Raw genomic sequence first — 124655 nt, forward strand, 5'->3', positions numbered from 1 at the left:
TTAACGTGTTAAAGTAAAAACTTGCCCTCTCTCTCCCCTAAGTATCAACTAGATTTCATTATGATGATACTCGAGTAATTTGATTCAATAGAAAAAATATTACAGTTTAATATTCACAAAATGAATTATAATTTACTCTGAAATTTATAATTAATTGTCTTTGTACGATTAGAAAATATAGCCATTGAGTTTATATATTGTCTTTATTTTTAAGACTAACACAGGATCGGATGAACATAATATTAATTGTCACGCGATAGCATTCGATTCGTTGTTTCTCCGACGATAAACCTCGGACAGTGAACATTTTAGTTTTAACTAGAAAAAATTGTAAATTTATATATTAAATATATGTTTTAAAACGGCCTCGGCTGCACGTCTTAACCGCGGCATAAGGAACATGCACCCGACGTTTTCCAAAGTTCCGCCGGCGTACCCGTGTTGTCCGGAAGATCACAACAGGTCACGGCCTTCTTGTTTGAGGTCAATATTATCGTTAGGAGCGGTTCGTTTACATTATTTTTTCTCTCTCGTCACTGCATGTAGAATACTGGAACACACAGCAGCAGTAACAACAATAATTATACTTGAGATCCGAAATGCAATTATCCTTTTTTAGACCAGTAATATAATTGGTATACCCGCAATTACATCATGGCGCGCTAACACTGCATCACCTTGGTCTGTCGCCTAACGCTTGGGACAATGATATTTTGTCGTTAACTAGAATAATCCTATTTTTTTTTCTTGTGCAAGTTCAAAATTGTGTACTTAATGACCCTACACCGTTTAAGTGCTCGAGTGGCGACGATGAGTCACGGTTTGGTGATACGGCGGGTCGGCGTTCTAGTAAAATGATATCGCATACAATTGTTTCAAAATAACATATTTTATACTAACAGCATAACGAACATCAGTGACGGAATTTTCTAGTATTTTGGACGTTTGCAAAATAGATTGTTCCCTTGAATCCTAGAAAAATTGACAAACCGCGATGGTTATTTCGTCATAACTAATTACAACAATAATCATTATAATTATTATTATTATGATTACCATTAGACCGTAGTTCTGTAGAGGGACACTGACCAAGACCGTGGTATTTTCCCATCCGTCACTATACAAACATAATACCGCCTTTACCGTATCGTTCACGGTACGCCGAAGGTCACGTCTTGTACATAATTTCCAACAATAGCGTGGTGTCTAGAAGGATACCGTTGTTGTTATTTTTATATTATAAAAACTTAATGGTAATTTATGCGCAATAATAACAATAAGTGATCGCAAGAGGATTAGCCTAATTTAGACATCCAAATAATATGATTACGCGTAGAACAGCAGCTGCGGTAGATCATATTATTTGTGGCCACAGGTCAAATATCGTTGAATTGAAAAAAAGGTTTTTCTTTATTACTTCAAAATATTTGTTTTGTCAAAACAAAATCAATGACGCTTACGGAAAAAATACCTTATTTAAGAGTGACACTATTTGAACACTCGTGGGTATAGAATAAAATAGTAGGCACGTAATTAAAGAAAGGCTGAGTGGATCGGAGCTAATTTTTTTCAGCTACGTGCCTGCAAGTTGCAGCTATGATTTTTGAGGAGAGGGAGGAGGGGAGTTATAAAAATTTGATTGTCAGACTTTTTTTTTGATAGAGACATAGACAAATAGAAAAAAAAACTCAATCTGACCATTTTTCGCAAAGTTAGAGCACGTCAAGGTTGAAATTCGAAACAAAGACAATCGAGTTTTCCCCATTTTGAGGAAGTCTTTTAATTGTATTGCCCTAAACTCTAAAGTGCCTTTTCGTCGATTGATGTAATAACTACATGTTGAAGCGTAGAATATAAAATGGCACACAAGTGTCGTTGAATTTCTGAAAAATATACACTGTTCCTACTCGACCAACATTATGTGATTATACTAATTGCTACCATACAATGGGAAATAGTTAGGCTTAAACAAAAATTATTTAAATAGGGCAATTGTATTCGTGTCCAGTCCATTGCACTTGTTACTATTATATTCTATGAATCGCATATAATTGATGTGTAGATACCAAACTTGTAGTTACTTGTACTGATGACATTTTTGATAATCTTAGCTTCATCGTTAATTCTACAATGATGCGATGTATGTACGTCATTTTTTTTTTGTACACGATAATTCTCAAACCACTGGACCTAAATAGATCATAGAAGTAATTTACTTTTGGGTAGACACAAAAAAAAAATGCTCAATTACATACAATTTTTAAGATACCGGTTCACAGAAAGATAGAAATAAAAATTTACCACAGTTTTAAATGATAAATTAAATAATTTATTTTGGAACATTATATAATAAATACTGCCTCCGAATTTGCTTCGTAGCTAAAAATTATACACCACGGCCGTTAGCAGAAATACATTGGCGACCGCAGCCGACTTCGGCAGTAAACCACAGCATCTCATTACAGGTGTAAAAATAGAAATAATAATATTTTGGATTTTTTTTTCTTCACCCCGGAAGTTCAAGTGTTACGCTGTCGGACTTCGGGCTCTTTGTTACCGAATCCACTTGAACTTTTCATTCGGCTTAGCTACACTTCATATCTACCAGGCTGAGCAAGATAATTATCGCCTTACTGTACTTAAACAAAAAATAACAGTATTTGAGACGGAGTTAAGTTAATTTTCATCTGCGGAATAGATTTAATCGGAGTAACACCAATCCTGTTATCGTCTTGATTCGGTGAACGTGTTTTTCCAACTTGTATGGCATATTCTTTGGACATATTATTATCAATATAATGCTGCGCTACTTTTATATCGTTGTCACGATATTCTTTGTTTCCCAGTCTACTTGATTTTTAATAAATCGCTTTCTGAGAGTGTTTTTCCATCAGTTTGGAAAGTTAGTAGAATCACACCAATTTTAAAAACGGGTGATCCGACTGACGTTATAAACTATCGACCCATTTCTGGTTTGCCCTTTTTTAGGTAAAATATTTGAGTTAATTTTGCTAAAAAACATTGACCGATCTCTTTTGTCAACCATTTCAACTGATCAACACGGGTTCGTTCCTGGTCGCTCGACAACTACTATATAGTGCTGTTGATTTTACCTCCTTCGTCCACGAGGCGTTTGAGTTAAAGCAACAGGTTGACGTCATCTATACTGATTTAAAAAAAATCATTATTCATTAATTGTTAATAAAGACATTCGATTCTATTTTAACTATTGTCTAAATGCGATGCCTCTCGAACGAGTTGTCCAAGAAAAAGATCTTGGATTTCTTCATGTCCCTACCCTAGATCTTCGGTTCCATATAGATTTTGTTATCAGTAGAGCGTTACGAGTTCTTGGGTTTATTAGGAGACATTCGTCTGATTTTAATTCTTCCGGATGTCTGTCTGCTCTTTATAGTTCCTTAGTTCGGTCTAACTTAGAGTATCGCTGTCATTTGGGTGCCATATACCGCATGTGAAGAGAATTAATCAGAATAGGTTTTTGAGTTTTTTTGGTTACTGTCTAAAAATCGTACACCCACCTCACTATTCGTTTCTTTACTTTTTAATATGTATATATATTTTTTTTAGCTTCGGTGCGGAGCTGAGAAGGTATTGTATTTACAATGATGTGTTTTTATTTTTTTTTTTGTTGTGTCTGGACCTACGATATCTCGTAAACCGTTGAACCGATTTCTTCGTGTAGCAACTCTATAGATTTGAAATCATACTTGGAAGGTACTTATTAAGGCCAAAAATTAAAAAAAGGCACCCCTTTCCCATCAAAATCGAGAAAAACACCTAAAAAATGTACAAATTTTTCAACTTAAAATTACGATGCTCTATAACTTTTTTAAAAATAGTCGAAAATGTTCCAAATTTATATGAATTGTTCTTCAAACATAGTACTATCGATAAACATTAACAAACCAAAAAAGTATCATAAACTTTTCCCCTTAGAAGGGATAGCATTTTTTTCTTTATTTCACTTTTTCAAGCAAAGTTTTAGAGATTTAGATCTGAAAATTAGACCAAAGATAGATCTAAAATGGAACTAAAACATCTACAATTTTCTCAAAAATCTGTGGTCAAATTTTTTTTTTATTAAGGAAAAACCCCAAAAATAGGGTAAATTTACACTTTGGCCGTAGTCAGTTTCTAGGTTGCTATGTGTGTGTGAATCAACAGTCAACGGGTAATGAAATTTTTTCATTATATTGTTAATTATGATAAATGGGTAACTGTGACAGTACATTTTTATAGACAGACGATCAACCCTTATCGTATCCACCCTGCACAAGACTTAATATTAAATTTTAAGTACGTTTTTGCTGGTCCCACGATATCTTCTAAACTGCTATAACTGATTTGAACATACTATCCACAGATTCGCATCGAAGCGTTTATCTAAAAATGATTCATCACTTTCAGTTATAATAAAATCTGTAGACCTGTGACCTCTCCGTCCCCACTATGCCCCGACCTCACTGTATTGGCTTTTTTTAGTTAATTTGTGTATTTAAAATGTCACTTTATTGTCTATAAGTTGACTCACAACTATAAAAAGCCGTTGGCGTATAATACTGAAATAAATAAATATACGCTGACAAACAAAAAATAATTAAAACCCCTTGTTAATTATAAAATATGGGGAACAACAGCAACAAAATATTATAGACTAATGATCAACCTATTATAATTGTAATACTAAAAATACAATTTTAAAAACGTTATTATCATTACAATACTTTTATCGATATTTGTATTTCTACCACTGCAAATTCGCATCCCGGCTCAACTGTACTGACCATAAATACTATTCCGTATTTATAACCAATGGTACTGGATTTTGAATTGTACTTGGGCTTTAGTGCTAACACAATGGAATTGGTCACAAAGATTTATCAAAATTATACACCACCTGTCAAATACGTTTGGGCCACATTGTATAATATATCTATTAATTTGACTCAATGTACATGGAAAGCTAATCGTCTTTATGTTGAACATCTACACAACAATAAGAATGCAATCTAATAGTAGGTAGTATTAAGTGGTAAGTGGTACCTAATAATATTGTTGTCGAGTATCGTGACTAAGTAGTTCGTAATAAATAATAATATACCTCACGACACGGTAGCTTCATCGTATACAAGTTTTCTTAAGTGTAAAAAAAGTTCCTCGCACGTGTTTTTTTTTTTTAATAATACATGTATTCAGAATTAGAACACGTTTTAACCAACACATTACAAATAAGCGTGTAAAAATTTCACAATAGTAAATAATTTAGTACTATCTAAATATCTATTGTAGACCAATAATTATACAAATTATAGGCGTGTTTATAATATAGTAGCAGTATGACATTGTTGGACAGCCCAGTAGACGCCCATGCCTATCGACCTCACAATTATTAATAAAAATGAAAAGCTACAAAAACGACGAAGCTAGGCCATTCTAAAAAATAGGCTTGGTTTAGGCAGATAAAAAAAACACCAATGTAAACATAATCTATTTTTATTATGGATTTCACATGGTTCCGCTGTTGTAGCTAGATTTAATACAATATATATTATATAGATATATGTATGTATTTATATGATATAAGTTGGTTATTTATTATTCTTATTTCTATGCCAAATTCGTAAACCTTGACCACCGACCGTTCAGGTCATGCAAATGATTCATTACCGGATGGATTAGTAATTAACTCAAATAATAATAATAATTATTGTTATAATTCTATCTTTAAGGTCTTATCTCGCTAATATGAGCATTCATATTGGCGGTCGGTTTTAAAATATCTAAAATTTCGAATAAATACATATGTATGTGACGGTCGCGTGCAACGAATACCAAAGTGGCTTACATAATTGAGTGTAGGCTATTTTATACCAACACTCATTTAACAATTTATCATTCTGCAATCTGCCTATAACATTGTTCTTACCGGTTTATGAATTCTATAACCGTAGTTCGTTAATCATATCAGAATAAAGACGTTAAGTTTTAAATTTCGTAATTGTGACTACGTTGCACAACTGACTTTTTAAAATTTGCAACTTAAATGATCATAAATTATACCACAAAGGTATATTAGAAAATAAAAACGGAATAAGTTCATTCTTACTCTCAAATTAGAAAAAAACAATAACAACTTCCTGGTTCTTAATCTTTAACCATACTGTTTGAGGAGAGGGGACAGCTAAAATGAGGTCTTAGCCTTCCCAAACACCCCTAGTGGCGGCTAGTTAAGTCCATAACAACATATCTTATCACGACATAACAAAAAAAAATATGACAATAAAAATTACAGTAGTTGTAAAATTATAAGTTTATTTTGTCTACTTGTACGTTGTTCATTGTACATCTATTCTTATAACTTATAGGTACAGAAAATGCTATTTTTTACAAAAAGAAATCAATTTTATTCAAACCTATATTACCGAGTTGAACAGTTTCTTCAAATTGTTATTTGACTTACTAACAGCATTTCGTAATGCAAGTTCAATGTAAGTGGAGTATCTAAAATCTCCAAATAAATGTGGGCTTGAAGAATCGGCAACATTTTTCGTTGGTGTAATGATTTATGCAATTTGAATGAGAACCTTTGAAGCCCAGGCTATGTAAAAGTGAAATGTATAAATACACAATTCACGATCTGATAAATAATAATCGCTTTTGAATGAAGATATTTTTTAAAATAATGCTTTTATCTAATAATTATTTAACAGACTATGTACTTAATTTGACAATAAAACTTACTAGCACCCCTTGATTTCGATTACTTTTTATTACAACTATGTGTAAACATAACAGTGTCGTCAAAGTAAAAAAAAAACTCTATTTAATTGAGATATGTACTCGATAAATTTGCAATGCCACCTGGGTTGTTAAAACTAATTCATATACTGTTTACCATTAATCATCTATAGAAATACATTTCAATAATAGTGGATTGTACAAGTACATCAAGATCATTATATTTGTTAAAAAGTTAAAGATACATACAGATTTGTTTTAAGTACACTATTACGTAACCTTTTGTACATGTATAATAATTATTTTGTTGTGAAATCGGGCTATGCATGGATCTAAATCATTTTTGCTCGGCAATAGCTTTATGTGTGATAAGATCGATCGATGGACATAAATAGTTAAAACGACCTCATAGTGATTTACGGTTCATTATATTATTATTATTTTTACGGTGACAATAGATATATCATTTGCCATTTAGTAAACGATTTGTATTTACAATTCATAAACGTTTGTAGGTATACCATGTCTATAACTTTTCTATTAGAATAAACTCCTATACAATGTAACATCTTGACTTAATTGGTAGTTTTTCAATGAATAAAAACTTGTCTCAAGACAAAGCTGCGAGTTAAAACGTCACTTGCTTATGCTGCTCGTTGTCGACAAGCAAGCTATACATGCTGTCCTCAATAACGACAGAGACAGCTTAAGATACACAGCTGTGAATGTATTCAACAATAGAGTTATACTAAGACGGTGAGAATAATTCAAATCAAAATTAAAGAAATTGGATATAACGAGTAAATATCTGATTTGTTTAGTGTTTGAATAAGTAAAAGGCAGGACGATGCTCTCTTTTATGTTTACTGTTCAGTGCGTGTAGCCTTAGGGACCACAGCCAGACAAGTGCAACGAATACAAAACGTGTATCTTGGAATGACGCGAAATATTGTTGTACGATTTAAAGCTCAGACTGTACCTATGATTATTTTTGTGTTCTTTGAAGTTTGACGATTTGAAGATTGTAAATGGAAACATAATAACTAATATTTATCCTAGATATTTTAAGTATCTACCGAGTACCCTGTAGTTTTAAAGTTACTAAAGACTCACAAGTCACATCCAACTATCACAAATCGTACCAATCTGATACATTAAGGCAATGTTTTTTCTCGAATATGGACAAAGGGGTAAACAATCCGATTTTCTAAATCCAACTTCGATGCTTTCGTGAAAAATAGTGTGTTTGAATCAAAATGTATTATGCATGCCCCTATTCAAAATAAGTCACAAAAAAAGGGATAATCTAACATTTTTGAAATATTGAAGCACAATTTCAGAATAAGAGATAACAATTGGTACAAAAATATACATTTATTATAAACTAGACACAACAATTTTACAAATTTATAATTTAATCCGTGAAAACCTATAAAAGTTCTAAAAACGATTTTATGTTTTATTTTTAATGTAATTTTGTATGTTCCAAAACATAATGTACAAACAACCAACATTGTTGAGACAGGACATGGCGAACGGAGATGAGAGTTTATCGATGGAAATCGAACAGAAACAGATAGTTAAGAAAAATAGAGTAGATAAGCCAAGTCTGTCCGACTTGTTGACGTGAAAGACAGAAATGTACCGAAGGGTGTCAATACAATAGAATAGGCTGTGGCGAAGGGGCAGCAACAACAGTAATATTTGTATTAATTGTACATCGAATTGAAAGTTGGAAAATCTACGAAGGTTTACATTTGCAATGAACGATAATCGACAAGGTCGATAGTCTCGAACAAAGCAAAATGTAGGTATAGTGTTACGGCAACGGATTTCCAGCATAAAAAATATGTTTATAGTGCTATGTTTACGGCTAACTCCGTGCGGTTAACCGATAGTGAAGCCTACACCTGTAAATGTGCACTAGGCGATGAATTTGTCGTTAACAGTGTTATTACAATGGAAGATAAACGTCGGTCGACGCCTCTCATATCGGTGACGTGTTTGGAGAAAAGATGAGGAGTTGTCGGTAAACAATATTCGTAGGTAATGAAAATTATGAAAATGACAGCGTTTTGGATAAAAAGCATATTGTGTAGAAATTGCACAAGAACGCCATGTGTGGCGTTGAACGACCGCAGAATTAACATAAGCCGGCAATAATCGTTATATAACCGGATCCACTAGGGATATTCCCAGTGGCAACGTCCGCCTGATGGACGTTGGCTAAAAATGTTGGGTTTTAATAAGCGATATAAGGTCAAAAACAATAAAAAAAATAAATACATATACATTCTCAGCTTCGCATTGAAGTTAAAAAACGAAATAAAAAATGTAGCTTGGAAAACCTGTTTATAATAGGCTTGTATTGATATGACTATAGCTCGGTCGATCTGTACACTTTGCGGTCGTATACAATTAAATAATAATCATTTTATTTTTAGTATTGTTATTATACAACAGGGTTCGTCTCAAAACTGGACGAGTTAATTACTCCATTTAATTATCGCGATAATTATCCGAACTAACTGTAGATCAAGTTTATTATTATCATTAATACCGGGAGCGCTCGTGATAATATAAATAGGTGTACGCTTCCATTGGCATATTTAATAGTATTATTAGCGTGATCTCGAATGATCTAATTGAATTAAAAAACCGTTTTGAAAATATCTCTTGCAGTTGGAAATGACAAATATAGGCCAAGGTAGCGTTTTTTATATAGGTAAATATTCCTAAAGCCTAACCATCGAGTCATATTATTAGCATTGCGGTTTTATTTTTTATTTTGACATAAATTTGGATTTTTAAAATTTCTTCATCGGGTATTTTTATTTTCAATATAATTTTCATGATATTGTACTTATATAAACTTTTCTAATTAGGAAAATTATAAAAAAAAAATGTAGTTGGCAGTATTATTGATGTTATGTATTTATAATATTTATCTTATTACATTTATTATTTAAATGATCATTAAATCTTAGAAGTATATTACAAAATAGGTATCTAGTTCTTTAAAAAAAAAAATCTAAAAAACATTACAAAATTAAAAAAATTAAGTTGTAAGCTTAATCAGTGATTGAATTTAACAGTATTAATTATAATAAGTTCTATTATAATAAGTTTTACAAAATAAAACTATAAGTAACTTTAATTTCATAACTGTTTTGAAAATAAGTTATACTAAAATAAAATTTGTTTTTACTTTCAAACGTTTTATTTTAAAATAATTAATGTATATTGTATATTAAACTTTAGTTAATCGGTAACAGCATCAAGTAAAAACATTTTTGTATAAAAGTTTCTGTAAAACTAACATTTGTATACAATTTGTTAAAATGTGACTTCTTTAAAAAGTTATTTTTCATAATAAAATATTTTGGATTCTTTTTAGAACTATTTCAGTTTTGAAAAACTGTTAGGTAGATTTTATTTTAAGGATAGATCAATATAGAGGCGATTATGAGTTATCTGCGTGTTGTCAACTGCTTCGTAATCACTCCACTTGTATCCGTTTGGCATTTTCATTTCAAATGGTTCATATCTAAACAGTAACGATGTGGTTGTAAAGGTATTCGGCCGATCGGACATTGGCCTTTTTAATAGTATGCCCATAGACGAAAAAGCACCCGAGGATGTTCGGAAGACGTCAGAACTGTGAAAATTACCATTATATTATTATACGATGATCATAATAGTGTTATTGCGTTGAGCTCATCAAGGTCGATGCGGCAACAAGCGATGACCGAAAAAAAGTCATTAATATCGTTATCATCGGGTCGCCCGTTGCCATCTCCCGAGTCCAAAAAAGGCGGACAGTCGTGAGTTCCCAACGATAGGGCGGCTGATAGCTCCGAACAACGTCCTGGGAGATAGATAATTATTAATATTTTATTTGATCTAATCTCTCGCATTATGTCTAAACGGAGTTGATGGTTTCACTCATTTCCCTTTCAAAGTAACTCCGTACTCTCCGCACACGTAAATTATCTGCCGTCTTCGCCCACACTAAGTTCTTGTGTATAGTAATATAATATAGTGCCACGACAGTTTATCGAACTCCAGGGTGGCCATTCCTACAGTATAATATGGGCGTGTGTTATTGTAATAAATAATTAAATATTCTTAAAGGTGGGACTAAATTAAAAGAAAATTGTAATACAATTTTACACAATAAAATATTAATTTAGACAATTACATTGTACAACATAATTTTACCTTTTCTTTTTCGGAACAATAACCACAATTTATCTATTTGTTTCTCTGAATCCGAATCTGGTCTCAAAATTGTTCCAGAATGTTTAGCTAATTTTTTTAATTGCCTACAAAGTTGTAAAAAACACCGTTTTTAATCATTTCCAGCGTAGTACGACGTGTAGGACAAGTTCGTGTAGTTTGAATTCACGTGTAGAACCCGAGATTCCACTAACTTGACCCAATGGCTATACTTATGGTTAAACTTTATCTTAGTGACAACCATTAATTAAAGAATAGTAAAATTAGAAGTCTTTTTAAAACAGTTGTAATACACGTGTAGTAGTTGCAGGCACATGTGTACTTATAATTACACGAATTTCTACACGTCAATTCGAACTACCCGTGTTACTTACACGTGTAATCGGTAGCTCTACTTTAGATACTAGCTTGTTACCGCTTGTCAATATACTATTTCATTATCTATAATTCCACCACTACTCTAAATTTATTCGGTACTTCAACGAGACATGCAAATAAATGCACTTTCGTAATTGCAGACTCGGCTGAAAAACGCTTTTTTGAAGCAAAACTGGTTTCTATAGTGAACCCTATAGGGCCATTTATTAGTTGTTCATCCATTGTTGTTTTAATTAACCTTTCAAAAAATTTACCATTAGTATTGATTAAGCAGGTGGACCGATCTGAAGATGGATTTTCCAGCGGTTTCGTCTTTTCTCAACAGAACTTGCTTGCTCATCTTCCATTCTTCCGGAAAAAAAACTTTTGGTTAGAGTTTTAGAGAGTCGTTGAAAACTTCTCATCTTCCCATCAACTCCTTTTTTCCCGTTGGGAAGACCGAGTATCTTTCTTCTGTCTGTAATTTGTTTACTTACTATTTTAAACGGAAAACCCCAGAGACCCGTTTCAACTGGAACAAAGCTTTCGCTATCATGTCTCTTGCCTTCTTCTTATAGTCGTTGTTATTGTCCTCTTCGCTTTCGGTAGTTTTGTATGTTTCATTTCCCAATCCTCATTGTTTCTCTTCTGGGAGACTCTGAAGCGATATAGCGTAAATCAGGAAAAAATTATTCTCGGCGATAAGGAAGCTTTCCGAGGATGTCGTAAATTATTTAGCAAATGAACCATTACGACGACTAATGTCAAATGCCAATGTGGATCCTAATATTAATTTAAATTTTTGATGTTAAATATGTTAAGTTTTGTTTATAGTTTATAAGTTGCTGTTGAATTGTGTGTTTAATGTTTTCTTCATTAATGTACAAATATGCATGTATGTATATATATATATATATATATATAAAAAGGGCCCAACCCGTATATAATAATAATAAATAAATAAATAATTAAATAAGTTGATTTATTTCTGTTAAGAGAGTGGAATTAAAATCGTTCACATAAATTAATTTCATGCTATTTTTTCTCTACTACTCTTTTGCCGACAATAACAGTGTTCTTCTTCTGTGACGTCATGGGAGTTGTCCGCATAGTTGTCGTTATTACATGAATAATTGGATAACCGAAAAGAGGAAATACCATGTACAATCTTTTAAATAAATATCTTACTGAAGTGTAAACAACACCGATAATATTCCTTCGCCCTGTCTATTAAAATGTCAATGTTTAATAGCCTAATATGTTTTTGCTATCTCATGGAGCAACCGAGAACAAAATGTATATTAATCTTATTTGATCAGACGTTTTGTTTATAATTATATATAAATTAGATTTTGTATTATTTAAAGATGAAGAATTTTTTTTAAAAATGTATTGAAGCGCTACCCCGTTATTTAGTTTATTATTATGAAAAAATAATTTAGGTAGAGTTTGGTTCTTATGACTCACTCCTTTCAAGTGTTTCAAAGGGGTTGAAAAATAACCAAATTGGGTAGTTCTATGGTTTTCCGAGTGTAAGTAAAATACTATTGCATTTAGCGTAAAATTGCACATTACCTTTATGATAAATAATTAAATTGACTATAAACAATGGCAAAACCTAATTTTTTTAATTTATTTTGAAAACTGATTTTATACGGTTATTTAAATATATTTGATACATGATTGGAAATTGGGTAAAACGTTTTTATTACATTTTATACAGCCAACAATTTGTTTTTATAGACCGCTAAAAAAACCTACTTGCACTTCTGCCTTACCCTGATCCATAAAAAACGTCTGATGTCTAGTTTTTTTTATCCGTCTCTAAATAATATATCTTTGGTCTCGGGTAGAAAGGGGTTATGTCAATTTTACCAATTATTATTCGTTAGCGCTGAAGATGACAACATTATTGCCGAAATACTTATAGAGTGTATAATTTTTAGAGTTTTATAGTTTTTATAGTAATTTGTATAGGGTTTAACTATTAATTTCTTCAATATCATATATATGCATTTACTAAGTATAATAATATAGTTCATCGAAAAAATTAAAACACAGAGCGCATAATACGAACTTCCTATTATTCCAATACTAGTATACTATTAAATGTAGTTGACTAGTTTAAAATAATTTGCTACATTAAATTAAGCATTTATAATATATACTGTATACATATATTTCAATACACGTGTCTATGTTTTTTAAACAACTGTCGTTTTTGATTTTTATTGAAATGTATTCTACAATTCCAAATACGGTGTGCAAATATAGCATTAGTAATACATAGTATATATTACATTTTAATCTTAGTATGCTTAAATAACTAAAAGTGGGTCAATTTGCAGGCATCGTTCAAAGTGAATCGATCGCTCAACTTAAAAATACCATTGGTGAGTTCATTATTCTACCTACTCAGTTACTATTACTTTTAGTTATGTCTTTGATAACTTAGACTCTAAGTTATCTAAGTCTTAGAGTGACAACTTTATAGTACCAGCTTTGACCAAGTTTGGAAAAGAAAAACTTTTGAAAAGAAAAAGTTAGTTTTTGTATTTAATACAAATACATTACTAAGATAAGCGTTATTGTATTTTTTTTTGAAATGCCGTATTGTTCTATCATGTTAGTCACGCGACTCTTGTGTGGCAGGTTCAGAGCACAAATGATCAAGTCCAGTCCACTGTCCAACACAGCTGATTTCCAGTAATTATCTCCTAAATTGTTTTCGCATAATCTACTCCGTGGTGCAACGCAGTTGCCATTTTGCGGCATTGAGATGAACTAAGGACCTCGTCCACTGTGACACTAAAAGATATTACTTTTACACCTATTTAGCGAAAAAACCCTCACAATGTGAAAAAATGGACTTGGTTTGCTTGTGCACTGAGCCATCCACGCAAAAATACGACCACCGACCGGCTGACCCATATATATGTATATAATATTAAATAATTACGATATGTTATAACTTTTCACTCGTCCATACTGGTTTTGACCCTGAATTAGTCAAATCAACTTCTCTAAAAGTAAAAACAAAACACTAAATTTTGTTTATGACTATAATTTCCATGTCAATTACTGTAACAAATTTGAGTAGGCGAGTATGAGTGATCAAATGTGTGGACTTTTCTTCAGTTGTACATAATAATATGAAGGATTTTCATAATTTAACTAATGTGGTAGCTGTAGATGTATTGTGTAAAAGACATTGATGCTAATAATCTGTCGAGCTTATAAAATGTAATATTTATAATGCGATAAATATTTTAAACGATTTGCTTACTTTACTAAGAGGTATTGTGCTTGTGTTATGTGTTGTGATTCATAACTGGAAATGATTCTATACACTTGTCAAACAACAAATAATAATTGTAAGCTAGTTGGTAAAACTATTACTAATTTGTTTATTTATGGTCGTAAAACACGGTTGTGTTTCCTTTTACAAAATATGTATACTTTTTGTAACGCCAAAAAAAAAAAAAATTCAAATATATTATACTTTTGTTGAGTCTCGTTTAGATTAATTTCATTAAATAACCTTAATTATTGTAAATATTTATGACTGTCAACATTTAAAGGCTAGACAATAAGTTATTTTGAAAATAATTAATTTATAATAATTAACAATAATACCTACTGTATAAAATATTATGGCAAATGTTGACCGTTGCTTGTGACCGAATAGTTGACTCATTTCAACCTTGAAACAATCTAAAATCTGAAGTATAAAAGTCAACAAGAAGTAATAGTCAATGTGATTGGTTAACATATACTATAAAAGAACCGTTGGTTTTTTATAATTTGAAGATATCTCGAAGAGATGGGCATGCACATAATTCTTAATATACTGATAGGATCATAACGTATGAACACATCCACTAGTAAGATACTAAAAATATAGCGTAGAGAAAAAAAATATAATATGCAACGTAATCGCTTTAGTTTATTAGTATTCATTTTAACTCATCAACATTGACATCAAGTATTTGGTTTTCGGATATTTATAGTAAATTTCACTTTTAGATATATTTACTACACATCCTGTGCATTTGTGTGTATTATTATTAGTATTTATTTTGTACGAAAGCGAAACATTAGTCGGCTGTAAAGATTGTAGATGCAAACATTGTGGCAAACTAAATAATTTCTATTTTTATTGAACAAGACGTTTAGATTGACAGTGGTATCCTTGAACACCTTCTCTACATATGCTACATCCTAGGAATTCTTATCTTTAAGATAATAGTTTATAAACACGAAAAATACGTTATAAAATGCTTGAAGACAAATCGAAATAATATTTTGTGTATTTTTTACTTTGCTCTTGAAGTAACATATTGTAACTATAGATTTATTCGCTTTCTACAAATCTAAATCTTAGCTGTTTATCTTAGATTATAGACAAAATTTCCTGTAAACAGTATGACTCGACTAACAACAATAATTTTGCGTTTAGAACAAAAATACAATTTTATTTTGCTGTTTCAGCAATTAAGCTTACTGCAATTCTAATGACCTTGATGAATATTTACTTTTAATTTCTCATTATTCAATCAAATATATAATAATTAGTATATTGTACAATTAGAAATCAAGGAAATTGAAATAGTTATGAGTGCGAGATAATCTTGTTGATATTTTCCTCGTTAAAATACAGCAAAAATCATCTATGTCATGAATAATAGTTTTTTAAACAATAAAAAATGTAAATTAACTGCAAATTATTGGTAATTGCTTTGTTGTATAAACTATGATTAGCCAAAGTTGTTTATTATTTAAAAATATTATTAGATACTATAAGCAAGAAAATCTATTTTCAATATTTTATAAATGTGTAATTTTTGGTTTTTAAGGCTGAAATTCAGTATATCTTCCATACCGGGCGATTATTTTATTGTCTTACACTAGTTTACTTTTAATTGAAATTTGGTAGTTATTTTTTTTGAAAACATTTTTGGTTTTGTTTTATTACATTAATAGAGAATATTTAAATGCTTGTCTATTTTAGTATTTTCTAAAGTTTTGTCAACTTTTGAAACCTAAATGATAACAAAATATATATTTAATTGAATTTTTAAATTAAGAATAATTTGTTGAAAGTGTTAACTGGTCGATAACCTGTACAAAACTCATATATAGTTTTAAAGTTTTTAAGGTTTAACATTTAGGACGGGAGTAAGGTCAAGTGTCGAGTTATTTTTATTTGTGCGCATTACTCAATCATTTTTAACCTTAATAACTTTAAAACTGTTTACCGACCAGTCAAAATGTTCATCAAACTATTTTAATTAAAAAATGTAATTAAATATATTTATGTTACCATTTAAGTTTCAAAAGTTGATAAAGTTTAGAAAATACTAAATTAAATAATATTATAATAGTGTAAAGTAGCATTAACAAAAATGTTTAAAAAAACTACAAAATTGCAATAACTTTAGGAGTAAACTGCTTTAGGCCGTTGAAAAAATCACACGGTTTTGTAAAAAATATGAATAACAAAACATACGTACACCTTGATTAGTTTTACTTTGTGAGAATGAACATCAAGGATAATTAAGTTGCGTTCTTTAAGAATTAAGGCGTTTTAACAAAAATTATACGTTTTACAATTATTTAGCAGGCATTTTTTTTTTGTGTTATAATAAACTTGAAAAATACTTATAATCTCAGGTTTCGTTTGAGTAATAGTTTTGGTTTATTGAAGAATTTTACTTTATTTGCGATAAATTGTGTACCTACACTCGAGAGCAAATTTAACAGCTAATAATGCAAATGTAAAATATTGGATTCAGTTTTGATTTTATATTGTGATATATATTGTATGCCTATAAAACCAACTGTATATCGATTTTAAATTTAATTTTTTAAATCAAATAAACATAATAAGACGTTCAAAACAGTTTTCACTATTATATCAAAATCGCATCATCGGATCAATCTGCACGATGGAATGAAAATTGACATTTTTTTATCAAACTTTCGCCATAACTCAAAGAAAAATACTTTACAAGTTTTATAACCAGAAAATAATAATATTTGTTCTCCATAAAATTAGTCAGCATATTTAAAATAGCTACTAGATAGATTTATGTTAAATATTGTCTAATCTTTTGCCCCATAATAAACAGCTCATTCGAATCCCCTTAACTATGGTCTCTTCGTAGTAAGAAATCTTAGTAGTCCCCGATGGCGGTAATCTGAGTTTATAAGCAATTTAATTGTGCTACTGTAGTGGCATCAGACTATATTACAACCGAACCAAATCGAGCAGCTTTAAACACAATACTTTGTTAGATACCCATGCCCGTCAGTGTAGAAAGGTGGTCGACGTGCAAACGTTGACCTGCTCAATTCGTACGCCGTTTAAGGCGTTGATCGATTCTTTTTTTTTTCTATTTTATTATTTATGTATTCGTGTTTAATAATGATAATACTAATATCTGTATAGTTATCCTATAGACGTTCGAATCGTTAACGTCCGAGGCAGGGCATGTCAAAACGTCATATCGAGTATGATAATTATACTTCGTGAAGCAAAATTATTCTAGTCTTGAGATTATGATTTCAAATGCTCTCGTCCGTCGAGTTGCCTGTCGAGTCGAACGGAATTTTAAGTCATCAATAACCAATATAAGAGCCACTGGCTAATGTACTCTTTAATTTGGTAAATATATTGTGAATACTGGCTTATGAGTTTGTCCCGCGCAAAGCAGTATCTCTAACAATACTGCTTTGCACAAAAACATTAATTTTTTTCTAAAAAATTAGTAACGTCTGTGATAGATGAAAAAATAACAACTAATAAAGAATCATAAGTACTGTGCTAATAACCATACACTATAATTAAAGCTCTAAGTTAAGAAATTACGAACAATTGTCTATACTTTATTTCTTAATAAATGGGTAATTTTGCGTTCAATACAATTATTTATCCGATTATATTATATGTGTGGGTTTAGTGATGTAATTGCAAGCAAACGCGACAAAGCAAAATGCAAAATTGTCTTAAGAGTTTTCGTTTTTAATTTGTGGTGCGGAAAGCAAAAAGGGATATTTATTTGGCAAATTTGATTTCGGGAAAAACGCCAAAACATCGGTTAAGAATCGAAAAATCGATTTTTTATTAAGTATCAAGTTTGAAAAATATATATATACCTCGGAGTCCTTAAGATTAGGATACAGTTTGAATCATTGAATCAAATCGAGTAATAGCCAAAATTAGGATAAATCCTAGTACGGACATCGGCCGTCTACAAAGTGCAAAAACTAAGTAATTTCTTAGCTACAAAGATGTGCCCAGTTTCAAATTAATCAAACATCAATATTTAGCACCGCTTATTGGTCTAAAACGCATGAAAACTTGTTGTGCTCCAACCCCTTTAAGGGTAGATTTACCAAATTCCCACAATGTATAGAGAAAAACTTTATCAATAGGGTGGCACTTTTATTGTTTTGATATCTATACTTAATATTTTTTTTGTAAAAACCATGCTGCGGCCACCTTAAGTTAAAGTTTAAGCAATTTAACAAAACTCGTATATGCTTAGCCTTGTTAGAACTACATTGAAACTATACCGAATGTACGCAAATATATATAAACAAAAAAAGCAAATTTCAACTGAATAACGTGATTAAAACTAGGGATTTGTAAAATAAACTTCGATATCGACTGATACCTCTTTATTATCAAATATATTATTAAAAAAAAACTCAGTATTCATGTTTTTAACATTTTTTACTGTGTATTAATTTTCCCGCAACGAACAAGTAACCGCAAAATATCAAACAGATTACTATTTAATAAAAAAAAAAAACCGAATTGTTTGTTATAACTTCCATAATAGTAATTTAATACTAGCTTACAAATTCAAGTGTTGATTTTCGAAGGGGTTTAGAGCAATTTTTTCGTAAAATACATATTTTAGACGGAATATTTATTTGCACACAAATGTGGTGTAAAAAATACTGGTATGACGTCATATTTCATTAGCTATCGATGTACAATGTCTACACACTCGATAGCGGCGGCGGAAAATCAAAAACCCAATACACAAGAAATATTTTATAAAGTTATTCGTGCGTTACCATGGCATGTGCTCTGTGAACTGAAACACAAATGTACAGTTATGAAGTAATACTCCGTATGAAGTTATTATACCTATAATATACCATTAGGCCTTATTATTGGTTCACTCACCCCTTGGCTAACAAAGTATTCGTAGGGTTCCTGGTCTTCATCCATTCCCCTTTTAATCAAACCTTACAGAAACGTCTGCCGTCTATTATTGCAGTTTTAAAATAGTAATTCACTTTTCTTTCTGCACACCAATTTACATTTTACTGCAATGGTTCCAATAACGGACACAACTCGTCCTCGCTATCGGCGCGGCGCATCCGAAATATTCTATGTTTTGATTAGTTTTAGCTTCGATGCGGAGCTGTGGAACTATTTTAATGTCATTCACACTGTTCTGACACTAATCATTTCATAATATTTCACAAAATTAAACATCCAAAATTGATTATTATTATAAGAGTAACAGCAGCTAACATGGACTAGAAATGGATAAATATAGAAAGGAAATGTACGCCCGCATACCTACTACAATTACACTCCTCTTAAATGTTTGTTATCTGCCACCACTTTAAAGAATAGAATGGTTAATTGGTGTCCAAAATAATCCACTTATCAAATTCGTGTATTAGAAATTAATTTGAATAGTTTAGGTAAATAAAAAAAAAACTCGGAAGAATACAATTTACAGCCGATCTGCTGAATACACGAGACTCGCCTTAAATGATGTCACCATCGAATAATATAATAATTTTTAAATTTAGAGACCAATTTTTCAAAGTGTCTTGGAAACTGTTTAGATATGTTCTCGCTGCGATGGCTTGTTCATATGTATTACTTTATTATGCATGAAAACACTATGATCATACACCGTGTTTGCTGTTTGGCTGTACAGCAATCAAAGCTAAAACACCATGTACATATCTAACGAGTAACGGTTAATATAAAGGTTTTATAGAGAGTTACAACGCTCATGTAGGTAGGCATTGTGACATATTTGCAAGACTCGGTCCATGTAGAAGCACTACATTGTGAATTGAACGCCTGCCGTTTTTTCTCTTTTACATTAACGGCTTACCAGTGGTTTAAGACGGACAAGATGAATATATTCTTGTAGGCGATTAGAAAAAGCTACATTCGCTCCGATTTGGCCCCGGCGGACTCGAGTACTTTCCGATTTCTATATACCAAACGTATATAGGCGTCGCTTTCAAGAGTTTAACATATTTTTGTCGTCGCGAATCGCGATTAAGTGCGTTGCACTCGTTTAAAAGTATTGACCTAGACATTGAGAAATCGTCATAACTCATAACGAATGTGTGGCCGTCCTCGGGCGGCTAACCTATGGTTTCACGCCGACGCCCGACATGTAGTCGAATTGGTTTGACTGGTGTGTCATAAAATCGAAATCGCTCAATTACAAGAACTACATATTATGGCGGGTCATAGCTCAACGGAGGTTGTGTGCACCACAACAAGTCTCATGCGCGAACGCTGACGGTCCTGCAGAAGAAAGCATAGCCGGCCGCCAGTAGCGTAGTTTATACTATGATCAACACAGTAAGACGTATTAATAATAATAATAATAATATGAAATTAAATTCTAAATAAACGGTCGGGCGATTTTCACGTGTGCCTGAGGATATGAATTTGGTCGTGTTCCAGGGTATACACGGTCGATCCTCTCACCATCAACTTGGGCAATGGTGGGAAATGAGGCAGCCGCGAATGAACCATTATCGCATTGCTGACGCGCGGCGTCGACTGTAAAATAATTAACATAACACAAGCAACGTGCGAGCCGATTGTGTTTTTGCCGTTTACATACAAATGGAAAGCTTATCGCCGAAACCGAGGGACACTTACCTGCGAGGTAGCTTGTATGTGTAATATAATATGCATACTTTCACTCGTCTCGCGACTTAAAAAAGAGCCACTTAATAAATATCGATATAATATATTATGTACTTATTAGACGCATCGAGTATTAATTGCGCGTTAGCTGCGACGCCGGGCGGTCTGGATTGCACCGCAGTCGTAGCCCAAACTGTATTCGTCGCCGCGCAGTGGCGTTTTGTGTTGTATTTTTAAAGTCTGAGTATCTAACGAAGAAAGGACGGTTATAATAGTCAAATCATAATATAACATTAATTGAAACAAAAAAAAAAAAAAATGCGTGTCTACCTAATACAAAAGAACAGCGGCAGACAAGACGTTCAAAGACGGTGTACACAAAACAAAAATGTAAAAACTATAGAAATAGAAAACGGGATGACAAAAAAAGAAAAACAAATTTTGTAATATTATATTGGTGACGTTTGCACTTTCATTGCATTTCTTCTCAGCGTGCCTCACGTATTTCCTTAACAATCAATCCAAATGACGGCACTTTCCTTTTCGTTTCATTTAAACAGAAGTCTTATGAAACAACTGAATAAAACAACAGTCCTCTATCGTAACACGGTTAGGTATTCACATTTAAAGTATCTTTACGAATCTTCTTTAGTCTTACTGCAGATGCTTTTACGGTACATGATTTGTGATTGGAGGACATAATGTACGATCGTCACAAGCTGATAAAGCAGAAGTCTCTGCTCCCCTGTAAGATTCAATTTAACTAATCGCCCTGAATAAGTAGTGGTCTATCAATTATCATCGACAACTCGTCTACTAATGTATTGGTATTATAATAACTGTAACCTCGCATAACTCATTCACACGAATGCATATTGTTTATCCATTTGACCTTAGCCCAAAATAGCACAAAAACACTTAGCTATGTTGACAACGCCAACACAAAAAACCGCATGCTTATTTAGCAAACAAAAAAAACTACGATTTATAAAACTATAGATCCAAAATACAACGATCACATTTCTTTATAATTTTTAAAAATGCTGTATTGAATCTTTTACATTTAGATAATATTTTATGGTTTATTTTATTCACTTTATTGATTTTGCAATTCGGTTGCGCAGTGAACTACCGCCGTGTTAGCATAAAATTGCCCCTTTTTAAATACAACTTAATTTACAACCACTGTATGAATAACCACATAACACGAATGTTTACCATGACCGAATTAGTCGCACCACGTTTTTGGGGGATTTGTTGTGATCTGTGAACTACACTAACTTAAGTCAAGATTTTTAAATTTTGGACTCAATATCGTTGTGGTTCAGGTCATAGATTTATATAAATTAACTACATTAATTGTACTTATTTTATCCATGTTTATTGAACGTCATTCGTTTAAAATTTTATTTTACTTTATGATTTCTTTCAAAGTATGTTTAGTCATTTTTTGTGTAACCTCTTTTTCAACATTTTAGTTATTTTAAAATAAATTATTAAAGCTCAAATTAACTTTTTAAATGACAGTTATTACATAAAAAATGATTCTTTTAAAAAATGACTGGTCGATAACAAGCTTTGAAAATGTATGTTCCAAGTTATTAGCATACTGAAGTACAGGCTTTAGAAGAAGTGCAGTCTTGTAGTGCTCGGAGTATTTAGTCGATAAAAAATGATTTAAAGAAAAGTTGATGTAGGTGAACTTCAATGCCACGTTGCTAATAATCTTCCATCCTGAAGAACGAAAAAGTTTATCCGGTGTTCCGTCTTGTTTGTTAGGTTAGGAAATTTTGGAAATTTTACAAAGTACTAAATTATTTTTGATAGGTATGTATACTAACTTACGGGTACATAACTACATAACTTAACTTAATAGTTAATAGCTACATACTGTATGACAATTATGTATACTGTATACATCTATAGGAGCTCCTATAAAGAGTTTGTAGCATAAAAACCACATTAGTGAGTTTTTTTTACTAAGAAAACACTTTAACTAGTTAATAGATATCACTCTCATTTGTATTAATCAGCTGGGCGTGAATTTGGGCCTTGTAGGCAGTATATTAGAAGATATATTATTCTCCAGCGTATTATTTTACAAGTATAATTATGTCTAATATATTTACAACGTATAATTAACAATATATTGATGCCAACAACTTTTCCTTTTTTATTTCTTATATTAAGTTGTCCACCGCCTAATTCTCACCTACATATTTCAATTTCAACTACACACAACCTAATAATTAAAAAGCAAGAGTTAGTAATATTTCTACAAGGTAATTAATAGTGGTTAAAACGCTTTCATTTGTGATACTTTTTTTTATAGACAAACAGTACTCAAATTTCGAAAAACTTCTTAAATGCGAATGCACACAGCACATAAAACTTAAAAAAATATTATATTTCATTCCTTGTACTTTTCAAAGAATTTTAGAGCAACCCAATTTCCTTTAAGTTTGTTACAAATTTGTGCAACCGCATTTAACGTTACAAAGTGATATTTATTTCATTATGAGAGTGCATAAGAAAAATTAAGTTGTATCATTTATCAAGTAAAAATTTCCCTTGAAAACAAAACAAAAACCTCCAGAATATAACGATTAGTACTTAATCGATTTTTTGTATTTTGTTTCTAGCTTTTAAAATTTATCGTTTTTTTTTTACTCTATATTATCACGTATTTTAAGGCTTATGTTAAAACACTTATTTTTTTTTTTTTACTTAGCGACCATTTACACTGAGTTAACAAAGTGTTTCTGTTGGGATATCAGTAGTTTTTTTCTACATAGAAGTAGGAAATGACACAGAGTAGGTACTCAATGTTACCAAATATAGAATGAGAATATTTTATTTTATTTTATAATATTATCTTTACGAGTGACAACTTGTACGTTTAGTGTGCCAATGTTTTTAATTACATTTTTGAGATACATTAGTATACGTGAATGTAAAATGTAGTACTTGTAGCGGAATCATAATCAGACTACAACAATACCATATTGACACAAAATACCCAACATAATATCATAGTCATTTGTCAATAAACCGCGGTCAGCAACAACGTCGTGCCCAGTGCCGACTGCTGGACGCTGGTGCCGGGTGGCCCGATCCGTGATTCGTCAGTAAAGGCACGTCAGCGTAGACGTAGTGGTGAGGACTCCCCCGGGCCCCGCGAACCCTCTCCGACCACTTCAGCAACATCGTCTGGCTGGGCAGAAACCACACGCAGTAAAAGAAGTATCTCGAGACCTCAGAAATGTACTATTTTGCTTGTAACCAAGAAAGTATTCAACCAATCTATACGTTTGTTTGCCCGTATCCTTCTATACAACTTTCCAAATCTACTGATACCTCATATAATTAATTCTGTTCACTCACAAAAAGGCGGCAAAATGTACACGAGTTTAATGGAATTGCAATGCTCCGTGTATAGTATACACGGCGGTGGACGCTTCGTTATATTTTACTTAGCTCCGTGTCGTTGGATATACCGTTCGGTTTCTGTTCGACGGTATTTTAATTTATACACTATACTTAATACACGTTTATTATTATTACTTACTACACGATTTGGTATTATTACTTACACAGATCGAACCCGTTTACTCTATTTACGCATTTTAGTGTCTTTATTTTTTTTTTTTTCTTTTGGAAAATCGAGATTTTATTTGAAATACATGATAATTTTATTGACTAATTATATTCGTTTCATCGGCGAACTCGTTAAAATATAATTATCTTCCGTCAAATCGATCGACTCGGCGTTGATGTTTATTTACTGCGTGTACTTCGACTTTACGGCGCATTCTAGTCGATTAAGGCGATTGAGGTTAACGCTTCGGCTATAGTATAATTATATTACCACTCGAGACGTTAAAGTCTGGCTATAAAAACTTTTTTTTTCCTACCTAATCGAACTTACCGGAAACCGCAGGTCGCGGTCACGCGGTGTATACTCGCGCCAGGAAACGCGGCTTATGACGACACCTCTTTGAGTCCACTCGTAAACGCCGACTTTACAAGCTGCTTTTATTTCTCGCATTACATACATTTATAAACATACCCGTTATAGTCTGGAAATGTATGTACGGTTATGAGCGTATGTGTGTATTTTTTTTTTTTTTAGTTATTTAATTGATTTATGTGAGTTATAACGATATGGCATACTTTCTCCGTGAATTCTATCTAGGCGAAAGAACTTCTTCATATTGTATACATATATAAATTACATAGGTACATTTTTTTTTCTCCCTTTCCCACTCGATCCGTGTACACTAAACGCTATCACGCCGCCGCGCCGCGGCCACTTGCCCGCATTTTGAACGTATGGAACAATACCGGTGGAAAAATGTGTTACGACCAGGCTAAACGCGTTTTACCCGCAGTTAACCTCTTTTACCGAATAAGGCGACAATTTATAATAGTACCTAACATAATATATATTATAGATAGAAAATGCATTAAGTATACCGTTGTCGTTTGTGCAGTAATTTGTTTTTTTGTGTTTTTAGAAAAAGCCCAACTATTGTCTTGCAACGCCGAGTTGCGGCTTACGATATTATTTTTATTTTTATTACCGTTAAGGTCGTATTTCCTAACATGCACAAAAATACCACCCAGTATACAATATTAGTTTTTTCAAAAAGCTTATTATTATTTTAAAATCATGTTTTGACAGGTGATTCAATTTTTAAGGAAGTGTTATTAAACAAAATGCTATATAAATATTATTCAGTTATAGTAAATATTATCATCATTTTTATAATATAAATAAAGCATTGGAAACATTTTTTATTATTATTAATTTTTTTTTTTATATATATATTAAAGTTTTAGCATAAGTATTATTCCTAATTAGCTTGATAATCTAAGGAAATGAGGATGCTGAAGTTTCAATATTATTATACGTTTTGAATACATGTTTTCACACCTTGCAAAATACCTAAGGTAAAAAGACTTGGGGCGGAAATCGTCTGATCCCGAAGTAAAACTAAATCCGGCTCAGCTTACCCCTGGGATTTTGCCTCGAGCTCAGAATTGTTGCCCGTGACTCAGTCCATCAACTTGGCCTGCAGCTTGCATTCACCTTTCGAACCGATAATAATTGTTAGTAATTAGCAACCGAAGACTAAATGGCGTTTTAAAAATGGAAATTTGCGAATATATTTTGCCTGTGTGTATGTGAGTTCGAGAACCCGTTTACATAAATATTACATTATGACCTGACACATTCGAAGAGGTGTAACCAGAGAATTAATACAATGTGTATGCGATAATCGTGTTGTGGGCCACAACTTGTGGCGTCAAGCCAAAAAAAATATCGAGTATTTGCCGGTAATTAATATAAAAATAAATGTATTTTACGCGTTTTTTATTACGACCGGCAATGATATGCTAGATTACATTGAAAGTAACGGATTTGCATTACAAAACAAAGTTATTTATTCAAAATGCGTAAGTTATGTACATGATGTATGTACCGAGAAAGATTATTCTTGATTTTGTATTATTACGTTTATTATTGAGAACTAATGATAGGTGTTGTTTTTAAGTACTAATAAAACACATTCGATTGTCTCAGAAATATTAATATATATAATTGCAGATGCATTGAAAGACCACTAAAGGTTTAAAGATTCATTAGAACTAAAATGGACATTCATGGAATTTAAATTATTCGAGAGACCCTATTACTACACAATTCTTTTTTTGTTACAGTATCTTTGAAAAAAATAATGTTTATTAGCTACTATGCAAATTTAGGTAAGTGGTAGACAACATATTTAATTAACAAATGAACAAAAAACTAGTTTTTCTATTTGTAATATTTGATCTAAGTTAAATAATCGAGATTTGTTTTATTAAATAATAAATAATCGTTCATTTACCTAGTTCAAAAACACAAATATATCATTCTAAAATAACATTTTTTTATTCTTAGCTAAACGATTTATGTGCATTATTTTTTTCCACTTGATATTATAGTTTTTTTTAGTGAAAAACTATTATATCTAAAAACTAAGACATTTTTTAATTCTATAATTAGACTTCAAAAAGATATGGTGGCTAATAAAAAAACGAATTATTGTTATAATTTTTGTTTGTTACATTTTTCCGCCTAAAAATGAGATTAAAAACACTGTTCAAGTACGGAGTATACATTGCCATTGAAACGTAAAGAAATAAAATTATGTATGCATGATAATATGCTTCCAGGCAACAACTCCAACGCCGCTATGAAGGTTAAGGTGAAAGGCTTTTAAAGTGTATTATTCGAGTGCACGAAGAAAGAACAGATGGGATGCAGTTTTCACGCATTACCTTGAAACCCGTTCGTAACGATTATTCGTGTAAAATATATAATTATAGGTTAATATATTAATTAACTTGCTCTTATTCATAATTTCTTCAATTAATTTTTATGAACTCTCCAAAAAATAAAATATTAATATTAATGTCTCCTAAATAATATATTTAGAAATTAGAATACAATCATACAATTATGTTGAAAGTTAATTTATTAGGTTGAACACTATTTGAAATAACGTTAAATAAAAAACGAGGGAAAAACAATTAAATTAAATTTTAAATAATAAATCAAACCAAAACTTAGTCTTTCGAATATTAGACGCAGTCGTAGAGATATCTTCATGACGATTGAAAATAAACTTATCAACGTTTTGGTAATTTATTTCTCGTCGATGTCAAGTAATTCTTGATCGTTGTAAGACCGACAATCAAGTATCATCAATTATCAATTTATCATAGTTCATCCAATTACTATGCGCTAACGGTAAAGTGTGAGTAGGAAACGTGCAATTGGTTAATATTTCAAAACAGCATAATGCGATACCTAATAAAAAAAATATCAATTACTCGTTATGGCGATGACGTATAGTGGAATACTAATAGATGAGTAAATCTTTTTTACTGCTTGTCTGTCACATTTCAATTAAATAACAACATTCGTGCCGTACATAGAATCCTATCAAAAATGGAAAAAATAGTTCTTTAAAGTAGAAAATATAGAACCATATTTCCAAAAACAGATAAACTACAGTTGTTATTTATTGAAAAATACAGATAAGAAGTTAAACTAGTAATACCAACTCAATTGTTAAGATGGCAAGAACGCGTGCTATGTTGTCGAATGCGTGTTATCATTACAAATGTAATTAAACTCATTAAATTGTTTTTATTGCACTACACCTTTGTTTAGTATAGGTTGTAAAGCACATTGCAGTGAGAACAAGAGAATAAATTCATATAGTCTGTGTACCATTGAAACAGGAACAGGAAGTCACGACCCTTTAATGTTTGTTTATTCAATTTTTTTTTTTATTAAACTACATGCGACACAAAAAGACTATAACTATATAGTAAACTGAAATATTAATTATATAACAAACGCAAACAAATTGAAAATATTTTGAAAAAAATCATCAGAACAAGGCGAATTTCTGGAATCGACTTAAAGTTGATTAAATACAAAACTTAAATGCTGATAATTTATGTTGAAACGATTGTTTGTACCTACGTGTAAATCCATATAAATAGTCAAATTGAGAATTTTGTACATTGAAGCATATCATATTAGTTTATCAGATATAAGTCACGAATTAAAGTGTGAAATATAACATTATAAAACAGCTGGTAAAGTAGTAAAACTGAGATTTAGTCAAAAATAATTTATAAAGCACATCTTCAACAACAACAAATTAAACCTAACTGCACTTTATATTATTACTATAATAATTAATATCTTATAGTACTAGAAGAATTAATTGAAATTAGTTTTTTTTTTAAATTATATTATTATAAGTCGCTTCTATTAATCGACTTGAACGTTTTGAAATTAAAACGCTTTGATTTTCAAAATGGTTTTTTACCATTTAAAACGCTCATTCAGTGGCTTAAGAATTATTTCAAACCGTTTTAAAATATTTGAAAACTGTTTAGTTTCATAACGTTTTAACCATTCCGTACAAACATGGTATATGTGATTATAATTCCTGGGCTGCTTATAAGTAATACTTACATGTTGTAACTTGTAAGGTTTGTATTTTTTTAGGTATAGTTATACATTATAGTTTGGCAATTGGTAAGTATATCTGTAACCAAAATAAGCGCATAATCATTTAATTAAATCAGTAAAGACATAGGTGAAATGACAAATATTGTAACAAGTCATTGACACACATTTGTAAGTCAACAATGGCAATATAACCGTAAATTATAAAATACTAAATATTTCTTAGGGAAAGAATGTAATTTTTATGAAGATTCGATCGTGGTAATCGTTTCCAATTCGAAGTCGTGAGTTCTTGCGAATCTAATCATTGCATGGAAAAACGTGTATTTTAAATTGGTTGCAGTTTGTATAGGGTTTGATTGAAATATTTACATAGTTTACAGTTACGCTTATATTTACAAATTGGCATGGCCAACGTTTCGGAAGCCTTTTATCTTACACCTTTAAGACTGTGTTGCGTGCGGGTAACAAATGTTGTTCACTCCGCTGCTGCCTGTAGACAACCGAACAAACTTACTGGTAAAATTTTAGGGGAAAATTAGAATCCGCATGTTCCCTATCGAAGGCCATGAAAAATTGCACGAACACACGCAAACAGATTCACGGACCGAATGCCAAATTGGCCTATTTTCGATTACAATAATGATGGCCTCAATCTCATCCCGTTATTCGAAAAAAATGTCTAAGGAACTGTAGCTTCCTTTTTGAGGAAGAAAAAACTGATTTATAGAATTTTAGTCAACCTATTAGCTCTTAGCGTTGCCATATGAAGGGCTATGGGGAAAAATGGGGCAGATATGGGGAAACAATATTATGTGTGTTATATCTATCAACAAATTTTGAACGATTAAGCTATAAAAAACAACATTTTAATCTTTAAAACTATTTTGAGGCGTCACTTTACTAGTTAACATATGTTTTATATTTGTGTGGGAAATCAAGTTTATCATAATTATTATAGCCCAGTAGTTTAATGTTATTTCCACTGTGAATCGTACTCGTAAATAATATTAAAACGGAAATTTATTGCCTACGCCTTTTATTTTGTTAAACGTGAAGTAATTTAATCAGAGTGTTATAAAGAAACCGCATTAACATCAAACATTTAATGTCGTTTGGTTTTTAACAGCACCACTAAAAGAGATAGTTCTAATGATCATCTTACCTATAGTAATTGAATTTATTTTGACCCGAATACTAAGCTTTCACATTACATTACTAATCATGTCTTCTTGCATCTTCTTATTATGGATTCATGCGTCCCTATCATTCTCAAATAAATTATATTTTCATACATGCCCAGGCTACTCAATAAGTTTGAAAATCAGACAACCGGATGTCTGATTTCTTAAGAACAATTATAATATACAAATTAATACAAAAGTGTTCTATTAAGTTAAGACAAACGTTTTAGGTGCTGCACATTTTTACTGTTACACATTCTTTAACTTCGATATAAAACTGTAAATAATATTAATTATTAATGAGTATCTGCGGTTAATAATTTGTTATTTTTGGGAACCAATTTCTAAATACATTCATTGGTCATTAGAATACAATTTTTTTTTTAAGAAGTATTATCTTCCACGCAACAGTTAACCATAATGAACTGAACGTAACTGTGTCTTTATTTTGGTCTACCTACTAATTATTGTTATATAGGATGCAAAAATACAAATTTATTCAAATGTAAAAACGGCAGATGTATTCATCTGAGCTTATTAGCTCAAGTAATATTGGCAGCGTTGATGTAACGGATTTTTTGCAGATCTGAATTTAGATTAACGATAAAAAAATATAATAAAAAAACCAAACTCGAATAACCTGAATATAATTTTAATTTTGTTTAACATTTAACTATCATGTTTTGTAATAATTATATTATGATCTTCACGTTCATCTACAGCGATTAGTGTTTCAAACAAAGTCTTTAGACCAGCTCGTTAGCGTGGCATCAGAAAATGTCGCTTAGTTGTCGCCAATGTCTTGCAGAAACTTATTGTGAGAAATGACACCGGACAAGGCCTCTGTCAATATTATGTGAATAAGGATAATTATCATATGGATTGAAATCGAACAAAGGCTAAGTTCTAATAATTCAAATTATTGTGTCATAGCACGATTTTTATTTTGTTTTAAATTAATTCTACGTTGGGTGAATTGAAACAGTTGTGAATAAAATGTAGACCAATTTAAAAATCTCTGATTTAACTCATTTTTCTATTTGAAAATTACCTTTAGATTAACTTATCTAAAACAATAAAGGGACGACAGATGAGGCAAAACCTAATGTATGTAAACCTACATGTTTTTAATTTTAACCGATTTTTTTAAAAATTGACTTTTTTCGAACTAACAACATAGTATATTTGTTTGTTAATTTCACTATTAATCGATAACTTTCCGGTATTTTATGCGAAACTAATCGAGGCAATAAAAATGTACCTTTAACATTGTGAGACGACCGAATTGAACACAACCCGTGGCAATGATTATTATTAGCCGAAAGAGCCGAGTCTGGTTGGAGAAAGAGGGAGAGAGAGAAATGAAGACTGCATCTCCTGCGTGTGTGTTTAAGTGCAACCGTTCCCCTTCCTATGGGTAGGCGACAGACACTCGCTATACTTCGCCTTTCTCTTATGCCGTGCATTTTCATTTGATATATTATTATTATATGTACGTTTTTCGTGTAGTTCATTGCCGCCAGTATTTTATAGAACGGAGTCAGTAGGTTGTGGCCCTGCTCCAGGTGCTCGTCGTCCGTCGCAGTCTCGTGTTCACCGCACTCTTTGCCGGTCACCCGTCGGTCCCGCGACAATAACATTCACCGTTTGAAAATACTCTCAAGCCCTTTGGCTAAAAGTGATATGTGCTACTGAGAATACCCGTCCGACGTAACGTAGAAAAGGATTTTTTTTTACAAAACCAAAATCCACCCGACGACTTTTCGCATAATTTTCTCTCAACGTCCGACGCGCATAGCCATGAAGAGTCTCGGACTCGCCCAGTCGTTTGCCATTTGCCTGTGTCTGTGCCAGTGTCTTCTTTACCAGGGTAAGCATGATCGTTGCACTGTATAAACGTATGTTACTGTTGATGTACACCAAATACTAACGTAAACTATCGGCACATTGTTGTATCGAAGTAGCCCGAGAGTTTTAGCATAAGTTCCAAAGTTTCCATTTATTTCCGCTGAATTGGTAAAATGAATTTCGATTTATATTTGTTTCTTCACATACCTGCCTAATATTATTCGCGTTGTTCTATTTTATAATACATAAACGTTTTCAATGTGTTTTAATTGGGCATACTATACAAATTTTACAATCACTTTGCAATATTTTAATTATTTATAACGGGTAATTTATCAAATAACTAGTTATTTCATGTTAACTGAATAGTATACAAATTAACGATAACATAAAAAGCGTGGACTGGATACGATCGCATCCTTTGCCTTAGTTTTCAAAGACGAAAACTCCAATAATGCTATTATTTTCACAAAAATATAGCGTGTTACGTTAAATTATTTAATTTTACTATAAACTATAAATAATAAAATCAATTGTTATATTTTATGTACATGTAGAAACTAGGTAGGCTAAACAAAAATATTGCTTTTAAAGCATGTAGCATCCCCAGCTTTCAATTATCGGTCAGCCCATTGACTAAGTATACAAACCCTTTTGTAAGTTAAAACTCAGTAAAAATCCTGATGACAAGTCTCATTTCTGTCATTGGCTTAGTTTAGTAAATTTTCTATATACTGAAATGGGATCGTTGGACTCTTTCTTTTATCATGTTTTCATGTTAAGTAAAAATGTATAGTATCCAATTTACTTATTGTTTTTTTGTTTACATATTATAAATATAGTTTAGAAGACAAAGAAAAAAACATTTTCTATATGTATTTTTTTTATACCGTCTGGATTACTGACATGACCAATTTATGAGACACGTAATGACGCTTTTTTTTTTACTTTTCCTAGGGCAATATAATAATAATTATGTTTTTAACGGCGCAATACTATTTTTTCAACTACACATAGTATTACACATATTATGACCCTTAACGACGTCATCTTTAATATTTACTCATGCTAACAAAACGGTTTTTATAGATTTAAGTAGGTTTATGTGTTTGTTTTTTATTACATATTATATCACACATACCAGAAGCTTTGAAATTTGCACGGCATAACTATTTTGAAAACAATTCCATGCGGCGCTGGTTGATTTTTCTTGAGATAAGCGTTTAATTCATTTTTAAACCGCATCAAACATTAACAATCCATCAAACTATACTATGGAAACCTGTAAAACTGTTTGCGTATTCGACTTAACCATGAAAGGTCATACATTTTTTAAAACAGTATTGGGTACTATTATATAATGTTGAATAAGTGCCGCATTTCCGGTAGTCGAATGAGAACAATCGGTGTACAGTGCAGTAAAAAGCATCGACAAAAACGTCGAATATACTTATTAATAGGGAGATGGTGAATAACGACATAAGAGATAGCAGAGACAATTTTTCTTCAATACAAATTTGACAGGTAGAACGTCCATGTAGTGATCGAATCTAGCTGCAATAAAAACCTGATGACTCACGAGATGAATTAATTCAATAAACTGTGTCATTTTGCCCTTTAGCGATAGCCATGATGATTTATAATAACAAATCCATATCATATACTATGTTAGATTTAGTCTTTTAGATTTTAGATATACTTACTGGCTACTATGTTCTTATGGTGGGACGTTGATGCGAAGTTATTTTTTTGTTATTATTTAATCTAATTAGAACAGCCAAAACTGTTTAAATTTAAATATATATTTTATTATTAAAAAAAAAACCGTGAAAGAAAAAACATGTTGTAAGAAAGATTAAGTATGGAATAATTTTTTTCGCTTGGACTTAAACTATTTAGTTAGTGTTCGTTTTAAACGCAGCTACGTTAATTAAATTATCTTTTAATCATTGCCATTAAATATTAATGGTTCAGGTTTTTGTTTATGCATTTCGTAAGCTAAATCGATAAAACTGGGGATACCTAGTAAACAAATATTTAAGAGTAATTGTTTTTTTCTGTCTTTCAGAATTATAATTTTAATTGACCGAACGGTATGCTAATTAACAGTTGAACGCAGTAGTCCGACAGTTGTGTATCCAGCTGTATACACCTAATAACTGTTATTTTATATTACTAAAGGAAATAGTTACAACATTTTTGTAGGTCACTTTTTCTAAGGAAGTGTTTTTGGAACTAACAGAACCAAATTGCATTCAGTGTTATATTTTCAGGAAGATACTTTATTTGAAAATCAATCATTCTTATACAACAATAGAAAATTAAAAGTCTTCAAATTTTCCATAATAACTTTTAATATAGCTACACGGATGAATTTTATACTGTTATAGCTATGAATGTTAAGTACTAGAAAATTCGCATCTATACATTCGCTAAATTTTTTTAATGTTATCATTAATTTACAATTATAAAATAAAAATTTATAAGGAACGTACAGTAAACAGTTTTAGAACTTAGACTCAAAAATCAAAATTAAAAATGTTTTAAACGCGTTAACGAATTCCGAAATCAAATTTATACATTAGCCAATCAAAAGTTTTGGTAATTTTTTTATCGTAGAATGACAAAACTGTTTTGAAAACTTACAGCACAATACATATATGACACACTTGTGCAGCGTGTAACGTGTTGGCTAATATTATTTATAATTTTAAACCATACCGAAGCCTAAAGTAAAATAAATAATGATTATATTATTGAAGAATGGAATTAATAATAAACAAAAGAATTCAATAGGAAGTTATCTGTTTTGATACAAAATACACATTCATTGAATATGAAACGATAATACATACCATTACAATATTGATACTGTTATGTGATAAATAGAATTTAAAAAAAGAAACAGGAAAAATGTATTGTATTCGTTTGTAATACAAGATACATTAAAAAAAAATGGTAGATCCAAAATCGAAATCTAGATCATGGGATGACCTCTTGCCATTTTTTTTTACTGCATCCCTTCTGAATATATCGTTAATTACGCCACCTTATAAAAAACAATAACTTATGTTCAATTAAGATAGAATTGTTTTCATGATATTTTTAAAATATTAATTTTAAACTTTGCTGTCAAGGAAAGCGTTTACTTTCAAATTTACGAACAAATATCTTCTGACTTTCCTTATGTTGTTATCCTTGTCCTGAAATTATTTTTGTTCTTAACATGCAAACTTCTTATTTATTTATTTATGGTGTTGGCTTCCTAATTTAATTTATAACTGAAATTAAATTACTGAGGTTTAGTACTGAAAAATAAAGGTTATAAAAATAATATTAATAATATTATGTAGTAATGTAGTGTTGTACGAATTCAGATAATATACTTAATATGTTAAGTGTATATATAAAAACCGTTTAGGGTGACAACAAATCATTGTATTATGTATATTATTATCAAATTTTAATCCGAATTACGCGCGGGTGCATTAAACTCAGTACCCAAATGGATGTCTATGTATCTGTTATATATATATATTTTTTTTTAATAAAATATGATAATTCTTCTTCGAATAAACATACTGGAAGTGCACGAATAATCGATTTAAAGAAACGTGACATACGACCGCATGTAATTCTCTTTTAATTCTAATTCTGTTTTTTGTTAAACCGGCATATTATGAAATACGGCCGGCTACATTATATGCGTTATATTAGAATTAGTCGGCGTAATCTTGCGAGGCTAACTAACCATGATCTTCTAACACAAAAATATAAATAACGAGACGTAAGCCTGCCCGTGACGGGTTGTATCCATTTAAATGACAAAACATTCATATTCATTATTATTTATGCCTATAGTTAATTAGGCTAGAAGTCGACGTCAGGATATCTGTTTGAATAATTCAACAAGCCTGTATGATGTTATATAAATACAGGAATTTCCTCTGTGAGGATAGTGACTAATAGTAAACGGGAGGTAAAACCGCATATACCATGAATTTGTGCAAAACAAGAAAACAGCTGAGAGGCAGAGACTTTAACGCTCATGTAAATTGTCGGTTCATACATAAATTCGACGACAAATGCTACTTCAAGAGTAGTGTAATTCTTGAAATGAATACTTTCAAAATTACAAAAATTGGCTACTCTAATACTACTTAGATCGTTATTTGTACAGCTTCTTATTTAAGTTTATAAATTCTACACCAACTACCAATGTATAATGGTAACATAATTATAATATTATAGTATAGTTATAATATTTGGTTAATAGTTACTTCTGAGCTTCTATGACTAATTAATAGTTATAATGTATTATTCTTAAATACGTCGAAATTTAATAAATACACAGTTATAATTGAATTCCGCATATCAATATTTATTTCTTGAATCTATTTCAATGCATTTCCACTCGTCATTCGCCTGTCACGTGTATATCTTCAAGTCTTTAGCTAGATTTCTTCCTCGGACAATCCACTACAATATGATGAATAATTTAGTTATTTTTCAACAGCCAAACATAGGGCTATCATTTAAACTCCATAATATGAACCTAACCTAACCTTATCCGCGCCATGTCCAAATTCGAAGTCGCTTAAGTACGGACTATATGCTATCCGAATAACATAAATGATATAATTTATAAATAAATTTATTTTGTTGGTGGCTTAGACGACAGGGGGTGCCCGAGCACCCATAGCCCCCCCCCCTGAATCCGCGCCTGTCAGCTATCGTGATCCATTAGACCATCCACTGTACTTCCTTACTTGGATCGAACACGAATCTGCTATTTGATGTTATTTCCTATATTCCTTTGCTCTATTAAATGTCGATGTCGCCAGCACCTTGACAGTGCTATTGGGAGGTTTCTTTATTTTAGCCCGATGTATTTTCGGCTATGTTAATAATGGTTCTGATAAGTTAGTTAGAGTAATATTATTGCACATAAACTATAGTTACTTTTTTCCTACCAGTACATGTGTTGTTACTTAGGGAATTAGTTCAACAAAGTAACTGGCGCAGCTCTTAAGTCGCATAGATCTAATAGCTCGGGAAAATAATAATGGTTCATGCAGACGCAAAATTAGTTGATGCGTTGGAAAGCCAAAAGTAAATTAGGCAATGTCGTGACCGAAACTCTTGGCGAAATGCGATATAATCATCGATATTATTATTATATATGTACATACCTAAATAGAGCAAGTTTTTGGAGCTTCTTGTCCGGACTCTAATAACACGTCTATAGATATAAATAAATTTGTAGTATGTTCGTCATCGTGCGGTAATAATAATTACGCGGTCGTGGGAAAACGTAAATACACGGTCCGGATATGGACAATCGAACCACAAAAGTCCATCTAAACTGCAAAACCACATGGCGCACACGTGCGGTTACGGTTGTACGGTGAGACACGGTATACCGAAAGTGCACCAATTTTTTTCTCTTTTCCTCTCGCCCTCGCCCACTCGAGCTCATCCAATTTTCCACGACCGTTTCGCCGGGCATAAAGTATAAACTGGTTCTCGACCTTGTCATTATCGCGGGGATCCATCGTCGTCGCAACGTGACCGATCGGCACGAAGACATGGCATACAGAGACGAGAGCTATACCTATGGATGCATGTCCGTAATGGAATAGATACATGATACATGTATAATATATATAATTTTTTGGTATAGGAATTCCGTTTTGGTCAATACACACACACACACAACGACAGCCCGATGATTGTACGTACAATGTACACATACAACCAGAATCGTGTGTCTTACAACCAATCATTATAATATGCCCAGTCGTTCGATACGTGTGCGTGTATACAAATAAACGGTGAATATGTATAATAAGGATCGAGATATACATCTCGATATTCGATCGGTTCAGTGAACTTTTGTCGCCGTCCGGTGATCTATAAGCGGCTACTTGTGTCGCAGACGGCGGCAGCAATCACTAAATCATATCTGATTGATAGATGCGCAATGTATCCAAGCTCTAACACATGTTATGTGTACCCTGCCCGTGAGTATTGTGGAATAATGTCTACCTTTCCCAGGTACGACCATTAGCCGTTCATCCGCTTAGAGTGCACTTTATTCGCGTTCATTAAAATACATCAGAATTCAGCCGACACAGAGCATTAGCCCATTAAAATATCGCAATAGTCTATTCGTTTGCATTTTATGCGATTCAATACGACCGAGATGTTTTACGCGCAAAACCTTTGTCGTTGCCCGACTGCGTGCCTTTTTTTTAGATAAGTCGTCACTCAATGTCTTAGCCGTATCAAAACTCCAATGCAATTAACAAGACACAAACGTAACAAATAACTATCTTACTAGCAACGAGAATCGCTCATACGCATACAAATAAAATGGTGTACTTTTACAAATACAAACATTTTTTCAAAATTATGGGTGATATTCATTAGTTTTCTTCGATATCTCTTTCAAAAATTATCGAAAAATAATAAAACAAACGCAAATAAAAAAGGTTTCATATACAAATATTGTACGATCAAGAACTTGTTTTTGAAAAAATATCACGGGTACCTTTTTTTTTTTTGTTCTCATCATTTCTAAAGATCAAATTATGATTTTGATTATCGTTATCGAGAATTCTTGACTTTCTTAAAATACTTGCTTTCTATATATATAATATAATGTTGAAAACCACTTAACGTTCGTAGCTTATTTTACCGGCGGTCGCTAACATGTTCAGATTCATAAATTTGAATACATAATTGCTATTCAGATTTCAGAAAAAAAAACATCTAACCTATTACACACAAAAACTTAAACAAATATAATTAATTAAAAATAAACAACTACATAATATTATACATAAACTAATATATGTAAAACCTATGCCTCCGTATACACGATAATTTACTGCAAGCCTATAACCAGTAATTTTTGTACATCGTTAAAAATTATTATTTAATGAGAAACCGAACAGATTCCATTTGGTTAATATCCTCGATAGACTAATTATCTGTATTTTGGGTAACATAAACCAAAAACTGGCACGAGGCTTATAAAAAAAACATTGATTTTCAATGTTATTTTTTTTTTTGTACCATTATTATATCGTCGAAATTCGGGTTTTCAGGACGATTCTTGGGCGTATATAATAATAACTTGCGTTTTCACAAAGCGCTTTTTACAACGTATAATTTAAAATGTTTTGGAAGTCGAAAGTATATTAAGAGTAGTGAGTACCCACGCCCATACAAGTAGTTTGATATTAATATAAATTGCAACATAATAGGTGAAGTTAAACAAGCATTATGGCCGCAACAAATGTATGACTCCACCGTACTAAATAATTAAGCGTAATATTATACACACATAAATATCAAATATTATACAGCGTGGAGGTGTATCACCGTCTACAACAGCTCAAGAGAAAAAAACAATAGACTTGTTTTTTTTTTTTTTTTAACAGAAGTCATTAGAAAAATGATTATTAAAAGACGTCTCGTGATGTCCGCAATGACGGCATTTTATAAAATTAATAATAATATACCATACCTTCTCTTCTAGGAACCATTAAGAGAACATCATAATGTACTAAACTTCAGTGCTGTATAAACCACATTTATATTTACTATGGTCTATGATCTATGATAAAACCTGCAATCAAACAAACCCGAACCAACTTTTATAATACTTTTTTAATACTATATAATAGCATTTATATTATATACTTTACGGGTGTATAGACGGTTGATAAACCTCTCGGGACTTACGATTCATTGGCAATGTTTATTTTTTTTTTTTTCAATACATTTTTAAATTATTGGCATACCCATGGCGACTCTAGTCTGGTTATTTGTTTTATTCATTCAACAGTTATTTATAAGTCATATCAAATAATTTCTATTATAAAAAATATAGCTAAACGTGTGTCTTAAGTTTTATTGTTATTAATTATTATTATGACAATTGTTTAAAATATACACTTAATTGAGTGAACATTTCCATTGAAACGCGTCAACTTACAAATCTTCAAAAAGAGTATGAAGGTGACTGACATTTCTGAAGAACTCAGCATTTACAAAGATATTAGCCATTTATGCCTCTCACTTCAATTTTCGCGTTTTTAAAGTTAATTAGAAACGATCAACGTGGTTCACTTTCTTAATGCATAGTATCATACATTTGCCATTAGAAATGAACAAGCGAAATTAAAAAATAAAAACCTATAATGCACAGTTGTAAATTACATTAACTTTTTTATTCTATCCCTTACTTGAGAGGTAGCTAATTTTGTTTTAATGGTCAAATTTATTTTAAACGTGTTTTGCAGTACTTATTTAGTTTTTCCATAATAAACCATAAATGTTAATTCATTTAGGATCGACAATCATTTTCTTTTATAATAATCGCAATTTTTGTAGTTTTTCTGTTGGGAGACACTTAAGTCTCCTTCTTCTTTATCTTCGCCTTACACTCCCAACTACATGGGGTCGGCCACCCTAGTCCTACACCTCCTTAGAGCTCGGTCTTCTACATCTCGTTCACTTTTGTATAAATGTTAATTTACAATATTATCTTATTATTAACTTTATCAACTGTTAAAACTTAAATGGCAACTTAGATCTATGGCCAACGTATGGTCTCACATCTTCCATATTTAGGGGCTGTGTTGAGACTTGCGTACTGGTTACGTGTTGTTCGGTGTTCGCTCCGCTGCTGCCTATAGACCAGGGGGTGGCTATAGTAGTTTTAATGTGTTGCAAAAAGTAGGACTAAAGTCAGTCTGTCAAGATAGAAGAAAATAATTATTGTTCAATATATCGTGGTGATAAGATATGTTTTGAAATTCGATAAAATATATTTAATTTATTATTATTAATTTGTATATAAGTTATATAAGTTTTAGCTATTTATTTGTATTAATAAACGACAATGCCTAGTTGTTTTATTTGTTCAACAATTAAGACTTTTTTTTTCCTTTATGTGGTCGTACGTGGTTTTAGTCCTACTTTTTACTTCGCTCTAGCATACAAGCTAGTATATGTTAAGGTGGCCACACACTACGGTTTTATTTCTCAGTGAACCGTGTACGAACAAAATTGTCCGTTTTAGCAAAATTTTGTTTGTACATCGTTGAGCCCCACTAAATTATTTTTCTTCGTTGTTCGGTGTTAATAAAACGATGACCATTTTATTCGTACACCGAGTCATTCACACACTACGCCAAATGTACACTACGTTACCATTCAAGTTTCAAAAGTTGATATAAAAATAATTAGTTTTGGAGGGAGGTAAAACAAATTTTTTTTCGTTTCTCTATCCCCCCCTCTCCCAATACAAATACCAACATAATAACATTTCTTTTGACAGTGATAAGTACACAATTTGTATATCTTTTTATGACCATTTTGGTATATACTATTGCATCATTTTAGCATAGATACTGTTAACGATCACCCAAGAGTAGGTTTCACTCCTTTCCCAATTTTAAAACATATTTTTTTAGCTCATGTTTTCAAAAGTTCTTAACTATATTTCCTCCTTTTTTCTTGTTATTATGCTCTATAAATTTGTATTATTTTCTCTCATTTGATATTATATGTACACCTATACGCAGCATACAATCTACATAATACTAAAATAAAAAAGATTTTAAACTGTAAATATTTTTAAATTTTATTTGAAAAATTATTTTTGAATCGTCAAAATATGTCGTTAAAAGTAGATTTTAGGGACCATGTACTAAAAGTTTGAAAACAAATTATATATTATCAAACATATCAATCTAATAATATTATCAAACATTATGATGTGTTCAATGAAGTATTGAACTTTCAATTTATAATAAATAGCGTTAAAGTATTTACATACAATTTATATGCATTATGCTGAATGTCTGGGGTGACAATTTATATCATAATGTACATAATTTTATTCAAATATAATAAATAATTAATAATAACAATTTAATAAATATAATTTTAAAATGTTTAAAACTGTTCGGTTTTAGTTCGAACACCAGAAATAGGCACACACCTTCCGTTTTTACAACACCGAACACCGAACAAAAATCAAACTACTCAGTTTTCATTCCGTGTACGGTGTTTTTCGTCAGTTTTAAAACGGTGTTCGAACTACACCGTGTACGGTTCACCGAAGAATAAAACTGTAGTGTGTGGCCACCTTTAGTTCATCTCTTTATATTATTACTCTATGCTATAGACTGAATCGATCGTCTCTGCGGTAGTACCCTTACTATTATTTTCTTGCTGCCTTCTTTTTGTTTCTCGTTCACCGCTGCTCAAACAAAAACTACAAAATTGCCATTATTATAAAATTAGCGTCTTATCCATTAATGAATCAAACTGTATACTAAATATCAAGTTTGTAAACCCCAAAAAGCCATCATAATTCACATTTATAGTTTTTGAGTAAAAAGGTTTTTCATAATAGAAAAATTTTGTTGAAATTTAGGGTTTTTTTTGTTATAGATAAATAGTCCTCATTTCACTGGACCTTCCTGATTTGTTATTTTGTTCTAAAACAATTTTCCCTTAATTTAGTTTCTTTTTTCTACGAAAATATAATTAATCATATTTAATAACATATTAATACACTGGTAGAAATAATTTTTTTTTCTAATATTTTAGTTTTTTGGGACTAAAATGTAAACTTAGACAAGGCCTGTTTTAAATTCCCTTTAAAAAGGTAGCTAGTTTAGAGTTAAGTTAATGCCAGAAAAAGCGGATATCTCAATTGAGATGTTTTTTACATACTAATAAAAACCACGACGAATCGAATAATTAAGTAGACACAAAAGAGAAGTGGATGGATTACATTTTCATAAATATATGCAACAAGGGAAAATGTACGCGACCGGGAGATACAGAAAAACGGAATGGATAAATATTTTAAATTTATCAATGTGAAAGTGTTAAAGATTAGAATTCAAATATATTAGAGGATAAGAGGAAGTCGTAAAATAATGAGTCCGTTTTTATTATCACTACAATGTTATTAAATTACAAAAACCTTAAGATAGAAACCGCCGCTACTTAAACTCGATTAAGCTTACAAGCATAACATTTACAGGCGATTGCAGGTGCTTCGTAGTCATTATGTCCTCATTTTGTATTTGACATTTATACATACCAAACTAATATGCGATGTGGTATGGCCTCGTTTCTTCTTCGTTGTAGGTAAAGATGTACCTACTACGTCTGACGGAGTCATAAATTTCGCAAGCCGTAAAAATGCTCAAACGGTAAGGCTAGTTAATGTGCAAGAACCCGTAATTTTCTTATCCCTCGATGTATATTATTAAGCGTCCGCTTCACCGAAATAAATACAATAACTATTATGTTAGTGCTGCACTTGGGCTAAAAGCTTTCTATTATTTCCACAAACTGTGATTATACTTAAACACATATATTAATAGAAAGATTTTCTGCTAGTAAGTATTACCACAAATTCCATGTGATATGCGCACAACACCCACACGTTCCATAAATTCGCTCAGATTTTTTCTCAGTGCCAAAAAAAACTATTCATGGAAATCTTTTTCACTGGATACTCTCAAAAAAATATATTATATTTTTTTTTATCACTGAAAAAAAATTAGAAAACAATTAAATGGAGCACGCGCGAATTCATTCAACGATAACGGACAACGTTATACATCTGTTGTTTACTTAAGTACTTTATAAAATATTATATATTAATTATTATATATAACAACACACAGATCTGCACCGTGAAAATTTGTTCCAGACACGTTTTACTTGGTGTACTCACATACCATGTGTATTGAAATAAAAACCTTGAACACATATCTTTTGTAAACATTTTTGATGATTTATCAGTGTTTAATTAGAATTCTATACTAGGAGAAATGTATAGAGGAACTCGTGAGAACAAAATTATATTATAGTATACTACGACACCGTGTACGGTGTAGACCTACTGGCTCGGTGCTATACCCCTGTACTGTGCATTTGCTACATAATCAGTCTGTACAGTGATTTATAAGCTAGCCATATCTAACCCACTCAATGACATAATAAAATGTTTTGAAAATATTATCAGAATATTTTTAACGTTTTTAAAATATTTTAAAATAACGTTTTAGTCAGAAATGTAATGTTCTACAATTATAATTTACAACATGTTATAATATACGAGTAGTTTAATATTTATCAATATTTTAATTATATTAAAGCAACATTTTATAAATAATACTTCCGGAACAATAATTTATAGCCAAATAGACATGGAAAATATATTTTCTAAAAACATGTTAAACAACTTTTTTATTACATTATGAAAATATTTTATTGTACTGCAGACAGGAAAAGTTTAAATTGAATGTTTCCTAACATTTCCTATTTATAGTAACTTTAGTCATAACGCAAAGAATCGCAATGTATTATGACTTCTAAACGACAAATAAGCGAAAATGAAAATAGACTAAATTATATTGTTAGAATAAGAATTTTTGTTAAGTGCAAATTTGGGTATAGGAAAATCAGTATCAAATTCGATTGATAACCATATTTGTTAGGTAAAAAAAAGTACCAATTCGTGTGCTCATTTCTAATTACAAGTAATTACAATTCCTGGATAATTAAAGGGTTTCAATTATTATTTTTAGATTCGATCGATATCTATGACTAATGAGTATGAAAGAAGTAAATCAACTAGATAGGATAAGATTAAAATGAACCGACAAGAACGACTCGAAAATATGATTTGCAGAAGTGGTCAAAAAGAAGTTTTCTTAAATTTTAAGCATTTGCAGGTTTTTTTTATGAGCATTAATAGAATTTACATTGTAACGCTAATATATATTTTTTCGTTTGCACAATTAATCTACATTACGTTGTCTTTATGTATACTAAAATACTTTTAGTTTAAAAAACCTTTAGTTAGGTGTATATTAAAAACTGGTTACGCGTCAACTGGTTATTATTTTTATTGGACGATTCTGGTTTTATACTTCCTAAACACGCAGACTACTATACTTGGAATATCATAAGTAATATTACTGTTATGACTTGAATTGGGGTTGTTCAGTGTTCATGCTAAAAACATTTGTACCGTTTTGCAATTAACAAAAAAAAAAAACGAAAGTTATTAAAATCTTAACATAAGTATATACTGTATTTAATAGCTAACAACACAGTGAGATGAATCATGTGTGTTTGTATTTTTTTTTTTTTTCTTACCTTCTGGTCAGTAGGTCAGCCACGACAACTGGAGCCGTCATACGACGGTCACATTTTTATTTCCATTGTATGCACCAACAAAGAACGAGGCTAGTGACCCTCCAGACCCGACCGGCTAGACGCGGCGCGCAGTAGAAAGTAAGTTATTGATACTGCAGTAACGCATTCGCGCGTCAGGCTCTCGGTCTCGGTAAAATATGGGTGAATCGTAAGGCGGCAGACGAGGACGTCCGATTGTCGTCTGCCCGCAAGGAGCATTCTTAAACAAAAAAACATAATATACGATACACACCTTTATGGCGATATCTATACATATATATATATATATATATATATATATATATATATATATATATGTTATATTCATGTAGACAAAACGATCGTGGTCTTCGAGACTGTCCGATGTACATTGGGTATTTGCGGAACATAAAGTGTAAGGAATTCGAACACACTTCTATGGGTTAAGAAAACGACACCGAGTCTTGTCAGCGGTGGATTGTTTTGCCACGCAGAATGTTTGTTATGAGAACACGAAAAAACTTCCGTGACTACATAGTTGAAACATACCAAATGATCACAAGTCAAAAGAACGTTTTACTCCCAATTTTTTAGAGTAAAAATCTGCCTACGCAGAATTTGTTTTATTCGGGTCATTAGAACTTTACATTAGACGACGAACTTAACCCCAAAAATTGCGATTTTGAGGTTATTACAATTTTTTTATGTAGTATCTGATTTTGCACCCAAGCTCAAGCCATACCAACTGAATTCCGTTAAAAATGCTACTTTTATCATGTACTCGGACTATAAGATTGCAAGTCTTAGCCTATGGATGATCCTTCTTTTCAGTTTTTATGCTTTCTTGAAAAGTTGGCATGATGTGACTGATGTTCGTCTGGTTCTAAAGTAGTTACCTACAAATATTTACTAGAAAAAAGTTATCACCGTTTAAAAAAGTAAAAATTGCGTTTTTTCGACACTAAGTATTGAGCTAAGTAAAATATAATGAATATTTTGATAATATTATAATAATATAAGTGTGTAAGTATGTTTGCTCTAAATTCGTCTTAAAGAAAGCTGTCAAAGGTGCTGTGTTGTTCTGATAAAATAAGTAATTACCTATAAAAACAACTGTTTAAATAAGATTATTTTTCATTATCACAGGCAAAATGTTTACTAATTTTTTTTTTCTCGCTGCTGAAAAAAGCAAAATTGTTGAGTAAGATGTCAACTCTCAAAATGACTAACATTTTGGTCGGATAAAACTCAATAAGCGGACTAGGGGCTACTGTCGCTTGTACTGATCTACGAAAAGGCCTTTCCCTGTGACTATTACACGATTAAGTTCTTAATACAACTATTAACTGTTAACAATAGCGCTCACGTGATGTATTTTGATATGAAATAAGTAGAAAGTAAAATGACTTCCTTCCTATGTATGTATTATAATGATTATCGTGTTATCGATTGCCGGTAAGGTTAAGTCATGTTACATTCAACCAGTATGTAATATAAAATCTTTATGACAGCGGGCGTTGTTGGGACAAGACCAATTAGGTATTGATTGGAAAGGATAACAAAAGAAATAAGACAATAGAACTCTTTATGGATTGAAACATGGTCGTCGTCCGTGACGTTCGCCTCGGTCAAAAACATAAAAAGACAGATGATCTCAATTTACTCGTCAATAGATATAAACGTTTAAATGGCGTGTACTCGATTACACTGTCTGATTAAAACGTCAATGACCAGTTCTTAGTAATCTGTACGGTGCAAAATATGATTGTGGTGCAAAATATGTTTGGTCTTGACTCTGAGGCGAAACTATTCTCACACCCACGCGATGTGAAAGTGTTCCGGTGTATATTCAAAGAGAAACTAAATAGTAAGGAAAAAAACACTAATTAAAAACGAAAAAAAGTTGTTTTCTAAGTGCTATATTAAACCGAAAACTAGAGTTTAAAAACAGACATACACCGCAGTTCTAAACGTGTCGAAAGGGTGCCAACAATCAAGTTGTTTACATTATGTATAACGTTGTTAATTAATGAGCTAAGAAACTTGCATCAACTAGGAGTAGGAGTGGCCGAGTGGGTAAGGTGGCAGTGTGTTAGCGCTCACTGTCGCCGGTTCGACACTCGGTCACAGGCGCTCCGTTTGCTGGGCGAGCAATCGTCCGGTGAAAAGGAACCGCCATCCCCCTCTCCGGCGACGGATTGACGACCCGTCCCGGAAGCGAATTCGTCAAGAAACTATCTCATGATGGCAGCGTTGGGTGGGCCCTCATGGTCCTTTAAGCTGCATGAATAATGATGAAGAAACTAGCATACATTTTACATGGTTTTCCTATAAACTCGGCATTTTGGTCTCTGACTAGAATTATATAACAGAGAACTGAGATACCAGGCAGTAATACACCTTAACTAAAGTAATAATCGTCAGCATTATTTTCACAGGAGTTTTGGCAGTCAGGGATTCTGCGTGTCCAAGAATATGTCCGCAAAGTAGTTCGGAAGAGCCAGTGTGTGGTTCTGACGGAATTATATACTCAAATAGTTGCGAGCTGAAAAAGAAGACTTGTGGCAAAGGTACAAAATGATTTTTTTAATACGATAAATACCAAAGAAATATAGAAACGTATAAGAAATATTAAAAAGAACATTTTTCCCAAATAATTAAGACATTTATAAAAAAAATAGATTATTGCTGTTTATATTAAACAGTGGAATAAAAATACTCAACATAATAATTATGTTGATTTTATTAGTTATTTTTATATCTGCTCGTTTACAAAAAATATTAACAATATACAAACATAAGCTACAAAACTAATTGTATTATCGGCTATCGCAGACAATTTTAAAATATTCCCACATTTTCAATTATACTTTTTTAATGACAATGTAATAATGGGAATATCCTGATTTTAGAAATCCGGAAACATTTTTATTTAAGTTTAATAGTACAATTTTTGTTATAACTAAACGTTATAAGCATAGGTAAACAACAATTGTATTATTTAATGTGGATAGAACAATAATAATGATAAATCTCTAAAACCGTATAATCCATAAAATATAAATTTGAATAACCATCCGGATATTTAAATATGTACTTAAGAAGTCCCACCCATATTTAATAGTGGTTTGGAAATAGTGGATAATTATAATTATTTTCAGCTATAAAACAATATTGATGTTTATTACTGAAATCTAAAAAGAATATTCCAAACGCTGCTAAAATATCTTTGTGTGCCTAAATAATATCGTACACCATAATTTTTGAACAAGAACCAAAATTCGTCTATTTTTGTTTCTGAATTCGAATCTGGACTCGGAACCATTTAATATAATCTAGTTTTTTTTTTGTAAAAAAACACTATTTCGAAGATATTTTTAACTTCAATTATAGATTTTTAGTCTGCTTTTTTTTGCTGAATTCAGAATAAGATTTATTATTAATGTAGAATTTTCAATATTTTAATCATTTTTTTTGTATATTGTTTAAAACTTTGGAAGCAATTTAGTAATGCGGATTCCTTTTCAAATAATTTTTTTTTTTTTTTAAATATGTATTTAAGTTTTTGTTTCAAAAACATCAGATTTTGTTGTACTGTGTAACCATTGTACCTACTATTATATTTTTTTAGACACACTATTATTATTACACTCTAAAAGTTCAACTATATTAAAATATTGACAAACCTACATACTTTTTAGGATAACAAGTCAGTAGAAAATTAATAAGCACGTCCCTGTTGTGTTTTTGTTTCTATTATTTCTCAGCGAATTAAATTTAAAATGTCGTTTTAAATTGTCCTTGCCCCATTTAATTAAAGGTGTGACGGAAGCGGAAAGCCCCACGCAATGCCTACGAGCTTACGGCTCGAATTGCGAGCACCGATGTGGCAAAGAACAGGACCCTGTTTGCGGTACGGACGGTCGAACTTATCTGAACCGGTGCATGATGCAAGTGGAAATATGTAGGTCAGTACAAGTCAATAACAAAAAAGAAATTATATTGGAGACGGAACTGAAAATCGCAATAAAATAGCGTTGGCTGGCTCTAAAGTAGAATATGTATTTAACGGCTATATTAAGTACCGTGTATTTTTCTCTTCTAGAGTCGGCACATCCATGTCGCACCTCGGCCCTTGCAATAACATTTCAGCCCACCGAGAGAACTGCCCGGTTAGCTGCGAACAGGCGCCATTGGACGGCCCCGTGTGTGGATCCGATGGTAACGTTTACAAGAACACTTGTCAAATGAAATTGTTCACTTGCGGGTAAATACATAGATTTATTATACTTATTATTCGCTTCACACTTGACACTGCCATTCATAGAAATGCAAAAACCTAAGATGACAATAAGAAAATACAGAACATTATCTACAGTTAACTTGCTCAGACAATATCAATTGATTCTGTTTATCACCTTCTATAAGCTCATTATCTCGCTACTTATACTCTTTATATTCTGTTCAGACCTATATTTCGAAGCTATTTTACTCCAACGCTTCCGTCCATATCGCTCTAATTTAACTCCTAACACTTTTATCGTCCTCTACAACAATTTGCAAACATCAGTCAGCCAAACAAGTAGGAGTCAAATTCGTACCTTCGATGAACATCTACTCTCACCACTCGTTCTTGCTCTCCCATTTATATTATATAACATTTTGTACGTGGAATTTTTGCAGTCAAGGTGTAGTGAGGACGTCAAAGAAACACTGTCAGACCACAAGGCATTGTCGCGAGTCTTGCTGGCGTGTATCTAAGCCTACTTGTGGCTCGGACGGCAACATCTACAGCAACGCATGTCGAATGAAATCCAAAAACTGCGGTAAGCACGTATTCGAGGTGCCTATGGCATTCTGCTTGACCCAAGAACGAAACCGGGTGGGCTCCTCGAACGCTTGTCCGGTGAGTTGCGACAAAGAAAAGGAACGATTGACTTGTGCATCCGACGGCAACGTATACCGCAACGAGTGCGAAATGAAAATGTTGAACTGCGGGTGAGTACAAAATACAGGCCAGGCCTCCTAGTATATTGTATTATGGTAGCTTACTTGTATACAGCCCCAATGATATTACACATGTGTATGCAATAGGGAGTGAATAGGCAATATTCCCGGTTAGACAAAAACCGTTAGTTACATAAACTATGTATTACGTGTTACTTGAGGAAGAAACACGTACAGTATGTTAATGTAGCGATTTTCGAGGCAAAATCAAGACACAATTAGTTGATCATAGCAACATTGCGTATATTTTGGCTTTTATTAGATTATAACTTTATTATTTTCCGTTTGTGTCAGTCTACATTCCACCTAACATTTCTGGATTCCTCGCCATATCCAAAGGTAGTGCGCTTATTATTTGACTGTTTCGAGAGTAGAATTAACTTAGAAAATTACGGCCACCATTTTACTCTTCGGGTGGGTGTATACACTTTTAGCCTTCAGGGAAGATACAGGGTAGCTCCCTGTTCCTTCGAGGGTCTCTAGTTCACACCAGCGAAAGGCAGAAATACTGTCATGTGAAATCTGCTCGCCGAATTGTATACCGACAAATCAAATTTCAGACAACAAAACAAAAGGAAAGTGACCAAGGTGGACTTTGACAAGTGCAAGTCCAAAATCAACAAGTGCAACAAACTACAATGTTCGGATGAAGTCGATCCAATTTGCGGTAACGACGCTCAAACGTATAAGAATCAATGCCACCTGGGAGTGGCCACGTGTCTGTGAGTATATAAATATGCATCCACGCTAGTATGTCTGTACCTATAGTTATTAATGTATAATAATTAAACGCGATGCTGTTCACAGGAGAGGAATACAAAAGTCGCACGTGGGTGAATGTGCGTCGCTACTCAGCGAAACGTGTCCAGTGGAGTGCGACAATGTACGCGAAGAACCAGTGTGCGGGTCCGACGGTAACGTTTACAGGTAAAGCAAAATATGTTTTAGATATCTTACACGAGAATCATTTCCTACATAAGTATCGCGTTTGCTAAAATCAAACTAAATCAAATGTCTAGGTTAATATAGGTTGGAATACATACATATTGTTGTAGTGTTACAATTTTCCTTGAGTTGCAAAACCTTCTTAGGTCTTAACCGTATTTTTAAAATTAAATAATTAAATTCATTAGCTAAAAAGCAAAGAACAAAAACAACCTTAGCACTAATAGTAATTTAGTTCAGGCGGTTCGTGTACGAGATACCTATGCTTTATAAATCGCATTGTACATTAATGGCTTTTACAACTGGTTGTTTCGTTTTGTAGATCAGAGTGCGATTTAAAGATGAATACTTGCGGTCAAAAAGTCGTTATCGTACCGCCACATCATTGTCCCACGACCGCCCAGTGCAATCAACAGTGCGATAAAGTCAAACAGTTCGTATGCGGTTCTGACAACAAATTTTACAGAAACGAATGCGAAATGAAACGAGAAAACTGCGGGTGAGTCCTAGACTAAGTTATGAAGTTTAAAAAACAATTTTGGTGGAACATGCGGCCATAAGCGTATCATCATTCAGTGCACACTAAAATTACTATAATTTATAATATAAACCACTACAGATCTACTACATTTTTTAAATTATACTTATAGAGTAATTTGAACAAATTGATTGTTATAAAAGTTGGGTAGCAAAATTCTATCTAATGAGGTTGTTAAAGTTACCATTTTGAGTCATTTTCAGTGTTATAAGTAAATATTATTAATTTTCTAATTTATCTACCTATTTTCTTTGCTCAATTCAAAATTCATGTTGTATTTATAGCTTTTATTAAGCGAAAATACATTTTTGATGTATAGTATTTCTTAATAAATTATGTTTTAAAAATTCTTTGTAAAACAAAAATTCACATTATGTTTGGGAAAAAAACCAAAATAGACAAAATTTATAATTTTTTTTCTAGCACTTCTGTTTTTTTCAATTGCCTCAAAAGTTTTTTGGAGTATTTGTAAGTTTTTTACAAAATAAAAATCGTAATTTTTAAATTATCTTTTTTGTTAAAGATTTAAGAAAAATGTAATTTATAAATTCTTGTAAATTTAATTCAAATACATAATTTGTAATTTGTTATATTGCATAATATTTATGAATGAATGTATTACAATACTTAAGTTATGAAAAGGACCAATCATAATTTTGAAATTATATTTAGAGAAATATGTGTATCTTACCTTTAATAGTCTGAAAAATATGACTGTCATTTATTTTACTATATTTTCCTTTCAGGAAACACGTTTACGTAGTGCCAATGAAGAGGTGTCTGTCGGGTTTCCAGTTCAAAGGATGCCAGCGAGTTTGCCCACCATTGTATGATCCGATTTGTGGCACTGACCTGAAGACGTACAGTAATGACTGTTTCTTAGAAATGGAAAATTGTCGGTCCAGGTCGCTAGTCAGCAAACAGTACCACGGCGTGTGCGGGCAGCCGGTCGAGGAGCCCAAAAACTATCTCTACTGATCTTACTATACGTATCAGACGACTTATGCATCAACGTCAAAATATAATATAATTACATAAATATTTTAATGTCGCCATTAGAGCTATACTTGTAATATTTTATAAACTAATATTTTAATTTTGTTTAACTCAGACAAAAAAAATCATTGTAAGAAATGTAATACTTGGCAGGAGCAACGCACACTCCAATGGTACATACGCCGTACTCTAAACAACCGTTATTATATTCGGCTAATAAAACGCGCAAAAATCAAACAAACTTTAATATATTACCTGAATTATTAGGTTATTAGGAGTTTTGAATATTATTTTTTAAGTCTTATTTATTTATAATTTATATTTATAAATGTATCACTACAGTCTACAACTGTGCTGTTTAACAGACTATTTAAGCACTAGTCTAACAGCTTTATAGGTAGTCTATAGTCATGAGATATTGAAATGTGTGTCACATCTGACACCATATAAGTGCCAATATGATAATGTATAAAAATAAATTATTATTTGTTTATCTAGTAATAATAATAATATTAAATAAATACATGAGTTGTAGATACATTGATTTATTATTTTTTCATTTATATCCATATTCCAAGTATTTTTATTTTAATTGTAGATTACAACTGAACAGTAGTATAACTTGTTATGAATTTCTTTTCAATGTAGTCGAACAGTTACCCGATGGATATGCCTTTTTAAATTTATCAATTAGATCTTGATCCGTTAACCTGATGCCTTCAACTTGATTTCCAAGAGTTATCCTAAAGCAATGTATGCATTAAAAAAAAAAAAGTAATACTCGGTTTGGAATATCAAAGAACAAAAATTACCAGTTTGGCTGAATATTGTGAGCCCTGCCAAAAAGTTCAATTTTTCTTGTACCAGGTGACAGACGCTCGATAATACCATATATTTCATCTGGTTTATGGCTAGTGTCTCTCACTTCTGCAACAATTACGTCACAATCTAGACCACAATTTAAATTTGGAGGATTTCCCTTCATTCCCACCTAAAAAATACAATAATAAAAAAAAAAATATTAAATTTCAGAATCTCGTATACAATGTGAGAGGATGTTATTTTTAAGGAATTCCTAAAAACCTAAACCCTTCTCACCCTTATCTGTTTTGGCGCTTTTTTTTATTATTTAAAATTAATGTTTTACTCAATAAAACTTATTTTATTTAATAAAAAAAATGTGTTTTGTTAGAGTAATATGAATTTTGCTAGTAACTGTATATATCAAGGACCTCTAATAGAACCAATATACTTACCAAACAGTGTTCTTTACCATGGTTGAGCCAGTGGCCAGTTCTACCTGTCCTTATAATCCTCTGTAATTGGTTGGTTTTTACCCAAATAATTTCATCTACTCGTTTATATCCCCACAATTTAAGGCATTCTCTTCCTAGTTCCATTGCGCTAATAAAAATAAAAGATAAAAATTAAAAAGTATTTAAAATTTATTTTTTTATTTTTGCTTACCGCCCTGTAACCCATAGAAATATAAGTCCATCGTCTTGTAGTTGAGGAATACCTAAACGTCTCATTTCATCATCGGATAATGTTCCATAAGGAAGTTCCATATGAATGTCCCACGGAGGATCAGCCATAATCACAGCAAATTTTCCTAATCATTTTTTAAAATTTTATAAACATCTATATTACTTTTAAATACAGGCACTTACCTAAAAACGTAAAATCCATATATCTTAGATCGCACTGGATCCATTGACAAGGAAACAGTTCATTTTTATCGGACGATATTTCTTTCTTAGCTGGAAAACTATTCAGCGCATTCACTAAATTTACTTTACTAGTAACACCATCTACTTCATAATGGACGTACCTAACAGGATAAAAAATTTTATAAATGTTACAGGTTACTATATATTTTATATTATAAAATAATATAGAAGCTAATAATTTATTGTATGTACAATAAAAAAGTTGAGTAAAATATAATAGGTATTTTTTATGATACAGTATTATTATTAAGTAATAATAAGGTTAGGTTAGGTTAAGGCAAACCCCATTACAAAATATTACTAAAAGCCACACAACCCAACCCTAAGCGCTGGTATTTGCACAACACATTTCAATCATGACCAATACACATATTTGTTTCAAATCATTGTGCATTACTTAATCCATGCCATGTTTGCATAAACACTCTATGCCTGAAATTTAATCTTTTGTTTATTTGAATAAGTTGTATTGCTGCCATTTTTTTATTCTGCAATACAGTTTTGGCCATCTTTGTACAACATATCTTTGGCAAGCATAAAAAAACTGGTTATTTTTTGGATTTAAAAATTATTTTTTATTATATAAAAAAAAATTTTAACTCCAAAATTCCAAAATGCATATTTTTTTTTTGTACCTTTGTTTAGTGTCTATCGAAAAAACATTTTTTTTTATGCAATTTCTCAATTAATACAGAGGAATGATATAAACCTACTTGCATGTATCCATGTGAAAACATGTATTGAGAAATGAACAGTCGCCTAAGGATTCATCTGTGTGTAGTTGAATGATTTTTTTGAAATGTAGTTTTTTACACACGTGGCCTTCCATACAATCGGACCGAGTGCCGTGTGGGCAGAACTCCATAACATGAGTACCTATAATATAGCAATTTAATTTTATGTAATACAAGTTTAAAATAAGATAAAATATTTTTACCTCCTTTCGACCGGAAACTTTCAGCCAATGATCTTTCCTTCACAGTTGGTTTATTAAGAAGTTCCATAATTTCTTCACTAATTTTTTTAATTTCTTTTTCTCTAATGGATGGCATAGATATAAGCGACTAAAATCATAAAAGTCAAAATTTTAAATAAAACAATTAATTCTAACCCGGATTTTCATAACAACAATAAATTCACCATTATATCATCGTCAGATTCTTCAGATTTTCGTATTTCACAAGACAGTTTAGGAATTTTTACTTTTTTCTGGCACTCGTTGATATCTTCATCTAAAATATTTTTCTAAAATCGATTTATACTAAAAAAAAAAAATGCGAAATTACCTTCAAGTTGTTTAATTTTGTTTTCCAGTAACAAACGGGACTTTTCAAACTGTGTGACTGTGTCAATTTCTGATGATAAATCGTTAATCATAGCAAGACATTTAGCGTGTTCTGTTGTTAATATTTTTAAACTCCTTTGACCATCGGCGATAATATTTTCAATACTAAATTAAACGTAATTAATATATAAAAATTGAATAGTATGAATAATTTTATTTGAATTTTAACACAAATAATACCTGATTAGGTTTTGAGCAGAAAATTTATTGAGAAGATCTATAACAGATGAATGAGATACGTAAGTAGACTGTTTTTTTGAAAGTGCAGCTACTAATTGATTAGACGTCATAGGAAAATTAAGAGAAACGTCAATAAGTGTTTCCAACAATACGCGTTCGCCGCCGACTTTACTCCAATCGAAGTTTGACTCATTTTCACCGCTGCCAGCAAAAGTTGTTAAAGAATGTCCTAAAAATATGATAGCCAGTAAAGCTAATTGTGTTGTAAAAACATCATAACTCACTAGGGATACTCACTAGAAACAATACTATCAACGGACTCGTTAAGAATAACCTGACGTTCAATTTTTCTTTTTTTCAGTTTTTCACGTAAGGAATTCCGTTTACTTTTAACCGCTTGGATTTCTTGCCAAGCATCTGACATAGTGAATCACAATATTATATTTAACTACTTAACTATGAAGTACAGTAAAGAAAAATACCATTATGCCGCTTGTTTTTTTTTTTTTTTATTTGTATACATTTTAGTCATTTAACCTAAATTAAAAACATAATTAATACTTTAAAAACATATTATTAAAAAAATAATAGTTCAATGAAATCAGTTTTCAAAAAGGATTTAAAAATAAAATATCCATATTTTATAGCCGAACTTCCAAAACATGGGCAAATAAATGTTATTATAATATTATGTTGATAATAATACGAGTGATAATGTGTGATAAAACAACACATTTTGTTAGCTAAATAGCGGTAGCCGGTATACCATAATTTTAATACACCAAAGTACTAATTAAATAGTGGTTATAGTATAAAAATTTCGTCGTTGTAACGAAAAAAAACTCCCGTGTGCTAAAGCCTACTAGTGTGCAACTGCTTTTGAACGCTTCTGTTTACTGCTTTCCAGCCATTACTTTCATTCTTTTTCTGTTTCCGGCGTTAGCTAGGCGTCGAATGCGCGTTGACCTAATCCTGTGTACCTTTTCTAAACGCGCGTAGGCTCTTCATGTGAACTAACCCAATTATTTAGGAGACATGTTTAAAAGGTGTAAAACGATTAATAGTAGGTAACACATAGGTTTTTTTTAATTTATTCTACAATAAAAATAGCACGTTGGAGATTTTTTCATATGATAGCTTATTTTTTTCTGTATCCCGGGCATATTGAAACCTCAAAATCGTTAAATTGGCATATAGGTTTTATCGAGACAACCACGATTTTATGTAAAAATAAATAAATAGGTATAAAAATTTAAATAAATTGTTTATTACAATAATTAAAATAAATAAATGAATAGAGAAAATTAGCACAAAATACAAAAGGCATAAAAAAATAGAAATGAAAGGGAAAAAAATCAAGACTAACGATGGTAATTTATAAGGCATCTGTTAACACTATTAAACATAATTTGACCAAGTTCACCAAGCTTTGTTTATGTTTCTTAAAAAATTAATTTGGAACCAAATCCCGTGACATCCCACCTATAAATTTGTTTAATACCGTACGTTTGTGTCAAGTGTTTTTTTTTTATTTCTAGTAATTTTTATTTCGACATATTTTAGGATGTCAAAAAAGGATTCGCAAAGCTGATAGTTTAAAATACCGGCTGATCTGATTGGCTCTTTGGTGATTTTTGTATAAAATTCGTTCCGTTCCGTTTTCTTTATGGATTTCGTTTCATAAGTCTCTTAATCTGAGTGTCTATCAGGATGCACTTAAGCATTTCTTTGTATTCATAAGCTCAACTAATTATTTGTGGTAACCGTATAGTTTATAAATGTTTAGAAGTGTTGTGTACAAATAATTATTCTTATAAAATTTTAAGTTTTTATAAATATCATTCAACTATATTTTGTATTACCCCGTTTCGCATATAAATAAATAAAAAGGTATAACCAACTATAAATAGAGTAATGAAATTTAAAATTATACTAGTCTAGTAATTTAAATTTAACTAGTTTGAATTTCTAAATATTAAAAAAAACCATAGCCAAGTCAAAACACTCATTGAACAGTTATTATTGTAGACAATATAGTTATTACTATTTATTTTATCATTTTCATGTATAACAATGACTTACATTATTTCAAGTGGTAGCATTTATAAGCAAAAAAAATGTTAAAAATCAGTCTTTACATATACATATAATTACAATTTATATGATACATATTTGTTTAAATTATAAGTTTTAAATAACTTATAAATTAGGTATTTACAAAAAATTTAGAAAAATGAATAATAAAATGGAAATAATAATTTTAGATTAGTAATCATACATTATATACAAAAGTTTATTTTTAAGAAATTAATAATATATTAATTGCTATTTTTAATCCAGGAAAACAGTCATCATTTTCTTTTATCAGTTCTATGCGTATGGTAAAAACATTAAGGAATATATTTTTATTAATTGTATATGCTTAAAAATATGAGATAGTTTATCAAGTAAATATTATTAGTGAAATATAAAGTATTTTGTATGTGTACACACACTGGAAAAAAAAACATTAATATACATAATATATAATGAAATACAACAGCAGCTAAGGTTTATTAAAATTATTCAACCACTTTTTTTTTTTTAATTATATAAATTTTATATTTTTGTCTAAAAAGGATATTTTTTAGTGTGCCGAGAATCATTTCGTTCTGTCCACTCTTTTAAATGTGGAGATTTTTCCTTGATAAAAAAAAAAAAATTAATTACAGGTTATATATTAGGTTTGAATATAAATATTTATAATATATTATGTATAATATTATGCTTACTCGTTCTGATCTGTGTTTGTCATTTGTATTATCTTCATGACGAGTATCTACAGGTTTAGTATTATCTAAAATAAAAATATACAATTAAGATTGGGCACAACAATTATAACTTTATAGATCAACTTACGTTTTTCATCTTCCTTACGTCGCTTTAACTCTGGTGTGGTTTCTTCTCTACGTTCTGTCTATTAAAAAAAAACATTAAGTTTACAAAAAGGCTATTGGCTATTACCAGGTGGTATATTCATAATATTAAATGGTCGGGTATCAAAAGCTCTAGTAAAAACTATATTAGTGTTGTTAATATACATAATATACAATAATAACATACCCGCTTTCTACTAATTTTACGTTCTTTGCGAGCTTCTTTTGATGACGCTGAATCAGATGATTGAGATTTTTTAAGTTTCTTATCCTTTTTCTCTGCCAATGTCGATCCATTTGTTTCAGTTTTTACTTCTGAGTTATATTTCACAGGTTGCTGTCGAGTTAAAAGTATACAGAAAATTGCAAATAAAAAAAGAACACACTGTATAAAAACAATAACTATTCTATAAAACCAACAGTTTTACATAGCTAATGGTAATTTTCTTGTTTCCTTTCTTTTAGATGTTTTGTAAAAACGAAAATAACCAAAGTGTAATTTTTATGGAACGGAAATAATAAAAACAACATTTACTAACACATATTAGGGTATAAATAAATACATTATTAAAAAACCAGCAAGGTCTTCTCTTCAATACTCGTTGAGGAAGGTGTTCAGCTACAACAGCACAATTCATCGTTTCCATCGTGTTTTGCAACAGATCCGATTTCGACATTTGGAAAATTTCAGTAATTGTAGAACACTATTGTAGTACAAATTATTGAGGGAACGTCATTTCAGGTGACACACACATACTTTAGGCTGCTCGAGCACTTTGGTTGAGAGATGAGACTATATTTATTATTGTGTTTTAGCGAATAACAGGAAGAATGTAGTAACTGTGATTTTTTTTTGATAAGAAGGCTCCAGCTTCAATTCTTACCTTCGTAACTGGACTGGTGTCCAATCGTTTTCGTTTGATATCTGAAATGTATAAACACAAATAGAAATACTATAAACTCTGAATTCCTTGATTTAAAAAAATTCTCAGAATATAAACTACTGTATTATGATATTAACAGTTCACAACTTTTTTTTTTTGTTTACCTTTGTCAGCTGCTGCATAAGAACTATTATTTATTTCGACCTCATTATTGGCTAATTTCTCTCCCGATATTGTTTGAGTCTGGACTTTGTTATTATGATTCACTATAGAACTGCTATTAACTGAATCCTTTACGATGTGATTTTTGGAAATTTCAAACTAAAAATAAAAATAAAACAATTGTAGAAGCAAAAAAAAATATATACATATATCATATATATATGGCAATCAAAAAGTAAGCTGAATTGGGCCATATATTTTTTCCAAGTAAATATTTTTTGATAAAATTTGATGGCAACACCTTTGAATGGTTCTCTCAAAGTATTAATAGCAAAATTGAAATCAGTTAAAAAGCTTATCAGTTATTAGTTAACCATCACATCATGACTTTACTACTGCAGTTACATAGTCCAAAATTAAAATATAAATATATATTATAAACAGCAAACATATTTATCACAATAAGCTGTGTCAACATCGCAATGATAATAACGCTACGACTACAATTGTAATGTATATCTTAAGCAGGACAGTCATTATATCCCAACAAAAATACTTCAGTGGTCAAGTACATTTTTTTTTTTTAGTGACCGTTTGGTTTTCTTACTTAATATTGTTTGTAAGCAAAATATTTATCGGGAACTAAGGAAAAAAAAATTTTAATGCAGTAAATTTTTAATGTGAGTATATGTTCTTAATTTTAGCTAAAAAAGTAACTCGCTTCACTGATTTTTGGTATTTTGTTCTCGATACATTGATCGTCGTGAATTTTGGTATACTTTATTGACCGGTTATCATTTTTATCTACCAGAAAAAACTTACATAAGTATCATTTTCTTTATCAAAATTCTCATCTCTACTTCGTTTTTCTTTTTTTTTAGCATTTGGATCTTCCATTTGTTCCCCTTTTTCTGGTTCTATGGTAGTCTCGTGTGTTTTTTCACTAAAATAAAATTAGTTATTCATTTTTGGAGTTTAAATACTTTATTTAAATTTAAAAAAAAAAACTATAACTACTTACTTTGGCTGTGCTGAAGACATTTTAATTGGCCGCTTATCTGCTTTCACCTTGTCTACAATTTTTTTTTCCGCTTCAACCCATTCTTAAAAATAAATTAAAAATTAAAAAATTATCTGGAGTTAAAAAAAAAAAAAATTACCTGATGCTGACGTTCCATTGATAGCAGTTTTAATAACAGGTAATGGCGGTGTTTTAGCTTCAGGAATTTTTTCATCTTCTTTCTTCTTTACATCCTGAGCATTCTTTATTACATCAGATTTACCATCACTTACACTATTTGTTGATTGACTTACCTAGTATAATAATAAACATAAATTACATTAAATTGTATACAGTTACAGAGTTACAGAAAAATTACCTTTTCACTGACTAGATGGAAATCCGCCTCCTTGAGGAACTGACTTGACCTGCCTTTTAGAAGACCACAATATGATGTTGCCAAAGTATATAGATCTTGTCGTTTTTCTTTTTCATCTTCTCTTACTTTTTCTACTTTTTTATCAATTAAAGTTGCCAATTTAGTTAATACCGGAAAATGGTTTACAATTTTGATCAAGATTATCAATGAATTACGAATTTGCACATAATCCTTAGACTCCAAGCAAACCATCATGGCCTTAGAAATAATAATTTATATTAATACAGTATACTTCAGATTATTGATATAATTATATACCATCCATTATGTTTCAAAATGTTTGCTAAAAAGAATATTTATTTTAAGTTCTCAACTTTAATGATTGGGATGTTCAAGACAAGAAAAAAATCCAACTTCTATTTAATAGTTTTGCTGATTTGTAAAAATGAATGTTAACTTATTAAGTTATCAAAACAATAATAAAGGAGGCAGTTTTCATCCCTTTTTATTAGCTCATAACCACTTCAGTGTCAACATAAATCCATCATAAAAAAAGTGAAACATTCATGAAAAACAAATTTTGGCAAAAAAATACAAATGAGACTGAACATTTGAAGTTTATATCCATAACAATAGTCTTATAAAAAAAAAGAAGACATGAAAAATGTTCATTTCTTTATTTATTTAATCTAAGCTTTGGCAACTATTGGCCTTTTGCTATCGATTAATTGTTTTTTTGGGTTAGTTTCGAGTTTGGTTGGGTTTGTGTAGATGTGGAACACATGAGGTGGGAACATGGAATGAATCGCCGCTAAAAATCAAAGCAGCAACATACATAGCTTATTTCTTTAATGTACTATTCATTATTGAATAAATTGGCTATATTATTTAATTATCAGTGTTCAATCATTCTACATAATATGTTAATTATTAGTAGTGATAAGTGTACTGTGCATAGGTCATATGACTGTTTTTCATCCATTATGTTTAAATGGATGCTTAAAACGAATAGTAGCTAGGGTTAAAACTGAGTCGAGTGGATTTTATTTTGGAAATTTTTTTCATAATTAATTTGTACATCCATTTACATTTAATTTTTTTATAGAATAAAATGGACGACTCCTGCGAGCAAACATTTTTGAAAAAGTCATAAATAATAAACACTTCAACCATAGTGAACACATAATATATAATTTAAAAGAACAGTTCATTACTTTTGTTATTTTATAATGCCATTTGTGACATACGTGTCTGAAATTTTCATAACCAACGTGATCGTTACTCGATTGAACAAACTGATCACTATTTTTACATTTAGTCACAAATCCAGGATATGTGGCACATTCTTTCTCAAAAATCTCGTGACTTGAATGCCAGCGACTTACATTTTTTAACATTTCGTTTAAGAAAATACCATACCGATGAGCTTCATTTTCTGTACAGAGTGTTACAGAATAAGTGATATCACAAAACAACTAAATATAAAAAATCAGATCAATATTTCATATTAAAGCTTTAAAAATTATAAAAGAATTTTACATACTCGGTCATAACAGAGTAAAGTTGAAAAATTTGCAGTTTTTAATGAATGTAATGTTTGAACAAACTTAGCACAATACATAGCATCTGTGTGTGTAAAAATACATCGTGGAAACAAGCACAATTGTAAAAACTGTGTTACAGTTTCGTTTTTAGCTGATTTAGCCGAACGGGATAAAAACCACGTATCTTTTTCCTAAAATTGAATTTTTATTATTTTAAACATTTAATCACTTATGGAAAACATTGTTATTTACTTGATTTAACATGTAGTTAATTTTTTCAATATGTTCTTGTTGCTTTTTTTTCTCGTCGTTGAGCTTTGTTATTATTGTCGATAATCGTTCTTGTTCTTTCTTTACTTTAGTATTCTAAAAATACAATCAACTGAAAACCAAGATAACAAAGTAAAAAGGTGAACGTTTAAATTCTTACAGCTTGTTTTGAATCCCCTAGTGCAGCGGATTGTGCTTTGAGTTTATTAATTTCTCTTTTATAAGCTTCGACGGGAACACTTAAGTCATACAAAGTCAATGACCAAAATGTTACTAAAAATCCTGGAGATACATCTTCCCACACTTTTTCAAGATGTAACGGTACGACAGAATCAACAATAGATGACATTACTTCTTTATATGCCTCTGCATACATGGTTTGTCGAATCGGCAATGATTTTTTAGAATTTGGATCAGCTTTACGCAATGTATCAAAACGAGTCTATAAAATTATTATTATTAGTAAAATCATTTGCAAGTTTTCATAAAGTATAAAAACACTTACATTAATAAAATGGTTAAACATCGGTCTGGCCAGAAAAAAGGCCACGTCCATATGAACATGATGTTGATCAAGTAAATCATGAACAGATGGCAAGTGATTAATATATTCCTCCATGGAAAACGTAGATCCCATAAAAGTGCCATATTGAACTAAAGTATCCTGACACTGTGACATAAGAAATTTAAATAAACTAAAATAAAACTGTATGTTTATTATTACTTTAGTTTACCTGATCATAGAGCTGTCCTGCCAGTTTGATGTGTATTGATTCGTGTTCTTTGTAAATTACGCTATGTCTTTGCTGAGCAATTAATAAACATAGAGCTACAGCTAAATTATTATCCAACAAAGACTCCTTTAATCGAATTGAAGATTTTTTTGTATTCCTTATTTGATTATAATAACCAGCCTTAAATAAACCATTGTAGTACGATTAATACGGGGAAACTATTATATTAATTATTATTTAAAAAAATGATCGATATACTTCTGTTTTAAGATAATCACCTCCCGACATAGCTTCAATTTGATCGGGAGTTATTTGTTCCATAAGTTCAACACCAGCCATCTTTAACACTATTTCTTTAAGTATCAAAAGATCCAAGCTGCAAAATTTTTAAAAATGCAATATTAATAATGAAATTAAGTCAACATTTTCCTTTTAAATTACCTGTTTTCAGTCTTAAGTTGATTTGCTACATACTGTAAGATACCAGTAAGTTCTATAGGATGTTTTTTGAAAATAGCTCCACAAAATGAAGCTGTGCTCTGAAGCCATACAGATATAGATGTTCCATCGTGTTTTACTCTATCTTGACCACTTTTACCTAATGTTTCCACAATACAATATCCGAGCACATCAAATGACAAGCTAGTCATGAATTTCAAACATTCAACAACGATACTGCTCAGATTGTCAAACACTTGAATTTGTCCTAATATCTAAAATTATCATTATAATTTTAAATATTAATTAACATCTCGATTGTCATAAATTCAAAAGTAAAATATTGATTATTACATAATCAAACAAGTAACCCGGGGCATAATGTGATATTTTGCCGATTACTCTACTTGAAGGTTTAGTATTATCTTTGCAAAGGCGTTTCATAACAGATTTGGCTTTTTTCTGAACGTCAACCTTCTTAGTCAACAACTTAGGATGGTATTTATGGGTTTCATTCTTCCAACTGTTGTATAATGCGTACCTAAATATTTTTCATAATTTATAATAAATTAACTTTGTTTGGTTTAAATTTATTAAAAAAATACTCATACCTGCAGTGATATGGGTATAACTGTAATAACGACCATAAATGTTCAGAAAAACTACTTCCTTCTGATAAAGATAATGACGGTAACAGTACACGATCTAACAAAGACAGTGTGTCAAAATAATATCCATCTTTATTTGGGGAAAAATCTTTGTTTTTAATTCCTTCCTATATTATAAAAAAAAAGTTAATTATTACTATGTTATTATTTATTAACTATTATGCATACCTTAATTAAAGCTTCTCTGATGATTCTCACTACTTTAAACATCAGAACAGGATCACGATGCAAGCCAGGTCCTAGGGTGATTAACATTGGTATAACAACATTGTGAAAATCCTCAAATGTCAGTACAGGTTTCAGAGAGTAAGAATTTTCTTGAAGAGGCTCATTTTTTTTCTCAGATTTCGAATGTAGGTTAAATACTCTATAATATTTTCAATACAATAAGCAAAATTTGTATGTTTACAAAATGCATTATTATACAAGTCATAAGATACAATAGGATATTAACTCACTGCACATAAACTGGATCAATTATTTGACTGATAAGATTACAGAGGGCATCTCCAATAGGAGAATACTCAACAGCATAATACTCAGGAAATCTCTTCAACAATACTTGAGCTGTTTTCCAGTCGCCTATTTCTAACATAGCTTCACACAAAAGAAACTTCTGATTTTCTTCTAGCTATATAAATATAATTATACTGTCATTTTAAAAATATCACTTTTTTTTTTTAATACTACTACCTTAGCTTCATCAATATTGTCGACCGATTCAGTTTCAGGAGCTTTTGACAAAAATATACTTGATGCTTTCTTCATGTAGTCTTGACCACTTTTCATATCTTTTTCCCAATTTTTTTGTATGACTTTATCATCCGGCGTCAACTACAATGTAAAAGAGTAACAAAAAGATTACGCATAAAACAAGAATTATTTATATAAGCAATTAAATTCTTACCCATGGATATATATTGTCTAGCTCAATTAAATTATGTTGAATTAATAAAGCAATCAACCTATATGAAGAATGGTTCAAGTCGTTTACTTGTCGTAATTTAAATGCTAATACTTCAGTAAGTCTCTGGGATTCAGGCATATAATCACGTAACAAAGGTATGAAGAAATGTTCAGCCTTGTTATCAGTGTGATGTTCAAATGAATCCAATATAATATCCAAAACCCGATTTGGGTCTAAATTAAAGCAACCAATCAATGATTTGATAATTTCTAACATAAGTTTTGGATCCATATTATCAGAGTTTAATTCAGTTACTAATTTGGAGTAACCTTCAGATTCTTCACGAAACAGATTGTATTTTCGCTGTTTATAACTTTAAACAAAATATTTATTTTTACCATTTATAAATCAAACTTATTAATTTTATAAAATCCTATTAACTTACAAGAGTTTAGTTTTAATTTTGATAAATTTAGTGGAAAAAACGTTATTTAACATCTTAATATCTTTTAGCGATTCAATTTCCAATCTTTCTTTAAGAAGTTTATCTGTAAATAACTAAAATAAATAACATTATTTTAGTTTGATTTTTTCGTGATAACTTAATCTAGTTAATAATTGTGGATCAGTTGATTTTTGGATTTTCAATATTAGTCCAAATAATCTGTTATCAGTATATTCCGCCACTACCAGGTGGCTAGACGGTAAGTAAGGAAATGAATACTGACAACTGACTCATGAGGTCCACACGAGGATAAAGTGATATAAACATTTGTAATAATAAACTAATAACCAAAGTATACTAACCTTTTGAGAATCTTTAACTAGGCTGCTAAAATTATCCCTTTCATGTCCGACATTATCTGAAAGAGCCGTTTCAGTATCCAAAAAGTTAAACACATCCATTACCACAGAAGCTATTTCTACATTTGAACACTAAAAAAATTATCCACAGGTATAATTAAAAAAAACATTTTACCTTAATTAAGTTTCTAAGTTATGAAATTATTATTATCTAATGGAAACCCCTTTAATACCAATTAAGATAATAATACTTATAATTTATAGTATTATTATAAAGTTCTAAACACGTTAATTAATTTAAGGTAAAAGCTTTACATAATAAGTCACTAACAAACTATTAACTTTTCAACTTTACCCGTCACTCACCAAATCGTTTAATACGGACAGTCCCATACCAACTTTCATCTTCCCTTTAATGCATGCTATCATCAATGACAGTATGGCTTTTGCCAAGTCTAAAACCAAATGTAAATGAAACAGGTGAAACATAATATATCTTAAATAAACGCATTCAGTAAGCTTACCAGTAGGATTTCCATTACTTGTAATTGTCAAAGATGACTCAGACTTAAAAGTATTCACAAACTCGTGACATTTAGCCAAACTGAAATAAATAAAAAATTAGGGTTACGACAAATCAAAACTACATTATACAAGTTAAGGCTAATAGATATGAGTGAAATATAAATAAATTAAAAACTTATACAATTCAGTTTTTTCAGTGGCTCCCCAATTTTCAAAATTCAATTTGTCCATTTTTTCGAACGATTTAAGTACGAAAACAATTGTTCTAGTTCATCAGTTTGAAACCAAAATAATAAACATACTGACAGAAAACAAATAAGCGATAAAATTTGTATTTTGTTGTGACAATAAACAATTTACAATTTTTACTTTATCAGAAACAATTTATACCGACGCTTTCTTCTTATACTGGCATTTTATTAGATAAAGCCTTAAGCCACAAACAATATTTTTCAAGGAAACGAAAATTCCGTGAATCGTGGGAGAAAACAATATGTACGATGGCAACAACAGCGGTAACACCATGTTCAATAAAACACGCCGTATGACAACCAAACCAAAGAGGTTACACTACCTTAGGTTTAGATCATTTACATTTTACAATCATGAATTGGGCATACTGTATATACCTTTGTGTCCAACATATTTGAGGTTAATAGCCAAACAAACATACATATTTTGTTCTATTGCGTATGCGGTATAGTGTGTGAAAGAGTACCACGCCTGCGCAGTAGCTATCGAGCATGCGCTGTAGTACGTGTATGTTTGCTTGGTTATTCACCTCGGTTTGATGTTGGACTCAACTAACAAGTAACTACCGTCTAAGCTTGCTGCTTGGTAGCTGTGGGCCATTGATTACGCCGGGTCTCCAACTACCAAGTAACTAATAACTATTAAACAGCAAAATAGTGCCAATATTTGACAAAAAAAAGGTTTCATGTATGCAATTATTTATAATATGCACAGTGCATAATATAAGGTAATCTTAAAACGTTTTTACTTTTTGAGGTGAAAATAATCAAACGAAAAAAAATACTTCGTTTAATGATCGAATTCTGATCATTTTTTTTTTGTGTGTTATAAAAGTGGAAGACTTTTTTTATCACCTATTTTTGATCTGTTTCGAATCCTGAGAATAATAATATATATTTTACCAACAATGCTTTACATTCCCAAATAGAGCCGAAAGTGTTACCGTGTTTTGTTTTACGCATGAAGTATTAAACTATGTCAATCGTTTATTTAGCACGGTTTTACGTTTGCAAAACTCCTATTATTTTGGCAAGTAAAGTATATTGTATTTATGTATATTATAATAAAATAAAATATTAATTTATAAACATTTAAATTAGAAGTTGTAGGATTATATTTTTATAAAAAAATTGTTATATTTAAATTTTAATATTATTATATTTTATCAATCCATGATAACTGATAAAAAGATAAAAACATATGATTATTTTGTTTTTATATAAGTACAAATGTACAATAATAATTCAATAGTCAATATTAAATTACCCAATAGACAATAGTGCGAATACCTACAAAGTTAGTAGTTTAACCTTAGAAAAGAGTTTAAGAGATTAAGTTTAGCTTTTTGGATTCATAATTCATTTCACTTCTTATTTAATAAGAAGATAACTAAAGTTTAAAATCAAGTTTGTGCTTTGCAATGGTAATAATATTGCCTATTATAAGCTCGTATTTGCTCTAGACTTAGGTACTACAGTTTAAAACATAGAATAAATCAATTTTATTATTGTTCAAATTTGTCTGTACATGTTTTTATTTTAATAGTTTTATTCAAGTAATACATTTTACCATTTTAAACCCACTTGTTATATTTAATATTATTTGAATGTTACTACAGGACAATGAGCAAATTTGATTCAGTCGGTCCACCCGATCCTGTGTCAAATTTAAGACCAATTAAATTTCATGTGCCAAAAAATGAATCGTCAATAGAACGTGAACTACGACTAAAGAGAATAAAAGTAGCTAAATGGAATAATGACTTTTGGACTAATCACAACCTTAGGTTTATCAATGAAAGAGAAACGTATAAAAAAAAGTTAGCTGACAAAGGAATATCAAGTGCCACAGCCGACCAAATGTCTGAATTTTATAAAGATTTTCTTGACAGGAATTGGAAATCTCATTTTACATACAATTTTGAATGGTACAAACAAAATATTTCTATTGTCAGATTAATGCTAAACAAGAATATCTACAAAGCTATTCAATGGACCAAAAAACTTAAGTTTTGAATTGTCATATATTAAAAAGAATGTCTTCGTTTAAACATTTTGTAAGTTACTGAATAAACTATTTATCCAACTTGATTTTTTATTTATTTAGTTTTATGCAATTCTAGAGGTGGTTTCAATGTTACATCATACGATACTTTGTGTTTTTATTATTGGCTTACAATATATATATCATACTTAAGCTACTAAATTCTAAAACTGATACTAAACAAACTTTTGCAAATGAAGAACCAATGAATAAATCGTATTTCCATTTCTTAATAACAAATGGTCGTTGGGACAGCAAGCGTATGATTAAAACATTTGATAATGTGTTGTTAGCAGAACACAAACAAGATGGAATGATATGCTTAGCTACACAAAGTTCTTTTGACAGATTATTTAATATTGTAGAGTTGGCAGGAAATTGGAATGGCCCAATATCCATGGCTGTTTATGCAGCTGGTGATGAACTGTTCTATTTGCAAGGTATTTGAGTTGGTTTAGTACCTAGTTGATGTTACAATTTTTGTTTTTTATTATTGCAGACTATGTAAAATTTCTACGCCGTTGTTATAAAACAATCCTTCACACAGTAACATTTCATCTGGCTTTACCAGCTAATAAATTACCTGAATATTCATTGTCAGGTCATTCGACTGATACATTTTCATGCCACCAGAATCCTAAAGAAGTATTGTTGGCTTTAATAGAGAACCTGCCAGAAAATTTAAAACGTTGGAGAACTCGCATGCCTTATCCTCAAAATCACTTGAGAAATCTTGCACGATTCAATTGTCAAACACATTATTCATTTGTCACTGATATTGACATTATACCTAGTTTTAATTCGGCAAGAGTGCTCAATGAATTCCTATATGCACGACCGAAATGCTTGAAATGTGTATATATCTTGCCTACTTATGAAGTCCATCAATCGGCTAAATCCCCAAATGATTTTACACAATTAATGAAACTAAAAAATATTGGATTAGCTAGGTACTTCCACAAAGAAGTGTTCGAGTTGAATCAGTTGCCCACAAACTTTGATCGGTACAAATACATATTATTTAATGTTTAAGTTGAATATTTATTTTAACAACATTTGATGTTAAACTTGTACAACTTGTAGTCAAATTTTAATAGTCTATATTATTACGAAAGCTATTTTATGCAAAAGTAGTAAGACACATAGAAATTAGTCGCTTGACGCCCATTACGAAATACAATATGTTTTATTTGCCTGACAAAAACTAATTTTTAAATTTTTGTCACATAATAAATAATACTATTCACCATGTTAAAATTCATGTGGAGCCGATAGTATTACTTTTTGTGTTTGAATGAAACATGTTTGTTTTGTTTCAAAAGCACAAATTTATAAGTATTTGACAGTCTTAGACTACTGTTTAAGATGTACTTTTGTAATCTAATGAAAATACTTGTTACATTATTATCGGTAATATTTCTTTTTCATTGATTAAAAGCAATGTTCACTTACTTTACTTTCTTTAAAAAAGGTTATGGAATTACTAGAGTTATTTGAAAAAGTGCATAAAATACACTATAGACCATTTTCAGCACATAAATACTTGCATATTTTAATCAAAGCCTTATAATGGTAATTTTAGTTCTGGCTTTCATCAATGTTTATACACAATTTGTAAAGGCTATTAAATATCATTTTTTTAAACTACAAAAAACTTTAACACTTGTGGTTATATATTATAAAATATTTAAATAAATCCCCTTAACCAGAAATAATACTAGCCTTTATGTATTTCGGCAGCATTGTTACCATCTTCAGGGCATGCATAGACTAAATGGTTTATTTAAATACTTTGTTATACACTATTATATTTATTTATTTTTTCACAAATATTTATTATTTGTTGTAGATTTGAAAAAATGTCTTTGATAAATCACAATGTTCGTGTGAGCCATACAGTGTCTAAATACCAGTTATATTATGAACCATTTTATGTATCACTTAATAATGTTCCTAGCTACGAAGAAAGGTTTATTGGCTATGGATATACAAGAAATTCCCAAGTCCGTTATTAATAATTATTATAGTTAACATTTGATTAAAGTATTTTTCCTCTGTACTCAGGTTTATGAAATGTTTGCGGCAAAATATCAGTTTGATGTCCTTACGAACATTTTTACATACCAACACTCCTTTGCATCACTCAAAAAAAGGTCTTACTACCGTCAATTTCAATATGCAGAAAATTTAGCTCTCTTCTCAAAGTTCAAAAAAGAAATTTCAACAAGATATTCATAAATTCTTGGCTTATACAATTACTTAACAATTTTTTTTAATACATGAGTTTAATAATTACAAGTACCATTTTTTAACCATTTTAAGTTGTATCAAAAACGTTTTACTAATTTAAAGTAATCATAATAGTGGACAATACACATAAATGTGTTCATTTAATTTCTTGCCCCGTTTCTATTTTGTATTTGATTTGTTATAATATAATATAATTAACATAAAAGCATATTCTAAATTTAATAATAAGATGAATGTGTATTTAGAAAATATATTACTTTTCATAAATTATTAAGCAATTGAATCAAATTTATAAATAAAACATTTGTAAATAAGTTATCAGAGATTTTATTATGCCATTTCGGAGTAGTTGATAACAATACTAGTTATAATTATTATTTTTTTTATTCCAGTATTGCACAAACAATTTTTTAATATGTAACAAAATAATGGATACTTAAATAAATTATAAAAAAACTGCTATGATTAAATGTGCATAAATTGTGTATAAAACAATAAATGTAAGAGTTAAAACTAAATCTTTATACATTTTTTTATTATTATTTGAAAAATCGTATAAAACTCAGGTAACGTCTAAGTATTTATGTACAAAATTCACGCAACTGGTTTGCCACTATATACATACATAATGTTATAATAAAAATAATAATAATATAATAATAATAAAATTTAAAAAAAAATCTAGGAAAACAAAAATTGTTCGCTTACAAGTTACACTATTAAATGCATACGGATTTTATTATTTAATATAAATATTTTTTTATTTATCTTAACTTAATTCACTCTAAAAACAAATAGTTATTTACATTTTACAAATATATACAGTTCTTTAAGACCAATAAATATTACTTAAACTATGTGGTTTGAAACAATTGTGTAGCAGTTTAAGTAGAAGAATACAATCATTCTGAATAAATAAACTTATGTCAGATTTTAAGTACCGTAATGCTTGTATTACTGGAAGACTTGAAAGTCAATAGTCAAGTATTTATTACTACTATTTTTTTTTTAAGATAGATATAAATTTAAAAAAAAACATGTTTAATGTTCGTTCAAATGTAATTCACAAGATTTGCGTTTTTAATATTTAGGCAACATTGGCATTTGTGATATGTATGCACAAAATACAATGTAAATATCCTATTTTAATTTTGTGATTGTGGTCAGCTGGAATGACAAAGATCAAACAAAAGCTGTGCGATTGTCCTTGATGATTCGACATTGCTCAGAGCTATATTGGATAGATGTGCTTCATAACGTCTTATATGCCTAGTATCAAAAATTAACAATAACATTTAATAAATCTGACTAGTTAGAACTAACTATTTCAATACGTACCATCTTCCTGTTGAGGAATATATGACTAGGTTGCGTAAAATAAGTGCAGAAGTAAGACGTATGCTCTTGGTGACTGGACCCTCATTGTCATCCTGTAAATGGTAATTATCATTAATTATCAATGGACAGCATTTTGTTAGTTTTTAATAAATACAATTAAGTAGACAGCCAAAGTAAATTTAAATCTAAAAACGTTAAAGATATCCATTAAACTCTAAACTTTTGAGGTATGATCCCCTACTACAAATTAAAATCAACAATAAAATAAGCAATGTATAATAAATAAACGAAAAATTTAATGAATTTCAATCAGTGGTTCAAGAACTAATGCCTACTTGACAACCATTTGAATTAGTTCCAGAACAAATAAAATCTTTTTACTTGTTTTGTTACTACTCCTGGAGCAAATTAAATATTTACTTAATATTATGATTTAACAGAGGAGGAGTGGCTGAGTGTGTTAGTATACACTGTCGCTAGTTCGACACTTGGTTACAGGCGCTTTGTTTGCTGGGCGAGCAATCGTCCGGTGTAAAGGAGACGCCGTCAAGAAACCACCTCATAAAGGCAGCGTTGGGCCTTCATGCGTGCCATGATTAAGCTACATGATGATGATTATGATTTAATACTTTATTTTCTTCAGAACATTGAACGGAAGGAATGATAGATTTAACTTGCTCTAGTGTATTACTAGGGTAGAAGTTAAATAGACATTAATTCCAGACCCTTGATTGAACAATATGTAGTATTGTTAAAAACGTATCATCTTTGTTTAAATTTTAGGTAGCAACTATGTTATTTTATGTTTGTTTTAGATTATATTCATGCTATAACCAAAAATTATTATCATCTTGATTCTAAATTCAATAAATACTTTTAATGTAGTTACAAAATATAATATTGAAAATATTATGGATTTAAATATTTTTCAAATGTGAAAATATTTTTATAATTGTTAAAAAACAAATAAAATTTGAATATCATATAAAAATAAAGTTGTCATACAGGCACAAATTATATCATTTAAAACATAGAGCATGCAAAATTGTACCGTTAGAAAAGTTCATTGCTCTTAAGAATACAAGTACTATGAAGTAACATAATGTATAAAAATTAATTTAAGAGTCAAACTCAACAAAATAAACTATACATAACACTATTGGTTGTGTAAGAAAAATAGCAAAAAGTTACAAAGTTGAATTTCAAATATTATGTTATAATTTTAAATTGACAGTTTTGAGTAGTTCATATAGGAACCTAAGTAGTAATTGAATCCTATTAAAATTATTTTTTCTTTACCTTTTTTTATTCACCACCTTCGTTTACATCTAAATTTAATTTAATTTTGACAAATTTTACAATTATTTAAAACAAATATTTATTAATAAATATAAAAGAATTTGTTTTCTAAATATTTGTATTTAGATATAAATGATTTAACAATCAATAGATGTAATACTAGTAACTACTCAATCAAATTTTAAAAATCGCTGTTTACTATTTAGTATAAATAAAATTAAAGTTTAACAAGCGATAACAACAAAACGACGACATGCAATAAAATAATGTGATAAAAATAAAATAAATGTGTGAACAAAAAACTACTAAAAAAAATGCCTATTAATTTACGGACAAATTCTGCACACACGCAAACACACTCGAAACTGTTTATTACCTGATCGACATTGCTAGTCGATTGTTGATTTCCAGCTGCACTCACTAGTTTTTGCTATTTATGAAGAATACAAATAAATTATTATTGTTTTATCATCAAACATAGTATTTTCTTACTAATGTAAATGTTAAAAAATGTTTTGATTCAGATATTAGTAGGGTGGACACTAACAGTTTTATTTTTGTTTTTTTTAAAACTTATATTTATGAATAACTTACAACTAGATATTTTAAAAGTGACTTTAAAGTTATAATATTAAATAATCTAATTATATATTACACAGGCTGTCTCACACTATTTTGAGGAATTTACATATTATTTTTAGTGTAAAATGGCCAAAACAAGCTTGGACACATTTTATGAATGTTAAGTTTTTACCTGAAGTTCCTTGGGGTTTACAAATTCTAAAGCATGCCTCTTGATGGCATTGAAGGCAGCGTTTGGTGCATAACCCGGATGAGGAGTAGGTGGAGAAGGTGCTGGTATTTCACTACGACCACTCTGTGATAGTTGCCTTCGTCGAACTGCCATCATTCTTAAAACCTGCATAACATACCAAGTAACATAACTCCATGTAAATACAATCATATTTAGTAGTATAAAGCATCTTTTTACACATTATACCTATGGTAAGCATGTTTATTCATATGCTGCGAATAAATTAAAGGGAGACTAATTGTGTATATGTAACAAAATGAATAAGCATTTCAAAAACTACATGAGAATTATAAATCTAGCATGTGAAATATTGTTTTCGAGTAGAGTATATTTTTATACATCACATATAAAACGTGCCTTACACATGAAATACTTACATCAGGATTGCAGTGACGATCGTATAAATGTGTCATTAATGAAAAACGCTTTCGCTTCATAGAATCACAACGTTCCCATAAACATTGCATTTCTTGGACACCGTTGAATGGACAATGGGATTCACAAGCATGCATGTAAACTTCATTGGCAGACTTGAAATTTCGCATGCATCCTCTCCACTCACATAAAAATTGACCTTGGTTAGTTGGTGTCTGCACTTCCCCGGTTACCTTCATTGGCGTAGTAGACCGCAATCTCGCCTGAACGGGCGGTGAAGGCATTGATGCAGAAACTATATGAGGTACAGTTTTGATAACTTTTACTTGCTGTTTAGTGGCAATAGAAGTAACAGGTGTAATAGGCCTTGTTACCACATTTTGAACTTGTTGTTTGATTTGAGGAGGTGTTGGTATTCTTTGTACAATTACTTTTGACTGATTAGCTGCAGATGAAGTTTGAACAAAGTTGGTCTGACTCAACGTTACAGTGTTGGAAGATTGGTTATTATTTCCAGGCTGCTGTTGTAGAATTATAATTGTCTTAGCTCCTGAACCTTGAGGCGTAGTCTGAGCAACTAATACGGTTTGTGCTTGACCTTGAACGAGTGCAGACTGAGGTTGCGCCAACACGTACTGAGGTCCGCCAGAATTACCTTGATGTACCATTGTTACAATGCCTCTTTGATTGTTCGACGACCATTGTGTGTTGGCTGATGAAACAATAATTTGACCAGGAGCTTGAAAAATCTGTTGGTTTGTTGCTTGACTAACTTGAATTTGTTGTGGCACCTGAGCAGGAGTTTTTGGCGATTCGTCTTCTAGGCCATCAATGTCTTCCAATACATCTGCTGCTAGTGCGGCATACAGGTTAGCTGCAGTCGAAGAAGCTTTCACGTTACTTTCATCGATTTCCATATTCTCATCATCATTACTACTGCTGTTACCGTTGAGATGAGGTTTTTTAGGAGCTTTATCATACGGGACTTCTTCTTCAGCCAGCCTTTTATTTCCAATTATTACTTTTACTGATTGCATCCCAGACTTCTCTTCCATTTGTTCCTGCTTGATTTTCGAACAATTTAACAAATTCTCATCACTATTTTTCTTTTGATTACATGCCCCATTTAATTCTAGTCCATTATCTCCAACTTGAATAGAACCGTACAAAAACGGAGCATCTTTCTTTTCAATTTCTTTATCCAACAGTCCTGATAGCATAATACTCTTCGACGCCACATCATTAATTTCTGGAATCTCTGGAGTTCCATTTGGTAGGCTTTCTTTTTTAGACTCTAATAAAACCGCTTCATTATTATCTATAAAAATAATAAAAATGTACAGTAATTTATTTATATACATTTTAGATATTCTAAACAAAATGTATTATACCGTTATCCATTAGTTTTACAAGACTATTGTTGACTGCATTTTTAATACTAGACGCAACAGTAGTTATTACAGTAGGTTGAAAATCTGATTTTATGACAGATGTATTAGAATCATTTTTAAACCCCTCCTACAAAATTTAGTATTTAATTAGTATACATTAATAACAATACTTGTAAGTTGTAATGATAGCTTACTTCTGATGGAATCCTCAGTCCATTTATTTTAGGTATCTGTTTTGGTACAGCTGAGGATAGCGAAGGTGATGAAGAAGTCGCAGAGTTCTGTTGTTGCAATATTTTCTGCTGCTGTTGTCGTTGTGTTACCTACATTTTCAAATAATATGATTAACAATAAAGTAAATTAATATTGCTGAATTTTAAGAGTACATAGTGTTAGTTACAAAAATATTGAATCGGATTTTTCAACATTAAAAGAAGATAATTTGAATGGATGTTATTGCCAACTAAATATTGTACAGCCAAATAGGAAATAGGTAATTTGAATCAAATAAGGCTGTTCGGTTGACCGGTGTTTTGTTTTCGTGCTATACTCCGCGCCACGAGAGAAGTAACCCGTCTCCCGACCGAAATGCGATTCCGCGCATCCCCACAGATAGGCCACACCCACGGTTGACGGGGCTGCATATATAGGGTGTATCATAACGTATACTCAATATAAGGAAGGGTAAGAATTTTTTAATTATTTTATATTTATTGAATTTATACTTATATATAATATATAATATTTATATTTTTAATAATATACAATATATAATTAAATAAGACAACATAATTAATAAATTAATTATGTTATACTATCATATGTGTTTTAAGTAAATAAATAGTTATATATATATATTTATAATTTATAAATGACAATATAATATAATCATTCACAATTATAATAAATAATATACTCTATATACAATCACTCTGTATATCGCTTGTTTCGCGCTGTATGCACGCCTCAGCGTGATACTGAATGGCACAAAGTGGGGGAAATGGGTTACTTCTCTCGTGGCACGGAGTATAGTTGACCTGTTTTTATTGGTATAACTGGCATCATAATTCATAATCACTCGATTTTGATTGTAATCGTTCAACTGATTATTTGACTGAAATTGGTCAGAGACCAGTTCAAACCACCGATTTAGACCAACTAACCCAATTTAACATCTCAGTTATTGGTTAACCACAAAAAATAATTAACCAATCAGCCATGGAATTTAAACCAATAATAGGACTAGAAGAAAAAACAGGAAATTATACTAATACCTGAAACTGAAATTTTTTTTTGGTAATAATTGAATTATTTAGTTTCAAAGCGAAGTGACGAGAATTATTATAATAAAATTTATGTTATTATGAAATTGTTAATAAGACACAAGCTTAAAAATATTTACTATTATATAACTTTAGTAAAAATAAAGAAAAGCTTAACATCTGTTATTTTATACTATTGTAGCTAATTAACTATATACTGAACTTGTTAAGAAAAATACTAGAGTTAGTTCCATAATTATTAGACACACCATGCCTACAAACCTTTACTTTCACCTTCTGGTTCACGTTATGAAATAATTTGTAAATTGTTTTGTAATCTAACACTGTATAAAATTAACCATGGTAAAAGTTCAAAAACAAAACCCAGAAATTTTATTTTAACAATAATAATGGTCCTATTATATTATGTTTAATACAAATTTAGGTGAACGAGTATTTCACAGTAACTTGTATTGACCATAGGTCATTTATAAATATAATTAACACTTACCTCGGTGATAACTGTAGAGTGGCAGTTTTGGGAAGAAGCGTACAACGTGCAAGACTCATTATTGCTAAGTTTAATTGTCGCAGAAGGCACAGTTGATTTGGGGTCGCATACCTTGCTAGCTAACAGAGTTTTTATTAAAGAAGTATTGCAATTAGACAACATGGTTCCTTCGGGCTGAGACACGGTTGTAGTGGCTAAAGTAGTAGTAATGACAGAAGTCTCTGTTCCACTGCTGGTCGATAACGTTAAATTTTGCACAGTCTAATCAAACAAAATTTAATTATAAACAACAACGAAGACATAATTTTTATTTAGAAGAAAAGTGTTAATTTTTTCAAAAAGGATTTTTTTTAATTGGGTTTTAAATACTTAAGTTTTGAAGTGTTTAAAACTATATACATGTTAAAATTACCTTTCCTAGGAGTTCACGTTTGATTAATGTATTATTTTGTTGGGCATTAGTAGCTGGTGCACTAAGTTGTGCTTTAAGGATAGGAGAGGTAGGGATGGACGGGGCCGTAACAGATGTTGATTGAGTTACAACCATCGACGTGCTGATTGGAAATGGCAATGGTTTTGATCGAACCTGAATTCCTTCATAAGCAATAATTTGAGTTGGCGGATCCATGGCTAAACCGCCATGACTTTGCGCTAATTTTACACTTTTTGGTCCTACACTTGGTCCAAACACAGATCTAAAATTATATTAGGTTTTATGAATGATCAATCAAGTTCATAATTCGTATTTAATTATCAATTACTTGACACAACGAGGAAAATGAAGAGGAGCAATTACTCCTCGTCTGCCAGCACGAGCACACGCAGTCATATATAACTTATACAATTCAGCTTGATCGATTCCGCGTCCTGGCGTAGGACATACTTCGAGAGTTGCTCGAATCCAATTCAAAGCAAACTGTTCGTTTTCTTGCTGAATCAAATTGGCAGGTTGAGAAACAGTTGTAGCTGTTTGGCTAGTTGCTATTAAAGTAGTGTTTGTCGTAACAGTCATTGTTGTAGCTAAACATTAGATAATTAATTTATAAATAATTTGATTTCATTACAATTTATTTGATTATATACCTGGAACTATTATTTTAGGATTGGCCACTGATTGTACAGGATGTGCCCCGGTTGGAGCCACTGAAGTGAACGTATTAAGAGATGTTGACATAACTGGCACAGCGCATGGAGCGTTTGGTAGAATGACAGGATTAGCAACAGCTGGTGTTGGTAAAGGTAAGACATTTGGAGATGAGAAAGTCGAAAGAAGATGTTGAGATGCATTTGAAGGAGGTGGTGCACTAGGAGCTGCCATGATATGACTTTTAGGTGCTGGATCCGGTGTATATGGTGTTGATATCGATGGACCCGTGACAGTCTCGATAACTCTCATCAATATACAGGCTTTAGGCCCATAAGCTTGCGCCTAAAATACAAAAATTAAATTATTAGATTTAAGCACAACGAACAATAGGTTGATTAACTAAACTGTTCATCTTTTATATAGTAACAATTGTTTTTTTAAACAATTTTAGGTATTCATTATTTTTCTAACCCGAAATCTAAAATTGTTAAACAGGTTATACAGCAAACACCTTAACAGTTTACACCTATTTACATGACTTGAGGTTACTCCCACTTGGATGTCTTGAGAAGTCTGCAGGAAAACACGGTACGAGCAACATCAAACCACAGACCTGAAGATGGAACGTGCAAGTGTTCCGAAACGTTGGCGAACTAGTCAAGACATCCAAGTGGCAGTAACCTCAAAGTCATGTAAATAGTGTAAATATAATACTCCACTCAAGTTTCAATAATTTTTTAACCTTTACAGTTTTTTTTTTTTTTATTAAGAAGAGATATTTAGAAAGAAAAAATTAGAGCACACACACAAACGATTATATCTGTATTAAAAATTTAAATGACTCCTTCAACATACATTTTATAATTAGAAACTTCCCTTATCTACATAAAATTAAATAAAAAGTGTGTAATCTCTCAATTAGAAATTGATTTCTTTCATGTTAATTATAACTTTTATACACAACTCACTTACCTCAACAGTGATTAATGAAACCAGTGTATCAATAACTCCATGGACATGGACGATTGCATTGCAAGCACGTTCACCAAGAGAACTTAAAGAATACAGACATTCTAATGTTTGTATTAATAACATAATATCATGCAAAGATAACATGTTGCAGATTTTATCATATACCTGCAAAAAAAAAAAATAATTAGGTTAGATTATTAATTGAATAATTAAATATAAAGATTCTTACGTTTTGATTAATATTTTTTAGCAAAAATTCTTCATTAGACTCCTTTGTGCCCATTTTATTTAAAGCTTCAACAGCACTCAATATGACAGCGCGATCGTTAGATTCAGTGATATTTTTACATACAATATTCAATGTGGCATGTTGTAAGGAACCAACATCCAAAGGCACAACTGGTCCAATGTTTCCCAACATCTCAAATCCAATCTGATGTAAGCAGTTCCAACGTGTTGCGCAACACAACAATACAAACCTCAAAAATGTTAAATCTTGACCCATCATTTTCATATTCTCATCGAAAAAAGTCAAATTTCTGAGTATAAGTGCCACCTGGTAGACTCTTTGGCCATAGGGATCATCTGTTCCAAGAGGCCTTTTAAGGCCGAAAATTTCATCATCAGATGAATCAAAGTTCAATTTAACTTTATTTCTACAATCATCATCATCATCACTACACGTGCTTGATTCGTCATCTTTTCGTTGTGGAGTTTCTGGTGTTCGTGCACAAAAGCGACTTTCGTCTGTCAAGTATGCAAGTTCCTTTTCGTCCATAACTTCTTTCCAAAAAGTTTTTATGGACCATTTTCGAACTTTATGATAATAATCTTCCCAAAACTTTCGTGAAGCAGCTATAATTAAAAAAACAATTGTAAAACACATAATTTACAAAAATAATAAATGTATGTATTTTAAGTATACATAATGTATATTAACTTACGATGAGTAAATACTCCAGCATGAGCCAGAAGATGATGAAGGATTTTTGGACACTTAGATAATTTAATAGCATGTTTGTTTTCATTAGACAATAATATGCACACGTTGATTGCTAAGTCTTGTTCGTTGGGCAATGGTGACAGCAACGACAACGATAACTTGTCATAATCGCTTGGCTTATAAAGATTAGTAGATAAACCATGGAATGATCGAGCTTGTTCTGTTAACAAAAAAATAACATTAAACATAATTATGTTAATAACATTAATGAAATTAAAAAATGTTAAGACTTACCAGTTACTGTGTGTTGGTGATGATTATAAACTAAAGGAACAGAATGTAATGCCCTAGCAGACCATTTCTTGTGCCTGCTATCCTCGTCGTCATCACCAGCAATTGATCCGGTCTCCCCCAAAAAGTTAATTTTCTCATAACGATCTAAATACCTAGAGAAAAATCAATGAAAGATATTATAGTTACAACATATACAATAGTTACAAAGTTATAAAAATTATTACCTTAAATATATTTGTTTCAGGGAGACTTCAGAGTTCACACAAAATGAAACTAATCCAAAATTCTCTAAAAGATTCTTCCAATCATTTCGCTGGTTCACCTGAAACAACAAATATTGTTTAAGTTAAAGCATTTTTTTTATAACAGTATATAAGTTATTTTTTTTTTTTTATTAACTTGTTGAAAAATATGGCATACCTAGAAAGTTTAATTTTTCAACATTTTACCGCAAAAGTAAATAATTAAAACTAATTCAAATTAAATTAAAATTAAAAAGTAATTTTAGAAACATTTCGAACTTTACATTTAGTTTCTTTGAAAGAATTTTTACCATCCAAGTTGTCAATTACATAAAATCTAAATGATTTCTTATTTTATTAAACAGAAAAGTATTGATCATTTTTAGCAAATTCTTAATTCAAAGCTTAAACTAGTTTAACTAGCTTATACTTAGAAATACAATAATAAGGATTTTAAATCGGTGTAGAAAAATAACAATTTTTTCGATCAAAATAAATTTTGTGTATCAAAACCACCAATGTGTCTTAGTTTTAAAACCACAGACCACCAAATTTTCATAGTAAATTAGAGGAGACTCTCACTTAAACGTTTTTTAATTTTCGATAACTCAATAATTTATTGAACCAAACTGACAAATTGAATACTAAAAAACCTAAGCTATAAAAATATAGAGTAAAAAAAAATTCATTCTTTAAAAAAAATTACACATTCTAGCATACTCTCTTCTTTTTCTCTATTAAAATTTGGTGCATACTATCACAGCCTTTACAGTATTCATTCACGAATATGTGAACTCAATATGTATTCACGACTCAATGACCACGACAGGCAAAATGGGACAGAATAACTGACCAAATATAATTAAGGAAAAAAGTGAAAAACTTTGGAAACAAGCACCAGACTTTATTAAACATTTTTTTTTTTATTAAGATTTTGACAAAATTGTGTATAAACCTAATCGCCAAATCGACAAAATTGATAGGTGTGGCTTATGTTGGGACTTGATATATTGCCGCGCAATAGAAAAAAAGTTATACGCCACGCTGGACCATGGACATCGTCGATGTTGGCGCGTGCGGTGGACACTGCACGTTAACAGCTACGCGTGTAAACTACTCTTAAATGTAGCTAAGGCGAAAAAGAATGGAGTATCCGACAGCGGCGGCGGCGTTTGAAAAAGAGGAGGAAGAGTTACGGTGGCTGTGGGGAGGTAGCGGCATTATGCCGCGTAACGTAACGAGTACAAGAGCGGAGATGCCTAAACGCACGAGACCACGTGTCGTCTGCTGGGCGCTGGGGGTATCCATAATCCAGCTGATCACGGGCAACGGTGACGTCACACTGCGGAGAGGCGAACAGCCCCACCATCGAAGCCGTTTTTATCAATGACCCCTTGCGTCAAGATCAAGTGCATGTTCGTGAAAATGTTCTAATGCACCAAAGTGTATTAAATGTATCACGGCGCCACGCAGCTAGGCACTATGCTTCGGCTCGTCACCTGCGCTCTACTTAGCAATCGGATATGATAACGCATATCACATAACATTAACAATCACAATTAAGACTATCTCTATAGGAAGCATAGGTTTAGAAAAAATGAGAAAATGGCGAAGAATTAAAGAAACGCAATTGAAGAAACAAGTCTCATTAACTACCAACAGAACATATTTTATTATCTTTACTATCCTAGTATTATCCTTTTTTATTTTTAGGTGTATATAATATTATATATTGTATATAATATTATAAACTGTTAATGAATAATAATAGTATATATACTTTAAATAACAAATCTTATTTACTCTTATAAAATGTTATTATAAAATATAGCTTTACTTGGGAAAAAGACACTCAACAGAATAAAAAACTAGCAAAAAATGTATTAGTTTAACAGCAATTTAATGATTAAGTGAAGTTAGGTAAGGTCAACAAAAAGTTAGTTTTGGTAAAATTAAACAAATATACAAATTTAAATAATATGTAATTTAAATTATATAACATCTATAATTTAAAAATAACAGAAACCATCCAAATAACATCTTACAAATTCTAATCAAAATGACAAATCTTTGTTTATCAGTAAAAAAAAAAACATTACCATACTTTAATCTACTTGTTTACAATTATTCCACCTCCTAAGCAGCCAATGCATAATAAATCGACAGATTACTTGGAACAATAATAATAGACATAAAAGAAAATATTTTCAGACTTGACATACATTATTTAGTTTTGTTTTATTTTATAATACTTTTCACAACTGTTACAATACTTTATAAAACATTACAAGACAAAATTCAATTTGTTTTTAATTTTAGAAAACAATTTTTTTTCTTTCTGTTTGAAACCTATAAAACAATTCAGGTTACAGGTTTAATATCTATGCAAATAGAGAACATAACAACTTGAAAAATGTATCCTCCTCATTTTTAGTAATCAGAACCTTTAATTGTAATTGTGATAAATCCTAAAGAAAATAGCAATGACCTTTGATAGAATAGTGTATTGAATATACTGTATTCCATTCGGATTTATTTAGAGATAATGATAATGGTTATTGGTTTTATAACTGTTGCACTTGATAAAGTTATTTAACACACCGATTGCGCCATAATAATAGTCTCAATTTAACTATTTTAATGCGTGGTTTTTCCATAACCTATTTTCAAGTGACAATAGGTTTTACGGATATCATATACGCATGTAAGACAAGTCCATGAAAGTCCTTATCAAAAAAATTATTTTAACACAATGTTAATAAATGTTTTAGAGTAATGTTTTATAGAATAATAAATAATTTTTGTTTAGTGTCATAATTAGTAAACATAGTAATTAGGACACAATGAGAGGTACCGAAGTGCAATGTAGGTGCATTACAAAAATGTTGCATTCTGCGAACTCGTTCATCGTTGATGGGGCTGAAGAGTATATCTTTTCGATGGCTTAGCCTGGGACTAGTAGCATCTAACCTAGCGAACCCACAACCCCCATGAGTCCAACCCAGAAGCCTCAGATGATGTTGAGTCCTCAGTCCCGGGGCACAGACGACCTAGGTCTGCAGGCCTGGGCAGCTATGAGCTTCGCCGGACTATCGCGTTTACCGCGGTAACCGGCCCGCGTCCCGTGGGTGGAGGGGTTGTTGCACTTAGCCGGCAGGTCACACCCCAAACCTACCGTTGATGGGGCTGTTAAATTTTCCAACTTTTCCAATGGGGTGACATCAAACCCTTAATCCTCACCCCGTTATTTCATTATACTACTCTTCTCGTGCGACGACTTAAAATAATAATAAACGAAAGTACTCTCTTTGAGAACATTTTTTTATTTTCACTCCTTCCAAAACGCCGCAATTGTTGGCAGGTCACTGCCGCCACCACAATAATTCATGCCATGTGCAAGCAGGTCGGCTTCAACAACGATGAGAACAACCCTAATATCAGTAGCATTTGAGAGAGGAACCCAGCAAAGCAGTAAAGATGGCCAAAGGGGACACGTCTGTGTAAACCTTACGTCGCCGTCGGTTGATTGATAGCCGAGGGATATATTTTAGGGGGAGAAACAAAAACCGGCAACAATATTATAAAGTAAACATCTTGCCTGGCGACGACAAAATGTCATTACGGTAACAGATGGATACAGTGGCTTCAAATCAAATCGTTATTTTTGGGCGACTTTAAATTACATAACTAAATATTTTATTTAATAAATTGTATAAAATGCCATTCAAATGTGATAAGTGCATATCAGAGATAGGAAAGTAGCTAAAAAATTGATAGACGCAAAGTGAAATTATGACACGAAGTCAATTAATTAATTCTAAATGTACACTATAAAAATAAACTGTTATTTTTCAATGTTGAAAAATAAACTTCTAAAGACAACAGTAACGTGCCCCTATCTATGCGGACACAACGTTGTAACGAATAACAATATTATTATTGTTGTTATTATTAAATATAAGTTTATCGATCTCGAAAACGACGATGATAACTGATATCAGATATGTAATACTTGTCAGAACAATATTAGTGTTTGGAAACCGGTAGATAAAATTCCATCACGACCATTATCAGGTTGGTTGTTTGTCGTACTGCCAATAAGTGGAGCAACAAAATTGATTGAATATCTGTATAGTATATGCTGCGCTATTTTTAAACTCGCGATGTTACCATTGTTCGATACGATATAGTAAAATAATAAAAGTAATCATTTATTATTATATATCTACGGTTGTCACAGGACCGATAGAGAAGATCAAGCGCAACGATAAAAAGCACGGCCAACCACAATCGTTCTGAACAGGACTTATAATTATATATAATAAACTTTATAAATGAATTAGTTATCGATGATATAAATTACAATAATATAATATGTATAGGGTTCTAACTACTAGCAACTAGTACATTGTACGGTGGGGAAAGAGGGAATTAGATCAGTCTTCTCCCTTGTCATCGTATCTGACTAAAAATGATTTTGAGACTGATCCCAACTTTATTGAATTTACTTTTGAGTTCTAATAAAGCACTACGTAAAATACACAACAAACTAACAAAAATATATTAAATATATATTTTTAATATACTTTAAAAAATTGCATATATAATTATATTGTTCCAAAGACCAAAGTCTAAATATACTCATGTACACAGTACAATTAATAAATATGTTGCCGTCTACAAAGAACACCACAATTGTTTCGAAATAGGAAAAGTAGCTTCTTTTATTGCTACTTTTAAAAGAAATAGGTACCGGTAGTCTTATCGCAAAACTGGAGTGCGTATTTAGAGTTCATCATAATTAAAATAATTTAAAAGGCAACATTTTCGTTTATTTTGATCAGAAATTCAAAAGGGGACGCTGGTTGATCTCAACCTTCGGGTAGAAAATAACTCGTCGCCTCATGGTAATATTATCAATCTAATCTAACTCAACACTAACACGAAATAGGCAATAAAACCATTAAATTAATTCTTTTTAACACTAGCGAGTTCAAAATCGTTGTTCAATTTGAGTTTCAATCGCAACAAATCAATTTTAGTAATTCTATTAATAGTAGATCAACAATGAAGTGTTTTAGGCCACGTTCGTGCGTGAAAGGATTGTCTGGTATATACAAGTATGCAATGTAATGCAGAAGGGTTAAGTTAATCAATGTTTGAGAGCATTGTACAAGTGTAAAATGCTTGCTTATCTAGCCAATAGTAAAACTCAAAACGGCGTTGTAATTACCCGAGTATCCTACCCGAACGAGAAGGGAAAAACTCATATTAAAGATATTCCATAATAAAACGGGACCGGATCACGTTTAGGTGCCAGATGTTGTACGTTTTCGTTGGATAAGCCGTGCCAAAAACGTGTATTATTATATACATTATATACAAATATAGACATGTAAATAGTTTTTCGAACACCGACAATAAAACGTTACATGGAATATTTAATTACACACACCTCGCCCCCGGGTAGAATAATGGTCATGCGGGGCTTCGGGCATTACAGTGTAATACAAAGCGTTCATAAAACAGTGTTGACGGATTAAGAATACAAAAATAATTTTATATTAATCATATCGATCTGTTAAAAAGTTTTATTCCAGCCGGATTCTGTTGTTATTAGTAGTAATAGTAAGTATGGAAAATCGAAGAAGAACGAAATAAATATCGGCGGTAGTATAAGCCGCCCGGAAGCGGTTCGACGACCCAACCGAGACGCAAGAGAACAGGGCGGCGGCAGAAGCATTTTCGTAGGATAGGTGCGGCGGTGAACGGACAACGCCGCCGTAACCGCGCGGCCAGTGTCGTGTGCGGTGTGAGTTGCGTGGTGGTGGGGAAAGGCAAACGCGCGCGATCAACCGGATTTCGGTAGGAGCAATGAGCTGGCTGTGGCGGCGGGCGGCGGCCGATCTCGGTGGGGACTGAGGAGCACAATCGTTGACAACGCAACATTGCCACGTTGTGCGCGCCCCCCGGATCCGTTCAATAGTGCCACGATGCCAGCGCGCGGGCCACTGACTGCCGCCACCGCCGTTCCCATCGCAACGCTACGCAATAAAACCATGTACCTACGACGTTCAATCCATAATAATAATAATACATTTTTATTTATTATATTAAATGAGATTATAGATTAAAATGATACAATTCTATCATAACTATAGACGCTGTTACAATTTTTTTAATTGTTAGAAATTTTAACGTCAACATTTATAATAATATTGTATTGACAGCACTCTATTCATAAATGTGGACGTAATTGCACTACTGTTTCGTTAAGTAAATTCGTGCTCCATAACGAAAGAGTCCCGGTACAGAAGACGGCCACCTCCGGTAAGGGAGGAGGTCGGTTGTAGTGACATTAGTGGGCGGACGCTGCGTTTGCCGGGCGATATTCGGCAACCGGAAGTGGGGCCCCTGGCACGGCGGCGTCAACGTAAACAATCCGCGACCCGTGCACTAGGTCAGGATCGCGCCGCGGTGGTCACGTGCGTTGCCCGAGACTAGTGTGGATCGCGGTGATCGGCAAGAGGGGGGAGAGGGAAACCCGTGGCGGTAAGTCACGGGCGACAGTGATAAAGGCGGCAGCGGCCTGTGATAAGCGAGCGCCACAGCCGTTACCTCAGATCGCCGTCGTCTCGTCTGTTACCTATTGACTATCCCATAGTACTCTACGTGGTGTTAAAATCGGACGTATTATTGGAACGCACAACCACACGTTTTCATACCGGTATCGTGTGTTTGTCCACATGTCATTAACTACGTATTATTATTGGGAATCGGTGTAAAGGGGAACTCAAACTCAAAGGGCAATTCATTATAATTAACTCAAAATGTTTTGGGAAATAGTTCGAAAAAAAGTAATACTATACTAAAAGCGGGGAGCATAATTCTCAGTTATAATAGTCTTCTTTTTGTTAATAAAGGCTATTAAAAAAAAAAAAAAAATAGTCTTCTTATAATATTTTGGGAAACAAAATTTTATTTTTACCATTATTATTATTTTATTTATTTACTTCAAAAACCTTGACTTACTAATTTATAAAATAGCTAAGAACCCATTGGCAAAATAGCCAAGTTTTTCTTACTGATTTGTTAGAGGCACCTAACTTACCACGGGTAGAAGGTCAAAATGGATCATAGACACGTTACCAAACCCTTAAAAAGTCTCATCTCTCTCAGTACCCTATATCCTAAATCCCCCTCTCATTATCTTTGACTGATATTTAGTTCCAACACTCTCAAGAACAAAATGGTCTGTGTTTAACCATTTTCTTAGACGGCAGATATACTACAAACATTATCTCACCTTAACCCATCCTCCTTGCGCCGTAACCAACACATACAGAAGGTACAAATCGATTTCCTTTCCATTGATTCTTGGCGGAGCACGACTTGGTGTCCTGCGAAACAAAATAATACAATTAGCTGAATCATTCATTATTACTTAAAAATAGTAAAGGCTATAAACAAGTACAAGTATATAAATTCACTTTAACATAAACTATAATACTGTATAATAATATTAATCCAATATTATATAATAATAATACTGTACTAAGGGGTTTTTTTATTTATGTGCTGCGGCTGCTAAGAAGATCAACAATCGCAATCAGTATGTACCTACAGGTATTTTGGTAAACAAACCTTCAAGTTTTTCTTTAGACCCCCATTGTAAAAATATTAACTGAGCATAGGGAGCATAACAATAAAAAATTAGATTCTTAATGGACGAAATAGTTATCGAAATTTACTTAGTTGAATATCACGATTTGTCTTATTACACAATTTACGATTGTTGATAATAATAGCGGCACATGTTTAGTTTACATTAAAAGTGTCCCTCGTTATTTTATCATTGCGTACTTAAGCTTCCAGCTCTTCTTGAAATCAATAATTCAACATATAGGTGCACAATAGCTGCATAATTCGTCGGTTTCCTTTATCATCGTCAAGACACGTTTGATTTCAGAAATGGACATATGTTTAATATTGTTGAGCCTTAAAGAAAAGGAATTAAAATGCGGTTGAACGCACACACTAGCAAACAATTGGTAAACCGAGGGAAAGTGCAGCACACACAATGCGTTTTTGAGTGCAACGATGGTTATGATCTGTGAGTATAATATATATGTATTTATATAAAAGTGTAATAATCATAAATACATCAATCGGAACACATACTAGAAAGTCGATTAACACGTTTTTAAGGAAATTATTATTTACACATAATGCCGTCGGCGGGAAACGGTTGGTTTTTATTTTTATCCGTACCTATGCCGTTTTCGATGCATTTTTAATTTGTTATAATTATCAAGGTCGCTACCTAATAGGTACGACACGTGTAGACCGTTCAAGTCACAAATAGTCCGCAATAAAAACAGTATAATTAAAACCACTGACCTAAATTAAGGCCCTTTGTTATCAAAATTCTAAGGAACCACGATGTAATACACAAAACTGGGCGAGATATTAAGTTTTTCAACCTGAAAATCTCTATCCTATTAACCGTACAGAGTTGACCTTATGCAAACCTGTGTGTGTGTGTCAGTCAGGAGAAAAACGCTGTTAGACTAATACAAAAATAATTGTGATTTGAACTGCATCGGCGGCGACAGCTAAGGCAACTAATAGACGAAGAACGCGTAATTTGTTGATGATTTATCTTTTTCTTTGAATTAATCACAAAAGCGGAAACGGTCAAAATAAGTTTTGAATGGATACCTAAGGGTACGTGAAAACAGGGGCGGCGAGGAGAAACCGTTAAATATGGCTGTCGGTCCAGGCTTGCAGGTGGAATGATAATTAACCAATAACAATTAAAACGCGTGGTAAGGTTAAAATCTCAAGATTTTTGTACGAAAATTGCGCCAAAAAGAGTTGTCACTAAGATATCGGATACCGTTTATCATAGAAAGCGGTATCATGCATTCAGGTACTCACCCCCTAGTGTCGTGGAAATGTTGCAGGTCCCTGAGGAAGCTGGCTTTTTCCTTAGCGTAGCTGGCCGGATCTTTGTTGAGGACGTTAGCCATGCTTGTGCTTGGACACCAGTGTCAGAGCGGCGGCGGCGGGTGTGCTGCTGCTGCTTAACGGTAGCGTAAGAGCCCGAGGTAAAGCTCGCACTGGCTCGTCAGCGATGGACGTGGTCCGGGACGGTGGGCATCGTCTCTCACGTCGGCAGCCACTGCATCGTTATCACCACCGGCCGTTATCTCTATACCGCGGCGGATCTGTGACAGACGCGCCGCACACCCCGCGCTCACGCGTATGCGGCACCACAGTCCAGTCGGCGGCGCGCGTCCCGTGTCGTGTGGCTAGGCGGCCGGACCACCGCCGTCGCGGTCTACAACGGCCGTACCTCGCTGACGCGGCCGCTATGGCGAATTGACGACAACAGATGCACCGTCAAGGCGTACAAGCGATAATTTTTTTTTTTTTAATACTACAAACGGCGCGTACAACACTACGGCGTAACACAAAATGGCGACACACGCACACACAACGTCGGTAAAAAAATAATATTATATTAATGTAATAACGTGTGGCAGACGACGGCCGTTATTCGTAGGTTGGCGCGTTTGAAGCAGTCCGGGGCGACACGGACGGCGGCAGCGACGGGCGAAAAAAAAAACAAACCGAACACTGGCGGAAAACCGGGGAAAAGTCGAAATTTACTAGGCGATCCGGCGGACCATTCGTCATGTAGGAGCGCAGTGTGTTCACATCGGTCGGGTCGCTCCCACCCCACCACCAACGGAATATTATCCAAACACCACAGGCTCGCACGCGCACGCACCGTTGCTATTGCGGGCATACGGCCGACCTTTTACAGTGCTGCCAACGATTTATTGCCGTCGCGTTTATGCCCCGACCGACAACGCTAGTCGTAACCGCTAATCCGCACACAAATGGTCGTCGCGCACCATTCACTTTTGTGTTGTCCTTATCACCAATCAACCAACAACGGCCATTTACCATTGTCTTGAATATATTTTATTTTCCCATTTACCTGCTTCCTTTATTTAAATATATTTAATTACCCACCTTCTTATAAATTGTATTACATAATTAATTCATTATATACAAATAGGCGCTTAACTGACGGGATAGCGTTAATAAAATACACTGGTCAAGACTAACCAGGCATAAATAATACCTACACTTATGATTTGTTAGTTTTGTTCACTTACGCTTTCATACGAGTTATATTCGATTTTTTAAATAATTGTCATTTGCTGTTTTAGGTAGTTATTAATAAGCAATATTCGAAAACTTCCTATACTTAAATATTCTGTTTTCACCAATCACTCCAAATTTGGTTTCTCTGATTGTTATGACTTATAAGTAATTAACAATGGTTTACTTTCAAAAAAAGTATTTTAAGATTACAAATCTGTAACCTATAATCTATATTGATACAATTATTGAACCTAATATAGGCGTAAATAAAAAAAAAGTATTTGAAAGCGCAGAAATATTGTTTTGGACAATATTTTTATTAAAAAACACCAAGTTTAACTTTTTGATTAACAATTATAGTGTAAAGTTGGGATTTATCGGCGTACATTAGGTACGTCATGTTCAATAAAATTTTAAAATTTATTTTTTAAATTGACATCGACTTTAAATAAGTACCTAAACTATTCTACACGATACCAATATCTGATTTATCACGATCATGATAGTATATATTACACACTGTTGCGTTGAGGTATATTATTTGTTCATATTTTCCTTTAGTGTCTGACAAAATAACTATTAATCAGATTTACATATTACAGAGTTTGCACAAGTATTGATTTATAGAAAAAATGCATATTATGATCAATATTATTTATTGAATATAGTATGGTTGTACTTGTACACATACGTATCAACATAATATTATTTACCATTATCGAACACCTTTTACTCATTCTGGCCCTTACGACCTCAAAGTTTAATACGCAAATAATGACATCGACATGGTGTGCCCTATTTCAATATTTTAGTATAATGTGAGTTCTTGATAAATTCTACTAAAATAATGTTTTGTATTATGTTTTGTCTTTTGATATCATTATAATCTTTAAAACTTAGGTCTGAAACTATATATTTTCCGAATGATCCGAATCCGAATGATAAAATATAATTAATACATTTGTAAGTGTATTTTCTTGTCTGGTATTGTTTCTGGGCAGGAAAAGTAAAACATGCTCAGTTTTCACTTTAAAAAAAACATATATATTTTATCAAGATAACTTCTAAATAGTATTCTTTTCCATATTTCAATATTATAGTGGTTTGAAAATATAAAATTCTTATATCGAAACATTAAGTCTAACGCCTTATAAATGTTAGTTATACTTCTAAAATATCACCAATTACCATTTAGTTGCATTTATTCATTTATGTATTTTATATTTAAAGTAAAAAAATTAATTGTCCAGTAAATTATGTATGTATATTTTGTTTAAATGTGTATTTTTGACGTTTCGTGATGAATTTTTTTATTCGTTACTGAAAGAATCACTATTAAAGCGTGTAAAAAAGTCAAAAACTACTATCATTTGTATAAATCACCATTATATCACAACGGGAAATAAATTATATATATTTAAATAATAAAACAGAAAAACCCATACTATAGTGATACATTTTAACAAAAAAATACAATTATAATAAATATTTGTAATTATAAAATTGTACACATTTTTACATTAGGTAGGTATTTATTTTTAAAGAAATTATTTTTAACATAACAACTTAACCAGAGTCCGGTACACTAATGAGTAATTTGCTAGAGTTAATCATCACTAGACGAAGATGTGTGTTGTCGCTTGCTCTTACATTTGTACATCTTTTGAATTTTTTGCACGTCCTTTCTGCTCAGACCATCTCGTTGTCCCATAGTCACTCCTCGTGTCTAAAATAATACGATTTTATATTGAATAAAATTTATAGAGGAAGTGTTTAAAAGGGTTAATTTTCTTTTACATCAATAGTTATTTTTTAAATTGTTTTCAAAGTCGAATCGCTTACAGTTTATTGTAAACATTTCAAAACAAGTAATATTATTATTTAGACTTGGATCATTTTTAAATTTACTTTTTTTCATTATGTGTAAATTAAAAGTGTAAACGTAAAGTAAATATAATTTCGAGTTTTAAATTATTACTTTTAGTATTTGTATCAAGTAATTGAACAAACTCTAATATTATTTTTTTTAATTTTAATAAAAAATAAATTATTAAACACATTGTGAAAAGAATTTTCACTATCAGAAATATCAATGGAGACTATATGATAAAACACACGAAGCATAGAAATGTAGAGTTGTAAGTTATTATTTTAAAGCTGAGAGCACATTTTAAATTTAGACTAACTGTAAAATACAAATATGGCCTCGAGACAATTCCTTTTTTTATGACTACTATTTTATTATAATTAATTAAATATAATATATTATAATTAATATAGAGTAATCAACTATTTTTCTCGGTAAATAATTGTAATTGTATAGTTTTTTTTTGAAATAGCTTTACTTTTAAGGTATTTTAAAATATTTTAAGATTTATATACATTAATATATATATATTAGCTCTATCTGTTAATACTTTTCGATTTATCAGCGTTAGGAGACTATAGTTGAGGCGGGATGGAGAAATGCAGCAAACTACAAACAAATTTTTTATCTGTGACACTACTCTACCGAATTTCATCGTTATTTATATACTTTAGTCTTTACAAATTGTATACAGTTAAGGTTAAACAAATAAAAATTCGTACTTTCGGATCAATAGTGGCTTGGCCGTTTTTAGAAAACGCATTCGACGAATAATGCATTACACTGCGATAATCATAACCCACTCCTTGGTCGTCTATCATTGAACTCTGAGCTTTTTCGAAGTTATTTTCTCGGCCTATATAGTATATAACATTATAATAAAACACAATATAATAATTAATAATATATGAGAAATTGCATATTAAGGGGTCTGCTATTAGGCAACATAACATACATATTGTTTACATTGTTAAACGTGCTTTTGTTTTGCATCCGTATTTACTTTGTACAATCTCCCTCGTTGCTCTTCCCAACATCCTATTGCCTATCATTGCTTTATAATTATTATTTAATTATAACGAGCAACATTGAATCAATGTTTAAATGTTGTTTTGTCTACTGACTATTATAATCTAATATATATAATTATATAAAGTAATCAACGTTTCTTAGGTCTTTCCTCTGCCCTGTCTATTTTACATTTATAATCATCCCACCAATACCTTTACTGTTCTTAAAAGAACAGTTCTATTATTGTTATTTTACTGGTAGCTTGTCAATACTATCTTAATCTATTCACTCCATTACTGAAGCAATAACTTATCAATATTTTACATACTGGTTTTTCATATTTAAACATCATACATCTTGTCTCTTCCAAGGTACAGTACAAGTTACAACACAGAAATGTAAATCCCTGGTTAATTATTATATAGTAAAAATTGCTTATAATATTGCTATGTTATATCCAACTTATTCTAACCTGATTGGATGTTGTTGTAGTTGACGGTAACGTACTTGTCCCTGTCAGGCCTATTCTGTTCGTGCATAAATCCAGCGGCATGAAGCATTTCGTGCATAACTGTTCCTTTTTTGGTTAAACAGCCTGGACTTTGGAGGTTCACCTACAGTCATTATGAATGTTGTAGTTTAAAAACTACTATAGTCGGGATGCACACATGTTGTTCTATTTACCTCTTGTCTGCCTCCGATTTTGCCGACTGATGACCAACAGCCGGTGTTACCGTTAGTGAAGTATACGTAATCTCTATCGCCTGAAGTTCTAGGAGTAAATCTCAGACAGGTGAGCTTCTTATAGTCTTCAATAGCGGACATTATCATTTGTCTATCACTGGACGCTATAAATTCAAAGCATTCGAATAAGCCAAAATAATTATATCTAACAGACAATTTTTTTTAAATATAAATCGAATGTGTAAATATTCTAATATAGAATTTAGTTTTTTTTATTAATATTACTTAGCATGTAGGGTAGGTAGATCAGTGGCGGTGCCAAAGGTGGGCAAATTCGGAATGCCCATCCAAAAACTCCAGTGCCTATCTTGGGCCCGCCTGTGCAGTGCCCAATATTAATTAGTTTTGAATTAAAAAAAAATTGCAGTACAACAGAAAATTATTTTAGAATTAATTCTTGTAATCTTATTTTGGGCAAATTTAGTTGTATGTAGTGTATACAAAAATGTATAATATATTATACAACTATACTTATTATCATCATCATCATCATATTATTATTATGATTCATCATAATCATCATATTATTAGTTTATGATGATTTTTGGCTACAGTTTGTGTTTTTACTTTTTGTATTATTTCAATACAATAATGGATTATTTCAATCCATTTTAAATTAGGACTTTTAGAGTTTAATGCTTCTATTTGAGTTCCTCGACGGGCCCCGCTGAAATATAACAACCCTCGTTGTGCCCTATGCTTTCAATACCCTGGCGCCGCGTCGCCACTGTGTTAGGTAGATACTCACAGAAGTAAGGGCTGATTTCGTATGGTATGATTCCTTTTGGCCACCGGGACGACGTGGCTTTTAACCCATTACGACCCTCGCCGATCGGATGCAATATGTCACCTTCGGCGTACTCGCCCAACTCCTCCGGATTATACGCGCTGCCCTCCTTCCACGTTGACACCTTTTCTCCAGACTTCTTGTCTGGCGTCCCGAAAATGGACGCACCTAAGTGCACCAGCTCGGAGTACAGGTCATCTTCGCCCGCTTCGGCGCCGTCTAGTTCGTTTTCGTCTGCCTCCGCCCGAAAGTTGACTGGCTGCGCCAAGACAAGCGGTACGCCCACCGCCAACAAACATAAAAACAACTTCATGTCTATGGTCTTCGAGCGAAATTCAGTCCAGTTGAATTACTGAACAAACAAGGCGAGCCTCAATATGGCTTGGTATTTGCTCGTTATTCTTATTACAAGAATATCACAACTGCGATACGCACAGTGTAATTAAGGAAACATACATTTTATAATGTATATATATAAGACATTTTGTCGGTAATTAGCTACGATAATATTCGGCGGCGGCGGACAATTAAGGTAACGGGTCACCTTAAGTTGTTTGTTGTTTTGCCGGTTCGTTAAGAATTCGTGTAGAAGTCCCGGCGATAAGAAGGTGTACATTATTTACCGGATGGCATAATTATTTTATTATTATTTATTTTTTGATTTTAGTCCAATTTATACCGACAAACCGTTTAGGGCTCCTTAAAAATATATCCTCCTGCCATGATAATCAGCCGGCCGGCAGTTGATTAACCCTACCTTAACATTCGTGTAAAACACTGTTAAAAAACAAGTGAATATTAATTAACCCATGTAAATAGCTTTTTTTTCGCAAACACAGTTGTTTTTTTACAATTTAGCGTAAACACACGTGTAATCTGCATTGGAAAAACACCACCTCGGTGACTTTAGCCGCCTTTCTAAAATAATGCGGTAACTTTTATTCAATGCTATTATTACTAAATACCTATTGTATAAACGATATGACATCAGATAACGATTGGCCCTAAGTTGAGCATGTTTATTAATTTCAAAAACTCATGAAATTATTAGTTACTCACATAAACAATAACCAATTAAATTAGAAGTTACATTAAAAAATAATTCAATTATTTTTATTATTTTACTAAATTACTTAATTTAAAACGTTTATACTTTATGTCATATAAGTATTAAAGAACATAGAAAAAACAAGTGGGTAATTTTGTTAATAAATACAATTTTAAATAAATAAATATCAAAGTTTACCTTTTAAGCATCTGCCTTAAAAATAACCTCATTCTCAATAATAGTGTATCAAGTACGCGACTTTGGCAGCAATGTTAACATCTTTAGCGCTCAAGTCAAAACCGACTGAACTTCGTAGAAAACTTTTAGACGCTGTAAATTAACAATTATTCTTTTTTTATTCTTTGTTCGTACTTTTTACAATAGTATAAACTATTTTTTTTTAAACAATAACTTTAAGGAAGCTACAAAATCTTTTTTTTTTTTGAGAACTTAGTATCCCACAACCCTCCACCCAATCGCGCTTATGTTGACTACATAATTAAAAACTAAACGATGCGTCTACATTTGAAAGGTAGATTTTTTCTAAAGTACATTCAAGCCAAAATTGTTAATCAACCCTTTTAAGTTGTAATACTTGATTTGGTGAAGTTATTTATAACATATAATACTTATGATACTGTTCAGCGACAATGCTAACTAACATTAATATTTATTGATCTAAAACCAAAAAAGAAACAATTTTGGTTTCATTAAATTCTATTTAAAAATATAATTTTAGCTTCGAATCACAAATCTGAGGCTATTTTTTTTTTCGTTCCTACATAAAGAATAATAACATTTGAAGGGCTGCGGGGAAAAAAGATCAATGTCAATTTTTTTTAATTCTGAGGAAATCATGTTTTTAATTTCAAAACGTAATACATTTTGCCTGTATGCCTTAACTTCCGGCGGTCATTATTCTCGAATAATCTGTTTTTTACCTGGTCCGAGCGCATAAAAGATACAATACGTCAACACAAATAATTTGATACCAAAATCTTATTTTCAAAAAAAATTGACATTGTTCTTTTTTCCCCGCATCCCTTCATTTGTAACTCGTAATTTACAACTTATCAATGGATAAAAGAAAGTAACGTGAAATTAAAAGTTATAAAGTTACTGACTTTTTTTACTTTGTTACAAGTATTACTACGCAGCTTTGATATAAAGTACCTTCGTACAACTTTTGTACACTAATGATAAAAAATAAAAAGCCAATACACAGCGAAAATATTTTTAAAATTAACAATTGGAAGGTCAACTTTTGAATGTTTACAACCCGACACAAATTTTGAAAACCGTCTTGATTTTGCATATAGGTCATATTCAAGTTTTTATACTAATCCAGCAAACCGATGGTATTTTTCAATAATTTGTGTTTTTTTTTTTTGAGTTTGTATTTATTTATAAATGTTGCAGCGTTTCAGATAATGTATATTAGGTACCCTTGTTGACATGAACACGCACGGTAAACATTATCTTTATTAGCTTTTAATGTTTTTCTGATCCTAACGTATTAACTGCTTTTAATAAATAAAACATAGTTGACTGTTCTGAAACATTTTACATATCTTACCACTTAGTAATTAACCTATTAAACCTTGTTGGATAATTAAAAAAGGAACATATACTTGCGTCTTATTATTATGGATAGGACTTATTACTCTTATTTTATCGAACTGCAAACTTATGAAAATTAACGTTCTTGTCGCAATAAATTACTAGGACAAATTAATAAGGATGTAATTTTTTTTATAACGACTATTTTTTAGTTAATTATTTTAGAAAAAAGATTAACATACATGTTGGAGTATTACTGCATTGTATTCGTATTATTAATCGAAAATAAAATAAAATATTTAAGTAATGTAGTTATAAAAATTTATCATAAACAATATTAGGTATTCATTCGTTTTGTCTATTATTACAATTATTTCTACTAATTATAAATCATAAATTGGTAAACTGTAACACTTATTAGTTAATTACAAATTGATTTATTATGGATTTATGGATTCGTCAATTAAATCAAATTAACAATCAACTTATACTATATTTTTATGTGGATATGGTTATAGACATAATGACTTATGGCGGAGATTTACTTTGCTTTTAGCTTAAACAGTGAATTTCAAAATTATAACTACCGCATAAAACATTATTCAAGGCTCTTAGTTTGTACACTTGTACATCTTGTTAACTTTTTCCAGGTCCTTAATGCTCATTCCAACTCGTTGGCCTATAACCACATCTGGTTTCTAAAAAAAACATACAAGAAGTCATGTTGATTAGTAGGTATCACTGTTCGTTAGAAGGTACCATCAAGTTAAAAGACTAGGACATTTACGAACTATTATGATATTTTGAAATACCCACTTATACTATAATATAAATAACTGTAAAATATACATACGCAAACTACATAATTTAATTATACACCAATTATATATACCTTTGGAACAATAGTGTCTTTGCCGTTTGTGGAAAACGCCTTGCGCGAATAATGCATTACACTGCCATAGTCATAGCTTACTCCGAAGTCGTTTACTAATACTTCAGAGTACTTGTTGAAATTACTTATGGCATCTGCGTATAAACATCCGTTTATTTTGTTATTGAAAACAAAATTTAAAACACTTTTTCAATATTTATTATTTGCGATTTTTATTTTCATTTATAGTTATTTGGATTGGCAAATACTTAACCTTCCATTCATATGAATAGTAATTAGAATTTTACCCTTATCGATATTCTCATCATGAACGGTGATGTATTCATCTCTGTTTGGTCTGGTTTGTTCGTGTAGAACTCCAACAGCGTGAAGCATTTCGTGTTCGATTGTCCCCACGCCCATCCAACAATTTGGGTACTGCAAATTTATCTAAATAAACATACAGGACATGAGCGATTCAATATAGAATAACGAAATAAATAAATATAATAAAACTGTAATACATTTTGTTTTCCTCCGACTTGGCCCACGGACGACCAACATCCAGAATTTTCCATAGTGAATTGTACATAATTGGTATCACTTGAAATCTTAGGTGTAAATTTCAAACAAGTCAAGTTCGTGAATTCAGCAATAACTCGCGATATAATTAGCTTGTCTTCAAACGCTAAGTATTTTTAAATTAGTGTATCATAACTATTATGCATTATATTTGTTTGACAATAATTACAAATAAAACAACCTAACCCAACTTAGTAAATAGTAAATGTAGGTATAGTCTTAGGTCCTACGACCTATGACATAATTTGTAATTACTAATACCATTACCAATATTACTCAATTCCAGTACATAGATGTACAATACCAGCAATGTGTACTCACAGTAATCAGGGCTGAAATCGAACGGTATAATTCCATCGCGCCATCGAGAAGTAAACCTCATCCCGATACGGTCCTTGCGTAAGTGCAGGATGTCTCCTTCAGCGTACTCGCCAAGCTCCTCGGGGTTCTGCGCACTGCCCTTCTTCCACGCGGCCACCCTTTTCCCTGTTTCCTTGCTCGGCTTGCCGTAAATGGATGACCCTAAGTACCCTAAGTCGATGGTTAAGTCATCGATTTCATTTTTTACTTCATCCGAGTTCACAGTTTGCGCCATTAAAAACGGCAGACCAACCGTTAAGACACACAAAAATATCTTCATGTTTGTTTTAGGATTGGAAGAATGTTTCTAAAAAAACCTCTGGAATTATTTAATTTATTTTGCTTTAGTAAATTTTTGAAGAGTCAGGTTATATTAGGTTGCATTAAACATACTTAAGCTAGAAAAAACTTGTGCAACTTATGGTTATATTTATATGTAGGTAATAAAATAATATTTAAAATATTAAATTTATAATTTAAAATTATAAGGGTTTCGGTGGGCCTAATATTTATTATGGGCAAAATATAGAAAATTGAAAACACGTGAGTAATATCCATGTTAGTAATAAAAAGTGACTTTATGAAAAAAGATGATATTTATTTGAAACAGAAAATCTTCCTAAAATCGGTATTAAATTTTGATTTTTAATTATTTTACCAAATACAACAAAAACCCCTTTTTTCTAATCTTTCGATCTAAAGATAAGGATATTATTCGATTTCCTCAGTAAAAGGCACATTAAGCATGGCTATTTAGGGGTAATATTTGACAGGTTATAGTTATGACAAAGGTTTTTAAGCAAATTCGTTTCCATACAAAAATAATGAGTTAATTTTATTATAACTTAAAATTTTTAATACTTATTAATTAATGTAAAACTTTTTTTTACAAATAATCTAATTAGATGAAAATAAGGTGCATGATATTAAAATAGCTGCTATTATTTTTAAAACTAACTAAAAAAAATAAAAAATAAATTTTATAACAAAATGTTAATTAATTGTAAACGTTATGAGCTAGAAGAGCACCTTGAGTTTTTTTTAAATATCGAAATTCATATTATAGTTCTAAAAATCTACAATAAAAAAAATTAGCAGCTATTTTGAATTACTACATAAGTATTTCTACTTAGTACTATTATGTTATAACAAATATGTGCATATTACGGATATTATACTATTGAAATGCAATGTTTCTTTTGTTTCGTCGAACAAACCTATAACGAAGATGTGCTGTACGTCTGTGTTGTGTTTGCTTTATGAGAGTTTTTTTGTATTGTAGGTTACCATTTATTCAGGCACGGGATATTAAGTTCATTAATTTTTATTACGATCTTAATTAATGTTCAATATTTGTTAACTGTAAGCGTTGAAACAAATTCTACACATCAAAACGTGTCATTAATATTATCGTAATTAGCTATTTAATGGGGTTTTTTGTGCGCAATCAACAGTGTTAAGCTAACTAAGAAGGCTTTACAATGTGTTATTTTCTGAATTCTCGATAACTTTTTAACAACTGGGCCAATTTCTTGATGTGGCAAGTCTAGATCAAGTATAGATCACAAATCTTACAACACAAATATTTTTATGAAAATAACTTAATGAAAAATGTTTATTAATTATAAAATGACGATTTCTTGTATAAAATGATTGTCTGATTAAAAAAAATGTATTTTATTTTATGATATTTTTTATTGGAGAGTAATATTATGTGAATTTTGCCCTCAAATTTATTCAGGCACAAGTTTAATAGTTTTATCCTAATAAAAACAATAGCTGGGTAGGGTTAAGTTTAAATAATATTAGGCTCCATCCCTCCTCTTTTTGGGATACCGTCAAGGTGGTTCAATTACTGGCTACGGCCCAATGGCTGTAGCACAGTATCATTGTGGCCCAGTCTACCTTGTAAGTTATAGCATACTATAAGGTGTTTAAAGTTGAACTAGTACAATAATTAATGAAGTAATAAACATTATAGGTAAAAAAAATGTAATCAATAATAGTTATACAAGACAACTTTATGATATACAATAGGAAGACGTCTATTTGCAAACGACTTTAGTAATGAGTATAATATTTAAAAATCTCAGCTGACAGCTCCCTCAAAATTTAGATTAAATGTCCGTTTAAAATCAACACACATGAAGTGAAAGATCAGATAATAAAAGCTGTCGACAATTATTAATTATTTTTATTAGACGTTTATGTTTTTAATTTATCCAGTGACATGGTAGTGGTGCGCAGCTAAGTAAAAAAAAAATAGCGTAGCGTAGCATACACCGCCGTGTATAGTGTATACCGGTATGACTAGATTTCTAACTATCAAAGTAAATTGTAAAATCAAGGTGGTGATAAATTAAAACAAATTTTCATGGAACAAACGAACACCATACAGAGTATATTAAAAATTTTAAAAAATATAGTGTTGCTTCATATTTTATTTTAGAAAAATATGTATCAATTACGGCGGAAGACAGTTTTCCAAAAATGTAAATTCTATAATATAGTCGCGGGTAGGAAAGTATTTTGAAAGAGTTGTTATATTGTTATCTTTATACGAGAGAGGTCTTATACTCTTATCAATTTATCACTTTGAACTCTTCAATGTCAAATCTTAAGACAAAATCAATTTTCGATTTTAAATTTAAATCGGATGATAGTTGTACATAATAATTAATTTTTAGTGGTCTGTATTTAATCCGAACTTGAAGTTTTTCTTTAACTTCCATTCATGATGGCTACCTCATTGTTTCGATCTGCCATCAAAGGCGGATTATCTAAACAAATTCTCAATAAAACTATACACTCCTTGTTAAAACTAGAAAGACTATGCATTCACACATCTTCGTTTTTGAATGGTAAGACATAAATCGACCTATTGTACTATCTATTTGTAGAACTAATAAATACTTATATAATTAACCACATATAGTAAAAGGTCAAGAAATCAAAATGCCATCCTTGTCACCGACTATGACTGAAGGGAACATTGTAAAATGGTTAAAAAAAGAAGGTGATACTATTGCTGCAGGTGATGTTCTATGTGAAATTCAAACTGACAAAGCCGTTATGGCTTTCGAGACTGAAGAAGAAGGAATATTGGCTAAGATTTTAGTTAGTAAATAAAACTGACTTAAAATAAAAATTGTTTTAATTAAAATATAATGTTAAGGTTCCTGATGATGCTAAAGAAATAAAAGTAGGTTCGCTAATAGCACTTATGGTTGCCGAGGGAGAAGATTGGAAAACTGTTGAAATGCCCGATTCTGCTGGTGCTCCATCTGCTCCGACAACAGAAATTCAAGCCGAAGAATCTGGACAACCGTCTGGAGGGAATAGTATGTATTAAATATTATTGTTTTGGTGTAATCATTAAACCTATACTTGCATTTATTCAAGCACCTGGAACTGAAATTAGAATGCCATCGTTATCCCCAACTATGTCTGAGGGTACAATTATAAAATGGTATAAGAAAGCCGGTGATAAAGTGGCTCCAGGCGATGTTTTATGTGATATTCAAACAGATAAAGCAGTTATGGTTTTTGAAACTGAAGAAGAAGGAATTCTAGCAAAAATATTGGTATTATATTATTATTTAACAAACATCTCCCTGTATATCTATACAACGTCGTCATACCGGAAATGATCATTGTGAAAACGTGTTTTTATGGATTCTAATAAAATGTTTTGTAATGGGCTCAAGTCCCAGTTCAACAAAAATGTTCCCATTTTTAAACATTTCTATTGTCTCCCTAATATTAAGTTTTTAAAATGATTTACACTTTTAAGTATTTTTAGCTATGATTAGTATCCAATCAGGAGATTTATGTGCTTCTTGGTTTTTTATGTTAACTTAACCCAATATTTCGTTTTGTCTCACCTACATGGCATTTATCACATTCTTTACGTTGTATTTTATGAATCCCCGATTTTTCTTCTTCCTCTATTTTATCTTTGTAGCTATCAAATAAAGATTTTTAAATTATTACTTTTTGATGCAACTAGAGTTATATCGTAATTTTCAAAAAATTTTGTTAAACCACTTGAGATACCTGGAAAATAAACTAAACCCAATTTCATAATTTGCTGTCCTAACTTCCGTTGACCATTTATGTTTAAAACAATTTTTTAGGTTGGTGATGATACTAAAAATGTTAAAGTTGGTGATTTAATTGCACTTATGGTAGCAGAAGGAGAGGATTGGACCGATGTTCAGGTTCCCGGGGAAAAGAAAGTTGCTTCTTCAGCTCCGAAAAAAGAATCTCCTGAGCTTAAGATCCAAACAAAGGCTACCTCTGAATCTGTCACAAGACATGCATAGTACGTACCTAGTGAAATAGAAATTTTGCATAATCTTGATATTTTTTAAGCATTTATTATTAAACCGCTTACTAAAAATATGAACTTGTTCGCTTTTATGTTTAACACCCTAATAAACTAACACATTTGCATTCACATTCCTTTTTTTTTAAATTGGCATATTCATGTTCCATGTTTTAAAAAAATGAATGCGTTTATTTAGTTGCTCTTTTTTAACAAATTATATTTTTTGGAGAGTTTTGATGAAGTAAATAAATAAGTACACCTGCATACTTTCAAATGCTATAAAATAGTATTATAAATAATAAAGAAATATTTTTAATTATTTTTAATAAAAATATCTTATGGTAGCTCTACACTTTCGCCACGCATGGCTATACGAGACTGAAGCGAGGCGAGGCACCAAGAGTAGTTACCATCTATACTCTCGCAGCGCCTCGCTATTGGTTACATATTGGAGCATAGTCGCTTCGCCTTGTGTTCTATGACTCGCGCCAAAAAACCTACATTGGACAGAGCTGCCGCGAGGCGAGGCCAAGTGGGAGCACCGACCACACTCTCGTGCTCGTGTTGCTTCAGCGAGAGTGTGGAGCTAGCAATATATATTTATGCAAAATATATATTCTTTGGCAAAACAATATTTTTGCAACATAAATAATTATATAATATAATATGCTAATACAATTTTTTAAATGTTATTTTTAACAAAATTTTGATTTTTGTTTTCTTTATGAGAATAAATATAAAATTAACGACTCAAGAATCGTTTATGTTGGATAAAAAACTGAATGATTTCTTATAATTTGATTATAAACACATTTAAGAACTTGTTCAGTGAAAAATAAGTATTCATTTTAAATGTATTCTATTATTACTAAAACTCAGTAATACCTAAATAACACAAAATAAAGGTATGATAAATAACTACTGTTTCATTAGTTTAAAATAAACTGATAAATGGTTAAGAAATCTCTGCACTCGAAGGCAACTATAAACCTCAAGGGGCTATTAGCTTATTAAGCTTAAAAATGAAAATACATTTGTAATACATTCTTGAACAATATTTTGGTGAAATCGTCTCCCTCCGCAATTGCATTTTAAAATCTTGAAAACTTGTTTTTATTTTACAGCGATGGTTATAGTCCAGCAGTTAGATCGCTTTTGGAATTGTATGCTATTGATGGTAAAAGTGTTAAAGGTACGGGGAAACTAGGAAAACTTTTAAAAGGTGATGTTTTAAACTACATTGACCAGAACAAATTGACAGTAAAACCACCCACTTCAGGTTAGTTAACCAGATTTTATTTTAAATGTTTTATCATATTTAAATAATGTATACATTTTATTTTAGTTCCATTACCTGGAGAAACTACCAAATCTACACCTTCAGTATCATCTCCAGTGTCGAGACCGGCCAAAGGACCTGGTTTTACTGACATTCCATTAAGTGGTATGAGAATGACGATTGCTAAGCGACTAACTGAATCAAAAGTAACGACAAAAAATATTTTTTAATGTATTATTCATATTACACTGATATTTTTTAAAACTTTTAGACTATGATTCCTCATGCCTATGCAACAGTCGAAAGCAATATTGATTCATTGTTGGGACTTCGTAAGCAACTTAAATCAGCTGGCATAAATGTTTCTGTTAATGATTTCATAATTAAAGCAGTAGCCGTTGCCTTAAAAAAATGTCCTCTAGTCAACTGCCATTATGTTAAAGATCAAGTAAATCTTAATCGAGATTCTACCGTAAAATATCAATTGACAAAATTGTATAGGAACTTCTACATTTTTTTAATAATATTTATTTAGGTTGTCTTGCAACAAACCGCAGATATTTCTGTAGCCGTTGCAACAGATTCTGGACTTATCACCCCAATCGTTACCAATGCCAACAATAAAGAGTTAGATGAAATTTCATCAGAGATTAAAGAATTAGCTGGACGAGCTCGTAAAGGAAAACTGCAGCTACACGAATTCCAAGGAGGCAGTTTTACGTAATTCTTGTATTATGGTTCTTAATTTATGAAACAAAAATTATTTACATTAATTTTATTACAGAATATCTAACCTAGGAATGTTTGATATCACCGAATTTAGTGCAATTATAAATCCACCACAATGTGGTATATTAGCTATTGGAAGCGGACGACCTGTCATTGGTAATAACAAACATTCTCTTTTTTTAAACAAACGCACCATTGTTAATCTGTTTTTCTATTGCAGCTCTAAATGGAAAGCCAAAAACCATTTTAACTGCAACATTGTCATATGATGCTCGTGCTATAAGTGAATCTGCTGCATCCGATTTCTTAGAAACTGTACAAGGTTTATTACAAACTCCAGCTTCACTTCTTATGACGGCATCCACAAATAGGAGGGCTTCAAATTAATACAAATTTTTTTTCCCAGCGTAAAGCAATTTTTCTTGTTAAATTATACGGCTTCTTTGTTTGTGCTTGTTATTTTTTATTTTATTTTAAGATTCAAACAAATAAACGTAATGATGTTATAAAAACCAAAATGACAAAAAATTGTATTACCTCAAATTCTGATACATTAAAAAAAAAAACAGAATTTCATATTTTGTAAAAATGTAATTATCTTAAGTTAATATAATAATTATACATAAATTAAAAAATTATGCAGGAGCAGGTGGTGGTGGTGGTGGGACACTAGGTTTCCAATTTATTGGCATCATACTGTTTGGTTGCATAGGTGGAGGTGGAGGCATTGGTTGTCCACTACCCATACTCATTGGAGGAGGAGGAGGCATTGGTTGCCCACTACCCATAGACATTGGAGGAGGAGGAGGCGGCATCATGTGACCCTGCATGTGAGGTGGCATAGTAGGATGTGAAGGGGGTAATGGTGGAGGTGGCATCTGTCCTTGTTGAGTAGGCGGTGGAGGAGGAGGTGGAACAAATCCACCATGAAATCCAGGAGGAGCGAAATTATTGAAACTCGGGGGAGGAGGAGGTGGAGGTTGATATGTGGGAGGCTGTGGTGGCGGTTGCTGGTTTTGCCAAGGCATAATGCGTGGTGGAGGAGCCATTTGGTGTTGAGTCATCATGGTCATAGGCACTTGCATAGGTTGTTGCATAATTGGTGGTGGCGGAACTGGCATTTGATGCATCATCGGCATTTGCGTTGGTGGTGCATCGGCAAACAGTTGATGAGGACGATCAGCTTGACTGAGGGGATTTTGAGCAGCAAGTAATCTTTCGGCAGCCGATCCATGCCGTTCTCCTTTGACATCTTTTTTGAATGCATAAGAAATAGATACAGCTCTGTTGCATAAATGTTGACCATTCATTGCTTCTATTGCAGCATCAGACGCTTCAAAACTTGCATAGTTAATAAATGCAAACCCTTTTGAATTTCCTGTATCGGGATCTCTCATAATCTAAACAAATTAAGTTATTTCACACTAACTTTATGCATTTCTTCCACTTGTATGGATATTTAAGATATCTAAAAGTATTATTGAATATATATTATTAGGAAGTTATAATAATTCTTGGAGACTTATGACCTCCTTAAACTCCACTATTCTCTGTCCCTAATTTACTAATTTTTTTTTTTTTAATTTTTTATATTTTCATTAGAGAGTATGGCCACTATCACTCTAATATGTTAGGTAGACATTCCAAAAAGTGACCACACTTTTTAGTTTTCATTTATGGTATTTTAATTTTTACATACCCAAAAAATAACAAATATAAAAAAAAAATTGTGTGGGTCTCTGGACCCGCGGCAGAAGTGAAACTTCAAAACGGTATGTTACTGAACTCGGTGTTAAAAAACTTGTGTTATAAAAGATATGCTAAGTAACGATTTGTATATTAATTAAAATAGTATTAAATTGGAAAAAACAAAAACAATTTTTTTAGTGGGGGTTGATCATTAACGTCTTTGCAACTGAATGCATTTTGTACTATTATCCGGCAGATGCAGTGGACTTTGTGCGAACGTAAAATGTCAGTAGAAACGAATCAATGCACACAGAATTACAAGCCACTTTAATTTAAGAGAGAGGGAGCTGAAGAAGTGGGGGAACTTGTACTATATCATATAAAGATCCGCACAAAAGAGAATCAAAGAAAGCCAGGCATTACTGTATATCTATATGATGTTCGCTCGTTTTCTCGTTTGCCCGTTTTCACGGGTTAACTAACCATACGACGCGCCTAAAGAAGTTTCACTTCAAAAAAAGCGGTTTGAACTTTGCAGCAGAACAATTCAAACACATTTAATAATACAACAATAAAAGATAAAGATAAATTTATAAGATTTCACCCCAGCTTGAACCAACAACTTTAACTTCTGAAAGACATTGGCTTGACAACCTATAACAATCTAGACCTACCTAGCATAACTCCACAATTATTTATTAAATATTTATAATTTAGTTTCAACTTTACCTTAGGAGTTTGTAAAATAACACCAAAAGCTGAAAATGTATCATATAACAACTTCTCGTCAACTTCTGAATCCAGATTACCAATAAACACATTTGCACCAACATCCAAATTTTTTTGGTGAGCTGAAGCCTATAACAAAATATGAAATCAAGGTATATAGTATATAGGTATATCCTTTTGCTCTATCTTTTTACTAAAAAAAGTTTAAATACATTATACCTATAAATTGTTGCCTAACACTATTAAAAGGAATATCTAATATTTAGTATAATAAATTACCTTATTAACACGAATTGGTTTACCATACAGTTTGATCATGTTCATTATTTTTATAGCATAATCAGCATCATCCTCAGCAAGAAATTCTACAAAACCATATCCTTGATGGGATTGTGTCACTCTGTCTTTAGGCATATGCACATTAACTAGAAAATACAAAATTTATAAAAATGTAACTACTACTATAAACATATACCAAAAGTTTTCATACCGACTGGTCCAGCCTGAACGAATAATTCCCACATAAGTGTGTCTGAAACTTTTTCATCAAGACCACCAACATAAATGGTTGCATCTGTTATTCAATGATAAAACATTAGTAAATAATAAAAAACTAAATTTGGTAAGTAATAAAATATTAAACATTCCACATAACTTTTAAAAAGGTTAACATAATTTTAGTTCCTGCGTCATTACTCATTTCTCACAACTTTGAAATCAAAGTTAAGTATACTGTATACAATATTATATACAACATTTTTATTACAAAAATAGTTTTTATTGTTTAATATAAAAAATAAAGAAATTAAAATAAATCAACCATAACGTAAATTATAATATTATTAGGAATAATAATTACATTTTTAGTGTTAGTACATAATATATTTACCTTGATTTCTTTCTGCAATTGGTCCTGCAGCCATTTTTTAAATAAATAAATAATTAAAAAATTTACATAAATAGCAACTGGGGGCCTAACTTAAAGACTCGACGATTTTATTATCTGCCGACTATTAAATTTAAATCAAACACAGTAGTTTTTGTCTAAAATTTAGATTCCAAAGTTGTAACGCCGACAGCCGAACCGCATTTGATAACAATAATTGAATAATACAAATTGTACCAGTGCAGTGTGACCACGATTAAAGATAAGTGGGTGTGGCCAATATAATATGTAAGTAAGTTATTCTGCGATTCTATCTAAAGTTTAGTAATTATCTAGATGGTAGATAATAATGCAAACATGTCGTTAAGATGTATGCAGTATGTACATATGAAAAATTTACTTTTTAAACGTTCAAAAATATTCACTATGTAAAACATAAGTAAATAAATATAATATTAATTGCTATATTATATTCATTACATGGTTCTGTGGTTTAATGGCTGCATAATTAAATTTCGGACCTGATATAGTAGCTTTCACGAAAGCTGGAGGCTTAGTGGATAGCAGGAGAGACTGGGTGGTCAGCGATAAAAGTTATAAGTAATATATTGCATTTGAAGTTCACCGCCAGCTTTCATGAAATAAACTATAACAAATATTATGTCACTACAATAAAAATTGTTACATCTATTATTTTTTAATTTTGTAATCAAGTTTTTTATGAAAAACTTTAATAACTGTTAAGTTGTAAATATAATATATTAGAAAAAATTGAAGGTAAAATTGCAAAGTTGAGCCCTTCAATTAATTAAAAATAAAATCAAATTTAAATTTTAAAAGGTCAATTAAAAACACGTCTTACTTTACATGTTTTATTAGCGTGACACTGTTTCTATAGCAATACCTATTACTGGTTTAATAATAAATGTATCAAAATAACTATAATAATGTAAAGTACAAAAATAGTATTTTATTAATTAAAACCAATAGGTAAACATAGATTTTTGAACATGTATTAAGCAATAAAATATAATTATTTGTTTTAATAACTTGTTCACAATTTTCAATACTTGTGATATAATTAAAAAATATATATATATTAAAAAAAAATAATAGTGCAAAATATCAAATAGGTAAATAGTTATTATTATAAAAAGGTAAATTGTATAATAATTTAGTACTAGGTAAGTGTTACCAATTATCATCTATCAAATAATGTCTTTCCTTCTTTGGCCAGTCTCAACGCGTGCTTTATAGCCACAGTATCCAATTCTTTTTGAGTTGGTCGCTCATTGTCTAGACAAAAATCCGATGTTCTTTTATTTAATAGTCCTAACATTTTAGTCCTATAGTCAACAATAGTGGATACAGGATTACCCGACAATACTAAATAGTTCATATTATGTAATTTTGTTAGATGTTTTATCTGATCAATATTAGCTACATAATTGGATCCCAAATCTAACATTTCTATTGAAAACAATTTTGAAAATGCCGTTAAGTCACTAATTTTATTTGAAGACAAATCTAGGCAAACAAGATTGCCTAGTTTTGTGTGGAGATCAAAAACTTCTGTAATATTGTTGTTAGAAAGTGACAAACGACTAAGGTTAGTGAGCGCTGTTAAATCTTCAATTGTGGTTATAAGATTTCCGTTTACATTTATAGTTCTGATGTTTGGAGTCAAAACAGTTAAGCTTGCTAATGTTTCAATTTCATTCCAGCTAAAATCTACTGATTTCACTTTGTTCCAAACCATATTTGAATCCATATCAGACGACCACTCTTTATGAACATAATCACATAACAAAATATCTTCAGGTTTTTTTAATTTTGAATTATAAATTGTAATTGCACGTACTGTGTTTCTTAATGGTTTAATATTATAAATCATATTCGAAGCTATATTGAAACATTCTAATTTAATAACACTTTTGAATGATGATAACTCAAAATTTAAATTATTGTATACTATATTGCTTGCATTGACATAATGCTGTCCTCCTTTGATAGCCAAGTGTTTCAGTCTTAAACAAAAATCCAGTACATGACTAAAATTGAACTTGTTGTTTTCGCTATCTGGACATGGTAACTTTAATCGTTCACTAATAGCATACAACTGTAACACGTTGAAATTGAAACAATTTTCATTTGCCAGGTACACATCACCATTTTGATAAAATTCAGTAGCTAGTTTTTTAACAATTAGCATGACATCATACTTGTCAAATTCTAAAAAATCAAACAGTTCTTCAGGCATGGACTTTTGTAAAAACGACAAAATGGTTTGTAAGTATATTTCCAGGCCAATTCTACGTCTTTCAATAAAATCTGGTTCTTTGTTGCCAATAATTTTTTTGCCCGGCAGAATGTCTTTGGTTACAGTATGGTCATTCACCAGCTTGGCGTGAAGATCTGCAAATTCTTTGTATCTCTTTCGTACAGTCCATGCCACTTCGCCAACATTCACTTTGATGTTATAGTATGTTACACGGTTCGTATCGGTTTCAGACCCAGAAATCACAACATTACATTCGCGGGAATGAGTCACGTAACAAGACATAGTGACTCAGAAGATTTTAAATAACAATCGGTAAAAAGAAACAGAATTATTAGTTTATGAGAAAAACAACTTTTCATTTTAACAATAATCGAATGCAATTAGGAAAAATATAGCATAAAAGCTAAAAGGTTACTTTCTATGGTCTGTATGAATTATGATTTATGATTTACCGATGAGCGACTGTAATCGGATAACTGAACTCGATCAATATTATTATTTGTTACTACAATTTAGTATATTTTACAGTCGCCTGTCGCATTGCAAGGTTTATAGATAATAATAATTATTATCTATAACCCTTGGTCGTATTAAGCGAAGGTTATCAATGCGCCTCAGTCCCTCCTATATAATATTGTGAGTGTGTATGTATGATTTTTTTTAAAATAAAATTACCAATTCCTGATATTGTTATCTTAGTTTTATCAAAAACTGCAATGATGCGCGTGCGCGTTCTTCGTTGTGCGTCGACCCGGTTAAAATATTTATATACTTATCTATGGTTAAAATTGTCGTACGTGGATTAATTTAAATTATAATTTTGTATAGGTATTAGTCCTAACGACAATACAAATATGTAATAAATACCTATTGTATATTACTAGTTACGACCTAAATCTAAGAAAGGATTAACAATAAGTTACAGTTTTTAAAGTACTTCTGCTGGTGAAATATCCGTATTATAATAATAATATATATTTTATTATAGTAGGTACCTAATATAAGAAATAAAAACTATTATTGTTATTACTATTTAATTTTTCTGTAGTTTGCTGAATCGCAGCCGAGTTGCGTTATTGCCAAAATCATGACCAAAATCAAGCAAAGGAAAACAATGTTTTTAGAAAATAATGAAAATAAATCTAGTTTAATAGAAAAAAAAAGTGATTCTCAGTCGTTTAAAGTGAAACCAAATGCTATTAGTGATAGTTTTAACATAGCAATATTATTATTTCTCTATACACTACAAGGTGTTCCACTTGGACTTTCAGCAGCTATACCGATAATAATGCAGAAAAAACATATCACATACAAAGAACAAGTAAAAAAATTATGTTTAGAACTTATGAAACCCAAAAGATATCTAATGAAGTGTTGAACCACTTTTAGGCTCAATTTAGTTTTGCTACCTGGCCGTTTAGTTTAAAACTTCTATGGGCACCCATAGTTGATTCTATTTTCTATGCAAAGTTCGGCAGAAGAAAAACTTGGTTAGTACCTGTGCAGTATTTAATCGGTAAGTAAACATTAGTTGGTTTCCCATATAATACAACTATCTAAGAAAAACTTTAGTGACACTTGTGGTTATACATAATAAAATATTTAAATAAACCCTTAACAACAAAAATAATATTCTATAGCGTTTTATATTTCGACAGCAATGTTACCATCATCATCATTATCAGCGTGATAGCTAGCCTATACAGCTCGTTCTGTTGTATGCGCTGATGATGGTAACGTTGCTGTCGAAATACGAATATGCTCTAAAGTGTTATTTTTGTGGATTAGGTTATTTAAATATTCAATTATTTTATGATATAATTATATATTTAAGCTATAATTGTGAATAAACTATATATCGTTTTAAAGAAAATTATAAATAATTTGCAGTAAAGTAATAATATTATGTAAAAAGTTCAAAAGCTCACTCCATTAGTATTGCATAATGATTCAATACCTAACCTAATCGTTCAGTTTTACTTGTGTAAAAAATTATGAATAAAGTTGATTATTATTAAAAGAAATTGGGTTAAATAATTATTGTTAGCAGAGTTTGGAGGAGAGGGCTTAGGTGTGTTTTAACCCCCTAGTTTTGAAATTAGCACCTTTTAAATTGTCAGCGTTAATACCAAAGTTATAAGAAGGAGAAAGCATTTTCATTTTTTACAAATTCCACCTTTTTTTAATAAAATTGTGTCCCTGATTATTTGTCTACATTTTATATGAAAATCAAAAGTTACAGAGATGCAGGCTCGCTGTTTAAAATAGTATACGAGTTTTATGTAATAATAAATAATTTTTTTATTTTTATATTGCTTTATAGGACTTTTCTTGTTGTTTTTGGGAATGAACATCAATGAATGGCTAGTGTTTACTGAAAACCCAAATACCATATTCTTAACAATAATGTTTTTTTGTTTGAATTTCCTTGCCGCTACACAAGATATTGCTGTCGACGGTTGGGCGTTGACAATGTTGAGAAAGTTAGTGCTATACTCTACATAATACTTAAAATTAATCTGAATTAAACTTCTTCATACATATTTTTTACAGAGAAAATGTGGGATATGCGTCAACTTGTAATAGTGTGGGTCAAACGTTAGGTGTGTTTCTTGGCTATGTTGTATTTATAACATTTGAGTCTGCTTCATTTTGTAACAAATGGTTCAGGACTACTGAAACCCCTGATGGAATACTTACATTACAAAGTAATTAATATTTTGATGTTTTTCTGAAGTATGTAAAAATTATTTACATATTCATCAACAGACCTGGGCATTTTTTATTTAAAAAATAAATAACAAATAATGAGTTACTTAGAATATATTTTTATGCATAAAATCATTTTTTATTTATTTTATCAAATAAATTGGTATTTTAAATACATTTTTATTTATTTTTTTTAATAATAAATTATTTTAAAAACAAATTTATTTAATTTTACTTTTTAAATAGTTTTTTTCAATTGACTATTACAAGAGTTAACATTGAAAATTATTTAAACAATATTTTATTTCTTATTATTCATTAAGATAAAAATTTAATTGATATTTATTATTAAATTTTTATTTTACTAACTTTTAATTTCGAATAATTATATTAATTTTTATTTAAATACAAAATTATGAAAATAATGCCCTGGTTCGCTTAACAGTATTCATTTTTAAAATTGCCTATTGTTTAATTTTTGTTTTTTCTATAAAGGTTTCTTATATTTTTGGGGTGTAATATTTATGATTGCAACAACATTAGTTGCTGTTTTTAAACACGAAAAAGATCATTCACTAGAGCACGATCGTTTGAATATAGTTCAAACATATAAGCTTCTCGGTAATATTATGAAATTGCCAAGTGTTAAGACTTTATCACTTATATTATTAACTGCAAAAGTAAGTTTAGTGAAATTAATTTTAAACATCTTTTAACACGCATTTATGTTAAAATATATTTATTAAAAAACTCTTTTAATTAATTATATGTTGACAGATAGGGTTTAGTGCTGTCGATGCAGTGTCCAGTTTGAAAATCATAGACAAAGGCGTTCCCAAAGACGATATTGCTATGATTGGAATATTATTAATACCTCTGCAAATAGTTCTCCCAATACTGATTTCCAAGTATACTACTGGATCTAAACCAATGAACGTGTATTTAAAATCAATACCATACAGGTATTGTTATTTTTAAATAAATTTATAAGAATTTGTTCTATTTTATTTATGTATAATTATTAAAAAAGATAATGTGATACTGTTTAATTTAGATTAATGATTGGTATACTTATTGCGCTCTTAGTTTATTTTACGCCATCATTTATAAATCAAGATGGACACATTTCTATGTTATATTATATTTTAGTAATGTCGACATTTTTTTTGCATCAGGTAAACATAATTTAATCGATTAACTCGGTAATATACTTTAATTATGACCACTTGTATTGGTAATAAGATGTATTTGTTGTCTTTTATAGCTGACTTTGTACTCAATGTTTGTGGCAGTGATGGCCTTTTTCGCTCGTATCAGTGATCCTAAAATTGGCGGTACTAATATGACTTTGTTGAACACGTTAACCAATTTGGGAACAGCTTGGGTCAATACTGCTGCTTTATGGATGACAGAATACTTGACGTACAAACAATGTTCTAGTGACGAATTAAATTTGTGTACTTCTAACGCTGAAACTGAAGTAAGTCATAGTACACTATGCACTTGATTTTGTTGCAACTATAAATCAGCAGTGTAGTGACGTTAAGGTTGCCACACATCTACTGGTATTATTATAACTCAAACCGAAAAAAAAAAGTTGTCGTTTTTGGATTCTAGGTCTAAAAATTAGACCAAAAATAGATCTAGTTTGGCTCTAAATTTTTAAAAATCTAAAGTCAAACTTTAGATTCAAGAAAGCTATTTATTAAGGGGCAAAGAATAGGCAATATTTAACAAAAATTTTAAGTTAAAAAAAATTATTAAGGAAGAAGCAAAAGAAAAAAGCTAAAAACATGATTCTAAACAAATAAATAAAAGTGCACATTGTTATTTGTTGATTTTACTTATTGCAATTTTTAATATATAAAATATGTACCTTCTTTTCTATAATAATACAAAATTGCAGATTTTCTTAATTTTTTTTTTTTTTGTGACACCATATTATAAATTTTGTAATGAAATATTTAAACCACAAAAAAATATTTACTTTAAACTAAAATTACACATCCGGTCAGTTATCCGGAGCGTGTGTGTATGCACAGCTACACGGTACGGTGCACTCGAAAAATTGTTTTTCGATTTTGCACCGGTCGCATGTGCAGGTTAAAAAAATTGCACAGGTCTATTCTCACACATGCTCCGGCCTACCTGCGCAGGTATACCTGTGCAGGTAGACGGTGGTGTGTATGGCTGGCATTAGCATATACACGTGTTTCGTGTTTCAGCAGCAATATTACCATCATCAACACTCACAACAGACTGAGTGTTTAAAATAATAACTGAATCAAATACCTTCTCAATTATGCATCAAAGCAGAAAATAATGTAATATTAAAATTAAAATAAACAATTTTCCATGAAATTGTTTTTATTTAATAATTTATATTTTAATATGATTTGAAATTAAAGCTGCAGCAAGCTTATATATAAAGCTACTGATTTTAAGGAATTTGGAAGTGATCTATAAATGTATTTGTATACCATAGGCGCAAATTCAATTTTTAACTTGGAGGGCTGGAATTTTTTTAAAATTATATATATAAGTATATTTTTGTATTTTAAAATTGTATGCATAACCTAATTTTTTTGGTGGGGCTATGTCTAGCATTTGGGGGGCTAAGCCCACTCTAGCCCCCCCGTATTTGCGGCTATGATAAATACAGACATGGAGGCCGAGTAGGTAAGGCATCAGTGTGTTTGGCGCTCACTATTGCTGGCTCAACACTTGGTTTAGGGCATTCCATTTTCCAGGCGAGAATCATCTGGTAAAATGGAGCCACCACCCCCTCTCTGGCGACAGACTGATGACCCATCCAGAAAATAAAACATTTTATTAAAACACGAGTTCACAATGATCATTTCAGGTATGGTGACGCTCTATAGGGAGATGTTTTCCCCTAATCGGTCTCAGTCTGTTGTGAGCTGATGGTGGTGACATTGCTGCCGAAAATAAATATACGCCATAGAGTAGAAATTTGGGTTAAGGATTTTATTTAAATATTTTATTTCTTTTCTTTTAGGTCACTTTTTACAGAATATCTTATTTTTTAATTGTTTTAGCTTATAATTAATATTTTTTTTATAGGCGTGTGAATCAAGTCATGGCAAGTGTGATATAACGATTGATGGATTTTATGTAGAAACTGTAGTTTGTACAATATTTGGAGTACTGTGGTATCGCTATTTTTCAAAAATTATTAATCAGTTACAAACTAAAGATTTAAAGCATTGGCATGTCAATGCTAAAAAGTATTCTCTTTTGTAAATATAGATTTATTGTTGAGTATCAAATGTTTTTATGTATTGTTGAATATGAATTGTAAGTATATTTGTATAAATATATATAATTAACAAATAATATATTCTCAAAAATTATTGTTATTAATACTCATGTAATTGCATTCCTATGTATTTTTAATGATTTGAATGGCTGTACACTTTTTGTTAATTTCCTACATAAATATAAATGAAAAATGCAAAATGCAAACTTAATGCATTAATTAAAAATACTAAAGATTTTCTTTAACTTTTCAATTAACTTGTACATAACATTTTTTTTAGGCCCGAAGCCTAGTTCGGACGCCTGCTTGGCAGAATGAGCTGTGTTTAACCGTTGTTTTTCTGTCAAGTTTTTGATAGGGGGATGGCCGGGTTCCAACTGGTGACGGTGCGCGCACTAGAACCGCCTTAGTCCACTCAACCACTCCGTTCCACATAACTTATTGACTTTATGATACACCATATAATTAACAAAGCCCTTACATTTAATAGAAATGAATATTGTTGTTAAAAAACTTGTTTAAATGTAAAAATTTAAGTCAGTACAGTGGGATCGAGGCAAAGTGGGGACATAGCATATATGTCATAGATAAATATGAATTATTACAACTGAAAGTGACAAAATCACTTTTAAAAAAACGCTTCAATATGAATTAGTAGAAATACAAATATTGATAAAATCATTGTGTACCTAATCACAAAAATTTGCTTAAAAAGTTACTTATTTTTAATATTAGGATGGATACGATTAGGGTTAATTGTCTGTATATAACAATTTATTGCCTTAGTTACCTATGTACCGTAATTAAAAATATATAACGAACATATTTTTAAATACTTTAACTGTTAACTGTTGATTCACTCACACATGGCGACCTAAAAAGATCAGAAACCGCACCTGAAAGATACTTTACTGCCCAAAAATTTAAAAAGCGTAAACCTTCCCCTTCAAAATCTAGTAAACCGCCCCAAAAAATGTACATATAATTGGGTTGTTTTTTAGACATAGTAGTATAGTACCGATAAACGATAATAAATCAAACAAATATTATAAACCTAGATGGAGTGGAAACTTTTTCTTTATTTTGCTTTTTTAGGTGGTTTAACAAAATATAAATAATTTTCTCAATATTTGTAACCAAACTCTTTTTTTATTAAGAAAAATCAAAAAAATAAAGTGGAAAATTAAACTTTGACCGTTGAACGTTTCTAGGTTTCTACGTGCGTATGAATGAACAATCGTCAAGTATTTTTTGATTTTATCCCTTTCAGTTGTTATAATTCTTTTTATGGACCTGTGACCCTCCTCCATCCCAATATGCTCCATCGCCATTATTCCCCGGCCACACTGTATAGTGTATTGTCTTTTTTGACATTAGTTATTCGTATTTTGTTATAATACTCGTTTTGTTGTATTTTACGTATCTTATTGTTATACCATTATAACCAATATGTAAGTGAAAAATACATTGGTGCCTCAAGTCCTAAGGTACGCCATTGTAGTTTGTACAGCCCAAGTATTTCTAACTGAATTATTTAAAACAAATTTAGCTTGCCATGTATTATTTACTCTTTTCTCTACAGTTTACAAAATTATATAAGTATCATGATACTTACTTAAAACTATGGTCGAAAAAATGCTCTCAATTTAGGTAGTAATGTACTTAAATTTACATACAAAAGGTTTTCGTTCTGATCTAGAAGTATTATTCAAAACAATTTGTAACAAATATTTCTGATTTCTATTATTGTTTTTAATTTTAGATAAATATTTCATTACGTAAACAATCAAATATTTTTCGATTCCAATTTTTTTTTGAATACTATAGACTCGTCAATAAATAATAATTGCCTATCGTTTTTACACGCTTTTCTTTAACTCGTACGTACGTTTGTACAGGTATTTTTCAAATCTTGCAAAATTAATTTAACCTACTTTCCAATGTCGTAGAAGGCTGAAACTTGGCACAGACACTCATCTCGGATGACAATACAATATCATGTAATAATATTAGTACACGGACATCCAGGTTGCCGAACACTGTGTGTGGTGTCATTTCACTAAAATTCCATGTTTTTTAAAATCTTCCAAAATTAATTTAGTGATGTATTCACAATTATTAAGAACATTTAATAGAACTAAAAAGTAAAAAATAAAATAAATATATATAAAAAACACTTTTTAAATAATATGCTTTTCTAAAAAATAGTAAAAAAGTGAACTAAAAAGTAAAAAAAAAAATTTACCACAAGAACAATTTACCAATCAATTGTAGCACATTTTTTTAAAAATGTCAATTACTTTGACAACATCCAAAAACTAATTACAATTTTAAATAATGTTAAACATCTTTAATTTTTTACTAAAAATAGTCCAAAATTCATTGAGTTAAGTATTATGAAATGTATGTGTCTCATACTAATATTGAACCAAATTTAAATTACAAAAGAACCTTCAGAATAAAACATTATCTGAAATTTTATCTGATACATTTATGAGGGACTTTGTGGAATAGGGCCCACGCTTTTCCTTTTAGTCAAAAATTAAAGATGTTTAACATTATTTTAAATTGTAGTTAATTTTCGGTTGTTTAATTTTAAAACAAATGTGCTACAATTGATTGGTAAATTCTTCTTGTAGTAAATTTTTTTTTTACTTTTTAGTTCACTATTACTATTTTTTAGAAAAATCATACATTTAAAAAAGTTTTATTTATTTATTTTATATACTAAATTTATACTTTTAAAAATGAATGGAAAGTAAGTAGTTAGTAATACAAATTATGCTTATAAAAATAAAAACATATTTTCTCGGTGGGATAAGGAGGGCTTAAAAGAACTTTGAAAGGAGCCTTGGGGGCTAAGCCCTACACCTGCTACTATGCAAGACTTTTTGAATTTTAAAAAGCACATGACTTATCAACGTTATATATGCTTTGGAAATTGGAATTTAAGAATAGAAAACAGTGAACATTATAACTCATACCTCCCGTCTCATGACTCTCCAGTCCAAGACTCCGGAAACCTATCGTTTGCAGTGTGACCAACAGTGGTCGTTTCGTGATATTCTTTACCACGCGGCATGCGCCCGTTGATAATAATATATGCCGTGGAGGTTTTGACCGCCAAACGTGTAAACAATAATGGGAATATATATAGTAATAACAACAATGGTTTTGACACTGTAGCAGCAGCTGGTGGCCGTCGACATACACGCGTGCAAGCACTCGTTCATAATTTGAATGGTTCCTCCAAATGCGCTACGCCAAGTTTCCGTTCTACAAAGTTATTGGCTAACAGCTTCGGTAAGAACGCTACGTTGTTTGTATTGTGATTATTAATTATTTATTACTATTATTTTTGGTTTTACCATCTAAATAATATATTAACGGTGAGTAATGAGTATGGGCGATACGGAGACGAGCACGACACTGTCGTACTAGTGTCGCAGCGTGTTGTCGCCAACCGATAGTTTCGGATGACAACTATATAGAATTGTTGTAGAAATAATAACATTTTTATAATTTATTTATATTTTATAACCGTTGGGCAACAATAAGAATACAGCAATCTGATTTTATTGTACCGGAGCGGATTTTGATTACATTCTATGATCATCAGCTTACCACGTTGCACCCGAGACGGTCTAATAAGTGATATCATACCACGCGACCGTCGTAAGAAGTGCAATTACCACACAGTTCTTTTTTAGTTATTAATTTAATTACTTACAGAAACCGATTGTTTGACACTTCATAATTATTTTTTATTAATTATTCTCCAAAACAATAATTTTTTTCAGTAATTTATGTGATATCATTTTTAGCCATTGTTCTAATGAAATAATACTGGCCAGTATTATTTTCATTTTAGGTAAAATAATTTTTTTTTTACAAATCTTATCTCTGGCATAAAAATGATGGATTTGATGTATGTAGGTTTTTCGCTTTACTATTTAATTAGATTATTTATAAATATATTATGCACTTTTGACTAATTTTTGTGTACAATTAAATAGGTATATTTTTTAGTAAAATTCTTAGGGTGATCCAATAGGATTAAATTTCATTTTTAAAAATTTTTAATTTAAAATAAAACTACCTAGATTGCATCAGATTAAAAAAGTGTATTTTGACTTATTTTATTATAATTTTGCTGTTGTAATATATTTATTTTATATTGCATACTACAGTGTGTTAATTAAAAGACATTAAATGAAAACTTTGAAACAATCAACTTTCCTTTAGTAATATTATGTAAAATATTCTCGTTAGAATAATTCAGTTGTCCATCATTTAAACTGTATTAATTGAACCAAAGAAAAGTACTAAAAACACTTAACAATCATTAATATATTATATGAATTAAACTAAGAATTTGACATGAAAGAAAATGGTGCAGTTGGCAGATTACAAGATTTGAGTGTTGTATATGTCTTAAACTTAATTTTCAAGTATAGCCCTATTGTTTGAACAAAGAAAATGATTGCTGCCGTATAGGCATATTGGGCCATGAGCCCCCATACGAACTTGTCCAGTGGGGCCCCCCATTTTACATTATATATATTATATTTTGTAAAAAATAATATAGGCACTACTGTAGTGTTGACGACAAGTGAGGTGCAATGAAAAGTTTAATCAAATGTTTATTATTATTATTATTTCTTTTGCATTTTAGATCATAGTTTTATCTTGTATTGTTTACAAATCTCACATATGACACTGTAGTCTTCCTAAATTGTTCTAAAGATTAATTTACATTAATTATTAAACTAAAATCCATATCTTACTGACTGTGGTGTTGTTATTATTTTATATGTAAATGTCCAAGCTATCTTGTCATTGATACTTAAACATTCTTATAATCACAATGATAATATACAATATTAATTGATTGATGTATTGTATTATTGTATTGAATATACATGATATATCAGATTTTTTTTTCAGCCCCAGTTAATATGTCTCCGTTAACATGCAAGTATACCAAAAGGCAAATGAAACTAAACATCTTACGACACAAGCAAAAACTGCTACAAGTTTTAACAGAAATCAATGACACAGTTATAGCACCAAACATAAAAATAGACGCAAAAGACTTAGAGCAATTAGA

General features: G+C 31.1%; 11 protein-coding genes across 22 annotated transcripts in view; 5 read left to right on the top strand and 6 right to left on the bottom strand.

Annotated features, from left to right (window-relative positions):
• Window positions 1–32020: 32020 nt before the first annotated feature.
• On the top strand, window positions 32021–53610 carry LOC126838330 (serine protease inhibitor dipetalogastin). Its single transcript, XM_050572673.1, has 9 exons — window positions 32021–32378; window positions 48019–48150; window positions 49401–49548; window positions 49686–49847; window positions 50264–50578; window positions 51148–51309; window positions 51395–51514; window positions 51855–52031; window positions 52817–53610. Exons 1-9 carry the CDS (start codon window positions 32309–32311, stop codon window positions 53046–53048), a joined length of 1518 nt encoding a protein of 505 aa, XP_050428630.1. The 5' UTR covers window positions 32021–32308; the 3' UTR covers window positions 53049–53610.
• LOC126838322 (N6-adenosine-methyltransferase subunit METTL3) lies at window positions 53596–56976 on the bottom strand. Its single transcript, XM_050572661.1, has 11 exons — window positions 56619–56976; window positions 56322–56550; window positions 56083–56246; window positions 55937–56028; window positions 55734–55860; window positions 55510–55672; window positions 54737–54897; window positions 54534–54678; window positions 54323–54470; window positions 53879–54057; window positions 53596–53809 (listed from the first exon to the last, which is right to left on the bottom strand). The coding sequence occupies exons 1-11, from the start codon at window positions 56743–56745 to the stop codon at window positions 53692–53694; spliced, it is 1653 nt and encodes a 550-aa protein (XP_050428618.1). The 5' UTR covers window positions 56746–56976; the 3' UTR covers window positions 53596–53691.
• Window positions 56977–58423: 1447 nt separating this feature from the next.
• LOC126847325 (THO complex subunit 2) lies at window positions 58424–68068 on the bottom strand. 5 transcript variants are annotated; one of them, XM_050587460.1, is made up of 31 exons: window positions 67921–68066; window positions 67733–67852; window positions 67551–67630; window positions 67393–67481; window positions 67030–67158; window positions 66668–66780; window positions 66223–66595; window positions 66009–66149; window positions 65774–65946; window positions 65484–65682; window positions 65259–65422; window positions 65002–65188; window positions 64651–64922; window positions 64468–64585; window positions 64210–64389; window positions 63981–64145; window positions 63636–63917; window positions 63458–63571; window positions 63205–63396; window positions 62876–63136; window positions 61662–61919; window positions 61443–61596; window positions 61304–61385; window positions 61105–61225; window positions 60285–60441; window positions 60121–60161; window positions 59424–59573; window positions 59220–59277; window positions 59093–59157; window positions 58945–59003; window positions 58425–58697 (listed from the first exon to the last, which is right to left on the bottom strand). In XM_050587460.1, exons 2-31 carry the CDS (start codon window positions 67780–67782, stop codon window positions 58673–58675), a joined length of 4452 nt encoding a protein of 1483 aa, XP_050443417.1. In that variant the 5' UTR covers window positions 67783–67852; window positions 67921–68066; the 3' UTR covers window positions 58425–58672. The 5 variants fall into 5 exon arrangements, 4 of the variants coding, with proteins under 4 accessions (XP_050443418.1, XP_050443417.1, XP_050443419.1 ...); XM_050587461.1 differs by having other exon boundaries at window positions 58424–58697; window positions 61443–61545; window positions 67733–68067; XM_050587462.1 differs by having other exon boundaries at window positions 61443–61536; window positions 67733–68067.
• A 1657-nt stretch (window positions 68069–69725) lies between these two features.
• Window positions 69726–72421, top strand: LOC126847326 (beta-1,4-glucuronyltransferase 1-like). Its single transcript, XM_050587463.1, has 5 exons — window positions 69726–69859; window positions 69926–70286; window positions 70346–70850; window positions 71696–71849; window positions 71911–72421. Exons 1-5 carry the CDS (start codon window positions 69839–69841, stop codon window positions 72082–72084), a joined length of 1215 nt encoding a protein of 404 aa, XP_050443420.1. The 5' UTR covers window positions 69726–69838; the 3' UTR covers window positions 72085–72421.
• Window positions 72422–72537: 116 nt separating this feature from the next.
• LOC126847324 (AT-rich interactive domain-containing protein 2) lies at window positions 72538–92349 on the bottom strand. 4 transcript variants are annotated; one of them, XM_050587458.1, is made up of 18 exons: window positions 91565–92349; window positions 89931–90024; window positions 82607–82704; window positions 82383–82534; window positions 82090–82308; window positions 81375–82000; window positions 81146–81310; window positions 80170–80515; window positions 79848–80106; window positions 79673–79781; window positions 79087–79347; window positions 77508–77636; window positions 77314–77440; window positions 75925–77240; window positions 75488–75652; window positions 75110–75163; window positions 73435–73526; window positions 72538–73365 (listed from the first exon to the last, which is right to left on the bottom strand). In XM_050587458.1, the coding sequence occupies exons 1-18, from the start codon at window positions 91654–91656 to the stop codon at window positions 73260–73262; spliced, it is 4410 nt and encodes a 1469-aa protein (XP_050443415.1). In that variant the 5' UTR covers window positions 91657–92349; the 3' UTR covers window positions 72538–73259. The 4 variants fall into 4 exon arrangements, with proteins under 4 accessions (XP_050443415.1, XP_050443413.1, XP_050443411.1 ...); XM_050587456.1 differs by having other exon boundaries at window positions 79198–79347; window positions 79499–79781; XM_050587454.1 differs by having other exon boundaries at window positions 79499–79781.
• Window positions 92350–94172: 1823 nt separating this feature from the next.
• LOC126841740 (uncharacterized) lies at window positions 94173–102898 on the bottom strand. The gene is made up of 11 exons (XM_050578365.1): window positions 102801–102898; window positions 101595–101952; window positions 101216–101379; window positions 101000–101141; window positions 100713–100846; window positions 100445–100518; window positions 97174–97562; window positions 96366–96529; window positions 96154–96295; window positions 95393–95526; window positions 94173–94529 (listed from the first exon to the last, which is right to left on the bottom strand). Exons 2-11 carry the CDS (start codon window positions 101911–101913, stop codon window positions 94410–94412), a joined length of 1782 nt encoding a protein of 593 aa, XP_050434322.1. The 5' UTR covers window positions 101914–101952; window positions 102801–102898; the 3' UTR covers window positions 94173–94409.
• A 1333-nt stretch (window positions 102899–104231) lies between these two features.
• LOC126842905 (pyruvate dehydrogenase protein X component, mitochondrial-like) lies at window positions 104232–108489 on the top strand. Its single transcript, XM_050580128.1, has 11 exons — window positions 104232–104494; window positions 104569–104750; window positions 104809–104974; window positions 105036–105217; window positions 105770–105957; window positions 107088–107242; window positions 107309–107448; window positions 107514–107690; window positions 107778–107962; window positions 108027–108127; window positions 108192–108489. The coding sequence occupies exons 1-11, from the start codon at window positions 104368–104370 to the stop codon at window positions 108356–108358; spliced, it is 1770 nt and encodes a 589-aa protein (XP_050436085.1). The 5' UTR covers window positions 104232–104367; the 3' UTR covers window positions 108359–108489.
• Window positions 108490–108542: 53 nt separating this feature from the next.
• LOC126842912 (splicing factor 3B subunit 4) lies at window positions 108543–111555 on the bottom strand. The gene is made up of 5 exons (XM_050580140.1): window positions 111279–111555; window positions 110880–110963; window positions 110669–110814; window positions 110390–110518; window positions 108543–109371 (listed from the first exon to the last, which is right to left on the bottom strand). The coding sequence occupies exons 1-5, from the start codon at window positions 111310–111312 to the stop codon at window positions 108607–108609; spliced, it is 1158 nt and encodes a 385-aa protein (XP_050436097.1). The 5' UTR covers window positions 111313–111555; the 3' UTR covers window positions 108543–108606.
• Window positions 111556–112331: 776 nt separating this feature from the next.
• On the bottom strand, window positions 112332–114101 carry LOC126846806 (nischarin). The gene has a single exon (XM_050586610.1). The coding sequence runs from the start codon at window positions 113836–113838 to the stop codon at window positions 112477–112479; it is 1362 nt and encodes a 453-aa protein (XP_050442567.1). The 5' UTR covers window positions 113839–114101; the 3' UTR covers window positions 112332–112476.
• On the top strand, window positions 113670–119579 carry LOC126846787 (acetyl-coenzyme A transporter 1). 3 transcript variants are annotated; one of them, XM_050586598.1, is made up of 10 exons: window positions 113670–113868; window positions 114605–114877; window positions 114946–115072; window positions 115880–116039; window positions 116110–116264; window positions 116761–116945; window positions 117043–117227; window positions 117320–117440; window positions 117530–117745; window positions 119350–119579. In XM_050586598.1, exons 2-10 carry the CDS (start codon window positions 114644–114646, stop codon window positions 119527–119529), a joined length of 1563 nt encoding a protein of 520 aa, XP_050442555.1. In that variant the 5' UTR covers window positions 113670–113868; window positions 114605–114643; the 3' UTR covers window positions 119530–119579. The 3 variants fall into 3 exon arrangements, with proteins under 3 accessions (XP_050442555.1, XP_050442551.1, XP_050442543.1); XM_050586594.1 differs by lacking the exon at window positions 113670–113868 and adding an exon at window positions 114309–114547; XM_050586586.1 differs by lacking the exon at window positions 113670–113868 and adding an exon at window positions 114310–114543.
• Window positions 119580–122651: 3072 nt separating this feature from the next.
• Window positions 122652–124655, top strand: part of LOC126846816 (uncharacterized) — a 2941-nt gene continuing 937 nt past the window's right edge. Inside the window, exons 1-2 of one of the 3 annotated variants that reach the window (XM_050586618.1) lie at window positions 122652–122848; window positions 124493–124655. The exon at window positions 124493–124655 is cut by the window's right edge and continues 260 nt beyond it. In XM_050586618.1, the coding sequence (XP_050442575.1) occupies window positions 124504–124655 (152 nt within the window). In that variant the 5' untranslated portion in view covers window positions 122652–122848; window positions 124493–124503. Of the gene's footprint in view, window positions 122935–123111; window positions 123417–124492 lie in introns of those variants that run through there. The other 2 variants (XM_050586636.1, XM_050586628.1) reach the window with 2 other exon arrangements.

The sequence above is a fragment of the Adelges cooleyi genome, unplaced genomic scaffold (assembly GCF_023614345.1).
Source record: "Adelges cooleyi isolate 19-005CV unplaced genomic scaffold, UGA_ACOO_1.1 ACOO_flye_CR_arks_rails_tigmint_CR_PRNA_108, whole genome shotgun sequence".
NCBI classification, from domain to species: domain Eukaryota; kingdom Metazoa; phylum Arthropoda; class Insecta; order Hemiptera; family Adelgidae; genus Adelges; species Adelges cooleyi.

Excerpts from the sequence above, each read along its gene's own strand:
- LOC126838330 (XM_050572673.1), top strand. The coding sequence starts at position 32,309 with ATGAAGAGTCTCGGACTCGCCCAGTCGTTTGCCATTTGCCTGTGTCTG. Across the intron at positions 50,579-51,147 it reads ATGAAAATGTTGAACTGCGG|ACAACAAAACAAAAGGAAAG; the intron begins GTGAGTACAAAA and ends ATCAAATTTCAG. Across the intron at positions 51,515-51,854 it reads TCCGACGGTAACGTTTACAG|ATCAGAGTGCGATTTAAAGA; the intron begins GTAAAGCAAAAT and ends TTCGTTTTGTAG.
- LOC126838322 (XM_050572661.1), bottom strand. The coding sequence starts at position 56,745 with ATGTCAGATGCTTGGCAAGAAATCCAAGCGGTTAAAAGTAAACGGAAT. Across the intron at positions 54,898-55,509 it reads TTTCACATGGATACATGCAA|GTACGTCCATTATGAAGTAG; the intron begins GTAGGTTTATAT and ends TTATCCTGTTAG. Across the intron at positions 54,058-54,322 it reads ATGGTAAAGAACACTGTTTG|GTGGGAATGAAGGGAAATCC; the intron begins GTAAGTATATTG and ends TGTATTTTTTAG.
- LOC126847325 (XM_050587460.1), bottom strand. The coding sequence starts at position 67,782 with ATGGACAAATTGAATTTTGAAAATTGGGGAGCCACTGAAAAAACTGAA. Across the intron at positions 65,423-65,483 it reads TCAGAGAAGCTTTAATTAAG|GAAGGAATTAAAAACAAAGA; the intron begins GTATGCATAATA and ends TTTATAATATAG. Across the intron at positions 61,226-61,303 it reads ATGTCTTCAGCACAGCCAAA|TGAAAAAACACACGAGACTA; the intron begins GTAAGTAGTTAT and ends ATTTTATTTTAG.
- LOC126847326 (XM_050587463.1), top strand. The coding sequence starts at position 69,839 with ATGTCTTCGTTTAAACATTTT. Across the intron at positions 70,851-71,695 it reads TTGCCCACAAACTTTGATCG|ATTTGAAAAAATGTCTTTGA; the intron begins GTACAAATACAT and ends TATTTGTTGTAG. Across the intron at positions 71,850-71,910 it reads GATATACAAGAAATTCCCAA|GTTTATGAAATGTTTGCGGC; the intron begins GTCCGTTATTAA and ends CTCTGTACTCAG.
- LOC126847324 (XM_050587454.1), bottom strand. The coding sequence starts at position 91,656 with ATGGCTAACGTCCTCAACAAAGATCCGGCCAGCTACGCTAAGGAAAAA. Across the intron at positions 82,309-82,382 it reads TCACCAACACACAGTAACTG|AACAAGCTCGATCATTCCAT; the intron begins GTAAGTCTTAAC and ends TTTTGTTAACAG. Across the intron at positions 81,311-81,374 it reads TAAAAAATATTAATCAAAAC|GTATATGATAAAATCTGCAA; the intron begins GTAAGAATCTTT and ends TTTTTTTTGCAG.
- LOC126841740 (XM_050578365.1), bottom strand. The coding sequence starts at position 101,913 with ATGAAGATATTTTTGTGTGTCTTAACGGTTGGTCTGCCGTTTTTAATG. Across the intron at positions 96,296-96,365 it reads AAATCGGAGGCAGACAAGAG|GTGAACCTCCAAAGTCCAGG; the intron begins GTAAATAGAACA and ends TAATGACTGTAG. Across the intron at positions 94,530-95,392 it reads AAGCCACTATTGATCCGAAA|ACACGAGGAGTGACTATGGG; the intron begins GTACGAATTTTT and ends GTATTATTTTAG.
- LOC126842905 (XM_050580128.1), top strand. The coding sequence starts at position 104,368 with ATGATGGCTACCTCATTGTTTCGATCTGCCATCAAAGGCGGATTATCT. Across the intron at positions 104,495-104,568 it reads CACATCTTCGTTTTTGAATG|TAAAAGGTCAAGAAATCAAA; the intron begins GTAAGACATAAA and ends AACCACATATAG. Across the intron at positions 108,128-108,191 it reads AAGCGGACGACCTGTCATTG|CTCTAAATGGAAAGCCAAAA; the intron begins GTAATAACAAAC and ends TTTCTATTGCAG.
- LOC126842912 (XM_050580140.1), bottom strand. The coding sequence starts at position 111,312 with ATGGCTGCAGGACCAATTGCAGAAAGAAATCAAG. Across the intron at positions 110,815-110,879 it reads CGTTCAGGCTGGACCAGTCG|TTAATGTGCATATGCCTAAA; the intron begins GTATGAAAACTT and ends TGTATTTTCTAG. Across the intron at positions 110,519-110,668 it reads AACCAATTCGTGTTAATAAG|GCTTCAGCTCACCAAAAAAA; the intron begins GTAATTTATTAT and ends ATTTTGTTATAG.
- LOC126846806 (XM_050586610.1), bottom strand. The coding sequence starts at position 113,838 with ATGTCTTGTTACGTGACTCATTCCCGCGAATGTAATGTTGTGATTTCT.
- LOC126846787 (XM_050586598.1), top strand. The coding sequence starts at position 114,644 with ATGACCAAAATCAAGCAAAGGAAAACAATGTTTTTAGAAAATAATGAA. Across the intron at positions 114,878-114,945 it reads ATATCACATACAAAGAACAA|GCTCAATTTAGTTTTGCTAC; the intron begins GTAAAAAAATTA and ends AACCACTTTTAG. Across the intron at positions 116,040-116,109 it reads GCGTTGACAATGTTGAGAAA|AGAAAATGTGGGATATGCGT; the intron begins GTTAGTGCTATA and ends TATTTTTTACAG.